The 129,899-nt window shown below is 35.6% G+C and overlaps 3 protein-coding genes across 4 annotated transcripts; all 3 read left to right on the forward strand.

Moving 5' to 3' along the window:
* The first annotated feature begins 11,044 nt into the window (after positions 1-11,044).
* On the forward strand, positions 11,045-16,316 carry LOC140155815 (probable G-protein coupled receptor 19). Its single transcript, XM_072178799.1, has 2 exons — positions 11,045-11,338; positions 14,376-16,316. The coding sequence occupies exon 2, from the start codon at positions 14,518-14,520 to the stop codon at positions 15,709-15,711; it is 1,194 nt and encodes a 397-aa protein (XP_072034900.1). The 5' UTR covers positions 11,045-11,338; positions 14,376-14,517; the 3' UTR covers positions 15,712-16,316.
* A 6,334-nt stretch (positions 16,317-22,650) lies between these two features.
* LOC140155817 (tetraspanin-9-like) lies at positions 22,651-35,770 on the forward strand. Its single transcript, XM_072178800.1, has 6 exons — positions 22,651-23,162; positions 24,728-24,919; positions 27,203-27,370; positions 28,038-28,181; positions 31,422-31,505; positions 35,559-35,770. The coding sequence occupies exons 1-6, from the start codon at positions 23,079-23,081 to the stop codon at positions 35,622-35,624; spliced, it is 738 nt and encodes a 245-aa protein (XP_072034901.1). The 5' UTR covers positions 22,651-23,078; the 3' UTR covers positions 35,625-35,770.
* Positions 35,771-41,404: 5,634 nt separating this feature from the next.
* LOC140155824 (rasGAP-activating-like protein 1) lies at positions 41,405-107,266 on the forward strand. 2 transcript variants are annotated; one of them, XM_072178808.1, is made up of 20 exons: positions 41,405-41,732; positions 42,718-42,774; positions 55,765-55,878; positions 75,382-75,443; positions 80,638-80,767; positions 86,911-86,992; positions 87,723-87,952; positions 88,722-88,836; positions 90,868-91,018; positions 91,858-92,032; positions 93,355-93,556; positions 94,301-94,438; positions 95,300-95,438; positions 96,850-96,876; positions 102,600-102,778; positions 103,933-104,070; positions 105,078-105,213; positions 105,741-105,864; positions 106,483-106,613; positions 106,785-107,266. In XM_072178808.1, the coding sequence occupies exons 1-20, from the start codon at positions 41,665-41,667 to the stop codon at positions 106,976-106,978; spliced, it is 2,592 nt and encodes an 863-aa protein (XP_072034909.1). In that variant the 5' UTR covers positions 41,405-41,664; the 3' UTR covers positions 106,979-107,266. The 2 variants fall into 2 exon arrangements, with proteins under 2 accessions (XP_072034909.1, XP_072034910.1); XM_072178809.1 differs by lacking the exon at positions 96,850-96,876.
* Positions 107,267-129,899: the final 22,633 nt, after the last annotated feature.

The raw sequence follows: 129,899 nt of genomic DNA on the forward strand, positions 1-129,899 counted from the left end.
TGACGTCCCAGTATGAGTGATCCAGTAATACAATTAATGAAGGCTGACTACAATTGAGCACAAATAACAATTACGTCATTGTACTTAGACAATTTGGGTGCGAAAAATTTGAATATCGCGTGTAGAGAGTCGACTGTTTTTATTCGTTTTTATGGTCACTATGAGTTATTTTTTAGGGGGCCTACCAATTTTTTTAGCCCAGTGCATTTTAGCGACCGTGAAATGGTGGTGTACCCATGCATTCACACATGCGACTTGTGGTGGCAGCTGCTGTGGCTGAGACCGTGTTTTCGTAGCTCTCTTCTGATTTACTTTAGATTTTGTCTCGTTTCGGCCTTTTTATGTCATTTTTGCATCTGCTGGTCATTGATATCTTACATTGTAAGTACTCTGGAATCTGATAGTATCATCATTTTATGACTCGTCATTTCATCAGTGAGTTCTTTACATGATTATTTTGAATGCCATCGTTGTAAGTTACTGTGTACTGTCAACCACGCAAATTTCGTCAGCTGTAAATCGTTTTTGAACCAAGTATTTTCATCTCGGTGTGAATCATGCGACCTTTCTTGTACGGAAGAGACTCTTTACACAACATTCGCAAAAGTGTGATAAATAAAAAATAAATCCGTTAATACCATCGATCCATCGTTGTGGAAAAAGGTAACTGATTTTAGAATCGCTAAAAAATCGAAGCGTAGGCCTAGTTGGCGAATTGGATGGAAAACGCAAACAAAGGCAAATCTCGAATCGGCCGGCAACAAATAGCGTCACCACTTCAGATGATGATTATCCAAGAACAGTCAATCAAAGAAATCTACGGCAAGTTCCTAACTAACTAAGTAACTAACATAAAGCAGCCATATATGCATCGGACTAAATTCGCTTGTTGCAACGCGCAATCCATGAAAAACCAGACATTTGTGACCTGATTATCACCCAGCACCTCGATGGTCTTGCAATCACAGAATCATGAGAAACTGGTGATCAGAGGGATCGTCACGCACTTGCCGATATTCATGCACATCTGCCTGGCTATGCTGTGCTATCTATGGAAATGCAGGACATGGAAAGCGTACACTATAGTTAAATACTAGTAGACAATATCTACAATGTAAATGCAGGACACGGAAAGCGTACATTATAGTCAAACAGACACTATCTATAATGGAAATGCAGGATATGGAAAGCGTACATTATAGTCAAACAGACACTATCTATAATGGAAATGCAGGATATGGAAAGCGTGCATTATAGTCAAACAGATACTAGCTACAATGTAAATGCAGGACTTGGAAAGCGTACATTACAGTCAAACAGATACTAGGCCTATCTATATAATTTACAATGGAAACGCAGGGCATGGAAAGCGTACATTAAAGCGCGCATATAATGGATTATAGGTACTTTTCATTAGCATGTATCATGCCCTAATTATAAAGTATAAAACATAACAACACAGATTATTAATTTTTTCCAACAGGTCTTTGAGACTATGTCGCCAATATTGTTCACAGATACGTTACCATATTTCTATTGGATAACAATCTGTGAAAATAATTGGCTAGATGAATGTTCTCATATGTGATGGATCAAGCAGGCTCCATAGTTATATTATATATATGGAACATAACACAATGGTTTCAAAGTTAAAAAAATCAGGTCTATTAATGGCAAAAAGTCCTGACGTTACGTTCATGTCGTCACAGATACGTTACCTAAATTCTACTCCCCTCGGAAAAACGCTGTGATAAATGAAGCCAAATACCATACCATGCAGACTTTAGTACATTGGGTGATGACTGATCAAGTCGGTAAGTTTTGCACTTGCACGATTAAGACAAAGGTGTGAAAGGGCATCACAGATACGTTACCATGCACAGATACGTTACCCCCAATACGTACAAGTAATATTGATCATAAATGAAGTATTGTTGAAAAATTTAAGTTTACGATTCTGAATGAATTTCATGAATTCTTCGTGGTTGGCATTTTGACATTCCTGAGACCAAACTTAAACACTTTATCGGAGAATGGACCTATAGTATAGATACTATCTACAATGTAAATGCAGGACATGGAAATCGTACATTACAGTCAAACAGGCACTATCTACAATGGAAATGCAGGACATGGAAAGCGTACATTATAGTCAAACAGATATTTTTATTTTATTTATTTTATTTATTACACTTTATCACTGGCACAGAATTACAAGAAATATATAATATTGCACATAAGTTACATCAAAAATTACACAATATTATGAAAGGAACATTTGTTTTAAAAAGTCCAGTGAATGGCTGGAGCGAACAGGTGCCAGGCACCTCTAAGACCGCCCCACCAAAACCAAAAAAGAAAGGAAGGGAAAAATAAATTAGAGGGGGAAAATGCAGGTAAGTTACATTTGCCTGCAATTTGGACAATTACAAAAAGAGGTCCAAGTGCAAACAGAAGTTGCATCAAAGGTGCGAGCAAATTTGGACTGGTAAAACTCCAAAACTTGGTGCTTAAATGAAGCAACAGAATTTGTAGATCTGATAATACTAGGGAGCTGGTTCCAAATGGGCACCATACGCTGAAAAAAGCCCATCTTGTGGCACTCAGTTTTAGAAAGCTGATTTACCAGCAACAAAGGATCAGAGGAAAATCTGGTGGTGGGACGGTCTTTGTTAATACCATTAAAAACTACATAATCATCTAGATTGATGTCATATAATCCCAGATTGCACTTGAAAAATATATTGAGATCAACATATTCTCTTCTAAAACTTAATGGGAGAAGAGTTAGCTCTGTTAACCTTTCTTTGTACTCAGCCTCGGGGTAATCTAAAATGAATTTAGTTGCCCTTCTCTGGACCCCCTCAACTTTCTGGATGTTGCGCTTTGAGGTACCACTCCAGAGGGGACTGCAATATTCCAAATCACTACGAACCAAGGCTGAGTACAAAGTCCTGGATACATTACGAGGGCATTGAAGCCAATGGTGCGTTTAATCATACCAAGTTTTTGTTACACTTTTTAACAACCCTGTTAATGTGATCATCCCAAGTGAAAGACGAGGAAATATCAAGACCAAGATCTTTAATGGAACTAACACGGTCTAGAATGGCACCGTTCATTTTATAATCATGACGAATTGCATTCCTACGTCTGGTGATTGATATGATCTGGCATTTAGAGGGATGAAAATGGAGATCCCAAGTTTTGCTCCAATTAAATAATGCATCAATATCACTTTGGAGCATGTGACAATCAGAGACATCAGAGATGTTTTTATAACATTTAGAGTCATCTGCAAACAAAGCTAAAGAAGAATTCTGGGCAACACTGGGCATGTCATTTATGTACAAAAGAAAAAGCATAGGCCCCAATATTGAACCTTGGGGTACCCTGAAACAACTGGAAGCCAGTCGGAATTTACCCCATCAATAACAACCCTCTGCCTCCTCCCTGTTAAATAAGCGCGAAACCAATTGAGGAGGTCAGAATGAAAGCCAAAAGATTGCAATTTGTGAAGCAACAAGCTATGACAAACACTGTCAAAAGCTTTCGAGAAATCAAGATAGATCATATCAACTTGCCCAGCGTTGTCCAGAGTAGAACTGACTTCATGAAAAACGGATAAAAGCTGTGTCACAGTGGAGCGACCTTTGATAAAACCATGTTGCAGATGGTATAATTGGTCTTTAATTGCGGGGAACACTTGATCAAAAATAGCTCTCTCCATCACTTTTCCACATATACACAATAGTGACACAGGTCTATAATTTTCAGCACGTTGCCTGTCAGACTTTTTAAAAACAGGAACAACATTGGCTTTTAACCAGGTCTCAGGCATAATACCAGAACTCAAAGATAAGTTAAAAATGTGGCACAAAGGAAAAACAATTTCATGAGCGCATTCTTTCAAGACCCTGGGAGATATCCCATCAGGACCAATAGCTTTGGAAACATTTAAATTGCACAAGATCTTGAGGACATCACATTCGTTGATCTGAATATTACCCAGTGAAGGATGTTGAAACCCATGTATCTTTGGCAACTGTGTGTTGGAAGTTGGCTGAGTAAAAACAGAATAAAAATAGTTGTTAAAAAGAGAAGCTTTTTCTCTAGCTGTTGTGGTCAATTAGAATGCAAAAAATTAGAATGCAAGATACTAGCTACAATGGAAATGCAGGACATGGAAAGCGTACATTATACAGTCAAACAGATACTAGCTACAATGGAAATGCAGGACATGGAAAGCGTACATTACAGTCAAACAGATACTAGCTACAATGGAAATGCAGGACTTGGAAAGCGTACATTACACGCAAACAGACACTATCTACAATGTAAATGCAGGACATATGGAAAGCGTACATTACAGTCAAACAGATACTATCTACAATGGAAATGCAGGACATGGAAAGCGTACATTACAGTCAAACAGACACTATCTACAGTGGAAATGCAGGACATGGAAAGCGTGCATTACAGTGAAACAGATACTATCTACAATGGAAATGCAGGACCGAGAAAGCGTACATTACATATACAGTCAAACAGATACTATTTACAATGGAAATGCAGGACCGGGAAAGCGTGCATTACAGTCAAACAGATACTATTTACAATGGAAATGCAGGACATGGAAAGCGTGCATTACAGTCAAACAGATACTATCTACAATGTAAATGCAGGACATGGAAAGCGTACATTACAGTCAAACAGATACTATCTACAATGGAAATGCAGGACATGGAAAGCGTACATTATAGTCAAACAGATACTATCTACAACGGAAATGCAGGACATGGAAAGCGTACATTATAGTCAAACAGATACTATCTACAATGGAAATGCAGGACATGGAAAGCGTACATTATAGTCAAACAGATACTATCTACAACGGAAATGCAGGACATGGAAAGCGTACATTATAGTCAAACAGATACTATCTACAACGGAAATGCAGGACATGGAAAGCGTACATTATAGTCAAACAGATACTATCTACAACGGAAATGCAGGACATGGAAAGCGTACATTATAGTCAAACAGATACTATTTACAATGGAAATGCAGGACATGGAAAGCGTACATTATAGTCAAACAGATACTATCTACAATGGAAATCCAGGACATGGAAAGCGTACATTATAGTCAAACAGATACTATCTACAATGGAAATGCAGGACATGGAAAGCGTACATTATAGTCAAACAGATACTATCTACAATGGAAATGCAGGACTGGGAAAGCGTACATTATAGTCAAACAGATACTATCTACAATGGAAATGCAGGACATGGAAAGCGTACATTATAGTCAAACAGATACTATCTACAATGGAAATGCAGGACATGGAAAGCGTACATTATAGTCAAACAGATACTATCTACAATGGAAATGTAGGACATGGAAAGCGTACATTATAGTCAAACAGATACTATCTACAACGGAAATGCAGGACATGGAAAGCGTACATTATAGTCAAACAGATACTATCTACAATGGACATACAGGACATGGAAAGCGTGCATTATAGTCAAACAGATACTATCTACAATGGAAATGCAGGACTTGGAATGCGAACATTACACTCAAACAGACACTATCTACAATGTAAATGCAGGACATGGAAAGCGTACATTACAGTCAAACAGATACTATCTGCAATGGAAATGCAGGACATGGAAAGCGTACACTACAGTCAAACAGATACTATCTACAATGGAAATGCATGACTGGGAAAGCGTGCATTATAGTCAAACAGATACTATCTACAATGTAAATGCAGGACATGGAAAGCGTACATTATAGTCAAACAGATACTATCTACAATGGAAATGCAGGACATGGAAAGCGTACATTATAGTCAAACAGACACTATCTACAATGTAAATGCAGGACATGGAAAGCGTACATTATAGTCAAACAGATACTAGCTACAATGGAAATGCAGGACTTGGAAAGCGTACATTACACGCAAACAGACACTATCTACAATGTAAATGCAGGACATATGGAAAGCGTACATTACAGTCAAACAGATACTATCTACAATTGAAATGCAGGACATGGAAAGCGTACATTACAGTCAAACAGACACTATCTACAGTGGAAATGCAGGACATGGAAAGCGTGCATTACAGTGAAACAGATACTATCTACAATGGAAATGCAGGACCGGGAAAGCGTACATTACAGTCAAACAGATACTATTTACAATGGAAATGCAGGACCGGGAAAGCGTGCATTACAGTCAAACAGATACTATTTACAATGGAAATGCAGGACATGGAAAGCGTGCATTACAGTCAAACAGATACTATCTACAATGTAAATGCAGGACATGGAAAGCGTACATTACAGTCAAACAGATACTATCTACAATGGAAATGCAGGACCGGGAAAGCGTACATTACAGTCAAACAGATACTATTTACAATGGACCGGGAAAGCGTGCATTACAGTCAAACAGATACTATTTACAATGGAAATGCAGGACATGGAAAGCGTGCATTACAGTCAAACAGATACTATCTACAATGTAAATGCAGGACATGGAAAGCGTACATTACAGTCAAACAGATACTATCTACAATGGAAATGCAGGACATGGAAAGCGTACATTATAGTCAAACAGATACTATCTACAACGGAAATGCAGGACATGGAAAGCGTACATTATAGTCAAACAGATACTATCTACAATGGAAATGCAGGACATGGAAAGCGTACATTATAGTCAAACAGATACTATCTACAACGGAAATGCAGGACATGGAAAGCGTACATTATAGTCAAACAGATACTATCTACAACGGAAATGCAGGACATGGAAAGCGTACATTATAGTCAAACAGATACTATTTACAATGGAAATGCAGGACCGGGAAAGCGTGCATTACAGTCAAACAGATACTATTTACAATGGAAATGCAGGACATGGAAAGCGTGCATTACAGTCAAACAGATACTATCTACAACGGAAATGCAGGACATGGAAAGCGTACATTATAGTCAAACAGATACTATTTACAATGGAAATGCAGGACATGGAAAGCGTACATTATAGTCAAACAGATACTATCTACAATGGAAATCCAGGACATGGAAAGCGTACATTATAGTCAAACAGATACTATCTACAATGGAAATGCAGGACATGGAAAGCGTACATTATAGTCAAACAGATACTATCTACAATGGAAATGCAGGACTGGGAAAGCGTACATTATAGTCAAACAGATACTATCTACAATGGAAATGCAGGACATGGAAAGCGTACATTATAGTCAAACAGATACTATCTACAATGGAAATGCAGGACATGGAAAGCGTACATTATAGTCAAACAGATACTATCTACAATGGAAATGTAGGACATGGAAAGCGTACATTATAGTCAAACAGATACTATCTACAACGGAAATGCAGGACATGGAAAGCGTACATTATAGTCAAACAGATACTATCTACAATGGACATACAGGACATGGAAAGCGTGCATTATAGTCAAACAGATACTATCTACAATGGAAATGCAGGACTTGGAATGCGAACATTACACTCAAACAGACACTATCTACAATGTAAATGCAGGACATGGAAAGCGTACATTACAGTCAAACAGATACTATCTGCAATGGAAATGCAGGACATGGAAAGCGTACACTACAGTCAAACAGATACTATCTACAATGGAAATGCATGACTGGGAAAGCGTGCATTATAGTCAAACAGATACTATCTACAATGTAAATGCAGGACATGGAAAGCGTACATTATAGTCAAACAGATACTAGCTACAATGGAAATGCAGGACTTGGAAAGCGTACATTACACGCAAACAGACACTATCTACAATGTAAATGCAGGACATATGGAAAGCGTACATTACAGTCAAACAGATACTATCTACAATTGAAATGCAGGACATGGAAAGCGTACATTACAGTCAAACAGACACTATCTACAGTGGAAATGCAGGACATGGAAAGCGTGCATTACAGTGAAACAGATACTATCTACAATGGAAATGCAGGACCGGGAAAGCGTACATTACAGTCAAACAGATACTATTTACAATGGAAATGCAGGACCGGGAAAGCGTGCATTACAGTCAAACAGATACTATTTACAATGGAAATGCAGGACATGGAAAGCGTGCATTACAGTCAAACAGATACTATCTACAATGTAAATGCAGGACATGGAAAGCGTACATTACAGTCAAACAGATACTATCTACAATGGAAATGCAGGACCGGGAAAGCGTACATTACAGTCAAACAGATACTATTTACAATGGAAATGCAGGACCGGGAAAGCGTGCATTACAGTCAAACAGATACTATTTACAATGGAAATGCAGGACATGGAAAGCGTGCATTACAGTCAAACAGATACTATCTACAATGTAAATGCAGGACATGGAAAGCGTACATTACAGTCAAACAGATACTATCTACAATGGAAATGCAGGACATGGAAAACGTACATTATAGTCAAACAGATACTATCTACAACGGAAATGCAGGACATGGAAAGCGTACATTATAGTCAAACAGATACTATCTACAATGGAAATGCAGGACATGGAAAGCGTACATTATAGTCAAACAGATACTATCTACAACGGAAATGCAGGACATGGAAAGCGTACATTATAGTCAAACAGATACTATCTACAACGGAAATGCAGGACATGGAAAGCGTACATTATAGTCAAACAGATACTATCTACAACGGAAATGCAGGACATGGAAAGCGTACATTATAGTCAAACAGATACTATTTACAATGGAAATGCAGGACATGGAAAGCGTACATTATAGTCAAACAGATACTATCTACAATGGAAATCCAGGACATGGAAAGCGTACATTATAGTCAAACAGATACTATCTACAATGGAAATGCAGGACATGGAAAGCGTACATTATAGTCAAACAGATACTATCTACAATGGAAATGCAGGACATGGAAAGCGTACATTATAGTCAAACAGACACTATCTACAATGTAAATGCAGGACATGGAAAGCGTACATTATAGTCAAACAGATACTAGCTACAATGGAAATGCAGGACTTGGAAAGCGTACATTACACGCAAACAGACACTATCTACAATGTAAATGCAGGACATATGGAAAGCGTACATTACAGTCAAACAGATACTATCTACAATGGAAATGCAGGACATGGAAAGCGTACATTACAGTCAAACAGACACTATCTACAGTGGAAATGCAGGACATGGAAAGCGTGCATTACAGTGAAACAGATACTATCTACAATGGAAATGCAGGACCGGGAAAGCGTACATTACAGTCAAACAGATACTATTTACAATGGAAATGCAGGACCGGGATAGCGTGCATTACAGTCAAACAGATACTATTTACAATGGAAATGCAGGACATGGAAAGCGTGCATTACAGTCAAACAGATACTATCTACAATGTAAATGCAGGACATGGAAAGCGTACATTACAGTCAAACAGATACTATCTACAATGGAAATGCAGGACCGGGAAAGCGTACATTACAGTCAAACAGATACTATTTACAATGGAAATGCAGGACCGGGAAAGCGTGCATTACAGTCAAACAGATACTATTTACAATGGAAATGCAGGACATGGAAAGCGTGCATTACAGTCAAACAGATACTATCTACAATGTAAGTGCAGGACATGGAAAGCGTACATTACAGTCAAACAGATACTATCTACAATGGAAATGCAGGACATGGAAAACGTACATTATAGTCAAACAGATACTATCTACAACGGAAATGCAGGACATGGAAAGCGTACATTATAGTCAAACAGATACTATCTACAATGGAAATGCAGGACATGGAAAGCGTACATTATAGTCAAACAGATACTATCTACAACGGAAATGCAGGACATGGAAAGCGTACATTATAGTCAAACAGATACTATCTACAACGGAAATGCAGGACATGGAAAGCGTACATTATAGTCAAACAGATACTATCTACAACGGAAATGCAGGACATGGAAAGCGTACATTATAGTCAAACAGATACTATTTACAATGGAAATGCAGGACATGGATACTAGCTACAATGGAAATGCAGGACATGGAAAGCGTACATTATAGTCAAACAGATACTATCTACAATGGAAATGCAGGACATGGAAAGCGTAGCCTACATTATAGTCAAACAGATATACTATCTACAATGGAAATGCAGGACATGGAAAGCGTGCATATATGCAGCAACACAGACACTGTCTAAAATGGAATTGCAGGACATAGAAAGCGTGCATTGCAGGTTGCAGTCAATTCATAACTTCATGATTATATGCGTGTGATCCAATCATATTTTATTATGGCTTGAAAAGCGTGTATTTCGCAACATGCAGATTTTGTGTGCAAACACGTTTTACAGGTTTTTAAAAATGCTGGGTTATATAAAGGGTAGAAAAACGTTTTAATAGCATTCATAAAACATTTTTGAAAACGTGAAATCATTCTAACAGAATGTTATTTAACTATTGACAAAACATTTTGCAAAAATGTTTGCCCAACATATTTTACAATAAAGTTTCTTAAAAATTGTCTTCCCGTTCCCGCTTGTTTCAGTTGTTTTGCTTTTGTATGTCTCTCTTTCTGCATGCCTAAAGTTACTCATTTTGGTGTAGAACCAAGGACCTCCGTGAATGAATAAGCCTCAGATTTTTATACCGACTATCCCTATCAATGATCCCTTCTTTTTTAAATATTGTACTTTCATTAATTTTGTATACTTCTGTCTTTGAAAATGATAACTTACCGAATAAAGTCAATCAATCAACCAATCAATAATATTAATTTTCAATATTAATTTTATCTGTATCTTTTTATTATTATGATTCAATTCTCTTATTTATATTTTATTGTGTATTTTTCTAAGATGCTGAACTATATCGCAGTCGTAACCACGTTACATTATCCCGCCACAGGCAGCTACCCGTTTACCAGCTAAAATACTGCTAAATGATTAAAATCATCATGCATCAGAGTCTACGGGCAACGTCAACGTGAAGAACCGGCTGTATTCATGACATTAATGCATGATGCACAGAAAAAATGCGTAAGAAATATTTGCAGGCCGCTGTATTAAATGGAGATGTAGATGAGTTAATAAAGCCATTGCTGAAGCTCATAAAATGTTTCTAATTTTCGAGTGTCGATGTAAACATAACAATTGGAGATAAAACAAATAGTCGTTATCAACGGAGATCATAGTGATATGCAGCGAAGAAGATTTCTTGTTGTAATGGCGTCGGTCGGCGTAGATATTTGAACGATGCTTGACAATATTGCAAGGTAGGGTTAATATGTGCATTTATTGTAACACTGATGTCAGTTGCGGTGATTGAAATTAACGATTGCATTATTCTATTGACCGTTACTCGTTATTGTAGATGTAAATCTAAGAACATAATCATTGATTTTTGCTGATAGCTTGGCAACATTTAACGAAGCAAAAATGGCAATTTAAAAACACAAACCATTTTATGTAAATTTAAATTGTTATTTATTATAGTTCTTAACCAAGCACGATGGTAGCAAAAAATGCTTTATCCGATGTCTTATTGTTATATGTATAGAGAAAAGAGGGTACGCCATCTTTAGAAAATGTCATGCAATTTGTGGTTAAAATATTCTTTTCGTGGACATTTCATGACATTTTATTTCATCGTCACTGAATGTGAATGTCCATGTAAGAAATTCTCGCAAGCAGTTCATGTTACTATAATCATTTAATCTAATTTTGTACATATTTATCGTCTATGCGTATAACTCGTATAGGCCTACTCATGTCATTATAGAACAATGTGTGAACTTAGTGTGTTATTTGAAATTAACGCTTTAATTCAAATGAGTTAATTATCTGATACAAATATATACCTTTTGTACTCGAGGCTTTTGTAAAACGCATTGACCTGTTACGATTGAATAGGATCGATGTAAATGAGGATGAAGTCGATTTTTATATAACACATTATTATTATTATATTATTTTATTATTATTATTATTATTATTATTATTATTATTATTATTATTATTATTATTATTATTATTATTATTATTATTATTATTATTATTGTTGTTGTTGTTATTGTTGTTCATTATTAATTGTATATACAGCGCTTTGAACACTCCGTGATCTGTGGTAAGACGTCATATAAATACCAAAAAGTGTATTTATCATTTATTTATATTTTATTATCATCATCAGCAGCAGCAGCAACAGCAGCAGCAATATAGTATTTATTTATTTACTTACTTCGTGTCATATTATCTATGTCCAAGTAAGTTGAGATCTTATAGCTATGTATTATGTCACAGATTGTGTTTCAAAGGTCGTGTTTACAACATCATTCTGGCAAATATGTGTATATTATAAATTTTAGTCAAAGGTTTATAATAAATTAATGGAGTCACGTGGAGATTTCGCATTACTGCAGTTTCTTTTAATCGTCAGATATACATTTTATATAATTATGCTTTACGATTTAGCGAATTGCGAGTGAAAGCGATGGACTGTAGCCTCACAGAGCCTCAGTACTTGGTTGCAATCTACATTAACGATATCAATGTTAATGTGGTCTTGCATAGAATCTTGAGCCGAGGCACATCCACAGATATTATAGTCAAAAACTCGCACAAGCATTTTTGGTCCACAAACAAACAAACAAAAAACAAGAAGGAAAAAAACAACAACAAACAAACAAACAAACAAACAAACAAAAAACACGTTAAGTTTCTTTTAGTGCATTTGAGCCCGGGATTTGAGTGGGTTTAATTTGCATTCTCACTTTTTACTATTTCTATTCAGAAGAACATGATGATAATAATAATAATAACACTAATAATAATAATAATAATAATAATAATAATAATAATAATAATAATAATAATAATAATAATAATATTTAATTATATTAGTGATATTACAAGTAAATGGTAATTCAGGACAGAAAAATAGACTTGTAAATCCAAACACATTATGATTAAGTCCAAACATAAATGCTTATACTGATACACTGACAACCTGTTAAGCTGTTAGGACCACATCAGTTAACACGGTTTTAATTAAATGAACAGCAACATTAATTAGTGTTTTATTTGAAATTAAAAATAGAATTCAAACGGAGTTGCGAATAAACTCAATGTAATTACCTTGTCAAACATGTCAAATGTTTTTATATCATGTTATATGCACGATTGTCACATTAAGGACGGTGCCCTTTGGTATTTCGTATTTCAAAGAATACCATTCGATGCGTACACTTTACCATGTATATGTTAGAACATCAATCTTAAAGGCAATAGGCTTTTAAGATTGACGTTCCAACACATTATGTGATTTGCTTAACTGGAGGATCGTAAAATTCATCAAAATTCAAATGTTGGCACCATTGTTTAGTGTCATAGCTGTGCTAACATAGCCCGCTAGTGGTAACGCCGAAAGCCGCGTATTAAAGACAAAATAAGACATTCTACATACATTAATCTTGTTTAAATGGGGCTTCAACTTGTCAATACTGCTATTTTTCTCGTTAACCTGCACACACATTCCCATAAAAACACCAACCCACATACGTACTCACCCCCCCACAAACACACCCCACCCCACCCACCCCACCCCGACGCACCATGAAGGTTAAAAGGAAGGCAGCTTTTTTTTAGACGCGGGTAGACATATAATGAGATCAATAGTGCGCGGTGTTCCTGGTAACGGTTATAATACCCTGTGATACATGTACATAGAAATGTATACTCTCCCAAACTCACCACTTGCATTTCCATCAATACCGTACCTCCAGTCACACCCGCACTCCACACACTTCTACCAGTCCATCCCCCCCCTTCTGACACACCCTTTCCACGCCGCACATCCCCCAACAAATAAGCACTACGGTGGTGAATATAGTCATAATAGAGTTAGAGGCGTGCATGGCGCGCGATGGCGTATCTCAAGGGAAAGAGCACCTTGCAATATATAAATACATATATGCAACCACAACTCACAAACACCCTCCGAGGCCCCCCGAGCACCCCCCCCCCCACCCCCCCCCCCCCTACACACACGCACCCCACACCCTATGAGGATTGTACAAAGGGATTTAACTGAACAGATAAATATGGTCAGGTTGATAGTGCATGGATAACGGAAAGATCACCTTGCAAATTATATGCACAGAAATGCACCCCTCGTGTACACCACATTCACCAATATTATACAAATTCCACGTGGGCCAATATCATATCTATTATCAACGGCATGTGAAAATGATAAATTATGATACTTAGCGTAATTACTGAACACTCTTCATTTTTGTTAATCCATTACAGATACTGTTGCCATGGCTGTTGACGTACATCGCAATTAGCTTCAACAAAGACTTTATTGTTAGTACAAAGCAACTCCAGTGACTATATATCATGAAATACTGTAAAAACTACAAGAGAGATCGTGTTCAAATGATACGTCATAATGACGTCATCGGATTTCATTACTCAAATGAATGCAATGTCTTCACTGCCATCGACAGTCACTAACTCCACACCAACAACTCTGGTTATTACCAATCCACAAAGACCTAATTGGCAGATTGCATTGGAGATTTTCACGGCATGCCTTCTGTGGCTTCTCTCTATATTCGGCAATGTCTTGGTCATTCTGGTCGTCCACCGGAGTAGAAGACTACAAAGTACTACCAACTATTTTGTTGTCTCTTTGAGCTTTGCAGATTTATGTATGGCACTCCTTTGCATGCCTTTTATTCTAGGTCGTGTGGTAGCTCACCAGTGGTTGTTTGGTGTATTCATCTGTAAGTTGGTGCGTTTTCTACAGTATATGGCTCCAGGAGCAACTGTCTATGTTCTTCTAGCAATCGGTGTGGACAGATTCTATACCATAATATACCCACTTAGCTTCAAGATCACAAGAGGTAAAGCTAAAAGAATGATTGGTATCAGTTGGATTGTATCTGTTATCTTATCATGCCCTGCGTTTTTCTTTTTCAATCTATCGAACGTTGGTAGTAGTTGGGAGTTCTGTGATACTTTCATCAGCCACCATACGGCAGGTGTAATGTATACCGCCTTCATCGTCCTAGTAGAATATCTGTTACCATCCGTATTAATAGTACTCATCTACGCCAAGATTATCAAACATATCTGGAATGTTGGCATCAGTGGGAGGACAGTACAAAGAACAATGAATGCCGTACCACGAACAAAAGTCAAGACAGTTAAGATGCTGATGATTGTCACTGCTGTCTATTTCTTATCCTGGACTCCATTTTTTATAACTCAACTAGTATACAGCAGTTTAAACCCTCCTTATGTGGATCCCACTATTTACATTGCCTGCGTATGGATTGCATTTGCTTCCAGTGCTTCGAACCCAATCATTTATGCTTACTACAACTCAAATTTTCGCCGAGGTTGTAAGGAGGTATTTTGCATGTCCACAATGCGATGTTATCGTAGTAACACATATGCTATAACAAATCCGTCAAGATTCGCGCGTAAAAACCACGTGGGAATTGCACCTGGGAGTATCGATATGAACGGTACTTCCGCGAGACCAGTATCACCGTATAAAAGTTTTGATCGGGATGCTAATGGGGACAAAAAGATGGCGTGGCCACTACCTGCTGGAGGAAGTACCACCTACTTATAAGATTTGATCAGATCATAGGGTTTAAGCAGAGTTTTTAAGGATATATCAGTAATGTATTGTCTTTTAAAACGCTACACGTATAGATTGAGTGTTTGCCAAGTATGGACCAAATAACGATATAGGATTAACCAGGCATAATCTAAACATTATTTATCCATACTTTCTAAACACTAATATGCGATTTCAAACGCTTTTAAAGTACAGTAGGTTCATACGTAAATGAGATTGAAAAGATACTTAGTTAGACACAACTGACTTTCTATATACTAGTTAAAAAGTATTGTAACATCGGTGACAAAAGAATAATCGCAAACTGTAAGTTCAATATTCATCCAATATCGTGTCGATTTCACGATTACGTACACTTGGTGGTAATGCTCTCTGCATGGAAAAGTAAGATTATGCTAACCAATGGGATAAAGGTGCCACATGTGGTAAGATCAGTGTGCGCCAGTGCTTGCAATAGCGGAAAGACGGAAATCTGTTTGAATTCAGAGAGCAAGAAATTATACATAACCACAAAATATCCAGATGCATTTACAATGGTCACAGAATGGTTTAATTGGCAATTTGGCATGCAAGGTATCAGGAAAATGGTGATGGAAGAATGAAGTGTCGCGTGAAAGAAGCCTTGTAAAAGAAGGTCACTCTGCACTGCAGATGACCTTGAATCACACCAACAACATTAATTGCCTTGTGTGTTCCTGATACCTTGCAGAAACCAATTAAACCATTTGGCCACCAATCTAAAGGCATCTGGACATTTTGTGTCTAGAGCGCTGTGTCTAAAATTTCCTCGTCTCTGCGTTCAAACGGGTTTCCATTATTCCGCCATTTTAAGCACTGTAATACGTTTGATGTCACCACAGGTGACACATTCCGTCACAATTGATTAGCCCGATCTTGCTTTATTTCGTTCAAAGAACGTTATCACCCATTCAATACGTGCCCGGAGTATACGTGATGTGAACATGGTGATATCAACAGGATATTGAATAAACATACAATGTGCCGAATCCAGCGATGTTGCAATACTTTTGGCCAGTGTGTGTATTAATTTCGAATCTGAGGTGAGGATACACTTAGTTTATGAGTTTGATTTCAGCAAAAATATGAAGGAAAAAAAACATTATTAGTAAATCAAATAAATTGAAGTGGTGCTAGGGACCGTGGAGATAATTCAGAGCTTGACGAGCCACGGACCCATCGGATTTATGGATACGTCAAATGCTTAATTGGGTGAAAATACATAATTATTCCCATTGGAAAGCAATGGGATTCTTCGGCTGTCTGACAAAATCACCCAAAAAGGATTCAAGTCTTTGGCCACGTACAGCCACTGCAATACAGGTACCCCAAAATTGTACTAGAGGGCAAAATGGGAAAAGACCACGCGATGAAGACCCAGAGAACCTGCCAAGAGATGGATGCACTTTTGAAACAAGAGTTATAGCTCAAACATCATCTCTCTAGCAGGAGCATGAATGCTGGTCAAAGACCGAGTATGGCATGGAATCACCAGATGAGATGGTAAGAGTGCATTAGCATCCGTGCCGACGCCTTAGATACAAGAGAGATACTAATTTGGCGAAGTTGACCTATAAATCTGTTTTAATACCTAGTGGGTGCGTGGCATTATCATACCATTTCCCTGCGTTAGCTGCGTACGACATCTATTGCATCATTACAGAGTTTGTGTCTGACAGTACAGGGAGTCTCAATAAAACGATACCCCTTTTATGCCAGGTTTCTTTAGTCAATGGCAGAATTTAAAATATTTGTTGCCGAAATAGGAGGTCGCAATTTGATTGACGCTAACTTTTTGGAAATTGGGGACCCCCTTCCAAAGAAAATGATAGCCCCTAATATTGAAGTGTTGGGGATTATCATGGTATCTACAAGTTATATCAGATCGCGTGAATATCGCTATAAAATGAGGGTAGCTCATATCAGATCGTGTGTATGTTGTTATCTACTGAAGATAGCTTATCAGATCGTGTGAATGTTGCTATCCACTGAAAATAGTACATATCAGATCATTTGAATGGTGCTATCTATTGAAGATACGACATATATTATTTGAATGTTGCTATCTACTGAATATAACTCATCAGATTGTTTTAATGTTGATATCTATTGAAGATAGCACATATTGATCGTGTGAATGTTGTTACCTACTGGAGATAGCTCATATCAGATCGTGAGAATGTTGCTATCCGCTGAAAATAACACATATCAGATCATTTGAATGGTGCTATCTACTGAAGATAGCATTATATTATTTGAATTTTGCTATCTACTGAAAATAACTCATCAGATTGTTTTAATGTTGATATCTATTGAAGATAGCACATATAGATCGTGTGAATGTTGTTATCTACTGAAGATAGCACATATCAGATCATTTGAATGGTGCTATCTACTGAAGATAGCATTATAGTATTTGAATGTTGCTATCTACTGAAAATAACTCATCAGATTGTTTTAATGTTGATATCTATTTAAAATAGCACATATAGATCGTGTGAATGTTGTTATCTACTGAAGATAGCACATATCAGATCATTTGAATGGTGTTATCTACTGAAGATAGCATTATAGTATTTGAATGTTGCTATCTACTGAAAATAACTCATCAGATTGTTTTAATGTTGATATCTACTGAAGATAGCTCATGTCAGATCGTGTGAATGTTGCTATCTACTGAAGATAGCTCATTTCAGATCATTTGAATGTTGCTATCTACTGAAGATGATTCATGTTAGATCATTTGAATGTTGCTATCCACTGAAGATACCTCATATCAGATCATTTGAATGTTGCTATCTACTGAAGATGATTCATGTCAGATCGTGTGAAAGTTGCTATCTACGGAAGAAAGCTCATATCGGATTAAGTGAATATTGCTATCTACTGAAGATAGCATATCAAATCATTTGAACGTTACTATCTACTGAAGATGAATCATGTCAGATCATGTATAATGTTACTATCTACTGAATATAGCTAGCATATTAAATCGTTTGAGTGTTGCTATTTACCAAAGATAGCTCATAACAGACCGGCATACAATGCTTTATACAAAAAAACCCAAAAACAAACAAAATAAAATTTTGTAAAACGGCAACTCACTGCCGCGCGCGGTCTCCATCTCGGGGACGTCAACGATCTTAATTTTCACTCATTTTGCCTAAATTGTCATATCTCAACGACGTAAGATGCTAATTTAACCATTTGTTCGGCATTTCTTTCAAAGACAATACAGTTATGAATAATATAGTGGCCTATTCTGACAATTGAATTGACAATTGACAATAAATAAACCAAACAAAAAAGCGGTCATTTTTATTGAGACGCCCTGTATATCTGCTTGATTTGAGTCCCATTGAGATAATATAATGCATTTATCTAAAATGTGAACAAACTAATATTTAAATCATGGGTCGAATGTCTCTCGTACGTACCTTGAATCCATTTTGACAAATGTACTGCATTTATATCGGTGACACGTGAAGTAGCGTTGCCATGGATATACTTAAGTAAATGTACGTATTTAAAAAAAAAAATCACAGGATTCTATTCTGTTGAATTTTATTTCAGTTCAAATCTAGCATGTCAAGTGAGAAGTATTTATTTATTTTATCATCTACAAATATATTGCAATATGATCATTTATATTACTGTTATATCTTGATTACATTCATAGGAGCTATTCAAAGATCAAATGTGACAACAGTATTTTATACATTTTACAAAATTAATGTGCATTCCGCGTGTACTTTGTTTTAATGCTAAAAGCTTTTCACAATGGAAACGCCTTGTGATAATAATAAAACCTAAAATAGCCTTCAAAGTAAATGTAATGCCAAAGGTCTAGTGTGATGTACAGGCAGGCGGCTTGTATATTTGAATTACATAAAATTATGGTTAAAAAATAATGAACGCTAAGATTTTCACTAATTCTGTGTATGTAGCATATGAACAAGGATCTTGATACTATATAATTTAAGCATTTAACCAAAGATTTATATTTATGTTGCCTTATGCAATCTGAAATTATAAAATATCATGATTTTTTTCACCGTTGGATATTATTAGCAACAAATGTGGCCATATCTGATCCACAGGATCTGATTCATTGACAGTTTACTATCATTAAATTGAGTTACACACTAATAAGAAAAAACATGGGGAATATATTGGTCACAACTGTAGCTGTTGAGGAAATGATCGTACAGAGACTCTAAAAGAACCAATATAGTTATACCATCTGTGGCGTGACCTTATTCACAAAATAACAGTGTTCAATTTCAGGAGAAAAATATTAATTAAAACAACACTGAAATTTACCAACGAATGCTAACTAAATAGGAGTTGGTTAATTGATATTTCATTTCTAGTATGATGACACATTTGAGTACAATGCTGGTGAATTCAACAACCCTCTAAAATTCACTTCACAGAGATCAGTATTTGACGATATTTTGTACAAACATAATAAGCATTTGCTAAATAGCATGGCCAATAGTGTAAGGTATATTCAAGATTACCATGCTTACCATGTTTTTACAAAATATTTTCAAACATGGATCTCTGTGAAGTGAACAATTTCAAAGGGTGGCTGAATTCGACAACTTTGTACCAAAATGTTGTCCCTAATTTTCTTTAAAGCTAAATACACGTTGCGATGCCTGCATGACCCAAAGAAGTATTCTTGCAAACATTTATTAGAATATATATGTATGTAATTTCAACACAAAGCGTAAAGGAACAACTTAATTGATAAAGTTCTAAGTGCAATAACATATGCAAAATATTTTTAAAAGAGTAAAATCAATGTATTTAACAAAAGCATTTAAAATCCTGATATTAAGAAAATGTTATATCTGTATTATTTTGTATCAAGTGCTGACATTATTATTAAAGAACAAAACCAAACCAAGGCATTGTGTTATTTGTGTGTTTTATCTCCTTTAGTTAAATAAGTCTAGCTCTAGCTCATTTGCCATTAGTTTGTTACGTAGGATCCACTTCCCTCTTCTTTGTTTACTCGTTTCATTCTGTAATAACACAGACAATTCTGTAAAAACAACCAGGAAAAAAACCAGCATAATTTTGTTTTAAGAAACGGACAATTCTGCAAAAAATGACATTCTGTAAAAACAAAAACAAGAAAATTGCTGGCAGCCCAGCAGTTTCGCCGGTTTTTGTAAATATTTTAACAGTGTACAAGCACAGAAAGACGATAAACCCATCACATGGTCAATCTATCAATACCTATATATACCATATTATATTATTTATATTTCAAATCGCACAGTTGCATTCCACGGACGCATTGTTCTCAGCATGCAGTCAGCCAAGAGCAAAGGCGACATCAAGGTAGACTTTCCTGATATTGGATGCTCTCACTGATAAATTAATCTCATTAATCACAACACCCACACAAACCCAAACCTTAACCTAGGATATTCTCAAACATGCATGAGTAAATAAATAAGTAAGCACAAAAAGACGACGACACATTATACAGGGTACATTTATAGATACCGGAAAATATATTTATATCCATCGCTCGGTACATGTTCTCAGTAGTCGGCAAAGAGCAAAGGCGGCATCAAGGTAGACTTTCTTGATTTTGGATGCTCTCACAAAACTTATAAAATAATCTCATCACTATCATATCACAACACTCGCACGTACATACCCCACCCACCCCATCCCGTACACCCACGAACTCATAACACACAAAATAACAAAATATTTGTCACAATGGCGTATATATTTTTTAATCATGCGTCTTTCTACGTTTATTCATTTTGCACAAATGAAGAGTATAAACTCATGAACTACTCTCAATTGACAAAACATGAATCTAATATAATCTGCAATTGATAAAATGTGTCCTTTTTGTTCAAAAACGAGTTTATCAATACCGTTTGGGACAAGAGACAAACATCTGTTGACGTTCCAATTCAGCTCAATTCAAACCCGAGTTTCATTGTTCTGTTTTTTACTTTTTCAATAAAGTGGGGAGTTTTTTCTTTAAAAAATCATTGGGAAAAGGCAATCTTTCTTTAATAAAATAAATAAACAAACAAAACAGTTCAAGATTTATTTCTTCTACTGACAAGAAGCGGCAAGACATAAAACTGTTCGTGTTTTTTGCCGAAAAGGCACCAAACTTTACATAGCCTGTTAGTTTATCGAAAAACAATTCGAGTTACAGACTTGAATATTCTGAATATTTTATTTATTTATTTATGTTTATTTTATTTATTTATTTGTTTGTGTGTTATTTTATTTAATGATTTATCTATTTATTATTATAGGGACCGTTCACAAACACTTGTTAGGGGGGCTGATGCAAAATGGGGGGAGGGCCTTAAAAGTTTTGACCCTCCTAAGGGGGGGGGGGGCTGGAAAAATTAACCACAAATTTTCCCGGGAAAATTGAGTTTATATGCTTTTCTATGGGGTTGACCCATAATTTTCATGTCAAAAAGGGGGCCCTGAATTTTTGAGGTCTGTAAAGGGGGGGGGGGGGCGAAAAATTTTCGCGATGAAATTTTTTTGCATCAGGCCCCCCTAACAAGTGTTTGTGAACGGTCCCTTAATTCAGTACATATTATTATATTTATTCAGAAATTCGTTTTATTTTGTTTAGGATACTGCTCTTTTGTATAAATGCTTTTGAAAACAATTCAGATAAACTCATAGAGCAGTCATAAAAATCCCTTAAAAAATATCAATCTGCTTTACTAAATTTACATTGAAATATTGATCTTGAAGTTAACTGTATACAAGTGAGAAAGCAATGTCGTGTAGAAGAGGTTTGTTTGCCAAGCCTCTGATTCCAACAATAGATTGACCTGACCTATTCAGTCGATTGCTTTATACATGACGTATAGCTTGTTTTCTATTTTATTTGTATTGCAATCTATTGTTGTTGCAGTATTATTACTGTTGTGCATTTGTGATTTGGAGAAAAAACAAATGCTCGATCAACACGGAAATTGGTTGCGTAAAATAGTGTCGGTTAATGCACTAATTGAGGTTAATTGCCGATTTCGATAGCTGCAGCAGTATAGCAACTTGCAACTCTGCTCTATTTTCATCTTACAAATACCATAAGCTACCATATAGCGTAAGATAATATCATAATATTATCATCTACAATAAGCGTTATACCACATGTGAAATCATCATCCTCATTTTGTCGTTAGACTGCATGTATACTACCACTCCTTTTTCGACGGGGTTTGTCATCTTACATTAACAAGCTCGGCAAGCAATATACGGAGCTAGGACGCTGCATGTCCTAATCAAACCATTTTATTTTACATGCACATATTCCTTAGCATCTGATGACTGAAGATACCTCCATGATGAGTTGCACAGGCATATGTGTCGCTAAGGTTTACTTGCTTGTTTTCGACGTGGTGTTTATGGTAAGTAATGGCTCAAATAATGTAACACTAAACGGACGGGTTTTGTGATATGTGTTCTTGTGACGATCTACCTTAATAATATATACCACAAGCTAAATACTTGCATAATTAAATGCATGCATCTGTTGTAATGTTTAATAATATTCAAATGATAAGCAATGCAATGCATTTCAGTATAGGCCTAGAGGTTATCATCTGAAATGAATAGGCTACATAATTTGATTAGCAACACCCCCCCCCACACACACACATTTCTTCTGTTATTGTCAGAAAATATGTGTTCGTACTCATAATAGCTTGCAGTCTATATAGCATGCATAAATCAGATAATGACAAACAATTGATATAGCAAGCTCAACGAGAGTATGGCATATCATAATCATTCATACCAAAAGGCGGGTCAAAAACCCACTAATTTCCTTCCGTTGATTTAAACAAAGATGTCATTAACAGTTACTATAAATAGGGAGTCTGAGATATTATGCCCATGACCCATTCCACGATTGCTCTTCGAGGCATATCCAGCATATCCCACTCATAAAGCAACTACAAATATTAATCATAGGGCACACACACAAATTGTTATAGTAATTTTTTACACAACATGTGTTCATATGGCAGAGGTTCGGTCAAAATCACTTTTATCCAATTTAGGTTACCCAATTTGTGTAATTTTCAAATTTTACATCCACAAGTTGGGTAAAAGTGCAATCCAACAGTGGGTGAGGAATGTTCATATTTATTATTTATGAACAACCCTCGTGGGTTGGGTAAGGTTTTTTAATCAATGTTGGATAAAATGTTTTACCCAAAGGGTTTTGTACCCGTATTCTAACAGTGTATATCTACCAGTTGTTCTTTGAGGCGCATCCAGCATGACCCACTTAAAAAAATAACTACCCAATATTCATCATAGGTCTACACGCAATTTTATTCAGGGTCTGAATTTATTAGTGCCTAGTAGATATGATATTGATAGACGAGACAGTAGCATACATCTCATTTAGACCCCGCTCCCAGTTTTCAATTTAAGAGTGTGACACATACATGTAGTCCACCGTGATATCTGGGATGGTAAATGTTATACAGAATTATAATTTACTGATATTATAGACGCGGTCATGTATACTTTTCTTTCAAATATACTCAAAATGGTCGATTTGGTGAGGTCATCTACAGTATTTTGTAAACTTTTAAATGCATATAAAATAAATATCAACAACAACAAATGAAGTCAACAACACTAACAACAGACTATACTCTAATTTAATATAGCGTTTTACACCGAAGTCTGTAATCGCTTTAGTATACAAAGAACATAAATTTAGGCAAATATTTTAACTCAAAAAGCAGTATAGTTTACTGTTAGTGTTAATCATTTACATATTTCTTTACAATTACTTAATTGTAAATGAATGTGTAAATGATTCATAGTCTCATAGTTCCAGTGTTAAACTATTTCAAAGTTTATCCCCGGTAATGAAAAATGAATGACCAATGAGTGAAGATATTTTCAGTTTGTATAGCATGCGAATCAACTTTGTTTCTCCTTTTCCTTCCTTCAGCTTACAGGTGTGGTGGTATTAGCCGTTGGTTGCATTACTGTGGTCTCTGTTATTGATCTACACGGTGCATATGATGAGGTAGAATTATTCTATGTGCCTTACATCCTCATAGGCACTGGTGCCATAGTTATTATCTTAGGCATCATTGGGTTTGTTGCTGCTTATAAAGAAATACCAAACCTCCTGCTTCTGGTAAGTATACAGTACGGTCACCATCCCTTAAAACCGTGACGAAAGTCGACTTAAAAATTCCAAAAAAAACAACAACAAAAAAACCGAACAAACAAACAAACAAACAAACATTAGATAAACTACACAAACAAAGAATAATAGGCAGACCTTGTATACATTCAGCATTATGTGCTGAGTCGTGATTGTATAATTATAGAACACTCATGCGCGATAACCCTTGAACAGGAAAAACAACACTAGCGAGAACACTTGTCATTCTTCAGTTCAATTCCGCGTGTGACAGAAAAGGGGACTCGTCTCATTTAGCTCAGTGGGAAGAAAGGGTGTCGTGTGTTTTCGGAAGTCATAGGATCTGTTACCTAGGGAACTATACATCCCCTGAGATATAGTAGATGGTGCAAACCATTCTTAATTTGAAATGATTTTGCAAGACGAACAATTTGAGACAATTTTTATGAAAATCCTAGCAATTTTAGATTTTGACCCAAATGTATAGCCTCAAAATATGACCTTTTTACTTTTTTACTTAGAACTTCAAGAACCACGCATTGCAGATATGTCAAACTTGCGTTTTCTGAATCGTTATGACAATAGGAATAATTTAGCGTTTTATAGCAAACTGTTTTGAATTAATATAGTTAATCGTTTTCCATGCATCCTTTCTGATCTTGAGATGTCGATTAGAAGTTGATTTCCGCGAGGGGACACCCTTTCTTCCCACTCAACTACTGGTCCTTGTACATCTTCATTTTCACCCCATACTCATCGAATTGGTTTCACGTTATTATGTAATTTGTAATATATACACTGTAAAAACAGTGTTTAGCGATTAAATACTTTTCTAAACACAATTTTGCCACCACTTTGTAAACATGTTTAAAAGCTAAACACCATGTGTCAAATTTCTCAACATTTGTCAGTGATGGTGTTTAATTTCTAAACATCTGACATCCATGATATTCTAAACATAACGTTTCTAAACACATTCTTGCCACCACTTTCTAAACACAGTTTTTACAGTGTATGCATTGTCATAATGGGCGTCCTAATTATTTTGCTCAAGTATCCCGTTTAATCATGTTAAATGGTACATATACCAACTAAAAGCTAATTTTAATTTAAATTAGAACTTAAAAGCCCTCTTTCAATATCGACCATAACGTATAGATAATGATAAGTATCAGTTCAATCACGCGTAATTATTTAAATCATTATGTGTATTTTATATACTTTCCTGTGAAAAGCGAGCTAGATGGAACTTAGAACTCTACATGCATTAACCATCTCGCATGTGAACATTTTAAGTTAATAATAAATAATTAATAACAATAATAACGAATAAGGCGACATAAATAATATTAAAATGACAATTAACCCAGGATTTGCACCAGTGACCTTCATTTTACAGATGTGATGCCCTGCTTTTGGATAATAGTTTGTTTTGTTTTACAGCTTGCCTGAAACAAAACCCTCAAAATGATGATGGCTGCTTTGCATCCAAAAGATAAATTGGCATTTAGAAAATTGCCATTTTCTATAATGTTACTGCAAAGATATTCCAATGGGTTATTCCGAAAATAAATGACATCCCGTAATTCCCAATTATTTGGTTAAAATTAGCCTGGGAAGTCCCAAAAATTCAGTCAGGTAAGAAATGCCGTCTTCTAATAGATTGCTCTAGGAATTCAAGCATTTTTTTCAAGCATTTTTTTCAAATTAGGAATTTCCCATTTTTTTGGGATAAAAGTTCTTGCCAGGGAATTCCCAATTTATAAATTGACATGTCTTCTTCAGGTGGTGCTATTCATTTTGGCTTATCTGATTTAGTGTCATCATTGACGAGAAATCATTTTAGAATTCATTTTAGCTCATTTTGTGGCACTTTTATTTGAATATGACGATGAATTACTGCTTTAGTGTTACATTGACAATGGCGATGCACTTCGGAATAAACTATAAAAAGTGAAAGAAAAGATTGATACAGGAAAAAAGTAGTGCAAGGGATAGCCATATATTTTATGCTGGCAATAATCTTCCATTTTTATCTATGTATAGATTCCTTTAAGCAGCGTGATTATAATTATGTACTTTAAAGTGCTATTGTTGTTGTTTTTTTGGGTTTTTTAAGAGTCAATGAATATGATATTTGTATGGAACCTACAGTTTTAATTCAAATATAGGCTGTATGTCTATAGGTCTATTTATTTCATTTTTATCACGTATATCATTCTTGTGATTCACCGCGGATCTAATTCGGTATATTTTTTCCTTTCGTTTTGGCAGTTTTTGGTTTGTTTAGTCCTGGTTTTTGGACTGGAATTGGTTTTAGGAATACTAACCTTGGTATTCAGCGATCAACTTGAAGAGGAACTTACGGCATCTCTCAAAGAAAGTTTGAGATCTTATAAAGAGAAACCTATTATGGACACATGGGACAGACTACACAGCGATGTAAGTCACTTCGGTATATTATTATTTGAAATCTGACATATCCCTGTATCTCCCACGGAGGGAGTATGTTTTTGAAATGGAATTGGCGAGGGTTAATTATTTTGAAACTCATACACCTCCTGTATATGGCTTTACCTGTACATGTATCTTCCACAACTGGAGTAAGTATTTCAAATGGAAGTGCCCCAACTGTTTATTCTGTTTGAAACACATACCCCCTTGGTGAAGGATTTTAGCTAAATCTTCCACAGGCAGGGAGAGTGTGGATTTCAAGTGGGATAGCCAATAATCTAAACCATGTATTCTTTGCCATTCTCTCCCTCCCCTCTCTCCACCCCCTCTTAGTTTTTGAGAATAAAATGATAAAAACACTATCGGGTTTTTTTTTAGATGCGGTGCGATATTTTCTTGCATTTTTGGCACGCATTTTTGGCGCTTTCGGGCAATTATTTTCAACTGCCTGTCATGACATGTAAAAAAGAAAATATCTGAAATATTAAATAAGAAAGTTTTATAATCCCAAAATCGCGATTGAATAAACCACGTGTTTATTTAGCCTAAACAAATTATAATGAATAAAGAAATAAATAAACTATAATATAGTAATATGTATTTTTCCGAATGGTCGATTGATTGACAAAATGATTGTTATTTATTTCTTATGTAGCTGAATTGTTGTGGTGTTGAGGGTTTTACTGACTGGGGCAACATCACCGATTCAGATTTCGCCAAAGGCCAAGCACCGGACTCGTGCTGCCTATATTTTACAGAAGGTTGTGGCATGGAGAAAAACGCGCAATTTCACACAAAGGTACGTAATTCCCCAATTAAATACAAACCAAAACCAAAACGTGGGCTGACCATGTGACGGTCCCAACTCAGCAAACACAAAACGTTTAACAAATATTTATATATATATATTTTGCAATGATATTTTGACAATATTCTTAATTAAAACTGTTGTTGGTTGTAGAGTTTTAAAACGCTTTCATACCCTTATATAACCCGACATTTAAATGTTATTAAGGGCTGGGGTATGAACGTTTGGACAGTATTTATTTTGGGACATCAGAGCACATCAGACATATCGAATTGCATTCTGAATACGAAGAATGTCATTCTGATATCAAATAATTTTGATTTTTGAAATTCGCAATTTTAATACACATTTTATGGCAAATCATTAAAATTGATATTTTTGATATTTAACAGTACTTGAAGTAAACTTTATAAATCTGATGATTTATACTTAAAGTGTATGTAGGTGGGATGAAAAGCCGACGATCAATTGAAAATTTTGACCTTTCGTATTGAAGATATGGATTTTTTTCCCAAAACACCAAAAAAAAATTAGGTCTTTTGGGAAAAAATCCATATCTTCAATATGAAAGGTCAAAATTTTCAATTGACCGTCGGCTTTTTCCTCCCTGCTACATACACTTTAAGAATATATCATTAGATTTGTATAATTTACTTCGAGGAATGTTATATATCAAAAATTTGAAAAATATCAAATTTTTATGATTTGTCATAAAATTTGTATTATATTGTGATTTTCAAAAAATGAAAATTATTTGATATCAGAAAGACATGCAATTCGATAGGTCCGAGGTGCTCTCATGTCCCACAAAAAATACTGTCGAAACGCAATAAACGCTCATTTTAGATCCCTTAAAAGCTTTGACAAAACCAAAAATATGTTTGCAGGGGTGTTACGTGACACAAGGTATCGTATTGGGAACTGGTGGTCCATGTATGTCTTTTCTCCCTCCACCAGTTTCAAGCACAGGGAATAAAAAAAAATCAAATTTAAATTATCCGCATATTATAAGAAGTCAACGCGTACCAGATCATGGTAAATTGTGGCTATAAAAATTGAAGAAAAAAAACATGCCGAAACCCGGGACAGTTCAGAGCTCAAGTGAGCTCTCCGGATTTTGAACCAGGGACCTTTAGATCTTCAGTCTAACGCTCTCCCAACTGAGCTATTTCGGCAGTTGTTACGCAATGGCGCCGATCTTTAAACCATCATGCTATGATAAGAAATCTGATTATTCATACATGCAGGGTTGTTCCTAGGGATTTTGCCGCCCTAGGCAAAACCTCTCCCTGCCGCCCCACCAAAACATACCCAAAAAGTGTTAAGGGGGTTACCCCCTTGAAAACTCATCAGTTTTGACCGTTTTCCTCAGTGGCGTATATTTCTTTTTGACATTGGAGGGATGGGGTTGGAAAAAAATTCTTGAAGTATAGTGAATTCAGCACCTTTTGGAAAAAATTTGCCAGTTTGAAGCTAAACTGTTGAAATGTGGTGCAAAAATGGCATAAATTCGCGCGAAGCGCGAAAAAAATTGCACTTTTTGGACTAAAATGGCAAAATATGAGGTTAATTTGTCAGAAACCAACATAGGCCTACATGCATCAACATTGGGGAGGGGATGATTGTATGGACCATCCCCGGCAAAATATTGGGGAAATTTATTCCCCGCCCCATCCCCCGAATATTTCCAAACATCTAAATTAGCTAAAAATTTAGGACATGTTACAAAACTATATTTTCTAGAATTTTAGAAGAGTACTTTTAATATTGGCCGGTTACTTTTCACACAGCGACGTTAACTAGGCAATTACCCATACTTCTAACATACGCTATTTGTAGAGGTTACGCGTCAATGGTAAGAGCACTGTGTATTGTGTATAGGAAAACGGACAGTAACTGCAGTATGTACCGAAATAAGTAACATGTAATTGAGAACATAAATGGACATGGGTGGTTCTGGCTCTAAGCCCTCGTGCTGCTATAGTGGTTGATCCAAATGCTGCGTATCAAAGACAAAAGACATTTTACATGAATCTGCAATTTCTCTACTTAGGCCCTAAGTATAGTTATACATGTCTTTCAATGTAGCTTCAACTTTGTCGATAATGCTGTTTCTTTGTTTTATGCCAAATGTTTCATTTCAGAAATACCTAATTCTAATGACTTATCCTTCACTTTTAAGTAATTCATTTCCACAATTTTATTTTTGTTTACACTTTCACTGAGATCGCAAAATAGGACTTTAATACGCAGACTTCAGACTTCAGAGTTTGTATAGGCCTAACATTATTGCACGAAAAAGCCAAATGAAATGGTGGCATTGGACATTCTTTAGTTACTATATAATTATTATTCTATATATGTCATTCCTAACATTGATATTAACTTGGCATTCAATTGAATAGATCAAGGGCATTTAGTATTATCTGAAACCATTCATATAGCAATGAAAGAAATATGTATGGAGCCATACAGAAATATAACTGCACTCAATTTTTTGGATTAAGGTGGTACTACACCCCTTGATAAATTTGTGACTATTTTTGCATTTTTCTCAAAAAATAATAACACACTGGTAACAAAGGTTATGTATATTATAGGGGCAAGGAATCCATTCACTATACACTGGAATTTCAGTGACTCAAGACAAGCGGTACGTTATTTATGATAAGAAAAGAGGTACCGCTAGAATGTAGGCCTACCTTATTTCTTAACATATATGATGAACCACTTGGCTTGAATCACTGAAATTTCAGTGTGTAGTATTAAATTGGATTCCATGCCCGTACAATATACTTTTGTTACCAGTGTGTAGTTATTTTTGAGAAAAATGCAAAATTAGTCACAATATTTATCAGGGGTGTGGTACCACCTTAAACAGATATCCTGAATGAAGAATTATACATATTGGGAATAGACATCAAAAGTAATTTTGATTACACGGCTGATGACGTCAGCTGATGAATGGTTTTCTGCCCAGTTTTAAACATTACTTTTGAAATATTATCCTGTTTTGTCAAACGAAGCACAGCTCAATCGTAATCCTTTAGTTGGAACTAACTGACAATAAAAACCCAACATCAGATTTCTTTCCCAATACCCAACCATAGGCATACTAGTTGATGATTAAGGGGAGTATTAAATCAAAAAATGAAATAATAATTGGTAAATCTATAACAAAAATTTGCCTACATCTATAACGACAATATAATGTTCATGTTGCCATTTCAGGGATGTCAGGATACCGTGCTGGATGTCATAGAAGAAAACATGTTCATCCTTGGAGCTGCTGCAATAGCGTGTGGTGTATTCCAGGTAAATTAAAACAAAGAAGCTCCAAGACGTTCACATAAAATTCTTTTAAACTTATTTTCACCTATAAACCCTGCCCCTCATGATGCAGTTCTTGCACTTACACACGCGGAGGAATAAGAGCATAATTTGCGAAAGTTTATCATCAATATCTAAAATGAGTTTGAATGTTCTGTGATATTTACCGAATGCTTCTTGTAATTAATTAGGTCCTCTAAATCGTATGTGTCTTTACCAACTACAAGTCTTGAAATAGATGCATTTGTAGGACTGTACTTTTAAATTGGTTTGATTATCTGATTGTGTCAAATCCAAATATTACTCAGAGTTTTAGACTTTCGCCATCTTGGCTAATGGCTTCTTCAGAATAACCGCAAGGAGAGTAACCCGATCCGCCGAATAGTGGGCTACATGGGCAGTATTGGCTATATACCAGCCCTCTAAAGTCGTATTGTTGGAAAATTTGTCTCATATCGTGGGAAAATTGGAGCGTACCGTGTCATGAACTCAAAGCACCTAGCAGAGGAGTTGGCTGGCGTTCTCGTGGAAGACGATATTCACAAACACACCTATTCTGCAGGAGACAATGGAAATCATAAGAGAAAGACTAGAGCACACAGCAATAAAAAACAGGACAAATTTAACTGCGAGTGATATCATGGACTTATACTAGAGTTCATCCTAACAATTAGTATACTTCCAATCAGAGGGGTGATCTACCGACAAAGATTCGGCGCAGCAATGGGAAGCCCGGTTAGTGCGATAATCGCCAACCTGTTTACGGAGTGGTTGAAGAAGAATGTCATAGCTATACAGCACCATTAGAATGCAAACCCCGGCTATGGCGTCGTTACGTCGACGATGCTCTGGAAATTATAAAGAAAGATACTACAGAGCAATTGATACTGTGGACACCACAGTAACATAAAGTTACCTGCGAGGAATAGTGCAAAGGCAAGATTCCTTTCTTAGACACACTGATTGTGAGGAAGGATGATGCCTGTAAAACTTCTGGTCTACAGAAAGAAAACTCCTATCGATCAATACTTTTGAGTCACAACACCCACTTCATCAAAAGATCGGCGTCATAAGAACATTGCTTGGCAGAATGCATTCCATCGTGACAGAAGACAAAGATAAGGAGGAAGAAGTAAGTAGAATCAAAAAGGCAGTCACCAGTTGCGGTTATCCAAAGTGGGCGTTTGACAAGGCAAAACATTAACAGGTTGAAGGTAAAGTGGAATTGGAAAGGAACAAAGGAGAATAGAAGAACACCACTAAGGAGACAGGCACCAACATGGTGGTAATCAATACGTCATGTACGTGGAAGGTTTGCCAGATAAACTGCAGAGAATATTTCGCAAGCACAAAATATGCATTGTCAGGAAACCACATAACACACTCAAAAGAAGTTTTAGTACACCCGAAGGACAAAGTCGACACCATCAAGAATATAAGGCCACATGTCACATTGGAAGTTGCCCAAAGGTGTCAAAATTCTCCAAAAATGTCCGAAATTTTGCAACATATTTTAATGTTACGTAAAGTTCCCCAAAAGTGTGTGAGGTTGCGTGACCTATTTGTGCTGCACTGGAAAATTTTTGACAATTTCATGGAATCCGCGCTCACTTTACGCAGCTTGCGCGGGAGTTGAAGCAATTTTGAGTAATTTTGAAAACTTTTGAGCATCTTTTCAGCAACTTTAAGCAATTTTGAGAAAATGTAAAGCAATTTTGTGAAATTTTGAATAACTTTACGCGATTTTGAGAAACTTAAAAAGCTACTTTGTGCAACTTACCGCAATTTCGAGGAAGTTTTAAGCAAGTTTGTGAAACTTTGAACAACTTTATACTATTTTGACAATTCTGGACCAATTTGGGCAACTTCCCCTGTGACATAGGGCCTATTTTAACTTTAGAACTTTTGCATCAAATCATTATTTTATATAATATTTTATGTAAAATCATATGTTCCATGTTCAAAGAAATATTTTTGGAAAAAATCCGTTGCTTAGAGTTTACCCACTTTTCGAGAAAAACGTGATTTTGTGGAACATTATCCCATAGAAGCGCGTGTTATAGACACATTTGTAATTAATATTTCATAAGAATGGAATGACCAATAGCGTTGCCAATCACGGACTAGTTGGGCGTTACCATGGTCATTGTTATAAACGAAAATGACAATGACCCCCAAAACTCACAAAATCGGTCAGTACACACTTTCCAATTTCCTTATTCAGAACAAATTTTTTATTTTTTATTGCAAAAATGTTCATTTTATCAATTGCGGCATAAAAATGGGAATTTTTATTTTTATTTTTTGTTTTTTTGTTTTTTTTTTTTTTTTTCTTTAACGTTCCAGAAATAGATAATATCTTGATTGATTATCGATTATCAATTATTGATTATCGATTATCGATCATCGATTATCGATTATTGATTGACACGACAACCCCTCCCCTCCCAATAGACCCTTCGTAAGGGAGCGAATTGACGGGTTTGAAAATCATTTCCGCATGACTTTGAATGAGAAAAATTGAGATTATCTTGATTGATAATCGATAATCGATGATTGATTTTTAATTGACGGGACAACCAACACACACCCCCAACCACCCCACCCGGAATAGACCTTTCGTAAAGAAAGCGACCCGACGGGTTTGCCAATCACTTCCCCCCAACATTTTAATCTTTTTGGAAAAGTAGACCTAATCTTGACTGATTAAGTATTGACTGAATATTGATTGATTAGGGCCTATCGATAATCCATCAGTAAGCCCTCGAGTACCCCCCCCCCCCCACACATACACACCCACATGCAGAGAGATAGAGAGATCACAGGTTAACAGGCTGCCTTGCTCATAACAACGTGAATGATAAATGCGTACTATGTTAACAGTCTATTTTCACGTGTTTTATAAATTGGAGATGTTTACGTTCTAATTATTTCATATAAAATAAAAGTAAGTTTATTTGAACTTTTCATAAAATCAACCTTTTAGGCCACATGTCACAGGGAAGTTGCCCAAAGGTGTCAAAATTCTCCAAAAATGTCCGAAATTTTGCAACATATTTTAATGTTACGTAAAGTTCCCCAAAAGTGTGTGAGGTTGCGTGACCTATTTGTGCTGCACTGGAAATTTTTTGACAATTTCATGGAATCCGCGCTCACTTTACGCAGCTTGCGCGGGAGTTGAAGCAATTTTGAGTAATTTTGAAAACTTTTGAGCATCTTTTTCAGCAACTTTAAGCAATTTTGAGAAAATGTAAAGCAATTTTGTGAAATTTTGAATAACTTTACGCGATTTTGAGAAACTTAAAAAGCTACTTTGTGCAACTTACCGCAATTTCGAGGAAGTTTTAAGCAAGTTTGTGAAACTTTGAACAACTTTATACTATTTTGACAATTCTGGACCAATTTGGGCAACTTCCCCTGTGACATAGGGCCTAATATAGCTGGGTGATCTACGAGATCGGTTGCAAAGGGTGCGACAAGTCGTACATTGGTGAGACAGGTCGTCCTTTTGGAGTTAAATCAAAAGAACATAAGAAAGATGCGGGAAAAGGTCGCAAAAAGAAAATATACAAGAAAAAAAAGAACAGTATTAACTTCTGAACAAAACAAATCTGCCATAACTGACAACATCGCAATTTAAAACCATGTCATCAATTGGGAGGAGCCTCTATACTTTAAATTGAGAAAGACGGTAACTAACAAACAAGACTGATCAGAGAAGCAATTTGGAATAAAAAGGCGGGGGGGGCAAAATGTCAACAGGGACATCGGTAGTTACTCTCTAGACCATGTAGCTTATAAGCCTCCTAGGGATGCGAAAATCGCCGGAAGTGGCGGCCAGTACCGCAGAGAAGGTGGATCCAGATGGTCATTCTGAAGAAGCCATCAGCCAAGATGGTGAAACTTTAAAATTATGAGTAATATTTTGATTTGACAAATCAAACCAAACTACAAGTCAGTTTTATAATTTAATTTATTGATAGCATATTCATATTTTGATATCGTCACTTATCTATTTTCACATTTTCTTATTTTCAGTTGGTTGGCATGATAGCAACGTTGGTGTTATTCTTCTCACTCAAACGCAAGGGCACTTATGCGTAAACCACGCAAGTTCACGACGCCTACAGAGTGTTTAAATGTTTGTGCTTTAGTTAATTTTGGGTTTTAACCCCAATTAATTATTATACACTGAAATATAACAAATATCACTGATTGGCAGTGGAAAGTTGGTAAAAATGTGAGATCCGTGCGGTCGATTTTTAAGTTGAAAGAAACATAATTAATAAGAGCAATACAATCGAATAAAGATTATGAGCACGCTCTTTGAAACGCTTATACGTATTATAGATCAGTGCACCATGGTTTCATGCATATGGCTGCAGCTCATATTCCAGAGTTTACGGTAGTTCTCCAAAGGCATACCGTATATCCGTGCATTTTGGATAATGGACAGAATGAGTTACTTATAACTTATCCAGAGTTGTGTCATCGTATCTTAAAAAACTGGCCATCAAATTACGAATGGGAATGGTTGCATATTAATTATAATCAGCGAAGTTGCTCACTTCATATAAGGGTGAAATTCTAGGCTAACTAGAGCATGAACATTTGTCATACAATGTTGAACGTTTGAAATTACCTTTGGTCACGAAAAACACATAAATGTCATAATTATATTGTAAATAACTGACAAATTATATTTGTTTAAAATCACGTGCAAATCAATGATAAGATCCAAAATTGTTGTGGTAAATCATAGAAATAATTGTCATACGTGATAGGCTAAAATAAGGAATTCACTGACTACTTTTGTAAGACAAATTTAAGTGATATTTTATACACAGATTGTTTGAATACTGCATGCAGGTGTTGTATAGATTCATTTTCCCCTTGATCAGAACATTCCATTGTTTTGCGGGTCTTGTCGAACAGCATTCCTATATAATTCAGTGGGCCTGCTCGTACCGGTAGTTTTCCTGGCATTTGAAGAGGGAAAGAATAGCCCATACCTAAATTCGGGAACAAATTACAAAGATCGATATAAATGAAAATAAACATTGGGTTTTGAGTAAAGGAATCCAGTTACTACACTGGAATTTCAGTGACTCAAGACAAGCGAAACGTTATTTATGATAAGAAAAGGGGTACCGCTAGAATGTACCTCATTTCTTAACATATAATTATAATGAACCACTTGTCTTGAATCACTGAAATTTTAGTGAAGTAATTGGATTGCTTGCCCCTACAATATACATAACTTTTGTTACCAGTGTGTAGTTATTTTTTGAGAAAAATGCAAAATTAGTCACAAAATTTATCAGGGGGTGTAGTACCACCTTATGCAATTCAGCATTATTATTTACGGAACATTTTAAGTGCCATCCAGATGACGAGATAATTATATCTTACCAAGAAGATGGCACTCATAACGTTCCGTAATTTGTAACTATTATTGGGGTGCAATTTTGTTTCCAAAATTTGCTATTCTCAAAATTATATTATTCTATCCAGGGTGCTTCAAAATGATTGTGCATGATGTGCATACCGCTATACCTTTTCAATATCAAATGATTACAAATCTTATGCGAGTATTATTTAATTTTTGGAATCAAATTCCAAAACATGAAAATAATGTACAATGTATATGCTTGTTGTTTGTCACACACGTGAATATAGACTTGTCAAATATATGCAGATTGATGTTCATATAAATAGGTATGTCATAACTAGATGACACTCTTTGTCTTTCACTTGATGATATATTGTGTTAAACAGTACACTACATTGTGGTCCAAAAGAAGCGCTTGTTTTTTTAAATGTTTTGCGAAAGTTGTTTTTATGACCATGATGACAATGAAAACATGCATGGGTGTTCCATTTGAAAATGTCACCATTTATCGTTTCGGTTTTCTGAAAGCAATTTATTGCAAATAAAAGCGTTCCAACATAATTTGATAATGTTATATTAATATTTTTAGAAACATCTTCAGTATGGCTTGTTTCCACATCCGAACAGGTCAATTAATTCAATTTAAGAAGGAATTTCAATACTTTTTTGCACCATAAGCGTAAATTTCAATCAAGTTATCATTTCATTGTGGTAAGTTGTATCATGTGAGATTTGTCATAACATAACTTTTATCCCTTATTATAAAAGCCTATAATTTTGCATTACTTTTTGAAATCTTTTAACTGTAGATCTACTTTCGTCTATTGTTAGGCTCATTTTTACATAGGCCAAACCATATTTCGACATAATTTCGACATGTTTTCATTATTTTTTAACTAAATTATAATAATTATAATATCTGAAATTATTTCAAATATCTTTCGTAAAGTTTCAGGCATAAATATTACGTGATAGGAGTGTCAATTCTATTTGGACCACAATGTTTGCAATGTAATTAAAATAATCAAGAGCATAAATTTATTGATAGGACTGGAAATATATACGTTGACATAAAGGAGATGGGCCTGTAAACTTCACTTGTGCCAGTGCACGAAGTATAATTATGGTCAAGTATATAGGCCTAAATTGTAACCGGTTCCAGCAAAATACATGCATGTTTATATATTTAAGTGCAATTTGTCAAAAAGCGAGATTTACTATTAAATGTTTATAGAAAACCTCAACATTTCGCCTACTGAGGAAAATTAAATATTTGGTTTTGAAGTTGATAATGAATTGAGCCAATATTTTTCTTATGTGTTTCTTTAAATTTTCAAGCTTATATAGGCCCCAGAACTTGCCAGGTCGAATTAAGTAATATTTTGCTGGAACAGGTCTCAATTGTGATTTTAATTAAGGGGGCGAGCAATTAAGGTACCAATCTTCGAAAAATTTCTATTGTCTCTACCCTTAATGCGAGGTGAAATGATTTTGGCGAACGATTTTGATTTATAAGTTAATATAATATTATGTGTATGTGTAAATAAGAAAACAAAATAATACAGTAAGAAAGGGGAAAAGAGAGGGAAAAGGGGATGGGGAACCCGAAAGCAGAGTTATAACGATTCCCGGGTAACGATTCACGTTAAATTCATTTCGATTCGAGTGGCCTAGTCTTGATAGTATTTTAACTCTGCATGTATGGATGTTCAATACTCAATAGTTTTATTAAGTACATCTATTTTCAGAAAGCTTTTCTAGTGCAAGTGTCCATAATTATTTTTTTTTGCTGACAAAAAGTATCAATTCTATACCGACGTTTGTTAAAAGAAGTTCCTAAATACTGGCCCGATATCCCTATCTTTCTTTTTTTCAGTATCTGTATGTATTGACATAACACTTGATGTTATTATATTTTGTATCTGTATTTTGTTAATGTTTATTTATACCAACACCTTGTACAAAATACAAAGCTGATCCCAGCCTTTGGTTGGGATCAGTTTAATATGAGTATATAAAAATGAATTGAAACCACCATGTTATATATAATAGAGTGATTGTCAGTGTCTTTCTTACTGCGTGGGCCGACTTCATATACACGGGAGGATCCCGGGTTTTGAAGGGGGTGCTCTCAAAAAAAAATTCGGCTCGCTTCAATTCGTTTCGCAAGCAGCCGGTATATATTAGTAGTTGTAGGTGGGACCAAACTAAGCATTCAATAGACGGGCGTTCATATATGTTATGTTGAACATAGTTTGGGATAAGGGCCTGATTTAATTGTTGGCCTATAGGCAGAGATTCTCATCTTCTCTGATATCACAGCAAAATGGGTCAGTGCAGTAACCATTCAACCCTATTGATTTTGACGTGTTTCCATGGTAACAAAATATCCTACATAGTGCAAACTATTCTTTTTAGGATTGCTATATCAAAATAAACAATTTGAGACCATTTTCAATTTATGTTGACCCATGTGGAGTCTAAATGTCAATCTTAGACCTTTTCACGAATACCTCTTGTCACGGGGATTCTAGGAATCTAGGAATAGCCTATACTTTGAAATTGGTTTGAACACAGTGAGCAATTTTGAATTTGTAAACTTGGGACTCAGGATTACTTCCATGCATGCCTGAAGGCCAAGGGTACTCACTGGGCACCCGTCAAATTTCTTCATCTCTACACACTTGAAACTACCATTTAAAGTAACAATATAGTCGTCACCAGATGACCTCCCAAGTTATGTAAATGGACGTAACTTTATTGCTTTCAGTTTTGGTTTTAAAATAAAAAGTGGTAGGCCTATAAATCACGGCGCATTAAAAACCGGACCGTACTATAGGGCCTATTTAATTAATTTGAAGGTTAGTTTATGGGTTCATTATCAAACCCCTAACGGATTTTGCTTATATTAATATTATCTATCAACATACTTGCTTGGTTTGTGATATTGTACGCGTTTTTCAAATTTCAAAATAATTTCATTCAATTACATACACGCCCGACAAAGGAAAAGTTCTGAATTTATTAAATTCGTGCCGCACACCACCTGGCCTGATTCGAATTTAAAAAAATTTTAACCATGCTAACGCCCTCTAAAGAAAGGACAAGATTGGGTTCAAACGTTGTATTCCAACTATCAGACTATCGGATCAAGAATGATTCCCTAATGTAGGCCCCTATGTTCTTTTTTGCCTTCCACCAGGCCCAAGTAGGCCTACAGGTGAATAAAAATGGAAAAAAAAGAAAAAAGAATGATTCCCTAACCCTAATCCGATGGTTGGAAGACATCGCTAACCTCAAAGGTTGGGGAAAATGACAGCCATCCAAATGCAATTTTCTGAGCTAGGCCTAAAGGGCGACTGGTTCTCTGCAGTGTTCAAAATAACTTAAATCGGGCCTAAGCCCTATCGCAGTGCAAATTGTGATGTAACATTTCACTGACTTTACTGAGTGTGTTTTGACGGACACTTCATTGATGCAATAATTGAAAATATAAAAATAACTGAAATAACAAGAAAAGAGTCGATTAATTGAACTCTCCCGGGAGGTAAAATTTCCAAAGTTTTTCTTGAAGTAATGTGAACCCAGCACCTTTTGGCTGGCGACAAAATAAGGATATTGTACACAAATTTTGCCATATTGAACTTTGAATCAAAGGTTCGAAAGTATAAATTCGCGCGTAGCGTGCAAAATTTTTGGGATTAAATGGTCAAATATGAGGTTAATTTGGTCAGAAACCCACATACCGAGGCGTCAACATGGGGGGGGGGGTGAGTGTATATGGACTGTCCCCCCCCCGGGATCTATTATGCCTATGTTAGGATTTGATAACAATTTTTTACCACTAAAACACCACTCATTTCTATAAAATATAATTTTTCTCAATTTGACCAGGGCATCTGCTGCCAGTTTTTACAGTCATCACACTTCTTCAGTCGTATCATCACAGTTTTGTTTTGTTTTCGAGATATTTATAGTAAAAAAGACCCAAAATATGAATTTAAAAAAAAAAGGGGTCAAAATATCCCGGCATAGGAAAGTCGACAAAATTTTGATAAAAATCAAAATCGAAAAAGAAAAACAACGAAATTTTGTGAATTTTGGTGAGACAACTGGGTATATAATGTCAAAACTATTATATAACATAAGAAAAAGCACTGAAGAAAAGCTGACTTTTGAGCAGGCTTGCCTTTGAGATCTCAGTTCAGTCTGAGCCGGGCTTTTGAGTGGACGAAAGTTTGGCGTATCTGTCCAAACGCATAGTATCGGCCAAAGTCCTCTAATGTCAAAGGTCAACTTTTGTAAACAAACCTCGCTGATTTTGTTGCACATGTCGATGTCATAGTCCACAGTCCATTGACTCGTGCAGTGACAGTGTTGTTTGCGAAATGTTAACAGTTGCTAGCATCAATTTTGAAGCTTACTGAATGCAATACGTGTTCGAGATAAATAGTGCCGCCATTCATTGTAATAGAGAAAGTAAAAAGCTGAGCATCATCGTCACAAGCGTTTTAAGCACTGCACTCCGTCATTGAGGCCAATTTATTTAGTGATTGACTTGACCGATTGTCAGTGTCTGACTGAGTGACAACACAGTCACAGAACCTAGATTCAAGGTGATTCAGAGACTTTCACCTTAAATACTACGACCACCTGTACATAAACGCACCGACACACGATGGACATTTGTACCTGAATTTTGCGGCTAGCTATTTGTTGACGGTATCCCGGCAAAAGTATACACACTTAGAAATGGCATTCAACACATCTCTCTATGTGAGAATAGGAGAAGCTAAAGAATTGCCTGGGAAAGATTTGATGTGAGTACAATTGTAAACAATAAGGGAGTGTTCATTATACTTTGGTGGGGGGTTGGAAAAGTTTGAGCCTTCATTCAACTTCAAGTTCAACATAAAATTGTTTTTTATCCCCCTCTGGTCTGAAATGATTTTGATCCCCCAACCTCAGCCCTTCCGTCTGAAATTTGGCAATATATATTTACATGATTTAGCCATAATCAACATGATCAAGGAAGGTAAAAGTTTGTCTTAAATTTTTGACCCCCCCCCCCCATTATAAAACACTGCATTTTTGTGACCCTCTCCTTTTTGGGACAGTAATTTGTTTTGATCCCCCATATTTACGACCCCACCAAAGTTTTTATGAACACTCCCTAAAATGTGGTAAAGAAGAAAAATGTGAAGGTTTGTCTACATGAGGCGTATTCCTAATAATTCATGTGTTTGTTTGTTTGTTTGATTGATTAAACGGTTGCTCTGTGTGGAGGTGTGAAACAAAATTTCATTAATATGCCGGTAAATACATTCTCACAAGTTCAAAGGTAGACAATCTTTAGTTGTACATAGGATCTATGGGTCATTAAATTTACTGGGTTAAATTAAGGGGGTACTACACCCCTGCCCAATTTTGTGCCTATTTTTGCATTTTTCTCAAAAAATATAGCGCATTGGTGACAAATAAGATATGTGTATTATAGGGGCAAGGACTACAACTACTGCACTGGAAATTTTATTTCAGCACAGATAACAGTTGTGGAGTTACAGTAAAAAATGAGGGAAAACCAATATTTGATCAATAAATCAATAACTACTTGCCTTGAGTTACCGAATTTTCAGTGCAGTAGTTGTAGTCCTGCCCCTATAATATACATATCTTACTTGTCACCAATGCGCTTATAATTTTTGAGAAAAAATGCAAAAATAGGCACAAATTGGCCAGGTGTAGTACCCTATAATTAAACATCAAATATTTTACATTCATAATTTTGTTTTGTCTTAATTTCAGCTCAGGCAGTAGTGATCCTTATTGTTTGATAAAGCTAGACAATGAAGTGGTGGCAAGGTATGTATTTCTTATGGTGACAAACTTTGTGATATTTCTACACCATACTGATTTTGTTTCAAAATTGTCTTAGTCTATCTGTATTGTTTCTAATAAGCGCCCAGTCTCTATTAAACACCCACCCCAAACTTTTTCAAAATGAAAATTGAAAAAGCAATCAAATTTACCATTATAAAAAAATTCAAAAAATACAGGCCTATACATTCTACGCTGGATATTTTAATATAGGAAATTAATTTCTCATGATAAGAGCTGATAAGCCATTTCTCCTGCAAACTGACGCACCTAAAACTGGAATGGGTGGTGATTTTTTGGTCATTTAATGTAAAAACATACACAAAAGATTGATCCCTAATAAACGCCCAGGCTTCATGAAATGTCACGGCCCATGGGTGCTTATTAAGAACAATACGGTATCTGTGTCACTGTGTCTGCCTCTCTCCTCACCTCTCACCCTCACTACCTCTCTCCCTCCTCCTCCCCACCCCCCCCCAACACTTCCCTTCCATAGCTTTGTTTTATTTCGTATCAACTAATATTGCAGTAAGCCACTGAAGAAAACTGTACATAATAACTTTGGCAATAAATTTGCATTCATGAAAGGAAAACATTTTCCACCTGAGCGGGAAATACTGGGAGCATATTTTCCAGTCAATTCCGGGGGCCAATTACCAACTCCAAATTTTGTAACCAATCTTATTTCCATGAATACATTGAGTGGGACTGTTATGACACTCACTTGACAATTATAAATCTCTCCATGCATCAGTTTCTGATATTTACCAAGAGTAAGTTGATCTTCAACTGGATCTTTAGTTTTGAGGGCTTAGTGCAAGAAAGCATAATCTGCAATAGCTGCTCTAAAGACATCTGGTATTTTCTATAAAAAAATGTGACACCTGGCAGCAATGTTCCTGCATGCTAAGGCTGTATGGCATGCGATTGGCATGTAATTGTTGCGCAGGACTGGCCAGAATTGGTGTAAATACAGATAAACTTGACTATTTATAAAGATTTTGGCCCAAGACTTTGGCCACAAATCTTAATAAATGGTGAAATTGGTCTAACAACAAACTCCTAAGATGGAACACTATCTGGCAGCTATTGCAGATGTCAGAGACCATCTTGTACTAACCCATTGATTTGTTCAAATTTGATCAGTACCCAGCAACCCATGACACAGCGGTCTCTACCGGAAAAATTACCCAAGCATACTAATGAGATAGTCAATGGTTACTAGGTCTTAATTAAGAACCAGGTACTGGCCTCTGATATAGTAGTCCTATATAACCACATTTATCCTGCTACTGTGCAGTCCAACCTCTTTCATGTGGCCATAATAGGACCAACCATTGTCCTGACCTGATAAGTGAATAATCTGGTAAAGCGAATGTAATTCTGCATTGAATTTCCAAAATTTACTAAATTCTGAAAAGCATAAGATTACTGGATAATAACACTGACAGATGGTATTCAAGTGATGTATGCATACTATTCAACACAGATTAGACCCTTCTGAAATGTTTCAGAGTATGGAATAAAGGTACAATAAGTATTTAAAATGTATTTCTACTAAGATCAGATGGCTAAACAGAGAGATTAAAGAGGTCCAGTTTTTAAGGGAGGTCGGTCTGAATATACTATAATATTTTGCAGATTTCTCTTTACAAATTAAATAATGTATTCAATTGGTACATGTAGTTAACTGCAATTTTAAGTTAACTCTCTTCAAGCAATATGTCATTATTCATGGGTAAAATGGTCAGAAATGTGTAAAAACTTAAATCATAGTTTTTAGAATTCTGAAAGATGTAAATTTGAAGATTTCTAATATCTGACTGGGATTAGCCCTATTTTTCTGGACTGGCCCCATATGAATGATCATAAAACACAGAAAAAGGAAACAATTGAACTTCTACATAAAATTAGCTCAATTATGATGAACACAGCTAGTGAAATTTGTGGAGAAGAAAGTTTGTCATACAGGCGACTTCATATATTTAAAGGTGCTCGACCAGATTAATGGCCTTGTCCCCCACTTTACCCCATTAAAATGCAGATTTGGGTAGCATGTGAAAGCTCATAATTTAGGCCTGGAATATGTTTTTTGGGCATTATGAAAAAAATTATATTCATAAAGTTTTGTACTTTTCTATGGGACACTATATGATTCTAGAATCCAATTGCTTCACAAATAAACTCAAAAGTTGGAATAAGAAAGTTTGGATGATGGGTCTAATTGTGATGTAGAAAACACAATGTGTTAGAACCAGACCACAATAATGGTTAATGGTAATGTACTTTTAATTCAGACAATTATCATTACGGCATATTATAGTTGCATGTTCATTGTATAGTTATCTTATTTGTGATGTACTGTGTTTGTGTGCAATTAGGGCTGTTCATCCACTTGTTAGCGTTGCAACTGTTCAGAGTCCACAAGGATACACGCTTATTTGGAATCTTGATAAGCTCTTGCGATAATTATACAATTAATTGGAATGATTAAGTAATGCTGTATACCCTGGATTTACCACATATAAATAGAGCAATATTTTGCATTATACAGGTTGTAACAAAAAGAATTATACAGTTTAGAAAATAGTAGTACGCAAATAGTCACTTATTGATTGTATTGTTTACTTTGTTGTCAAGGTAATTTTGCAAGCTAATACATAAGCTTTGTTTCAATAAAATTGATCTACAACTTGCAAGCGAAGATATGGCCAATTGTGTAATGTATTATGTAGTCCTAAAACAGCTTGGGCCACTTTCGTGTCTTCTGTAGTGCCTGAATTGAGTTGAATCATGAACTATCTGGTCAGTGCTCTTAAGATGGGTGATTTGAAGTGGTATTTTGATTTAAATACAAATTTGAAGGAAATATCATTTATTTATTACTACGTAATGTTAAGGCAGCTGTGTACTCTCAGACATGCATGTAGTAAAAGTGCAATAACTTTGTAATTATTCACGCAAGACATATAAAAGTATACATTTTTATAAAGGCAAGACATTAATGAATCTCAGTATAAATACAGATTTGGTGTAAAAACAACAGTTATGAAGAAAATCCCAAAAAAGTGAGTTTTGGGCAATATTTGTTCGGTACATCATAACAAAAAAACACTCTTTCCAAAATATTTTATTTTGTTTTTATCTCAATCTTGAGGCTCCATTCCAAAAACGTTTTTTTAGTTTTTGATATTGGCCTTATTTTTGAGATATTGACCATATAAGGCATCAAAATGAACTTTTAAAATTCACAAACGTCTATTTGCACAAAATTATGCCTAAAATCGGAAATAGACCAAAATATAAAAAAATGGGAGAACCGTTTCTTGAGTCGATCATGCTTCATACGATGATCATATTTGCTTAACTATAGATGCTGTATTTATTGAGTTATCGTGTACCTAAATCGTCATTTTACCGAGAAAATGAACATTGAAATACTGGGGGTTGGAGTTTAAAGTGGTCACATTTTGACTTTCATCGAATCTCACATGAGAATGCGGCAGTTTTCCTTTTTCTACCTTACATTACATGAACATCGGGTAAATCCACAGCCCCTTGAGAAGTTTGAGTGAAATCCATTCATAACTTGATATTTAAATCGGGGGAAAGAACTTGAAAAAACCCACATTTTATCAGCTAAAACGGAGCCATTTGACCACTAGGTTTTTGTGAAATCAGTGCTTCCGTGTTGTTTCCATAAGATGCACCGCAGCATGCAGATAAGCGTCGGCGTATGCGTAAGCGTATTTGTGCGTTAACAAATTGCGCGACACGCAACGCGATGCGTTATTGTTGCAGCGTGTACCCTGGCTGGTACAACAAGATTTTCTTTCCTTTTCAATTTCAAACACGAGTGGAATAGTGAAATAAAATCCTTAAAATATTGCAGTTGGAGTTTACAAATCTGGATTTTCATTCTTTGTATTTATAAAAAACATAACAAAGTACAAACATATCAAAAAAACTCGATTTCGCGAAAGAAACAATGTCTATAGTACACAGCCGCGTTAATATGTGAAATAAAAAGATAAAAAAATCTTTGTTTTTGTTCTGAGATCTTTGATGATTTCATTTTACATTATACAAGCTCAATGTGCAAACATGGCAAAGAGTGGCCCAACTTAGGCAAACGAAGTAAATCATTTGAACCTGAACTAGGAAAGTAACCAAGTAAAGTTCTTCTGTTAACCAAGATATTATTAATCTGCTACAAATAACAATGAGAAGGTTGAAATACTTCCAAGGTCAGAAAAGAATGATAATAGATCTTGTCTTGGAAGCCAAGCTAAAAAGAGAATCACTCAAATGTTCAGTGTGCAAAAGTGAAGTCATTTATGCACACTGAACATGTCTGCAAAAGCGATCAACTATAAAATTCAGCTTGAGTTTGACCAGAGAAGATGAGAATAAATCTATTCTCATCTTCTCTGGTTTGACATTCTTGCATGTGAACATGAAAAACAGCGAAATTATAATGGTAATTGTGACTACGAGACACAAGGCCAAATTCAGGCCTGTCAAAATCAAAAATCTTGCACAGAAATACTTATACTTACCAAGATTTAAAAAAAGGTATAATATGCAAGCATTATATTGTAATCTGACATTACTGAAAAATTGCAATTTACGTATCCTTGAGAGGTTAAAATGAGTGAAGTAGCCAGGATTTATTTGTATGGTGTCCCTTTTTTAGTCATTTTAATGATACCTCACTCTTTGCCGGATGTCCACATTTTATCCCTGAAAAATTTCTGTGGGGGTAATTCCTAAATCCCAGGAAGTAATTTGAAGGTAGAAATGAAATAACTCTGAAAAATGGTATGAACATTTTCAAATATTCAAAATTATTGAACAGAGCACAATAATTTTTGGCACAAAAACTGAAGCACAAATTGAAACAAATAATGGGGGTGGGATACCAGAAATGTCAAGAAATAATAAAAGTAAAATATAAGTTGATATTTCTATATAAATCTACACAGCATAAAGAACTTGATGCACAATAGATTCACTTGATATTGCTTTTGATTTATATTAGTATTATTAGAGTTGAGAAGAATTGATGGATCATTTTGTATCTGGTGCTACATGTACCCACATGGGCTTTGCTTTCAATATTGATGTGTGTCAAAGATTTCCCTTGTCAACCCTTCTAAAAATGGAGCAATAGTTTAGTAGCACCATAAAATACCATGCAACATACCTTTATCATATGATTATTTTGTGCATTTTATGATATTTATGATAATTTTTCATCATACAATCAACTATAATTAGAGTTGAGAAGAATTGATGGATCATTTTGTATCTGGTGCTACATGTACCCACATGGGCTTTGCTTTCAATATTGCTGTGTGTCAAAGATTTCCCTTGCCAACCCTTCTAAAAATGGAGCAATAGTTTAGTAGCACCATAAAATACCATGCAACATACCTTTATCATATGATTATTTTGTGCATTTTATGATATTTATGATAATTTTTCATCATACAATCAACTATAATTAAGCAAATAATATCAAAGAGCAAATAATATATACCGGTATCTATAGGAAGAGGTCTACTTTTTGTCATAGGTTAGAAAAATATTTACTCCTGTCAAAATATAATAACCTGCTTTTGCGGTGTTGAAAAATCATCTCTAGCCCCCCCAAAAGGTTTGTCTCTCAAACATGGGAGCATAAGTATAGACCACTTGACATCACTGTTTATCAACAACGGCGAGGGACTCGTCTATCGATGTGCTTGAAAAGCCGCTACACTGTTCAATGGCTTTCTTGTACTATATGAAATGTGGCGGGCGATTTAAAATGCACATGCCCTTAGCAAACTACGATGCGTCACGCACACTGCAGGGCAAAGAACAATGGAAATTGCCATAATGCGCGCGCATAATGCCGGGCAATGACGTCACATGCCAAGTGGTCTATATGAAAGCCATCCTTATGATCCTAGCGTGTAGCCCTATACATTGGCTTTACAGGCTTTTGTTTAGTTATTTAAAAAAAATCAAATCACACAAAATCCCTCGAAGCACATAAATTGTTGTTATTTTTTTAAAGAAAAGGCATAGCACAGCTCTTTTTTGCAAAATGTGTGAGAAACAAATCATTTTATTGTTTCCTCTTCTAATCAGTCATTTCAGAATACTACATGAGGAAGCCCAACATGGCAACCAATACAAATATGGCTGCTTGCCCATAAAACAATTATGTGGGAAGTGAAGGGTTGTTGAGTAAACTGAAATAAAATAAATGAATAAATAAACTAAAGGTTGATTAAATTGACTGGAATAATTAAAGGTGACAAGGCTTTGCTGTGTGCCAAATCAAGCAGCATATCATCTGCTAGTAGAGTGTGTATCAGTCATCAGAAAACTTGGCACGCTCATTCACTACTACTGTAGTAGCTTGAGTTGTAGTAACTTGTAACTATTTTCAATTATGTAATTTTGAAATGACTCAGTTCCAAATTTGTACAGAAAAAGACACAGCCACAAACCATCAGTGTATAGTAAGCCTTTGTCAAAGAAGTTTCTTCCACCTTGGTCCTATGTTATGGAATGAGCTACCAGAAAATGTTGTTTGTTGTCCCACCTTGTCCGCTTTCAAGGCTGTAGTTAAAACCCTCCAATAGTTGTCTTTTATATCCTGTTTTTGCTTTTCAGTTTATTTTTTGTTCGCTTTGTATGTAGGGCTTCCCTTTAATTTAGTGCTCTTTGAGCACTATTGGGTATTGCCTGTGCTTTTTGCCAAATAAATAAATAGTAAATATTTGGCTGTGCCTGACAATTCACACATTAAATGATAATTATAGCTTTAATGTGACATGATGGGATGAAGTGCCAAAAATTCTAGGGATGTGTGTGTGTGTGTGTGGGGGGGGGGGGGTGCCTAGAAACCTTGAACCCTGGGGCCTGAAAGCTCACCCAGGGGCCTGTAAACCTAAAATGTGCCCCAAATAGGCTGATTTTCATGTTTTTCTGTGTAACCCTCCCCAGGCATGCACCTGTATTCACCGTATTAATGTAAAACTGGACATCTGTGCATCAGCATTTGCCTGCAAACGAGGATTTTTCACATTTAAACTGTAGACTTACCTGCAAACGAGCACTGTCCTCGCTTCGAGAAGGTCTGCAGTTGGTGCAAATTGCATACCAAATGCATTTTAGAGATACGTTTGTTATTATAACACAGCTATACACACAAAAAAATCACCATTTTGGTCCTCGGTTTGTTGATTGAATGTTGATTCAGATGTCCTCAATTTGATAGCAATACACAATGTCCGTGAGTTGTTGACAAACACAAACGGTGTGTGTGTGTGTGGGGGGCGGTGAAGTGTGGGGAAAACTTTTTACCATCATTACAACATACTTTTACTGGCACATGGTGAAATGTACTGACAAGTCGCAATGTATCAAGGATTGCCCCCTCCCCCACTCCCCTTTGGCCACACCACTATATATCTCTTTAAAAAAAATTATAAAGTGAGCATGGCTCAAAAAAGTGGGGAATTCGGGAAGCCCATTCCCAGGAAATGTTTGTGTTTAGAGGGAAATTGTGTCTTATTTTTATATAAAAACATGCTATAAATTGTGGTAAATTTAGCTTGCTTCCCAGGAAATTAAAATTTTTTCGAGCCCTGAAAGTGAGGACAGAGGAGCAACATTTTCCTTGGGATTTTTTTTTAGGAATGAACTGTAGAGAACTGCCAGTAAAATGTCAAATTGAATTGTTTTGATCTTATTTTCATTATCGTGAAAAAGTTACAATCATTGCGTGGGTAGTGCAAGCAAGCAAGCAAGCAATTAGCAGCTACAAAAGCACACATATCTTGTTTCATCATCTTGCAATAAATGATATGAACAATAAGCCAACTGCAAGAAGCACAACGGAAATGGATAATTAAATCATTTTAAAAATAAAAGCAATTATTGTGCACTACGAAACCTTACAGATTCATTGTATTTCGTATCCAAGTGGGAGGCAAACAGATTTGAAGACTGACATTATTCTTAGAATTTCAATTTGTATTTTATAAGCAGGAGGCAAATAAACTGATTTGAGTCAATGAAGACAGTGAAATGATATCAGAAATTAAGCAAACTGCAACATACAGTACAAAATATATTCAGGGATGTACTTTCACACCCACCTAAACGCTGGGGGGGTGACTTTGCTGTCGAGCAGGTAAATTTTGAAAGTGGGTAAGAAATTGAGGATGATAAACTGGTAATATTAATACCCCAGGGGGTCCTTCGAACATCAGGAATTTTGTAATATCAGAGAGGGCCTGTCATGGTCACCTCCACGAACATGAAAGCTACACTAACAAAGAAAGTGAACAATACTTTCAAAAAAAATGTTTCTGCTATTTTTCTTGACCATAGGCAATGGCCCATTACCATTTATATTTCGTATGACCCCTGGAATTGTATAAACTTTTGGACCACATTACTGCTAAATTGTTGGCCCAAAGTATATAAAAGTTTATTTATTTATGATTGAAAAACTTTCCTAAATATTTAAATATAGTTTTTAAAATTTAATTTAAAAAAATCTTGTGTCCAAAAGAACTTGACAACAATCATGTTTTTTATTATTAGCTCCAAAACTGAGCATTTGTACATTATAAATCTGATGTCACAGTTGGATTCATCAAAATTTGTCTATTTGTCCCCAACCCCCCCTGGCAAAAATTGCTTATTTGGGCCCCCGCCCCTAGCACTATTTGGGCCCCGTCCCATAGCGTAAGGAAAAAAGAGGAAAAAGGAGAGAGAGAGAGAGAGAGAGGAAAAAAGAGAGAAGAGAGGGAGAGGAGGGGAAAGAGAGGGAGAGGAGGGGAAAAGAGATGGGGAATCCATACGATATGCAATACCATACAAAATTGTCTATTTAGACCCCCATTCCCCCCTCCTAGTGCAGGGAAAAAAGAGAAAGGAGGGAGAGAGAGGGAAAAAGAGGGGGAAGAGAAGGGAAAGAGAAAGATAGACTTGTTTCAAGTCCTTTGGCGTCCATAGTTAGAGAATGTAAAATTCATGGAAGCTTTGCCACATTTTCCAAAAATTTCCGTTTCAAAAGTTATTCTTTGGAAATAATTATTTAGCATCATAACTTTGTAAAAATTGATTTGACATTTGAATTGTTGAGGCCAGATAGTGGACTTTCTTATCTTACTTTACTCCAGGCATACTGTGCACTGCAGGGGTAGTGTTTGAGCCCAGGGTTGGAGCAAAATGCCCACCACGCCCACCCCACAAGGCACACTTTCTCCCTAGCTCATGTAGCCAGCGTACACAAAAAATCTGACCTGACTAAAAATTTTAGAGAGTCCAGTATATGATAGGCCTACTTCTACCACTAATTATACATGGGTCCTATGAGGAGCATGAATAGAGAAAAAGTAAGGAGGAAGCCTTGATCAAGGCTAGAGAAAGAGAGAATCCATAGGCCTACGATATGTAGTGCCATACGATTATTATCAATATACTAGTAGATATCTTTTGAAATGCTAATTGCACAAAAGCACCTTTAGGAGCAGTATATTAACTAAAACAATAAAAGGGCCAACCCAAAACGAAAAAGTCGAAAAAGGTGGTCAAGAAGGCTGTGTCCGACATGTTTTTTACCATTGAGTTATTTCAAACTTTAGGGCCGGATTTACCATTAGACCAGATGGGTACGGGTCCAGGGCCCTAAAATAGCCTATTAGGTATGTTCCCCAAAACACCATGTTTTGGACCGAAATATGGTAACATTGCAAAATTTTGCTCGCTTCGCGCGCACTGGCCTTTACGTCAAATTTACCTTCATTTTGGACTAAAATAGTCCGAAATTGGAAATTTTTTCGCGCTTTGTGCGCACTTTAATCAGGACATTAGCAAGAATTATAGCCAAAATTCATTTCTATTAACACAAAATTAGTAATAAAAATGCAAATTTTTCTTATGGAGCGCGCAATTTCTTTGAAAAAGTAATAACCCGGTTTACCATTTTCCTTCTTGGGCCACTGTATTGCCAAATTTAAACTTATTTCCTTTGTTTTTTTATTTTTCTTTGATATATTTGAAAGTGTACTTTTCTTTTGAAAGTACACTTTCTTTTTGATGGGGGATGGGGGGTGCTTCGCAACACCCGCACCTACCCCCATTTTTGTTTGGTGGATTTGGGCCCATGCCCCATACAGGTTTGCCCCCCCTGGAAAAAATCCCAGCTACGCCACTGATTAGCAGTAAATAAGGCCAAAAGTTTTCACAATTCCAGTGTTCGTACGAACCTGTACGAACCTTAACACCCCACTACCATGGCAATACCAAAATAGTGATCTATCTATGATAGTATCAGATTTAAAAGTTAATCAATTGTTTGTGATAACTGAACAAATTAGAACTGAATAATTATTTGAATAAAAATATGAGGAAATGAATTGAATAAATACATATTATTGTACATGATAAGAGAGTACCTGATACTTTTATACAAACTGATACTAACTACACAGCATACAAATCTCTTGACTGTTTAAAAATTAGCCAAGTGTGTAAAGGCAACAGTTCTTTTGAAATATTATACTGTCACAATACAAACAGGTACTCCCTATTCCAGAAAAATACAGCACTCATTATTGGAATTAAAAAATATTATCTTGTTTTGCCAAATGAAGATTTTAATATTTATGCAATTTGAGGTAAAATGGGCCAAAAACATGCATTTCTCACAGTTGTTGTCACAAAATTCTATGACTTGGCACAAGTTTATGCATTTCAAATCCTGAGTATAGGCCTTATAGGCTAAGAGTTAGCTCATAATTTTGATATTTTATGTTATTTTTTTGACAATGGTTATGAAAAAGAGTACCGGTAAAGAATGTGTTTTCTAAAAATTCTTTTTACCGTACAAGTCTTTGGGCTTGATTGTTACCGCATACAAAAAAAACCCCCATAAAATGCATGTTTTTGGCCTAAATATTAAAATTTTACTTTTATTGCCAGTTAGAACTAATTAAATGATTAGGATTTAGTACTGTTTCACTTGACAAAACAGGATAATATTCTTTTAAGCCAAAAAATTAGTGCAGTATTTTTCTGGAATAGGGAGTAATTATTTGTGGTGTGATCAAGCAAAATCAGTCTGAATTCGGACATATTCAATTCTTAATATCTTGTAGGATTTTTTGGCTACATCTCAAAATCAATATTTCCAACTTCCGACTGATTTTGCTTGATCACATCACATTTGTTGAAGGTACTATTTAAAACTGTCTAATTCATAGTGTTTTATCCCAGGTACCCCCTCATTTATGAAGGATACACCATTTGAGGCTCCTCCTGATATATTTACATCTAGTCTGGGCATGTAGTGAACATTAATATTGAAACATTCACCTCTAAAAAACACCTGTAAGATTTTCCTTCCAATATTACCACCCACTTGTTCCCCTCCTGCACGTCTACAGCTAATTGAAGAAGTCACTTGACTGGATGGTTAAAACGTGCATGGTTAAGTGTTCATCTATCAATCTAGAGGTGACACACCACTGGGTGAAGAAATAAATGAGATTTTCCTATAGGACACACTGGTAGTGTATTTCAGGTAATTCGAATCACTCATGTAAAACACTGCAATCTTACATATGTGCATGTTTTACTGGTTTCTTCATAAGTGGTGCGTGTTGGTGATGTGTGAAATCCAAAACACATTAGAAACATAATCAATGCAGGCATCCCACATGAAAACACAACCCTATTTTTAGTTCAAGATTGTATGTAGATGTAAGACTAACTTGGTGTGAAAATGCATTAAGATTTATATAAATCCATGGAGACTGAAATTGTAGCTATTGTGGCTTCAGTGATGCAGGAAGAGTGGAGTTTGGCAGGAAATTTCTGTATAAAGTGTACTTATTTTTAAAGATATCTTGACACAAGTAAATTATATATATATCTATGGCAGTGGCACATCCAAGGAAGGAGGGGCCAGGGATATTTTAGTTCATGCAGTTTACATCAAAAGTCTTGGTGTTATTATATATAGGGCCAGGCAAAAAAACACACTTTAGGCCAAAAAGCACATCTTGATTTTTCAAGATCTGCCAAAATCCATGATTTCCCACCAAGTCCAAAATGTAAGTGATTTTTGAGAGTCCTTGGACCTAGAGGCATGTGCCAGGATCATTTGTTCATGATTTTAAACAGTTGGGTGGGGATTACCAATAAAGTACAATTTACAAGAGCAAATTTGTGTTCACTTCATAACCTTTTGAAGATTTAAGAAATGTATACAAAACCAATGGATTTTAAATCTTGAATAGAATATTAACCCTAACACCCATAGATACCACAAAAGACCACAATGAAAACCACTGCACATCATTGGTCATTCGTAGGATTCGGGGGAAAACGTTAAAAACGTCCAAATTTGCTCCTAATCAGACTCCATTCGGGGAACTGAACAACCCGCCCCCACTTTCAACAAAGGCGACGCTACTGACTACTACACATGCATGAATCCCAGGGTCTGCCATGATACAATCACCCTATGCTATATGCTTATGGAATTGCTGACCAAGGCAGTGTAACCTGTGTGGCTACGTACCGGTACTTGGCATGCGGGGTTTAAGGTTCGAATCCCGGGGGTGCAAAGTGACTTCTTTGTTCATCTTCTCTCCTTTTTTGTTTCTTCTTTAACTTCCGATAGCAAAAAGCAGGGTTCAGTGCTAGGGTTGATTAAACATAAAGTACAATATCACCCTTTGTGGATACAAAATTGTAATTTTTTTGGTAATTTTTTCCAATTTGTTTTTGATAATTAAATGTATATTTAGGTATATAGATGTGTCTGTACATGAGAATGTGTCATTGTTCTTGTGGTTTACAGGTGATGAGAAGGAAAGTATTATAGATTTGAATAATGTGTGTAATTTGCTTTAAAATAATGATTTAGTTATATGCTGTTCCATTGTTGCTTTGCAGAACTGCAACTGTGTGGCGAACCTTGGATCCATTTTGGGGTGAGGAATATCAGTTTCATCTTCCAGGAGGGTTCCACAATTTGTCTATTTACATATATGATGAAGATACAATGAGGTAGGCAATATTTAAATGATAGAATGGATAATTTGCCTGGAATTATCAATTCAAACAAAATACATTGATATCACACACACAAAGTTAGCACAGGCTCTGTGCTGTACTCTGATACTACGCTCGGTGCTTGCTTCGCTCACTATTCGAGAGGCGTCTCGGTTTGTGAATGGGTTCTGACACATACAAAAATGTTATGAAGGAGATGGTTAAAGGTGGGTAACCTGATTGACAATCTCATCCCCCACTTTACCTCATCAAAATGCAGATTTTGATATCAGATGAAAGCTCATATTTTTCTCATAAACATATTGAAATTTGGCTTTCCAAATCGGTATATTTCCGAAGAAATCATCAAAAATCTGTTGAATTAGTCTCAGATATGGTATACCACATTTGAGACTAATTGGGCAGTTTTTTGATGATATCTTCGGAAATACGCTGAGTTGGAACTTCTAATTTCAATATGTTTATGAGAAAAATAGGGCCTTTCACTTGAAATCAATATATTACATGATCATGATGATTTAATAAAACACTGTAGACTACCAATATCACGCTGTATAAATGTCGGTAATTCCATTAGGAATTAGTCACATTTACAAAAAACATATACATGTTATTTTTGCATGAGTGCTTGAAAGGGATGACATTTTATGTTATAGGTAAGTTTTAAAGAATTTGATTTCCCAAATGTATCAGGTCACCTTCCTTTAAATGACAGCTAAATGATGCCAGATGTGTCCATCCTGATATGCTTACTTGCTTACTTATATGGTGCATGGTTTTGCAGAATATCGGTCAAAGTTGATCTTTTAAGGATATATTTCTCAAATTTCATTATTTTCTGAAGTTCGATATTGACACTCAACAGCTGTTGCTTCAAAAAGATTTCAAATTGAGTCAATATAAATATCTGAAGAAAAATATGCATCAGTTTTGATGAGTCTGTTTAATTTGAGTATAATGAGGCATGTTTAAAGCCCATTCAAATTCAATGATCACCCATTATTTACGTTTTTACTGCCTCGGACACATTATTTGGGTGTAAAAGATAATGCATTACCCTTTATTTCTTAATTAACGCGGCTGTGTACTCAAGACATTGTTTCTTTCGCGAAATTGAGTTTTTTTGATATGTTTGTACTTTGTTATGTTTTTTATAAATACAAGGAATGAAAATCCAGATTTGTAAACTCCAACTGCAATATGTTAAGGATTTTATTTCACTATTCCACCCCGGGTATATTCCACTCGTGTTTGAAATTGAAAAGGAAAGAAAATCTTTGTTGTACCAGCAGGGTACACGCGCGCAACAACGCATCGCGTTGCGTATCGCGCAATTTGTTAACACACATATACGCTACGCATACGCAACGCTTATCTGCATGCGCGGCGCATCTTATGGAAACACCACGGAAGCACTGATTTCACAAAAACCTAGTGGTCAAATGGCTCCATTATAGCTGATAAAATGTGGGTTTTTAAAGTTCTTTCCCCCGATTTAAATATCAAGTTATGAATGGATTTCGCTCAAACTTCTCAAGGGGCCGTGGATTTACCCGATGTTCATGTAATATAAGGTAGAAAAACGAAAACTGCCGCATTCTCCTGTGAGATTCGATGAAAGTGCAAAATGTGACCACTTTAAACTCCAATGGCCATTATTTCAATAATTTTCTCGGTAAAATGACTATTTAGGTACACGATAACTCAATAAATACAGCATCTATTAATAGGTAAGCAAATATGATCATCATAAAAGGCATGATCGACTCAAGAAACGGTTTTCCCATTTTTTTATATTTTGGTCTATTTCCGATTTTAGGCATCATTTTGTGCAAAAAGGCGTTTGTGAATTTAAAAAAGTTCATTTTGATGCCGAAAGCTTGGTTCATAGTCCACTTCGCGTACACGAATTTTTCGCGCGAAAAATTTGCCAAGGTCTTATCGCGCGATAAAATTGATTCATACTCAAATGTACTTCTCGCGATAAAAAATTTATCGCAAGGTAGTGTTGCTGTTTCGTTATTGGTGTTGCCGATCGATGTGTTTGATGATGATTTTACTGATTGTCAGGTACATTAATATACACCAGGCACAAAAAGAAACTCGTCAGTTATATTCATCCTTGCTGTTCAATAACTTGATAATTTTGGATTATTCTGAAATATACATTTTATTAATTGGTTTTTTTCTTTCTCATTTGACACCCTGTTCGTGAACATTGAGCAAGAATTGCCCAAGATATGCGCCTCCAAACTCTCAAACCCCAAAATGAAAAGTTGCAATTTTAATGATTCAATTGTGCCTGTACACTGTGTGCTTTATTGATTGGCCCGTGGTGCTTGTGTGCAATACAACGATGCGTTCCCATTGAAAATCGTTGAAAATGCAACTTTTGTTTTGGGGGTTTGCGGGTTTGGAGACGCATATCTTGGTCAATTCTTGTTTGTTTTTCACGAACAGGGTGCCAAATGAGAAAGCAAAGTCCAATTAACAAAATGTATATTTCAGAATAATCGGGTTTTGATTGAGCCAACTTCAATCAAAACCAAAATTGTCATTGGCGTAATAAGCCCTGGGTTGTTGAAAAGGGTTTCATTGTCCTGTAGATCAATAAAAGGTGGAGCTATGCGTGTTGTGACATCAGACCGACACCTGTTGTGCATCCATGCCCTGGGTCGAGTCGCGTGCCAGTAGCCAATCATAGGCAGCGGTTCTGGGGGCGTGGCCGTTTTCTCAGAAAATATTGCCTGGAAAATTCATAAGCTGTTTTGATACCATCCGAAGAGGTCAGGAAAATTTTAAAACCCACCCACCACTCCCTTTATGAAAAATATGATATTAAATGGCATTGTTTCTTTTGCTTTTTACCATTTTGTCCAATATATGAATCAAAATGGAGATACATTGCTGCATTTGAGGAAGTCATTGGGAATGTTTTCACATACTTAATATTTAATGTCAATTCCAAATTCCAAATTAGGCTGTTTGGAAATTGAATGGGGTTGTCCTAATTCGGAAATGAGTAATGATTAGGTCCAAGCCAAATTATGCTGTTTGGGATTTGAAGTGGGTCGTCTCACTTCAGGACCGTAAATGGCATCAGATGATATAGCTGTCTGATTGCGTAAAAAGGTATCAGATGATATTGCTGTCTGGATACATATATGATTGCTGTCTGATACATAAAGCTCAGATGATATAGCCGTCTGAAGTGATATTAAAAGTATTAGATAATATAGACAGTTGATTTCCTGTCAACTGCGTATACTCTCAGATAATACAGCCGTCTGAGGTGATATTAAATGAGTAATTGTTTAAATCCTAGCCAAATTATGCTGTTTGGAGAATGGGACAGGTATCAGATGTTGTAGCTGTCTGATACATCTGAAGTAATATACATGTAAGAACCTCAGATGATATAGCTGTCTGAGGTGATACAAAAATGTATGTGATATTAAATTAAGTATGAAGAACACAGTTGACACTTGATCAACTGTGTAAATGAAAGGAAATAAAAGATTCGGATGGTAAAGATCCAGCTCCGGCAATAGTTGTGTTTGATCTACTTATTGCGTCCATAGGACAATCCAAAATTATCAAGTTATTGAACAGCAAGGATGAATATAACTGACAAGTTTCTTTTTGTGCCTGGTGTACATCGTGTATTGTTGTATTTTGGGGGTTTTCAATATGCTTCAAAAGTGTTGCCCATATTGAAAAATAATTAAAGAGGCGGGCAATGTCATGTCATGAATGCGGCCAATATAAATAAAAATCATGTTTGAGTATTAAAGATATTTTATGTATCTTATGTTTCATCTCATCATGACATAAGGTTTTGTAGGCCTCAAATTAATGAAGTCTGTGTGTATAGGCCTAAATCGTAATCATAATGTAGGGTGTTTGTGTCTATATAAGGGAGGGGTTGTTTGTTGGGGTGGGTGTGATTGTGCATCGGCCTAACCTTCGTTCGTGCATGTGAATGGGGCTGGTATTGGAAGGTCATAATTGGCATGCGTAGCTTTTATTTAGCAACAAGTTTTGTTTGTTTTTTTATGTGGGAAAAGTTGTTTATGTTAAATTTGTTTTCTCTTCTGGCCTCTGTGCACAAGAAGAAAATGGCTCTTGCAATGAGGAGTAGGCTTTAAATTTGCTCTAGCATCTCAAAACATAACCATAGCAATACTTGTGATTATTATAAGACTTCGACAACGTAGAAGACAAAGAAGAAGTCACTATGTGAGGCCTTTCATTTGACAGCGCAAAGAGGATGGAGAATTCCATTATATGGTTCGCGGCAAAGAGCATATGACCAGGACCTATCTTTTAAGACGTCGTACAGGTTGAGCCAACCCGTTTTGATATGCTAGTGAGGAAGGTTTAAGCGATTTTCTTCAGTAGAATACAGCTTTCTGTGACTTAATGCTGTGACCTTCCCGGCAAAGCAGCTAATCAGCAACTTTTATCGCGCGCGAAATTTCGCTCGAGTTGAACAAAATCCATCTCGAGCAAATTTATCGCGCGAAGGGTTTTTTTACCGCGGAGATGGTAAAATTCCGCCTCAAGGTTTATCGTGGCGAAAAATTCGCGTACGCGAAGTGGACTATGAACCGAGCATTATATGGTCAATATCTCAAAAAATAAGGCCAATATCAAAAAACTAAAAAAATTGTTTTTGGAATGGTGCCTCAAGATTAAGAAAAAAACAAAACAAACTTTTTTGGAAAGAGTGTTTTTTTGTTATGATGTACCAAAACAAAAATTGCCAAAAAATCACTTTTTTGTGATTTCCTTCATAATTGTTGTTTTTACACCAAATCTGTGTTTATACTGAGATTCATTGATGTCTTGCCTTTATAAAAATGTATACTTTTATATGTCTTGCGTGAATAATTACAAAGTTATGGCACTTTTACTACATGCATGTCTGAGAGTACAGAGCTGCCTTACATGATTATAATTCAATTTTAATTCAATTATATGATGAGGTTAGATGTAATTTTCTGACAGTATTATATTGAATTAGGCATCTGAAATTATAGAAATTTGAGTATTAGATGTTGATGGTAATGCTACAACCAAATGTGATGAACATAAACATTTTTAATAAATACAAAACCATGCATGCATATTATGGTTACAAAACCATGTTCATGAATCCTGATACTACAGAATGAAAGACATTTAGTTTCACTTTAGGTCTAATGCATACATTATTGAGCTATACATTTCCAATAACTTCTATGGTAGCTTCCGGTATGAATATACAAACTCATGCATGCATGTATTAAATTGGTTATATGTTATGAAGTAGTACTATTAATCATTTTGCAATATAAACTGAGTAACTGGTTTTTATTTCATGCATGCATATATTGATATATCTCATATTTTCTACTTTCATGAAAAAAGTTACCTCAAATAAAAAAATTCAACTCCATTATTTATCAAGAGATTTAATTTCCACCTACATTTTGTTTCTTATACCAAAACCTGGTACTGCAGCCTTTATTTAGGGACCCTATATAAACTGGACTAAAAATAATGAAAATTTCCCTATGTGGGATCCAAAAAGAACTCAATAAATACCTACCCTATACATGCAGTGGTGTTGGATTATTTCAAGATTGGCACCAAATTCGTCATCCTGATACTCTGTCTGGGAGTTGCACTTTGGACCTGTACGAGCATTCACATGGGAACCAGATCAAAATACTTCTCCCTCCACACCACACCACTGCAACGCTCATCGCTTTTGCATTAATACTAATCATGGCGACCGCAATTGCAGACGACAATTAAAATATTCATAATGCCACAATTAAAGAACATCCATTGCTGTCAATAATTATTGTTTTGAATTAATTCAAAGTTAATGGTCGAGAAAGGTCAATTAATTAGCAAAATAACAAATCCACCTGGTAGAAACTGATTGGTTGATACTTTCATGTGACAAGCGACATCGCCCAGGAGTTGAGATTTTTTCAACTCACAAAAGTGATGTCGTTTTTGCCTCAGGGATCTATATGGATTGATTGGCTTGATGCTCTGAAAACAGAATTAAACATTGAGCATGTGTGAAAATCGCTTTTCTGCAAAAGCAATTAAAAACATAATCAGGTATTTATATACACAAAATAGTTGTAAACATTTGCCTTCCCTCTGCTTGCCCCCATACTGCACAGTCAAGATACGAAATTAGGCAACTTTCCAATTTCAGGGCAAAAATTGCGCCAAATTAAGCTTCATGACCTCCCCCACCCAAAAAAAAAAAAATTATAATAATTATGACACCGACACTGAACATAAAATGTTTGTGCTAGCTTTCCAAATGCATATTAACAGCTCCTCACAGCTATTTTGAGTTGGATTCAAATAATGTTTTTTGTACAGTACTTAAGTTAAAATTTAAAAATCTAAAAATAAAAGTAAAGTGGATTATCTAATTACTTCTTAGGCAGAAAAACTAATGTGAAACATGTTGACTTGGACACTTAAACTAGTCTTGCAATGTAGCTTAACTTGTCAGAAGCAATTACCAAAATATCTTCTGTGTTTAGAAGCATAATGAAAGGAATCACTCATCAATAAAGTCTGCTATTTTAAGCTGTATTCCTCCCAATCCTAAATGTTTTTTGTGTGTTTTACACTAGACTGCTGTAAAAGTGGAAATTTTCACAGAACAATAATCTTCATGCACAACACATCTTTCACAAAATCAAGACATGGAAATTTGTTCTTAGTTGTAGGTAGGCCTATTTGTAAGAAAATTCAAGATCACAAATTTTAAAGCAAGTGAGTAGTTTATGAAAATGAACCACTTACAGTTTGCACTCCCAAACAAGCCAATCCAAATAAAAAGGTCCACTTTTTTCTGTAAAAAACATCAACATCAGCCCTTAATTGAAGCAAAAATTCACAACAGTTTCACTTTTTTCAGTAAAAACATTGATATCTTACCCCTTTTTGAAGGAAACAAATTTAAAAAGACCACTTTTGTGCCTGACAGGATTTGTCATTCAAATATTTTGTAAATTTGAATAGGAAACACATAATGTTGATCTGGGCTCACATACATGTGTAAGCTGCCAAACACATTTAATGGAATTGCAAATTACAAAATCCTAAACTAAATCAACCACTTGAATTGACCCATTGTATCTTGTTTATGAGTGTGCCAGTGTGTTTATACAGGGTGTATCAAAATTAAGTATACAGTTTGAAAAATGACGCTAGATTAAAAAGTATGAGGTCTTTGGTCAAAATTTTCTAGTTGATAACTTAATCAACATCTTGTCCTCCTACAGCAGAAAAATCACTGGCGTGTGACCATTAATAAGGATTTGGTGGTTACTTTTGTGAGCCGAGTACAAAAAGCAGTTGCGCGAAGTCAATTTGGTTTTAATGCCAGGTGCTTGTTATTGTTGTGCAGCCAAGAGAAACCTGCAGGTGTACAGATCATTTGTCCTCATTGTTAGGGTTCAAATCCATTGCATGTGTGAGTTACATAACACGTGACTTTTAGTAAATCTGGGCAACTATCTCCTTACATAATTATGCTAGGTTTTACTTGACAAGGAGAATAGCAACATTAAAATGGATACACCACAGTACACGCCAGAGCAAAGAGCCTTCCTTGTTGCAGTGTACCATCGCACCCAGAGTCCAGCAGAAGTGCTTCGGAGATTCCGTCAGCAGTACCCAAATGCACATTCCCCTTCACGTGGCGCTATTTACACAAATGTTGCGAAGTATTAGATAACTGAAACGAGTCATAATTTGAACAGAGGACATTGTGGTCGCCCCCGAACTGGAAGATCTGCAGCTAATATCCTAGCAGTCCGTAACACTCTGCAGGCGGGGCAAACAGGAGGTCAAATTAGCTGCCGTGGGAATGGACTTGGATTACCATCTGCAACCTTTAACAGAATAACTTGTTTATGACTTGCGATTTCATCCCTATCAGACGATAAGGAGACATCAACTTTAGCAAGCCGATCACCAACGTCGCACTGTGTTCTGTCAGTGGCTTTTTGCCTGTCCACTACGTTTCCTGGAAGGTTTCATCATTGGCGGTGAAGCAGAGTTTGTATTAAATGTTTTCACAAGTCCTCCTGTAGACCTTGATGAACTTGAGAGACACATAATTGCACAAGTTGACAGTCTCAGGCAGGACAGACCTCTCATTAGACGTGGTGTGAACGCCATGTTGAAAAGAGCCGAAATCTGCTTACAGAAGAATTGTGGGCATGTGGAAGACCAAGACTAAAACTGTCATTACTGTAAACAGTAAAGAAAGTGGTGAGACTGTTTTGTGATTTGTATGTTGTTTTGATTTTTATTGACTTCGCGCAACTGCTTTTTGTACTCGGTTCACAAAAGTAGCCATCAAATCCTAATTATTGGTCACACGCCAGTGATTTTTCAGCTATTGCAGGACAAGATGTTGATCTAGTTATCAACTAGAGAATTTTGACCACAGACCTCATATTTTTTAATCTAGCGGCATTTTTCAAACTGTATACTTAATTTTGATACACCCTGTATACCAAACTCAATCCTAAAATAAGTCAGCTTACTGATAGCTAGCCTGGCCATTGAACCACTACTCACAGGGAAAAAAAATTGTGTGTAGTAGAAAAAAACCCTGATGGTTTCCTGTTGTTCAAGAAAAGTAATTGCTGGAAGCCTTTGGGTAATTGCAACTAGAGATAACCTTGGAAGTGATGAGATAACAGAGCCATGAACTCAGAGGATCATCTTTACTGTGCTTCAATTTCAATCTTTACATCTTTGACCAGGGAAGATATCACACCCTTACCAGAATAACATTTACTACGTCATGTAATCAAATGACACTCTTATTTCATTGCACAGGCTCCCATGAATTTTTCATAGCATAAATTGGCAAGGTCAGCTTAAGGGTAGTGTCAAGATAGTGTTAAAAGTATACTTTTTAACACTATCTTATTATTATTTACAACTGAAGATTGCATAGTATTAGTATAATAGTATGCTATCTACTGAAGATAGTATAGTATAATATTTAGTATAATACTATGCTATCTACTGAAGATAGCATAGTATTAGTATAATAGTATGCTATCTACTGAAGAAAGTATAATATTAAAGTATAATACTATGCTATCTACTGAAGATAGCATAGTATTAGTATAATACAGGGGCGACATTATTAATTTAGCCAAGTTGTTTTACACCCAAAATAATGATGGATGTTCCTCCCTGCGTGTTATATGAGCCGATAGATGATAAGTATACCAAATTTTAATCAAATTAAATCCTACATTTTACAGAGAATTACTTAGGGCTTAGAATCGATCAGTCTCGTTGTTACTATGCACCTTCTATTGGTTCAAATAGCGCATATGAGTATCTTGTCGACTCCCACATGCTGACCATGACCCGTCATGGCAGATATTGAAGTGGGCCATCCCACCTGAAATGTGAAATGATGCAGGCTTTGCGGGAATTTTAAACTGTGTTCCATCACCCGTGTGACAAAAGGATGCTGAAAGTTTACAATGCAATGCAATATAAGATTGATTTGAAGCATCACTTTTCCACCCAATTGGGCAGTTACAACACCAGTTTGGTGCGAATGGCCCCAGTAATGGCAGAATGAATCCTGACCATCATTTGGCTCATCGGATTAGTGTATATTGTGTCATATCACACGACTAAGAACCAATAAGGTTGCAGGAACTTTCTCAAGTGTTTAAGAATGAACTTTACTAACATAACATGATAAAATCAATCAGATACTTGATGTAAATCATAGAATGAAAACGATCATAAACTTATAATGTCAAGCTCTAACTGTGTTCCCTGAAGATAATTATTCTGAAAATATTATACAAAGTTTTAAATTTTCATCATGTTCATGAATAAAAAGACATGCATGATGCCAATAACATAACACCATCACTTACTACTGTATAATATATCCTAAGACGCTAAAACATTAAAATATGGTAATTTAAACCTTTACGTAGTTACATTAAGCCAATAAGTTCAGATAATCACCAAATGACGTCATTCAACTTATCAGTCAGTACTGAATGTTTAACCATGTTGATAAACAATGGTGCCGGTAAAAATCTTTGTCATTTCAGTAGATGAATTGAATTTAGCAATGTCAAATTTGCTTGTGGATACACAGACATTGTCATTTGTTACCCAAATTTATATGAATAATAAATATGAATGAATGAATGTAGGAATGAACAAATGGATGAATAAAATCCAAGTTATTTTAAGTTTAAAAAGTCAATTGGGAACAGCTGTAGTGATGAAAATCATAAGTGAATGACTGATTCTGATATAATTGAAGATCGAAATAAAAAGACTAGTTTGCGTATGACGTCCTGTCAACCAGACCAAAAATGCTGTACTGTGCAGGTCAGCAACCAATCATGTCACACCTTTGCCCTGACGTCAGACGCAAACTAGTTGTTTTAAATCGGTCTTCAATTATAGTGAGAACGTTTGGATGTGAATCTTTGATTTCATTCAGTAGTTTTCAAACCACAAGGTATACAATGACTTGTACTACTAGGCCAAAATGTGTTTCCCACCATGCTGGCTTGTGAATAATGTGAGTCTTTGGTTACAGTTTCTTATTCCTGGTGATACAAGTATACCCGCGTATGCAATCAAATCCCTTTTGAGCTCTTGTAAATAGCATCAGAGAATTTGTGCCATTAACTGTGTTAGCAGTAAGTAATACTTCCAAGATATAGGTTAGATATATTGGATGTGTTGCTCAGGTTTGAAGCATATTTCACTTTCAGTTTTTTAGTGTAAATTTAGAGGTTATTTCACTTTCAGTTTTTTAGTGTAAATTTAGAGGTTATTTCACTTTCAGTTTTTTAGTGTAAATTTAGAGGTTAGACGTTGGGGAGACAGTCTTTCCAGGTAGGGTTGGTCAGTCAGGATTTGTTTTTCTGGAAGAGGGCCTAAAAGTCAAAGAAAGCTTAAAAAATCTAAAAATCAGTTTTAACAAAATATATTTTGAATATTTTCTGAAATTTTTTCAACAAATATCAGTCAAAACGTGGAAGTAAGAGACACTTTTGTGGTCAAAATCAATCCATCTTGTCCAAAATATGGCTGCTTTTACTTTTGTGCTGCTAAAACAAAATAATTTTTCCCCATGTCTGGGTCAGTCAGACCTGTGAAGGTTTTTTTTAAAGTTACCTTATTATCATGATAATGAAACATAATGATTAGGATTTTAGTTTATTTCAGCCATTCAATTACAAACATGTTACAAAAAATATATATTTCATACAAAATATTGATCAACATTTCAAAATATGACAAAAGTATGAGGAGCAGTGGATGAGGATGCCAATAAATGTACAGCGTGATGATGTGGTACCCTATACTCATGGTTTCAATTATACAATAATACTAAATGAAGCAAAACAAGTTTAATACATTAAGAAAAAAACCCCAAACAAAACCAAACAAGTGTTGTAAGTAGAGAAATTACAAGATTTATAAATGTAAAAAGTATACAATGCATAAATGATAAACATTGTTTTAACCAGTAGGCATATCTATATTATAATAATAAGTCATTAAACAATTTCCAAAATATTTAATAAATTAATTGCTAGATCTTCTTGATTTTATTATGACCTGGGGACTTGATTTGGATCCGGATCTTGATAGGGATTCCGAAAACAGACCTCAAAAATATGACAAATTTGACGAAAAAGAGGTATAAAAATAGACTATTTTTTAAATTATTTCCGTTCAAAATTATGATAAATTTGCCCACTTGTAGAATAACATCAATATATATTTTACTGCACAGATGAAGAAAAGCTTGTGATAAATTCTTGCAAATAACATATTTGTGACCTTCAAAAGTATTTTTAACAGTATTAATTTCCACTTTAAATCGATCCTTTCTAACAAACACGCTGTTACGTATGAATATTACCCATTTCATGTAATGAGATATGAAGGTGAATGGCACTTGAGGCTTTCTAGAGCACTCTTTCTTCCTTTTGCTTTTTCTGTTTTTCCCAGTTTATTGCATAAGATTTATTTCCTTTTATCTTTTGTTTTATATAATTGTTTTTACATAACCTGTTCAGTAGCACTTAAAATAATGTTAGAAAAGAAATCACCAAGTATGAAGTATGTTATTTATAAATGGAGAGTTAAGATGCAAAACAGCAGGATATATCCAAAGGCTGCTCTATGTCTTGTTTAAAATAATTTTTATTATTTTATGTACCGGTATTGCTAACTAGGGAGGATGCTTATCAGGATGATTACAATATTAAAGCAAGATAAAATACTTTTGATAAAAGGTTTATTTCAATTTAAAAAAGCATGTATAATACTGATATAAAATCACACTATCAGTAACAATCAGGCCCGTAACCAGGGAAAGATGCCCCCCCCCCAATCGCCAAAGGCCCAAAAAGTTCCCTTTTTTGACCCAAAGAGTCCTATTTATGAGTGAAAAAAATAACAGTTTTTTATGCCTTTTTGTCCAAAAAATGTCAATGTTTTGAAAAAAAAGTCCACCTTTTCAAAATCCCCCCGTCCAAAAAGTCTAAATTTGGAAAAAAAAGTCCACTTTTTCAAAATCAGCCCCCCAAATCAATCCTAGTTATGGGCCTGGTAACAATAAAGATAGATCAACACAAGGCAGCATTGATGTACATCGCAAGCTGCATTGGATCTCTTCAAATTCAGATATCTGGAAGTTATTCCATGCTCACATGTAAGGTTTTATTTCTCAAAAATAGCTTTTTCGCCAAATGATTTTGTGACAGACCTGTCATTTGTTTTTTCTTCTTATACATGGTTGTCTTGCATGCGTATGTAAGCAAGTCCCTTATTACACACAGCTCATCAATTCAACAAGATTCACCAATATAATGTACAGGCTGTATCAAAATTATTGGTACCCATTAGTTTCTAAACATTATGATCATGGCTGTCACATCAAAATGCAACATAAGATCCACTATTACAATGTTATAAGAGGTTATAAAACTATAAATTCTGGTCATTTAATAAGGATCCAATGTTGCATTATTAAGGAAAAAGCAGGCGTTTCAAAAACCATCAAAACAGATAGGTACCAATCATTTTGTTACAGCCTGTAGTTACACAGGGATTTTTGATGTGTTATGACCATTCCGTAGCCATGCATATACTCATTAGGCCAAAAAAAAAGGTTTGTCTCAAAGCTTGGCGTCACGTTTGTAAAATCGCGCAATTTGAAGGAAAAAAGAAATGCGGACATTTTTTTATTTAAAAAAAAAAAAATTCGGAAAAATTTTGTGAAAATCAGATTTTTTTCTCAAAATACCATAAAAATACTAAGTCGGGAATTAAAAAAATCGCATTTGTTCTCAAACCTCTCGTGAGCTTTGAGACAAACCTTTTTTTTTTTGCCTTATCAGCATCGTGATAATAATATTTATTTGTTTGATTAAAAATATCGGATTTTGTCCCAAATACAGCACCTAAATAAAGCCTTGATATTTGCAGGGTATGTTAGTTTATTGATGTACATTAAAATCATGTAAAAATTAAAATTTTGACCAAACTTGAGGGCGTCCTCCTCAGCAAATGTTACAATATAGCTTAATCAATACAATGTGTTTCCAGCAGTTGCTGGGGAGAGGCCAAAATATGCAGTGCATCATGGGAAAATGTCAACAGCCAAAGCCGGCCTAATATGAATACACCACAGAAACAGCCATGTCATTGTATGTCAATATATAAATGATGTTACATGCAAATACACACCAAAGCAACAATTTACAATAATTGTTATAGTAGATCCATTCGCTATCTATTGATCACACAGAATCCCTTTTGGAGTTGTTTTCAACATTATTATTATTTCATATACTCTTTGAGAGCAAGAACCAATCAGAACAAGCGTTAGAAAAAATGAGAACCATGCACTGATTATATGTACAATGCATGCGGCACGTACATTTCCGCGTACTATGCTCAGTGCTTTAGGAAGCATTAATTTTTCTTGCAGGTTGATGCATTTATATTTTGCTTGTATTTTCCAACATTTTTAGTGACAATTTATTGTAAAAATAGCAAAATTCATGGAATTTTTTTCTCATGTATGAAATAGCTAGGTTAATAAATGTAAATGTACATCACTTGATGTTGCTCTAGAAATAAATGCAAACAAACAAAAGCACTTGTACTGAGATGTTGATGTGTCTAATGCACTCGTCGATCACCACTAAAATTTGTTCGGCTTATAATAGGCGAAAATCATTCGCTTTTTGTTACTGTGCATGTCAAAAAAGTCCCAACTCACGCTCGCATGAATTCACATAAGCGTGCGCCAGTCAGGCATAATACGCAACTAGCGCAAGTGCTGCGACCAACTGCGTCTACACCATTCTATATCAATACACGGATGTCATGAGTCTTGTTCCCCTCCCGCCTATTATAAGGGAGCGATCGTTATTTATGACAGAGGGGGAATGGGAAAATTTAGGGGGAACACAAAATTTTTTTGGGGTCTTTAGGGGGGAACCTGAAATTTTTAGTTGAACCAGGAGGGGGATTGTTAAATTTTAAATGGAGAAAATTGGGAATACAAGGGGGAACGGGAAAATTTTGAGCGGACGCGAGGGGGGAACGCGAAATTTTTTGTCGATATTTTTTCCAAGACGCCCATTCCCCCCTGCCGTAAATAACGATCGGTCCCTAAGCAGAACAAGGCCCCACAAATCCAAATATCAATTTCAATAAAGATCAACTGAAAATGAGAAAAAGATTGATGGAATGACACATTAAAAAAAATATGTGATTGAATCTGTGTCCATATGAACATGATATAAACACCTGTTGGGCGATGGTTTACTTTACTATGCCATCTTTGTATGCAACTGTCAGAAGCAAACAAAAACCCATTTATATGGCTTTGATATGCCATGTAACCATGACAACAAATTACCTGTAGTACAATAATGTTACACATTGCAGAATGCAGCACTTTAATATAGGGTTTTAAAGTAATTATAGGGTTTTAAAGTAATGTTGGTTTGTGCAAACATTTTGCGAAATATTTTTTTCATTCATTTATAACTGTTGTATTTTTCCCTAAATGAAATATGCATATTTTGCATGCCAGTAGGTATGCCAACTGGTATTTTTTCTAGTGATGCTGTGCAAAGATAAAAATAAAGAATAGTTTCTACTACCTAGAGTGACTCACTCCCATCGCAACATAGAAAGATAAGTTGTTGCTCATTGAGTCCTATTGATGTTGACCTTTTCCACTATGTTACCTAGGTAACAATACATTTTTGAAAGTGCAAACTATTCTTTTTTAGAAATGTAATGCCAGGTAAAACAATTTTAGAAAAATTTTCTGTTTTGCCCCCTTTTTGGTAAAAGAGCTGCAAATTGAACTGCATTTTGACCTTATTCCTCATAATTCTGGAAGCTAACTCTAAACTGCTAATGGTGAGTTATTTTCAAAAAAATTAGGAAAGCCACAATTCTATATCAAAAATAAGTATAAAATTTATTTATTAATGTATTATTGTAACATTTTAAGGTTTTTACAAATATTTGTTTGTAAACATTTAAACACAAAATATTTTGTCAATACATAAATAACATTATCTTACAGTGTTTTGTGCAATTCTAAAAAATGTCATAAAGCATATTACAATAACTTGACTAATTTTTTAAGCATCTGAAGAAATTGTTAAAAAACATTGATTTGTGGTAACCACATTAATGATGTTTTCCTGCACCCATTGCATATTATTACAATTCTCACAAACAATGAAATGGAATTCATATTTATTTCTAGAATAAGATATGACCTTTATCTGTTGATCAGATCTTCACTGGATCAAAAAGCTGCATTGTACAGCAGTATATGCCTTGTATATATACATGGCTTCTTTTATATTATATATTCTTCATCGTTATATTTTTATAAAAAAATGTAAAACAATAAAAATACATTCAGATTGATAAAGAGGGAGAAAAGTGAGATGGTGCATGCTCAGAGGTACAACAAGCAAGTTCAAATCTCTGCAGGCATGCTAGAAATAAAATTTATAACATTGGGGAAAATACCTAAAGACCTTAGAACAGAAACAAAACAAAATAAAATACAATTGCAATCATAGAAAAGCTTATTCAATTTACTCAACAAAAGGCTAGGCAAGATAGACCTTAATTTAAAACAAATTATGTATAATTATGTACAAACATTTTCAATATAAAAATGACTTGATGACCAGTGACCTACAATATTCTGTTTGAAATTGACCAATATTTTAATTAAAATATGTAGTCATTACTATACCGTAAAATTCCGTCTACAAGCATATATATGCCTCTAAACAAGGGTTTTTGACACAAGAGACAAGAGGCAGACACTCTCAACAAAACGTTATTTGGAGTTTGAACAACTATATTACTGATAAAGGCGGCTGTACAAACATGTATATGGTCAATTCCAGCCAAAGCGGGACAAAATTCTCTCTGGGGGCCATTTTGAAAATGTTTTCCTTTTCAATTCTAGACTTATCAAATGAGACGATCATATCTAGTGAATCATCAGGTGGAAGTGCCATCGGATTGAAAAATAACTTTTCTTGCTAGACCAAATAAAGTGTTAAATGCGCATATGCATGTTACCCACAATTCAAGCCTTTTTCACCTGTTGTACGCCATAAAATTTCACTTTCTTTAATATCTTTCAATATTTTATGTGTGACTCATATACACTAGAAATCGGTGAAGACTTTGAGCATAAAATAGAATTTTATTACATATATCTACAAAGAAATATTTTGGTTATTACACATTTTAAGAAAGAACCAGGTGTACAGTTAAGATTGTGTCAATTCTTGAACTCTTTCCAAAGTGGCTGTCATTTAACATTACTGTATTATTTCGAAAGATTAGAATAAATGCTTCATATAAATATAAAGTTAGATTTTGTATCTCGTCGCAGGATGTTGATCTCGGATGGATTCGTGGGTAACAGCGTCTGGAAAATAGCAATTCCTATTATTTTTTTTAAATAAAAATTAAAAAGACTTTTCCGTATGTCAATAATTCAGGCTGCAATGGCACTAAAATGAATTTTAATCAAAATACAAACTACATGGAATATTTAGAATGGATCATTATGGCATTTTGGGTATAAAATTTTGAGAATAATGAAGTTGCCAAATTCAAATAGACAGAGCAAACAGTTTTATATTATTATTTTAGTAAAATCATTCCATATTTTCATGCAGCAATATTATATTAACTCGTGTTTGACAGTTCCTATGAACTAAAACACTATCAATACATTGTTAACTATAATTTAAGTAGGGATTCGTATGTAATCTTGAAAATGTTCGTGGGTAACACATATTTGAAGGTATGTATTGGTAAGCGGCAAAATAGAAAATATTACAGAAGGTTGGAAACCATCATGCGGTTATTCCTCCATTGTGTTTCAATGATTCCCGTTTATCTAACCAATTGCATTTACCCCAAAAATGGTAATTTAGGATAATCAATCAAAACTTCATGATACAGCTTCAGTATACCTTCAAGAGGACGCTATTAAACAGGACTGTTTTGGAACCTATTTCGCATGTTTTCAAAATGTTAATATGCATAAGAAACATATAATTTATGAGTAAATCCTTGGATTTGTGGGTAACGCCGAATTCGTGGGTAAAGCTATAAGTACTATAGTACCGTTTGGGGTTTGCGTTTCTTAGGTGCATAAACTGTAAGTACTGTAAGAATTATAGCATACCCATGGCTTGAATATGTGCTGATTTAAACTTAAAATAAACAATCTCCTTGTTTTTCAAGGTTAGCATCTATTCGGGATTCGTGGGTAACAAAAGTTTAAACCGTCAGAGATTCTTCTTTAAAGCGGTGAACGATTTTTTACGATTTACAATTTTAAGCGCTTGTCAAACTAAATTCAGTGTCCAAATTCATTAAATGTTAATTTAAGTTATGGCAATTATATCTGCTGGACTCGTGGGTAACAGTTGATACGTGGGTAACGTCAAATTTGATTTTATGGAATTTTATGGGTAAAACGTATTTGCATAAAATAATCACTTGGACCTCAGAATTATAGAACGAAACTTCGTTTCATGATATAGTCATTTATGGCATATTCACTTAACATTTTTCAGAACGATCATTTTATTTTTTGATACGCTGGGTAACAAAATTATTAGCCAAATTGACTTAATGGCCTCTAGAGTCCACAAACTTTGGTGGAATTAAATCGTTTTGCATATGATGAGAGATCATGCAAACGTCTTTCTAACGGTAATAATTTCATTTTGATTGAAGGACATTCAATGACATATATGGTGCTTTATCTTTGAATTTGTGGGTAACGCCAATTCATTTAAGCCATCATAACTTGTCCCCTGGTATGACTTGATAGTAAAGGCCTATATGCACAAAGAGAGCACATTGGACGTGACATGATATGCTCCATCAATAACGTGATTTCCTTTATTAATGACATTTTAAAGTGGAAAGTTAACATAGAGAGAATTTTGTCCGCCGCTGGAATTGACCATATTTGTAAGACCAATCTATTGCAATGTTTTTGAGAAGGGTATTGGCCTTACATATCTTTCGTTAAAAAAAACCCTCGTTTAGAGGCATATATGCTTCTAGACGGAATTCTACGGTATGTGATTCAAAAGGGATCTATTTTGTACTTGTACTTTTGTTGTTATGTATGACAAATGTGCAGTTTGACTTTCAAACTATAGAATTATTCAGGGATGTGAGAGTTCCTCTTTTCAGCTGATTTCCTCTTTTTTTGTTGCCAAAATTTACGTGTTTTTCTTTTATTTTCAGCCCATATTTGGCGTTTTTACCCTGATTTTACGCTGTTTTTAGTGATTTTCCTCGTTTTTGGTCTATCGCCTCTCACACCCCTGATTATTACCCTTTAGATAACTTACCCATGACACTATAAGACTACTATAAGTTGAATAGGGTACCTGTAAGTCCTTTTGGCAATTGGAAATGTCTACATTGTTCATCAGGGAAGTTACATATAATGTTATATATAATTTTATATAAAACAGTGCTTGTTCTAATTATATTAATTATGTTGTCAGTAAAATGTGCATTAGCAAATTCAGATATGCAGGGCACCCTTGTCTTCTGTTCCTCTTTTAGCAGGAACTTTATATGAGGGGTTTGATCAGTGATCACTTTAATCTTCATTAACAGTTTCTTGGTTGAATTCCATGACTGGTTTTTGCTTTTGCTTTTCTTATTACACGTTTAGATGTGAATGTGTAAGTGTTATTTTGTACAATAATATTTATTTGTGAAAAAGGGCATTTTGCCTGACATACTTGTCAAAAGATTTCTTTTTATTTAAGTTACATATAATATCATTCTTGTTGTAGAGATTAATTGTTGTTCACTTTTTGACTTTATATCTTTCAGTGAAGATGATCTCATTGGTAAAGTTTCTATCGACAAGGAAATGTTACAGGGAGATCCAAGAGGTAAACACACATGTATTCATTTTGTCAAGTCGCTGGCAAAGTCTGATGTTTAGCAACCTGGTTTGTGCTTACTTCATCTTTTAACCATGATTGAAATGATCACAACATAAATTTAATGATCTGCTTGCAGGTTTGAATATCAAAGTATGAACCAGTAACTAAGGCAGGGCTTCTTGTTTTTGGTTTATTTTTGCTGTGAACCAAAATTTCATGAGAAAAATATAGTGAACCTGGCAAAATTGCCAAGTTTTGTAGCTGACCAGTATGCAAAATGTTACAGTTTTAGTGCAAAAATGGGCCTAAGTTGGTTTACATGACAATGGTATCTCCATTATCAAGTAGCTTCAGCTCTTGTGCCCTCCAGTTTGCACTTTTTCTCAAATATTTTGCATTTTAGGCTCTATTTTATTTATTTGCACCACATTTGGCTATGTTATATCTGAGAAGGCTATACCTTGCTTGTACAGCACTCAGAATGTTGTGTGCCTCTTTCCCCAAGCAAGGATTGCCACTCCTTACATTGTATATTGTATGCTGATCAATTCATTGTGTTTTTACTCTCTATCCTATATGTGAAGTAAGGCACTAAAGGCAGACAAGATAATTTAAATTTATGTTGTTTTACAGGCTTTTATCATAATGAACACTTTAATGCCTTATTAAAGGGCCATTCAGGGATTTTATCTCGGGATTTTATAAGGATTGTTGTTGACTCAGCGTTTTTAAAAATTTGGCTAGTTGATATCATGAAATGGCACATTCATTAAAAAAAGGCTTAGTAAGCATTTTCAGTAAAAAAATTAAGGTAAGAAGCACCAATTTGTGCACCAAATCCTGCAGTACTCTGATGAAAGAGTAAAGAAAATTGGCACAAATATAAATATGTGGGGGTTGTTGACAAATCAACCTATATGGGCACATTTTAGGCACTCAGCTCCCCAGGATTGAAGATTTTTGTGAATGCCTGATCATGCTGATTTAGGTAAAATAACAAATACAGTGAAAATAAATGGATCTAAAGCCTATGGACAATTTGTATAAGTTCACCCTAACCATGCTATTTTACCATGCATATTTGACAGTACATCCGTCTATGACAGAGCTTGATTAAAGATGATATTTAAAAAGCATAAAATGCATTGTCAGTCGACTTATAAGAATAATGATGTATTTCAATTATATATTGGTACAATTTCAATTCATTTTATAATATTGCTTATTAATTTTCTTCTCATATGCTTAAATACTTACAGCCTAGGTGCCGCGGTCACTCTTAAAACACAATCTTATTTATGTTACACATCAGTGGGAAAAGGAAAATGGACTTAATTGAAACTGACACTCTAAAAAGGCAACAGATGTGCCTAGTACACTGAACTAAAAACCTGCTAGCAATGGCTATAATAATATGCATCTAAAGTGTGCACAGAAAGTAACGCAGCTGTAGTGTTATTAATACACCTTTTTGATACCCCATTTGTCCAAAATTGTTCAATATTAACCACACAGCAGTGTGTTGAAAGAAAAATACCAGAATTTAAAAGTTGCAGCTATTTTTGTATTGATTTGAAGTCAGGGCGAAGTTAATTGGGGGCTTTACGTGCTACAGTGCTTGCATAATAGCCATTGATCGCTATTAATAAACTACAACTTTTAAATTCGGGTAATTTTCATTAAAAGCACCACTGTGTTGTTAATATTGAACGACATTTGACAAATGGGGTATCAAAATGCGCGTAAATAAATCATCCTTCTCTGTATGTTGAAATATTGTGAAAGCAATTATTAGTTCTGAAGCTATAGGCATATTTATAACAGCTGTGTTACTTTTTGTGGATACTTTATTACATGTAACTGTTTAAGGTGCCTGCACATCCTATCTTTGTAAGGGGTGGGTTACCAGTGACCCATTCTAATTAAGAAAAAAAAAACCTTCACACTTCATCTTCTGATAGCATCAACTGTGATATGAGCAACCCTATACAATTTCCTCTATGCACAAGCTTGTACAATCTTGTCCACTGTATTATATTATTTACATGGATTTAAAACAAGAGCCATGGATTTTATTATGTTAATTGTGACTATTTCACCCATTGTTAGGAAAAGCCAGATATTGCTGTATGAGAGGTGGCAATTGGCGGTCTTCAAATTCCATTAGATTTTTATTGCAAAATATGCTAATTTGGTAGTTAATTTGCATAAATTTCCCTGAGTGCAATTTCTCAGAACTGGTAAGGCGTATTATAGTGATGTGACTTGGTGGAGGGGTGGCAATTGGTGGTTTTCAAATTCCACTAGGTTTTTGTCGCAAAATATGCTAATTTAGTCATTTATATTTTATTCTGTTCAATTTTTTAAAAATCCCCCAGCTCCAAATAAAATCACCCTGATTAAAATGAGTGTCAAGGTGGCGGCTTTGCTTCAAGAACATTGCACCCCGAGAAATTCTAGTTAACTATTTTGGCCTAACCTTTAAAGAACGTGTTTGTGCTGTGATAGAGAGTATATAAACCGTTAACTCATGTATATGCAAAGTTTCTATTCACTTAAATTTGATAGGATCTAATAAGCATTTACAAGTTTAACCCATTTTTTCTTTGAATCCAAAACAAGTCATGACAAACACCCCCATATGATTAGCCCAGATGCAATGTGAAATAATGAAAACTGAACAGAAAATGAAATCCTACATTCTTGTCAGGAAATGGAGAAAATACAGTGTTTACAAGGTGTGTTGAATTAATGGCAGTGCAAGTGGGATCCACACGTAGATCTATTTCAAATGTCAGCTAGTATATTTGCATAGTGCATGGGATTGGGTTCATATCTACAGAGCATCCAGAAAGTATGGGCCCAATGTTGAATCTTGCTTGGCTCAAACAATGTGTCTAACTTGTGTGAATGCCAGCCAGAGGCGTAGGAGGGTATCAGGGGGAAGAGCTGCATAATGCACCCCTAAGATTTGAGAACTGAAAACAAGAAAGAAACAAACAGGAAAAAAAACTAACCACAATGAAATTACATACAAAACAAAACAAGAAATAAAAAATGGCAACAAAATTGTGTTGCATACCTTTGCCATCTCCCTTCGTTCACCCCCGAGTCACTTGTGCCTGGCCGAAGATTCATCAACGTAATCTCCTAGATAGATTTCAGCTGTTGATGCCTAGATATGCTCAACATTAAAAAAATATATATATACCACTGATAAAGGGGAGGCAAAAACAAACCCTCCTGTAAGTTTTGTCCAGCATGAGCTCATGAGAGATTGCACAAGGTAGTATCTATTTTTACATTTATAGCAAATTAATATATATCATAAAATATATCACTGCATGTGATTTGGCTAAACTGTTTCAGTCTACCTCTTACAATCTTGATACTGTCTGGGATTATTTAAAGAGCTCCGTGGATAAACAATGAATCAATGGGTATTTTGGGAACAGACTTTTACTGGGGATGGACCCAGTCAGGGGGAAATTTTCAGGCTACCATTCTTACCTTATGGGCTACCAAAATTTTTGAGCAATAACAGGAATGGAGACCTGCCCCCCCCACTTTAGAAAACTTGCGCACGCCACTTGTGCTAACATTATCTTGTATGAAATGATCAAATTGGGAAAATGTGGATGCCCACTTAGCACCTGTATGAATGACAACAATTATGTTTTTGTTTTAAGTGTACCTTGAAATGTTAATTTTATTGCATAAAGGCATTGACCAGCATTAATCTGCAGGTGGTGATTGGGATCAAGGCTGGATTGGCAACCACAGTTAGAAACCTGTTATGACAAAATCAGACAAGCCTCCTTTAATTACATGCGTGGGAGTTAGTGCACAGAGAGAGAGTCATTGACTTGATGTTCTTTTCATTGAGCTAACCCATTTGAGCAAGTTCAGTTCATAGATGAAAAATATACAGACCATACCCCAAAAGGCAAAGTCCAACATCATCTGTAATGATGGCCAATCGTTCAATTAAGTATGCACATGAAAATGCTACACCCATTCTGCACCTTACCACATATTTTTTCAAGGCTTGACATCTTTCATGTAAACATACAAAGGCACCATAGAGCTGGTGATAAACCCTAATACAGTGTGTACATGATTTGTTAGATGTATGGAACGTGATCTTTTACTTATTGAGTACATTGAAACAGCCTCTTGAAAAATTAGATTGCAGTTTTCATTAATATGTATTTATGATACATTAATACAAGCCATGGCTAGACTGCATGTCTGTTCCCAATTCAAAGTACAACTACAAGTAGAATATATGCATACTGGTGTGTAATTACCATACTCCAAATCTAAATACCTAAAATCAGAAAGATTTCATGCCAAAAATAACACTATTAGTTTGCATTTTTTCAAATTATTCATTGTCCAATTTGATCAACCTGATATCATCAGTATATTGTATTATAGTATATTTGTATTGTACATGGAACTTATTCAAGTAGCTGCCCACTCCCTGTTGCCTTGAGGGGGGTGGGGAGGGATTGAGAGTAATGGAGAAGAGATTATAATGAATATTTAGTATCTCCAGCCCAGGTCTCCAGCTTCTCTGAATTATGGGTCTTTTGGTGATGATCTATTTGTTGGCGATAGGGTCATTTGAACAACATAGTATTAATAAACACATATTTAAACAAATTCACATCAAAGAATGAGAAATAAGTAGTTATACAGGATGACTAACCCAGGGTCTTTGAGGGATAAAGTCTTCAGCGAACAACATAACATTAGATACTTGAAGATTGCATAAAGGTAGTGTCCCTGAATGGAGTAATGGACACACACAAAAACAACAACATTGAAAATTGTTCTCATCTAACATTTTGAAATAATTTTTGTTCATGGAATGATGGGTGTGATATAGGCCTAGAATGTCAATCTGAACCTGTAGGGATCTTTGCACACCATTAATAAAAGCTAATAACATTCAGTAAAAGGCTTTAAAAAAAGTCAAATATGTTTCCTGTATGAAGCTAAAAAAGGGTTTAAAATTGTTTTTCAGAGTGTGGATGTAGGTATAATTGTCAAATTACTTCAGATGGAGTATGTTAGATATGAATATTGAAAGTTAGAACAATTACTGTACACCTGATCTGTCTTTTTAAAGACTCTACTTGTTAGATATTTAATTAGTTATTTGTCTCAATTTTCCATCTTCCTGTCCATATAGGGTTTGAGAAATGGATGAAACTTGTGAAGGTTGACCGTGATACAGAGGTCCAGGGGGAGGTACATCTGGAAGCAACATTGGTGGAAGAAAGTGGACGCAAACGAGTCAGGTTAAAGGTCGTTGAAGCCAGGTAAGACAGAGCCTTGGGATGTAGTCAAGTATACTTTGTTGGAAGATTTGCACCTAAATCTTACACAATCTCCCCATAAAACAATGACAGGGTATAGAAATATTGAAGTACTAACATTGTCCTTGTGGAAATGATAGCTTTTATCATTTAATATCACCATTATTGAATTGGACAATGTGCCATAAGCATGCAATCTCACCAAAAAGTATACATTGGTTCGCCGCAAGTTTGGTAGTGACGAAGGTGCGTATTTTGCTGGACGCAATATCGAATCCCGCGTGTAAAGTTAATCACGCAGAGTGTACATGCACACGTTACATGGGTGGTTTGTCGGTTCGCTTGCAGCGCAGCAGCGAAAAAGCATAAAATCACAACCACAATTGAGGTGAACCAAAGAATAGCCATGGCGAACCTTAAAATAGCCCCTAATAACATCAATGATGGCTTCTCTGTGTAAAAAATACCCAGAAATTAACCCCCAGAATTATTTTGACCCCAGAATATGCATTATGCTGAAAGGATTTCATGACACAAAGGTGTGTAATTTTACCTGTACAGATTAAAGTCTGTCCTCAGTGTTTCTTGCAGGATTTGTTGTGAACTTGTAATAGCATTTTAATTTTGTATTATATCCTGACCGATTCAAAATACCTGCTACACAAGTAAAAGGGAAGTGTCTGTTAAGAGAGTTAGTTACAGATACTGCCTAATGACTTGGGAGGACTAAGGTATGGTGAAGATACTTGAAGAGGAATAGCCTTGGGGCGGCAAAGCTTTTAGCACTAATATCAAGGGAAACAGCCTTTTCTTGTTCAGAAAACATGACAAATGTAATCATTGTAATAGCATGGGCTGATTGATTTGAAAATGACAAAGGTGAAAAAATACTGCCAATTGTATTAATGTTATATTTTTGCAGGTTTAAGATTTCAAACAATGTTGATATAATTATGTTGTAATAAAAAACTTTTGTCGCTATGATAATGGAGGGAAAAGGGTGGATGAAGGTAGCTTTTTCACAAGAGCTTGTGTAGTTTCAAAATAAACTTGAAAACACATTTTGTTCCAAAATGCCTTTAATTGACTTGATGCATATCATGAACTATACAACACTGATGAACACTGTTTTTGCATTAACTGTTGTAATATGTTTGTGTTATTGTACATTGGTTGTTTTTGCAAAGCGCCATGAGCATCTCTCGATGGGTACCATCACTTTATTATTAGTGCACAGTATTATTATTTATACAGTCTATGTAATGAAAAACAAATTTTCCATTGACATTCTTATATAATGAGACATTGATATGCTATCAATTCTTTTCTAATTTTTTAAAAATTCATTATTTTAGATTGGTTAAGATTCTGCACATGTATTTTATTTGTAAGCGTCCCTTCACTGGTAAGAATCTTGTACGGATTTGTTTACCGGTATATTAAGCACTCTCATCCCTCGTACGGATTTATTTACCGGTATATAAAGCGCTCTCATCCCTCCTTTAAGTGCTCTTGAAGCATAGTACACACAATCAACAGTCCATTGACCCGGGCCATTGACTTGATCAAAAGAATTGATAATGCTTTTAGATCACTAGAGGGTGTCAGTTTCACCTGTGTCATGATCAACATTTAAGAAGTTTTTATTTGGTGTCAAAACTTTCAAGAAGTATTGATTATTCAATCTGTTCCAAGTCACTTTTTCCATTGTCACAGGCTTCTTGAGATCTAGAAATCAGTGGCGTGCGCAGCACATTGAAAGTGGGGGGCAGGTTGTTCAGTTCCCCCGAATGGAATCTGATTAGCAGCAAATTTTGATGTTTTTAACGTTTCCCCTCGAATCCCTCGAATGACCAACAAGGTGGGGGCCATGGCCCCTGCCCCCCCCTTTGCGCACGCCACTAGATATGAACAGCATGTACCTACATATATTAGCAGGCATTGCCCCCCTCCCCCTTGCCCCCAGATATCTGGAGAGCGGTTTGGTAAAAATGATGGAGCAGATGATGGACCAAAAGCACCCACTGTTCAGCCATATTCCTCCTGAATTGCTTTTTGGCAAGTACCAACACCCCTGCACACTACACCTACAGCTACAGCAGATCACCAGGATATGTGGAATGATAGACTTGTTGACATTCCAACATTCACAATGCATATGGCTGGTGTGGAATGTCTTCACCAGAAAATGCCTTTGTGGAGTAGATCCATCAAAGATAACAATGAGCCAATGGGAATACTGCCACTCAACCATCTGTGATTGCATCATTTGAGCCCCAGACAATTCAATATAAACATTCTATTGTATTGCCCTTGCTTAAAGAGTGCTTTGAGGAACCATAGACCCAGAGGGGTGTGTCACAGTCATGACAGTGGGTGAACAAAGTTTAGTGTAAAGACACGGCAGAAGAAGATCTCTCACTTTAAAAGGCCAAACCCCTGAAGCATTTGGGGTATCACCTCCAGATCCCATGGATCCCAACAGGGGCCCTTGTCAGGCCCCTTGATGGCAGGCCCCAGGTTCCCACTCCACAAGACTGCCTGCTCTGGTCATGCTGCTTGTATGGATAATGGGGCAATTTGATGCACACTTACTTTAAAGTGTCATGTTATATGATTGAGAACATCAGTCAACGGAATAAACAAAGCGCACTTTGCATGGCTGATGCGCTACCATTCTATATAAATCCATGATGTGATTAGTCTTGCTAATATTATGAGCTATAGTTTGATCAGCTCGTAATCGGCGGGCTGTATATATATAGTATCACGGTTTAATATCAATATATTGGATTTTCAGAATTTACTTGCCATCTTGCCAGAAGCATCACAAATAGTAGTAGTAAAAGCATAGTAGTAAAAAAAATCACAAAAGCGTAGTAGTAAAAGCCTAACAATTCCCGCCGATTACGAGCTAATCAAACTATAATGATAAATAGATAGAGTCTAATTCTCCCAGTATTTGCTTGACTTCATTTAAGATAAATGTTATCTTCACAGGAAGAGTGTAAATATTAGTAAAATATTCACTGACCGCATATGAAATTAAATATTGAAATGCATCAGCAAGGTGACTTGTTGTGATGAAGTTTTGACAAATACATTAAGAAATGATGAGACAATTGATAAGGTAATGCATTGCAGTCTCACAGTTGCTTTGCATTATGTATGAGGCAATCAAGAATTATGCTGTGGACCCTGTGTGCTGCCTTGTGCTCATTTGTGAGTGTAATAATTATGAAGAAAACTTTCATGTTACAAAATAAAAGATACATTTTCACATTTGACCAGTACTGCTTATTAAATCAAAGAAAGTGCATTAAAATAGAGTCCGAAGTTTTCCGTTTTACGGAAAACAGAAGAAAATCATGGAATCGGAGGTACAACACAGAAAATGACATTTTTGTATGATGTGATAAAAATTGTTAAAAGATAAAAGAAATAAATGTTAAAAACAATCATGAGTTGTGTATGTCAATTTTTATGATAAAATACTGTTTAATAATACCGAAATAAAGGTATATTACCAAGGCATGAACCCCCTATATCCCTCCAAACATATTAATAGTCGGCCTATTATCGTGAGAATAATCTAATCAGAGCGTATTAATCGCGATATTGAACACTTTATTGTGACATTAATATCATTGTTTATACATTTTAAGCTTTATTCATGACATGGATTTACAAATTTTACAACACGGAAAATGGATTTTAGAAAACGGTAAACTTCGGACTCTACATTAAAACAATCAAGACAACCACAATATTAAAATATAAGGCCAAGTAAAATAAATAACATGTATATTGTCCGGACTTTCTCAAACTATGTGAGGGAGGCCCTTATTATTTGTTACAAATTACTATTCATTTCTGTGTAAAATTGCAATTGCAAAGGTTTTGTCAACACATCATAAAAATGGGGAGACTCCTAATATTTTGTTATTCCTCAAAGCTGTACTCCTATTTTGAAGAAAGTGTTTACAATGTGTTTATTAATGATAATCAAGAACTTCTTAACATGTGTTTTCATTACAACAGTTTTAGAAACAAAGAAAGGGAGCAAATGAGAAAATAGGAAAAATATTTGAAAATCTCCAAAAATCGGTAAGGGAGGAGACAATATGGGGATTTGCCATTTGGTCTAATACCATTTGGTCTAATATCCATTTGGTCTACATCCATTTCATCTAAACCCATCAGGTCTATATCCACTACATCTAATAATCATTTGGTCCTTTAACCATTTGGGCCAATAACCATTTGGTCCGATAACCATTTAGTCTAATAACCAATAAGTCTAAAACCATTTAGTCTAACAACCATTTAGTCTAATACTCACTTAGTCTATAACCAATAGGTCTAATAGCCATTTGGTCTAATAGCCATTTTGGTCTACACGCCCATTAGTCTTACAAGCATTTAGTTTATTAATAAATAGACAAAATGGTATTAGACTGACTGGTTATTAGACCATACGACTATTAGACCTAACGGTTATTAGACCAAACGGTTATTAGACCAAATGGTTATTAACGAAATATTAGACCAAATGGTTATTAGACTATATGGTTAGTAGACATACCGGTTATTAGACCAAACAATATTAGACTAAATGGACATTAGACTATATGATTATTAGACTAAATTTATTTTACCTAGCCTAATGTTAATTAAGGTAACATATAAGTCTAAATTACTCTAAGTTTTACATGTAACAACAATATTAATCGCAAACAAGGCAGCTTTTGGGTCTGTCACATTTTACATCTAAACTCTTCACATTTAGGTAGGTGGATGATAGGCAAGCTTATAATGTCACACCTTAATGTTCAGATCATAAAGTACTTGGCACATTAAAGATAAAATTGACTTATATTTTGGTTAGACACATTTATAAGTGTGTATCTGATAAAGTTTCATCCGGTTTTTCAAATTTTCTCTGATTTCGTTTTCTAAACAAGTGTAAAATTGTAAAGTTTTTGTTAATGAAATATTTTTATGTTTTCGTTGTTAACATGCTTTCCTGAAATGGTTGTAATTTGTATATGTGTTGATGAAGTATATCACAAATTCTTCAGGATTGTTTTGCCCAACAGCGTTATTTATTAGTACTTATGATTGACTGCATTGGTAAAGAAAATAAATAATAAAGAATCTGAACAAGTGATATTTATTGATTTTTTTATTTCAATACTGAAAAGATGTGAATATATACATTAAGATAACAATGTTTTATACATTTAAAAATTACCATCCCATCAGTATGACAAGACCACTTAACATGATTGTTGAAATAGATGATAAGAACTATAAGTTGTTATTAAGATGACTTATAAATATTAATGTACATGTATGTGCATTAGTCATATCCAATAATAAAGTATAAATTGTGAATTGTTCATAAAGAATGGATTTGTTTGTTTTTGGATATTGGCTACGGTTTGTTGGGAATGACGTAGAGCCCAAAGTCAGTCAAAATTAATAGGTAAATTTTCACGGGAAAATTTTCTGGACACGTGACACCCATGGGCGCAGACATATTAGCATTATAGAATGTGACCCCGAGCACAATGGGTGGTCTTCCAATGTATTTGAATAGGAAGAATTCCTCCTTTGATGCAAAATAAGTTACTTGTCGCAAGTTAATAATATTATGGTAAGAGTTTCTGTAGATAAATATTTTTTTCCGTAGATAGATATTTTTGAAATTACGTTTTGATGATATTGTGAAGAAATTAAGATTACATAATATTCAATAAATTTGCAATGCGCAAATTTCTATAAAAAATTGCGGCCAAGAATACTATTCCAATTCAAAATTACTAAGACTTGAATAGCGAGGTCACCGCCGGGGGTCAGGGATCAAGCTCGAGGTTACACTCACATTGATACGCATTGGTCATGTGTCCAGAAAATTTTCCCGTGAAAATTTACCTATTAATTTTGACTGAAAGTAATCTACATACTGTAAAGATTCACCTAATGGCACATAATGAGGTCCCTTGACATAGCTGCAATTTTAGGCACTAACTAAAATCCTACCAGCAAATAAGGGCATGGACCCTTAATTCTGGTTGGGGTTAGGAAGCTCTCTATTTATAACTGAAATATAAAAAAATGTTAATACTACTGTTTTATTTCAGAGATTTGGCTGTGAAAGACAAGACAGGTTCCTCAGATCCATTTGTCAGACTAAGTTTTGGAGGAAAGAATTATGAAACAAAGGTATGCTCTCGCTTGAATCTTTTTGTTTAGCTTGAGGCAGCTGTTTCGCATGTCTTTAAGCACGTATATATGTACTCTAGCAATCTAAAGCTGTGCCAAATGAAATGTGCTCTGGCGTCACTGCCACATCAGTGCGGAAAAAGGTATATAGATAAGCATTCATTCCATACAAATGAATAGGAAAACAAGATTCTTGGATTTTCACAAAAATGACTACTTCAAAAATTATGAAGATTGTGGAATCCTGTAAGTTAAATATGTTATGACAAATTAATTTTAGAGAAATGTTATCAAAAGCATTTAAAAGGTTATAAGCTTTTACTTTTATAATGGTTTACTTTGGCACAACACACATTTTAAGTGACAAGTTACTTTTTTGCCAATGAAAAGAACAGGAAGACCATGCACTGTACTAGGAGTCACTCTTCAGACATATTGACACCCAACCGTAATGGTGGCCTTCAGTGGTCTCTCTCACAAATTTATAAATTCAAATTTATTAACATAGTGTACAATACTGATAGAGAAAGCCTGGTATTAATAATAATATTGATTGGTTTAGTTATGGGTGATACAAGAATATATTGCACTTGCCTGTGATAAATACAATATTTTGGTAGGTCACAGTATCGAAGAATTAAAAATTGTTCTGCCTATACTATATAAATATTGGTTGACCCCTTATCTAAATATAGCTTAACTTTTCATTCCGCATTTCTTACCTTTTCAGACAATTAAGAAGACTAGATATCCTCGATGGGAGGAGACCTTTGACCTGGAAGTCACAAGTTATCTTGGTGAAGATTTTTTGGAGTTGACGATGTGGGATTGGGATAGGATGAGTAACGATGACTTCATGGGGCGTGCTACGCTGTCATTGGCTGAGCTGCTACCAGGACAGACTGTATCAGATTGGGTCAGACTCAAACCTCTTCTTGCTGATGGAATCGATGAGGATAGGTAGGATTCAAATTTTTCAGTTAAACACACTCTGCACTATATATCTGGAAACTTGTAGATTTTGCCAATAAAATATGGTCATGTCAGGGTCATACGATGCTATGTGGCTTTCTTGGTTAGCAATGGTTAGCAAACACATGGTCATGCTAGGGTCATTCAATGTTATGTGGCTTGCTTGGTGAGCAAACACATGGTCATGCCAGAGTCATATAATGCTATCTGGCTTTCTTGGTTAGCAAGGTTAGCAAGCATAATGGTAATGTCAGGATCATACAAAGCTATGTGACTTGCTTGGTTAACATATGGTCATGCCAGGGTCATACAATGCTATGTGGCTTTCTTGGTTAGGAAATGAGATGCCATATCTTCCAGTGTTTTATGAGGTGTTTTAATCAACCAATCAGAACTAAATTTCCATAGGCCTACTACAGTGGCAAAAAAATTGGCGAAGGTCTCTGATAAGTTGTGTAGTGTTCTGTTGTGTCATTTTGAACCATTCTGATGTGACACATTGAAAATGGCTGCCACTTTTACAAGCGATTTCTAAACTCTTTAAATGTGTGCATAATAAATTGATTTAGAGGAGGGATGTGAAGCTTAATGTAAACAATACAAGTATTTGCCCAGGCAGTTGATAGCATGATAGCTTAGTTGTTGGCACTCTGGAGTCCTAGGTTGGGTTCATGCATGTCATTTTCATTTGCTGTCATTTATATGTCTGGTGTGACTCAAAAACTAACATCATCTTTTCTTCTTTTATGTGTTTAAGTCCTGATTTAGGATCACTTCGTGTCAAAGCAAGATACAGTGAACAAAGAATTCTACCATCACAATACTACCAGCCACTTGTCAATCTCATGGTGGACTCTGTACAAGGAAAACAGGTACAACAACATAATTAGGGGAAAGTGGGGGTAATCCCGGGCACCTTTCGTTAAGGCTACACAGGTACAAGATTAAATCAAGTTCATCAGTGAAAATCATATCAATGCAAAGTAGGAGTAATGTTCTAACTAGTAACCAATTTTTAATAACTCAACATCTATAGTTAATAAGTTATAATTAAAAAACAAAATTGTAAAAAATGATGGGGTAATGCCGGACACGGGGTAATCCCGGACACATGATTGCTGCTAAGAGGGAAAGTGGAGTAGGATGATAATCCCCTATAATGTATTAGGTACTTCTGTTACCTCAAGCATACAACTATGGGGGCTGTTGTTGTTGTCTATATTTTCGAAATAACAAGTGTCCGCATTACCCCATCTGTATAGAGACGCATGTGTGTCCGGGATTACCCCTCACGGTCCCGATTTAATTTTTCAGTGCTTGTTCTACTAATCCCTTTTTAAGATACCAAAATTCATACATCCAGCTAACAATCAAGTATCAAACATAATTTTCATCCATACTTCATCTGTGTCCCTTGTCGCATTAACTGTTAGGCCAAGAAAAAAAAATAGTTTGCTTGCCCTCAATTGAATTTTAACAATTGGGTCGGTCGGTCGGGATTTTTTTTTTTTTTTTTTTTTAATTACTAACAAACTCTACTGTTTGTAATTAATTAAGGCTCAAAATATGAAAAATCAGACAATTTAGGTGTCAAAATGAATCAACTAACATTACAAAACAACTAAAATGTTGAACAAAAACTCTAAAATACATTTTTTTTACATCTTCAGAATGCAAAAATTTGAAAAGAAAAAAAAACTTTTTCAGGAATTTCCAAAATTAGGGTCGGTATTCTTTTGTACAGTAAATAGAAAAAAAAACTTTTTTCTGATTTCCAAAATTAGGGTCGGTCGGTTGAGGGCAAGCAAACACCTTTTTTTTTTTTTTTTTTACCCAGCTAATAAATCACTTTTCAGATAAAAAGTCAAAAATGACAATTTCTGTGTTTTCGTAATTTTCACAAAGAAAGACGAGACCCAAAGCGCTGGTAGTAGTACATGTGAGGTACACCTTGAGGTAGCTAATACCCTAAGGTAGTATAATAGTGCCACCCTTCTCCGCTTAGCTGCAATCGATGTGTCCGGGATTCCCCACAGTCCGGCATTACCCCACTTTCCCCTATGGCATCTCTCATTTTACCTCAAGTCACAAGTCATGACTTCACATGTGCTCTGGCAAATACACACGTTTGATTAAGTCTCACATCGCATATATTCATGAGATTATTAATTGGGTCAAAATATTGACTTGAAATATATGGTCTTAGCTTGGGTTGGTTGGTTAGTTGGTTGGTTGACATAAATCCCTCCTTTACATTAGGAGCACCAGAAAATCAATTCTGTAAATAGTCACAGTATATACAAGTTCTTTTGTAATACTAAGTTGCAGGTAAATTAGAAGAAAGCATGCATATGCCTTACATTGCGTACACATAGGTATGTTCGAGTTTAGCCAAGAATTACTCAATTTACCTGTAGTTATACAGCAATGATAGCACATCTTGAGATATGATGCATGTACACAAGTCATCTTGAAATTGGTTCAGAGTGGACATGCAGGCTGGGATAGCAGGCAAAGGGGAAAGGGGTTGGATAAAGAATAAGTTGCTGCATATGATTCAGCTATTAGTGACCAGCTTGCCAAATACATGCTCTCACATTGTGCTTTCAGCTGCTTGACATGTCTCTCTGCTCATGCTGTATGTGCAGCAAACCAGAAAATGCTCTCTGGTTTCAACAATGTACCTAAAAAGCACAATATCACAATGTACCTAAAAAGCTTTTGAAAGCTTTATTTTATGATTGCAACATGAAACTTCATGCATCAGGACATTGATCTATGGAGATGGCTGCTACAGTGTGTAGTCTTTACTTTCCCACCTAACCATGTTCCCAAAATGCTACACCCATCAATAAATTGAAATCACTTAACTTGTTCTTACTTTTTATATATTTGCTTTCCAGTTTGTTGGACCAACTCCGTTAAGTATACTTGAAGAAGTGATGGTTCTTGACCGACAAGAGATAGCCATCACACTGGTCAAGATCTTCCTGGGTCAAGGCATGATGCTACCATTCCTGGATGCAGTGATACAACAGGAACTCAAGTATACAAGTGAGTCACTGGTATTGAAGATTAGGGCCAACTGGTTCAACTTGATTTCTATCACATTATACTTGACAGTGATTTTATTTATTGTGACACTAAGTTAAAGTTTGGATGCATGTATTTTACCATATTCTGTAGTATACCTTTAGGAGGAGACAATATCAGATTATAATGTTATGTTTGCATTGGTGACTTCTTGTTATTTAAATGTTTTATCTAGTATTCTTCCATTTCCATTATCAAGTAGCTGTGACTTTTCTTCATTTACTCTTACTCCTCCTACTCTTGCTATTGGGTATCAATAATGGCTCAACCACAGAATTAGTGAAGGAGAACCGGGACTCAATTGCCATATTGATACAGACATGGAGCAAAAATTCAGTTTACCTTGGAATGCGCTCGAACCATTCATTGTCATGCAAGCGCGACATGGATGATGGGCGCATTTGAGAGACGTACTTGATGCGACCTGCATGTGAGTACCAAGACGCTTCAGTTGAGACACAGAATTGTTTTCTTTTGTCTCGGCACACCATTGGCAAGGACCTGAATACCCCCAATTTTCTCCCCACAGCTGATGGCGCAATTGTATATGGTGGTATAGGGAGTCCTGGTTCTCTTTCTCTAATTCTGTGGGCTCAACAAAACAACCTGTCCTTCATGCTTGTCTCAATTTCTGCTGCTGTATATCCTCTTTTATTGAAGCAAGTCAACAAAGATCATCATGGGATCACATTATTAATAGCCAGCCAAAATTGAATTAAACTCACAACTCATTCAATTTTTCTATTATAATTGTAATATATAAGTTATTTACACTTTGACCTTTTAATTAAACCATTCAGGTGATGTGAATACACTTTTCCGTGGCAATTCCTTGGCAACAAAATCATTTGACCAATTCATGAAAGTTGTAGGTATGCCGTACTTACATGAGACACTCAAACCAGTTGTTGACCAGATTTATGAAGAAAAGAAGATGGTTGAATTGGATCCACAAAAAATGGATAGACTCAAGAGGTTGGTGATAGTTTTAAAAGTCAATACTATTACTTTTATGACCCATTATTGAAAATCAGGCCCTGATTTGTTAAAACACGTCATGTGAGAGACCTTTACTCTGCAATAATGAATGGGTCAAGCGTGTTTACGCATAACATTACGTTTGTTTACTCATGCAATATTTCCGCGATATGCAATGCCAATGACGCGTTGCTCCAACTTGAATTAAACAACTTGAAATATTTGAGCAAAAGTGATATTTTCTCTTTAAATCGCACTAGTTTGTGGGAGTAGAATAGAAATAAAGGGTGTATCATTATCCTTCTACACCCAAATAATGTGTCCCAGGCTGTAAAAACTTTTAATGGGTGAAGTGCAGTCAAACCCATTATTTACGTTTTTACTGCTTTTGACACATCATTTGGGTGTAAAGGACATTAGAGGATTAAATACATTATGATATTAAAAGCTTTACTGTTGATGCCTATAAAGTTTATCCTCTCAGGGAATCAAGTGAAATACCCAAATTGAAAAAATTGAGATACAGATGGAATGGATGTATTCAAGATGCACCATTCATGATGTAATGGATGCCTAATGGATTTGTGATATAGTGGATGTGCAGATGATGTGATGAAGATAATAGAGCCCAGCTGAGTTCTTTAATAGGATGTATTGGGAATGAGGAAAGGATATAAATGTTGCATTTTGATATGTAGAATTGTATTTACAAATTTTGTTTAGCCAAAATGCATTCTGTATGCATCCTCAACGTTTTTAAACATCTAATTAGGGGAAGTAATTAAGGTCTTTGCATTTGGTGTCCCTGGCTTAAAACTCTTCATGGAGCACCCCCACAATCAAATCAAATCCACTCTTCTTGTGGGTCATCTGGAAAAGGCAGGACAGATGACCCATGACAAAGACCCTGCTACAGTCATTTCTGATCAGGTTGTCATCTACAATTACTATCCTGAAAAAGTGCTGTGACCTGTTAGCTATGACAACCCCCTTCACCAGGTCACTTGGTCTGGTTGAAGTTTCAGCTGTTAATACATGTAAGTCCAACTTCGGTGACACCTCATGCATATTAAGATTAATATAAGGGGTAGGGTTGGGCATGAAAAGTAACGATACAACTCTTACATTGATTTTCCAAGTAAAATGCTACTACTTATTTCCATGCATCCAAAGGTCCCTGGAAATTAACGAGGTGTCACTGGAGCTGGAATAGATAATAGATATGAATGACATTAATAACAAATACTACCTACAGTACAAAATGCAAACAGGAGGTTAGTTAATGTAATGAAAATGTTTATTTTCTTGTATCTTCCCAGAAAAGTAAGTGTAAAGAAACAGAGTGATAGTCAGCTATTGGAATCAAGCACAGCAACAATCACAAACTACCTCGCATCCATCGTCAACTGTATACTCATGTCTGTCGACCGTTGCCCACCGGTCATGAGAATGGCGTTTAGGCAACTAAGACAGAGGGTACAAGAGAGAATAGATGAAAGATTTCCCAACAACAGTAATGAGGTAGGTGGACAAAACTTATTTGTGTCATATTATGTGCCCATTTATGAATATTATTATTTACAACCCATTGTTATGAGTGGGCCACCTTAATTAGGAACAGCATAATTCTAGTTAGGTTGTCTGACCTCCATCAATGATGGTCAGCTTGTGTCTTTGTATGCCACTATAATTGAAGACCGAATTAAAAAGACTAGTTTGCGTCTGACGTCAGGGCAAAGTCGCTACATGATTGGTTGCTGAGCTGTGCATTATGGCATTTTTAGTCTAGTTGACAGGACGTCAGACGCAAACTAGTCTTCTTAATTCTGTCAACAATTATACAAAATCCTCATATCAGAGATGGTCTGGATGGAGGTGCACAATGTGATGTCCGCCTTCAGCCCTCTATTAACAGATCAGAGATGGTCTGGATGGAGGTGCACAATGTGATGTCCACCTTCAGCCCTCTATTAACAGATCAGAGATGGTCTGGATGGAGGTGCACAATGTGATGTCCGCCTTCAGCCCTCTATTCATAGAGTTGGCTTTATCAGGTTAGGGCTATTGAATTAAGAGCCATGCTTAATTGGAGAAATAACTTGTATCAGGTTGTGAAACATCCCTGCTTGAAAAGCAATGTCAGGATATTATGAAGAGACCCTTGAGGTATATACCCAATGTGATGTTTCCCAATGAATTATTTGTATTTCTAGGAATGGCAGTACCTATGTATGAGTGGATTCTATGTATTAATTGTATTTCTAGGAATGGCAGTACCTATGTATGAGTGGCTTCTTCTTCTTACGGTTCTTTGCACCTGCTGTTCTCTCACCTAAGCTGTTTTTCCTCAGGGATCAGCATCCTAATAAACACACAGGAAGGACACTCACACTTCTAGCAAAGGTAAGAAATTGGTTACCTGCCTCACAAAGGAATTTAGCGTGCAATTTTAGTATGATTCATTGATGTGCATTACTATCAAAGCTGTAGCAAGATTTAAACATGTGGGGCACCCATCAAGGTCTTAGTTGGCCAAATCGCATGTTTGTATTACATTTTCTATGACGTTATAAAGAATTATAAAGAGAGGGGCGGCTTATCTGCTGTGTCCTAGCAGGACATCAGTCAATGTGAGACATTAGATATTAAATACAGGGATCACAGAGCATACATACCTGAGAAAATATATAATAAAGGTTTAGGGTAGGCTATAAACCCGGCCCCCAATTTTTACCAGTAGCGAGGACTGTGAAATTGGCAAAATAGGGGGTATTTAATTTGGACTGTCCGCAAAATTTGACCGTGAAATCAACGAAATAGGGGATATTTAATTTGCACTGTCCGCGATATTTGGATAAAAGAGGTACTTGGGAAAATCCGGTCATTTCATGTCAATATTTAGTGTCATTGAAAAGGGGTGTTTGAAATTCTAGTAATTGAAAAGAGGTGTTTGAAATTCTAGTAATTGAAAAGAGGTGTTTGAAATTCTAGTCATTGAACACCACAAAAAAGGGGTTGTTTTTGGCCAAATTTTGTCCTCGATTTTGCATGAAAAAGGGGGGTAAATTTGATGAAAAATCATTTCAAAGGAGGTCTTTTAAAGATTTGGTAACTCTCATGGTTGCCAACTTTTGTGTTGAGTTTGGAGGCCGGGGTTATAAAGCAACCAAATATTCATAAAGTGGGGTGGCAATCTTAGACATCATTTTTTAGCTTTGTCTTATTTTGTTTTCTTACTTCCCCATTCATATGTTGTATTATCAGGCATTGCAGACAATAGGCAACATGGGCTTGCAAACCGGCAAGGAGCCATGGATGGAAGCTTTAAATCCTCTAATCATGGACAGCGTCACAAGAATTAAAGATTTCTTGGATAGGCTATTAGACATCAATGATGACGAAGGTAAGATGACTACTAGACATCAATGATGATGAAGGTAGGATGGTCCAATGAAATGAAATGACTATTGATGGTATGAGGCACTAGGAATATAAACTGTATCCATTTTTCGTTAATCATTGAATTTCTCATCAGGACTCATTCAATTTTCATCAAACATTCCAATCATTGGCATTTTATTGGGCTAGTTTGATGAAAATTTAAATGAAATAAAGTAAATGTTTTAATTCTTCCATTGTCCGGACACACGCTAGTGATCATCAATTGTGTAAATTGAGGTGAGGTCCAGTTCATTTCAAATTTGAACTGAACTGAACTGGACCTCGTGCTACACGATCGATGATTACTAGCATGTCCACCCCATCTACGCGCTGATAGCCAATGATTCAACCTTTTCAATCTTGTTTTCATGATTGATGATCAGCCAATCAGACGGTGTGATTGTTTTCACGTCTTGTGTTCATCCTCATATGCTCGATGCAAAATGAGCGCAGACCATGGAAGAATAAAAAATTTATTTAAAGTTTGTTCAGGTTCTCAACAAAGGTGTGTAAAAATGAAGGTAAGATGTTTTGAATGTACAAATGTGATGACATAAAGATGCCTTTAAGTCAATAACGGCAAGTGACCATTTTTGATGAACATAATGTGATATCATTTTGTCAATCCCTTGATAAATACCAAATAGGCATGCTTTTATGTATTCATGTTCCGGAGAGATCACACATTTATGTCTCTGTGTGATGTGAACATATGTACTGATAAACACACCATGAACCGCATCTGTTGTGTGTTTGTCAATATTAAATTTGCACATAATCAATTATGAACTCTCATCATGTCTGCCTATTTGACCTACTTGTTATCACAGGATTGAATGGCTTCATAGGACTTGCCTTTTAAGGGTTACTTTAACATTTTGACCAAATATTAAGATATAGTTTGAGAGTCAAGAAAAACTGATTGTTTATAATTGATGCCTTTGAAAAGTAGCATCAGTTGGTCGGAAAAGGTAGGTTTCTTTAATTCAATCAAAATACACCATTATCAGGTATTAGGCACAGATTGAAACTGTTTTTATTACTCAAAATTTTCAAAAATGTGAAAATTCCCCCCAAAACAAATCTTTGTTCAGAAGTTTCAAAACTAAGGTTTTTTTCTTTTATTCGGTAACAACTTTTTCCTGTTTTTCCAAATTAGTTCTGTCAGATGAGAACTAGCAAGCTATCATTGTTTCCCTAATTCATCATGTATTATTCACCATATATTGCTTAATTTGATTTCAGTTTGCTTACCATGTCATGTGGTAATCATGTGGTCATCATGTGGTAATCATGTGGTAATCATGTGGCCATCATGTGGTATACATGTAGTCATCATGTGATAAGCTTTTGATCCCTTTTCCTTTCCCCAGATGCCAAGCATGAGTTTGCTCTCACAGGTATTTGCTTTAATTTTTATTTTGCTATTTTACATGAATTTTGCACCTTTCACAGAAATGCCAAATTAAAGCATATGTGCACAGTCACTTGCATACATGCACTGTACTAATGCACATAACAAAAGTCATGCTGATAAATAAACTCAATGACAAAGGGTTGTAACTGTCAAATCTTGAATTGTTACCATAAGTAAGTCCATGCAGTAGATGAAGTACCTATCAATAATATTATAGACATGAAACATCAGTTTTGTTCCACAAATCCAAACACACCACCTAGAATTTTATAGACTTAGTACATGTTAAGTCTGGTTTTGGCGATACTAACTTTTTAGTAATTGTCCAATTGTTTTGCGGTGATTTTCTTAGTTATGGTAGTGCATTCTAGCTTAGCAAATCATCACAAAACCACTTACCATGTCTAATTCTTTATCCCTACAATTTTCTCTCTCTCTCTCATTCTTTCTCTCTGCTTCAAAATATTTTATGTTAGACACTGCACTTTACAAAGTAAGTTATTATTTTCATTACTTGAGTGCTCCAAAGCCCTGCATGTGCCAAGCATTGATTAGGGGTTCATTCATAAATTTTCATGACCAAACAGTTGTCTATGCACAAGGGACCCCCGGTCATACATACCAGAACATTCTGTCATTCTTATTTCGTCAAAATAATAAAATCCATCAAAACACACAGTTAGGGTTTACAAATTTTGGTTTTCTTTGTTTGTATTTGCAGAAAATGTTACAAAATACCAAAGTATCTAAAAAGCTAAATTCCATTAAAAACACAACTTCAAGAGTGCACAGCATTATTAAAGCCAGGTTATAAATTTCTCATCTTTATCTTCCGAGCTTTGTTCCCATTTAGAATCATTTTTATTAACTTCTATACCATATATCCTCAAATAATCGCCCCCGGGGGCATTTCATTTTCCAAAAGGGGGTTGTTTATTAGAGGTCATTTTTAAAATGATAATTCCTGTTTATCATTAGGTAAGCTTAAAACTAAAATGACAATCTATGAACTTAGGAACGATGATTTCCGGTTCACTTACAGATTTACGATCAGACTTTCACCAATTACCATTTGCGATTGTGTGTGCACCTTGGTAAGCTTACTACACAAGATAGCATGTAGATATCAGTATTTTTGAAACATCTTGGTTTGCGTGTGGGGGAGGGGGGTTAACCCTAACCCCCAAAAATCTTACAAAATCTTACGATGAAAAAATCTGCGCATGCATGCATCCCAGGGTCTGCGATGACGCAATCACCCCAAGTGTTATATGCGGACGGAATTGCTGGCCGGGCAGCAATAACCCGTGTAGCTACCGGTCCGTGATCGTGTGCTTGGCATGCGAGGGGTCAAAGGTTGAATCCGGGGTGCCAAGTTAAAATTCTTCTTCTCCTTGACTTTTTCGGATCTTCTTTGACTTCCGATCCCAAAAAGCAGGGTCCAGTGTTAGGGTTAACTAAGATGAATTTTTCCAGATTAGAGCCTACACTAACCCTAACCCCAAAAATCTTACAAAATCTTACGATGAAAAAATCATGCATGCATGCATCCCAGGGTCTGCGATGGCGCTTAATCACCCCAAGTGTTATATGCGGACGGAATTGCTGGCCGGGCAGCAATAACCCGATGTAGCTACCGGTCCGTGATCGTGGTGCTTGGCATGCGAGGGGTCAAAGGTTGAACTCGGGGTGCCAAGTTAAAATTCTTCTTCTCCTTGACTTTTTCGGATCTTCTTTGACTTCCGATCCCAAAAAGCAGGGTCCAGTGTTAGGGTTAATAGAAGGGGGCGACTATTCAAGGATATACAGTATATTGAAACTAACCAGAATGGTCCAAAGTGATGCAACACAATATCAAGATTTTGATATTAGAATTCAGCAGCTGATTAGAAAGGAAGTTATAATGAATGTGTTGAGGTACACTTTACATACTGGGTGCAATGTTTTCGAACATACAGGGTGTCCCAGAAAAAATTACATAGCGAATAAAATTGAACGTAAGTCGAAAAATAGACATCAGAATCAAAAAATTGTAATTGTAACGCATAGCTTATTTTATTGTGCATCACATACGAAAAATGTATTTGATTCGGTTGACTGGTTGCAAAGAAATGACGGATTACACAATGCGTGCATCAATGCAGTTCATTCCAAGTTTGATCAACAGGCGCTTTTTCATACTCGCTCACTGCTAACTAAAGTTTGTGTATCTCATTAAATTTAGTCCACATTATCTATTTTATAATCCGACGGTGTTATGTCATTCATGCTTTCACTGAAAATTATAACAGTTTGTCCGAAAAAACTTTGATTTCTGCAATTGGAAGCTTTCCAATTTCAATTCTTTATGTTGTGCAAATACTGTATGTTATATATTTTAACATTTGAGCCAAGAATAACAATGATCAAGTGCTTACAGCTTTACGCATGATTTTTGATACCATGCAACATTAATGTTGAAGTTTTAAAAGATTTAAACCTTGGAAAATTTCTTGGAAATATTTCAAAAACATTATGTGTGTGAGAATTTTTTTAAGCCAGCTGGAATTCTTTATGCAACATTTCATTATGCAACATTTATATCAACATTAACGAAAAAATACATTTACAAGTACCGAGCATCATCTCACATGCAAGCTTTCATTTTCAATATTGTGCAGGTTTTCAAATTTGAACAAAAACTAATTCAATATTTTGCAAGAAACAGAATGTTTAAAAAGAACGAAAAGGAATTCACAGAACAAAATATGAAGCCCATTGACAGTTATCCACTAGTGTGCATTGTGTTGAATGATCTTTCTTTCAAAAACTTGGAATGAAGCGAATTGACGTATGCAATGCATTATGTAATCGCTCATTTCTTCGCGACTAACCAGTAAAATTGGCATATAAGATGCAGAATAAGATGGGCTATATGCTGATGATTAGATTTTGGATTCTGATGTCTATTTCTCGACTTACGTCCACATTCTTTCGCCCGGTAATATTTTCTGGGACACCCTGTATGTGGCTAGCAATGGTTAGAAATTGTTTGTAGGGAAAAGTGCACTTATAATATCAAAATATGTCAGCATGTTTCAATGATTTGTCTCATGTCCCTTTTGCCTAAATGAACATCATGTTGTATATACCAGGTGGATGTAATGTACTGGAATGTGTAGCACAGTACTGGAAAAACAACATACTGCACTGAGCTGACAACACCCTTATTCAGAGTTTCCTCACACTTTGTGCCAATGAATCATTGTATTGCATAAATATGAAGTGGGGTCCTGATTGGCTAATAAAATATTGGTTCCTCTTTCGTTATCAAGGCACGTAGCATTTCATGGCCCCGACGTGACACGGTTCTATTCCAATGATAAACGTGGGTGTGCTTCGGCAAGTGTAACACAGACGAGGAAAAGATGAATCATCCATCGCACACTAGCTCAATTAAACATGAAATTGCATCATAGGCAGATAAACCAGAGAAAAAACTTAGGACATACCTGCCTGTCGATTGCAGGGCAAGCATTCTAGGTTAGAGCGCTTACCCTGCAAGCGAAAGGTGACAATCCCCTCTCCTGGCATATTAAGGGCCTTGTAGGTACTAGCTAATCATATGTAAAAAGGAAACTAACAAGGAAATGTGACATTAAAGAAAGAGATAGCAACAACTTGTTTGAAGAGTTTTGCAATGCTACACAATTTTTTGCTCACCTGGAACATTTTCCCTTGATGACTAGCATCTGCAGCAGATAGTTGTGCTGATGACCCATATAATTTTGATGACTTCCTGTTTACAATCGGAATAGTCCATTTAATTATGACATCATGAGAACTTGTGAATGATGTCATACAAGTTGCTATGATCAGTGATGATGTTACTCTGCTATCCCACATCAGATGGATATCCAGTCCTTTGTTACAATTCAGCTTATAAAGCTTTTGATTTTGGATTCCCATAACTCTAATTGTAGACAGGAAGTCATCATAGCACCATCATCTGCTGAAGATGTTAGTCTATCTTGCAAAAATGTTCCAGGTAGGGGGAATGTTGTGTAGTGGTGAGGTTATAACTCTTCAATCGATATAGTATCACTATGAATATCCACTCGCATATAAAGAAATTGTTGAAGTAGATGGTTTTTTATGTCAACCCCTGGATAGCTGTCCAGTTCTCTATACTTTGTCTCACCTGGAGTTTAGAGTGATATATGTGTGCATATCATTGGTCACAGTATGAAATCATGTGCTAATCTAATCGCACAGAGCATGTGCACACCTATATAATTACGATTTGTTGGCACGCCTGCAGCGTAACCGTGATATGCACTGATGTCACTCAACTCAAAAATAGGCCATCTGGGTTAACATTATCTGGTCATATGTTTACTAGAATTTGCATTTCTTCTTTGTGCATGGGTGTACTAACTGGATTTAGGGGAACTTAGCTGTAGCTCAAAATTAATTGAGCCAACAAGGATAAATAAAATTAACCAAAACATTTGGTTTGCTTTTCAGATCAATCTGTTTAAGACCAAAAACTTTAAATTGACACAAAAAGAACAAAATAATTTTGCATGTATTTGCCTTGCATTTATCTGGTAATGTAAGTGGGGGGAAATATTCACCAAAGTGAAGAATGCATCATGGGAAGCTTGTTGTTTAGTGAAACTACATTCGAAATGGACAATTGTCTTTAACCTTATTGGTCTTTTCTCTTTCTCTGCTGTTAATATTTCAATCTCATACTAACAGCACACTGTTTTTCTTCAAGACAATACATTATTTTAAATGCCTGTATAGATTAGGTATTTGTAATGCTCTTTATATATTATTTGATGCACATAAATCCTGTTGGTCTCAGCTATGTAGACCAGGCAGCATTAACCTCAGCAAGCATGGGATGAGCATTTTCAAGAATGTGTCATAAGCTGATTTGAAATGTGAACTTTGAGATCTTGAAAAAATTTGAAATGTGAAAATGTGATGCCCATGTCCTCATCAGTGGAACCCAATACAAGCTTATCTCCATTGCATCACAACATTATATCAGTGTCCTATTTTATAAATCTTGTTATATAAATTTGATTCATTGAAAGTCTATCATTCTTTTCATATGTGTTACAGATTCTTTAATTCTATCATACTGAAACATTTTGTGAGCTCAAAATTGCACACCATATGTGGTAAAGATACAAAAAGATATACCTTATATTGATAGAGTTTAAATCGATATCACAACTAAAATTGTTCATTTACGTGAGCTTTTGATCTGAGTTTATATACTGCTGGTAGCTGGTGGCAGCCTTTGTTAAGTGTGCCTAGTTGGTGTCTGATATTAATGGCTTCCCTTACACCTTGGTTAAACCAGTTGGAGTCCTGATCTAGCACTTTCACATGCTTCCAAGATATACTTTGTGTTGCTAGGTCTCATGCTTGTAGGCCTACAGCTGCTTAATATCCAAATGCTAGAGTAAGTTGCACAAACTAAGTGTGGAATTCCAAATATTGCTTTCCTTGAAAAACTTCCTCTGTATACTGCAAGTTGTACACCTATTTTCTGTAATACCCCATTTGGAAATATTCTAGTTTGATTGTTGGTTGATGCATTTGTTACTTCACTGAAATAAACATTTTTTCATAACCCCAGGAACACACTTGACACCTGCGGTCAGTACCATTTCATAACTTGTTCCCCTTATTTCACTCTGTTTTCAGTACCTTCTCAAGAGGCCCAGAAACGAAGTGTTTTCCAGCAAAACTTGACCATCAAAGAAGGATTTCTGAAGAAGAAACGAGGAGAGAATATCTCCGTAGTGACGCCTTTTACGTTCAAGAGACGCTACTTCTGGCTGAGCTATGATAACATCTCATTTGCTAAGCTACCCGAGGATGAGGTTAGTTAGTGTAGACTTATTCTGAAGGGGTTTTGTTTATTGGTCATTTTAATACCAGTAGTAAGAGAGAGGAAAAAACATAGGGCCTATCAGAGAAAGAACCATGTTCTGGTCGCAAGTTAAGTTCTCTGATTCTGGAAAGTGCAAGTTAGAAATAGAAAAATGTCAAGCTTTCCTGGCTTACAATCTTCGCTTCACTTGTAAGACATATAAGAGGTTGTAGGTTCAATTCAGCATGTGGCTGTTCATATGCACCATGTTAGTAGACACTTTTGCAGACATGCCAACTAGTACGGTTTCGTTGTATCCCCAATCTTGACCAAAATGATAATGCCTTAAAAAGATACACAGTTGCAGTAATAGACTACCAACTGAACTGACATTGTTGGACCCTGTTTAATTGCATGGCAATGTAGCTGTCATTTGATTGGTTACTTTTGTAAACAGTTCATAAATTTGACCTTGTCAACCGATCGGCATGCTTGTCTTAAAAGCACTCGGCAGCATAGTTTTAGCGCTATGCTACTTCTGTGTATCTTTCACCGCCACATATACAGACAGAACAATTGAGTGGAGTCCAGTGGGAATGGTTCTAGTATTCATGTTTGCAACGTAGCACAAGTTTAGATTAGTCTGTGGTGTTGTTGGTTTTCCATTTGTGTGTGACACCAAAAACAAAACAAAAAAAGTATAAAAAAATGCCATCTAAAGAAGAATTCAATGTTTTAAGGATGAATACACTGTGAAATGCAGTTTTATTGTGAAGATAAAGAGTGACATTCACAGTGCAAGATGACAACATTTGGATTTCACCATAGCACATGGTGGGTCCATGCAACATCGACAGTAAAAAAATACAGTTTTGGGTCTTCTGGGTAAGGAAATCTGAATTTCAAAATTAGCATGTCTGCTATTGGGTGATTTCATTTCAACATCTTTTGTCTGTTTTGAGATATGGCAGTGTGCCAGATAGGCCGGCTAACTGACCCATGTGCAGAATTGGTTTACTTGCCTCACAACACGGGTGACATCGGCAAACTGGTTCACATTTGGTGACACAACCAGGTATGTAATATAGGTTTCAATGAAAGGTATAACTTATATCCCTATGTGTATTAAGTATCTTAACTGATGTGGATACCTTCATATTACAGGTTCGCAACACAATCCAGACAAACAGTATATGTGTAGTTGAAGTTGTAGATGAGGGCGCTTTCCATCTAGACAATATGATTCAAATCACATATCGGGATTCCAATGATGTTCTGAATACACTTTACATTCAGGCTCAGGTTAGTGGCATTGAAGTTGTTTTACCTTCTATAAATGGTGCCAAAGACTGGGCATCACATTCTGTAAGGGACAGTCAAAGGTTTCCTGAATAACTTTGAAACAGCTGTATGATTTTCACTTTATCTTTGGAATCAAAACAGTGCTTATTTACTCCTTTCATGTGCCTCAGGATACTTTGTTACTCCCTGCTTGTTCATGAAATTTGGGAAAAGTTATGTTCTGATGTTATAATCCATGAAGAATAAGGCACTAAACTTTCCTGTATTTCAAAAGAACAAGCAGGGTAGGAGGAAACAAATTTTAGTACAGAGTTCTCAATAGGCAGCACACAAGCCAGACCCAGCCTGCCGACCAATTGTGGTTGACCCTTGAACAGCTCTGATATATACAGTAAACATAGTAAAACAAGTTGTATTTGGCCCTCAAATACAGATCTTTGAAAGAGTTTAACCAGGGGCGTAGCCTGCTTTCTTGGTCAAGGGAGAAAAATAACACTTTTTTGGAAAAAGACAAAAATAAAATCCTGGTTTGATATTAATTTGGAGTACACATGTAATACAAAGTTTTATTTATGTGGCGATTGGCTAATCACATTCATGTACACTATGTAATAAGTCACACACCTGGTTGATTATATGCAATATAGATGTAGGGATAAACAAAAGTAGGTCTGTATAATTTTTTGGTGGTACCTGTGCCCTGTTGATGACTCTCAAAATTTAACCCCCAAATAATTTTTTATTAATTTTGAAAATTATTTGAAGTACACAATTTGTTCCAATTCACATTCATTATGTGACTTGGGTGGTAACAGTTTTCAAATTTATAACTATGTCATTCAGCAGGTAGTGTAACACATGAAGCTGAACCTGAGGTTTATTATGGCCTAATCTTGGTCAGTCTCATGCAAATTGTTCTCTTCATAGGTAGTGTAAATCCTGTGTTGATCTCACCAATTGGACACCTTGTTATAAACTATTTGTATTTTTCTTGCTCTATCTGTTAGGATGTCAATGATCGCCATCAATGGTTATCTTCCATCAGGAAAACCTGTGTATCCAATCCTGATATGCTACGTACATTCCATCCAGGTGCCTTCAGGACAGGACGATGGACCTGTTGTCTTGGAACAGCTAGAGCAGGTAGGTGCAGTCAACATGCTGGGATACTGATGATTTGGCTGGCTTCATTTATGTGATATTATACCGCTCGTAATATTATATTATCTTGTCATTATAATCATCTACCCAGCAATAGATGACAGGTTTTGGTTCCAAACTTTATATTTTCAGCATTGCAAACTTTAGTCCAGGTTGTCAAGAAAAAAGAATAGTTTTCTAGTCTGAACTATTTTTCGTATAAGTTAAGAGTTGTTGTTTATGAATTTAGGCTGAAAGGTCAATAAACAGACTTTTTTTGGCAGACTTTATAAAAATTAAAAAGCACATCAAAGAGATTGAAAAGTAAGTGTAAAAATTCTGAAAAGGCAGTCATAGATACTGACATATCAAACTTTGAGGCTTTTTAATTGTTTGAAAGTCTGCCATGAGGGAACACATATCAATCTTTTATATTGAGAGATTATGCAAAGTCAAATGTAATGCAGTTATTGTTGAAATGTAACAAATTAATTTCCCATTGTGACTGATTGTGTTTGTACTTGTTTCAGTTGATGTTGGGTGCAGTAAAGCCCATTGTGCTGCTACGTTAGGCGACTGGAGAGATCCGTTAGACCCAGATGTAGAAGCACAGGTCATCTACAGCCAATTATTACTAGGGAAAGACACACTCAAGTAAGTATTCCCTGAACTAGGCATGTTTTTACTAATTGAGTGAATGGAGCGACTCCTGCATTCTTGATTCATTGAGTATTTGTCTTTTGTAAAACCCTAGTTGAATTTGAGTAATGAACACCCTGACTATACCTGGAAATGCACTGCTGCCCTCTTGTGACAGCTATTTGACCAGTGCTATTGGATAATTTTCAAAGCTGAAAAAAATAAAAAGGGCATGATATTTTTGAATTGCTTGTTTTTCAAAAATATATGTCTTTATGCACACATGAACTTTTAACTAGCATCACTACCATACTTGAGGTGAATCAAAGTATTCTTGGATTGGGGCAGTCAGTGATTTCCACCTGTGTATTTCCAAGACTGGCTCACTGTCATATCCATTTAAGTGCCCTTCTCTTGACTATCTTTAGATGGGACTGAAAGATTGTTGTTCCTCCAAGGGATGGAGCACTATTGTGGCCAAATTTTTAATGTACTTTACCATAAAGAGAAGTTGCATTGATACCCTTGCAAGTGATCTTTCCCAGAGACTGAACTCGGGATTCATACACCAAGGAATTCCACACTACTTTGATTATAATATGGCATTTGAAATATTTTATTTTTATCATATAGAGAAAAGTATTCTACAGAGTCTACAACTGCTGGCACTGAAGCAGTTACAAAGCGAGCCAAGGAAGCTGCAGGGGAGAATTCTACAGGCAAAAATTCTGATGAAAAGGAAGGCGATGCCCCAAAAACAAATGGTAGGAATTAATTACTCATGGAATTGAGTTATGAAGAGTATAAATAATTTCTTGAGATTGTGAATATGTATGTGTTTTCCCTCACTATCAAACAACATTGTAGAAAAATGCTTCAGCACAGTTATTGAGACATGTAAAAACACATTGTTTCAAACTATTTGATACTTGTAGGTACAACCCACAGTGATGCAGAAGTGAGGCCTCACCAAACCTGCAAGAAGACAATGTCATATCATGATTCCAGGATGGCTGCTACCGGTCTCTTACTAGATGTTATAGGAGATATAGAGAAAGCACATGCAGCATTTGAGAAGCGGGCAAAGGAAAAGGACAAGGTGCCACGCCTTAGACAAATACAGCTATAATTATTATGAACCACTAAAACTTGCCTTAATTCTATTTGATATCATACTATATTAGCTATGTGCAAAATAAGCCAAAAGTTTCAAAACATATTTGGTCCCTTAGATCTGAAAGGGGCCTTGTCAGTTTTCAGGCCTATTGTGTCAACTCATTGAGTATTTCTCAAGATTTAGGGTTTTATGAGAAAGCTTTGGGAATGATAATGAAATGGCAGTCCAAAAAATATTGCAACATTTTATGGGACTGGGACAAGAGTAACAATGGAAATTTTAATTTTTAAAGTATTGATGTCAAAGAGTTAATATATGCTGACTGTAGTATCAAATTGTATTTCCCTTTGAGCGTATGGCTGGTTCATCAAGTGGGTCCACAATTCTCATTTAGACCAAGAGCTAGCCTTATTTTATATACTGTTTATTGAATAAACTTTTGTAACAAGTGTCCACATTTCTTCAAGTCTGAAGTTGAGATGGTTAGATTGCCTGTATGTATAAGTGCTAAAAATAATCGTATTATTGCAATCCTTGGTCACAATCAGAATAAGGATAAAATCAACTTATAGCTACTACTTCATATTTCAGAAAGTATCTCTAGCAATCAGTGATAAACAAAAATCTTTGCCGGCCATTTTGCTTCATGTGTGTGTATAGTATTAATATTCTCTGTGAGTCTGTGATGTCAATATGGATTTCATTTGATGCAGCTTCAAATCTTAAACATTCGGTTAAAGTGCTGGCGTACATACGCACTGTGGGCATTTCATTTTCGAAAAAGGGGGTCTTTATTAGAAGTGAATTTTCAATGAAAAACTCACAAAATATGATTTCTGGAATTCACAAAAATACAAATTTTGGTTTGATCAACATGTCAGCTCGCATACAGGGACCACATATAATTGAAAAATACTATAAAATAGATTTGTGTATTTCTATGCAAGAATGTGATTTATTTAGTTAAAAATCTGAACATTTAAGTTAGAATAGTATTTGTCCAAACAATTTCATGATGTAGTATTTGTCCAAACAATTTCGCAATCAAAACATGCCAGTTTTAAGCTTACTTATGGTGCATGGATGCTAACATGCTACGGCATAGAAATTACTGCATTTCAGTCACTTTTTCTTTGCACAAAAATGGGGGCATTTAATAGATGGGGATCATTTAATAGAGTAGACACAGTATGCACACAAAGCAGCTGCTTCAACATGTTGACATCACTGACTTACAAAGAGTGAAGGCTGTGAAGGGACATTCACAGGTAATTCTGTGTAATTCTGTATAAAATTATTTGCCTACCTTCACCAAGAATTGATCAATGAGAACAAATTGATGATAATAGATGCTGTAAGTATATCTAGCATAATATTCTTATCCTTGGGAACAAGAACAAGAAGTTTAGTTTGACAGCCAGCCATGTACACTATATTTTCTTAATTCACCATGTGGACATGGGCACAGCCATTACACAACTATATTATTTACTTGTCAAAGTAATTATTTTTCACTGTGTGGTCAAGTAAAAACTCAAGTTGAATTATGTGTGAGCAGCACAGGGCAACTAGATCCAGAATATATCAGCATGAAATACCTATACCATTTTCCACCCTGATGTAGCAGTGATGTCAGTGGGCACATTGGGCACAGCTTCAAATTGCTAGCATTCGCTCCAAGCACTGGCGTACACGCACATGCTTAAAAACGTTGCATAGATGCAGCTGTCTCAACGTGTAAACATCACTGCCTCGTCAGGGTTGAAAAATGGTGTAGATAACCATTCAGTCCACATTAATTATAAAGACACGATTTATTGTCACAAAAATGAAGGAAAAAAATCAGAAGATTGAGTGACCCTGTAACTTAATAATGTGTTGACAAACTTATTTCCGAGACAGTTTACTAGTATCAGCAGCTTTTAAAATTATATAGAGCCGTTAATGTTTTTTATTTGGCAAAATACCCCAAATGTTTAGTGACAGATTGCTGAGGTCAACTGACTTGCCATTGAAGAGTACACACTGTGCTACGGGTCACTGTCCAAACATACAGACACTCAGCCATAATGGCAGCCTCTAGCAGTCTCTCTTACAAATTTATAAATTTGAATTTATAAATATAGTCTACATGGCTGACAATGACAGATCTCTGCATGACCTTTATACACTATTACAACAGTTACTGAACTTTTCAGTAAACAATTCTAATATTGCATCAATAAAGTGACTGGACTCATGAACTCCTGAAACTTTGTTTTGTAAAGTACTGTGAGACAGTCAATATTTAAAAAGAAAAGTGTGGCTGAAATTCTACACCTTAACCTATTGTGAGTGCAGGCAGTCATACTTATTGAGTTGTATAAATATGAGCCAAGATAAAGTTCAATATAATGATATTTGAAATAATCCCACGTTACTGAGAAAAACATTCTATTCTAATATCAAATTTGGTACATGAAATGTATCCCTGCTTTTGTTTTCATTTAATGTTCTTTTTTTTTTTTATTCCTTTCATTCATTCATTTCCATTTTTGTGTCCATTGTTGGAATTTATTTAGGTTAATGTTCACTTATAAATATCATACCAGTCCAAAATGATGCAAACATTCATTCCAAAAATTACAGTATATGGGGACTCTCCCACCTTAACACAACACAATATTTACTGGTCTTTGATACCCATTGTATTTGACTTACCCTATGTGTCCTATATTTTCACTCCAAATGTTCCTGTATTAATCCTATATTTTTGCAAAGGCTGGCTTGGAGCCATGTAATTGGGATGACTTGTAAAATGCAATAAATTATCAAAATTGTCATAAATATTGCTGTTTTTGTTATTTTTTTAAATGTAATGCACTTAAAATGTACATATTTTTGTGAAAAGCTTAAAACACTGCTAGTAATGTTAAGCAAACAGGCCCAACTCACAGAACATTTCTGACATTTGCACAGATTTGCACCTTGTTTCCCAGAAAGATAACAGTATTTTTAAAGGCTAAGGTGTGCCTCAAGGCAACTGAACTTTCTAGCATGATTGCTAGTCAAGACCCATGACAGGAACCCCAGTAGTCCTACCACAATTGCAGCTGGTGATTTGTCTGTCACTTCGTTTGATTTCTAGTATGATATGGGCATTGATTTGGGCTATTCCATTTAAAATCCACACTACCCCTGTGGAACACTTTGGAAATATCTTCCACAGGGGGAGTATGAATTTCAAATGGAATAAACACATTAGGCAGCTCTATTTGAAACTCACCCTCGGTGGAAGATTGGGGTTGAATCTTTCTCAGAGGGTGTGTGGAATTTAAATGGAGCTGCCTAATGTAGTGGGGATTTTACATGTAATAGCTCATTTGCTTTGATTTGGATGTCAGGTTCAAATGATGTGTATTTGCCGTCACCCATTACATAACCAGCAGGCATTGATTATTTGATGCACAATGGTTAGCCTTACTCTGCCAAGTATCCATTGGAAATGAAAAGAATTGTGAAAGTGATATTGCTGGTATATTGTCGTGAAAACCAGCCTTTTAAATGGCACATAAAAGCATTGGGCAGTTCTAATAAATATGGAGGTAAATATCGCAATAGACTTGTGTTGAATGACAGTGTGAATCTACTTTGCTAGTTCTAATAACTTATTGACTGAATGTCTCCTACCGTGGCTCAAATGAAATTTTAGCTTTGATTGGGGCTTTGTTCATTTTCTTCACATATGCTGTAGGAACAAAATGCACACAAAATGTTGCATTGTAATAACTTCAATAATAACACTTTAACCTGCCTTAAATCGCATACAGTGGTGTTCTGTTTGAGCTCATTCCTTTAAGCAAAATGTGCTTCTGGATTTATCAATAAAGATTTACATTTGCTTTAGATACTAGTATTAGTATTACTGGTTAACATTTATCATCATTGGTATCTAGGGCTGTTGTCGATTAGAATTTCATTGTCTTCAATTGTCAAATCTCAAGATCCGACGTCGGCAAGTTGTTTACAAAGCAATAGCGTGATCAATCAAGTACAAATATTAAGTTCAGAGACCACGTTATGCGTCGTTTATTCACATCAAAATATTACTGTCATCTACACATGATCAAATAGCTATAACTTGCCGTTACAAAATTTGTACCTAGAAGTTGTTTCATGGAAAATAATGGTGATCTTAAGCTTATCTCTGATATTTTTAATCACTAGTCGAGAATTAGTCCATGCTTGTCCACAATCGGGAAAATTGCTTTGTCGACAATATTGTCAACAACAACCTTGTCGACAACAGTCGTACTGGTATCATGGTTGCCTATATGCCTGTTGCTCTTGAGATGTTTTTGATGCACAAGAAGTAGGCTTCCCCAGGGAGGTTTACTCTACCCTGTCGCTGGTGGGGCAAGGGAAAAAAACTAATAACGTGTTGTAGAAACCAGTCTTTCAAAAGATACCAAAATATGCAACAATGATGAAGTTTGATATTCTACCAAGTTGTTGACCGTTTCTTGTACACTTTTTGGGCAGGTCTCTGTTAAAAAAACCTCTTACTTGCCATGACTGTGTGCTGATCATAATTCTTTGTTACATTGGCTATACGATACGATACATCAAAACATTAGATAGCTTTGTGACATAAAAAGTGCCATAACTCTTCGTTATAAAAAAAATGGGGACTAAATTTCCAAGGTTGTAAATGTGCCTTGAATATTGGTCATAAAGTATGCCCAGGTACTTAGAGTAGACATAATCATGATTAATGCAAATAGCTGAAAATATCATCGCTTATCTGTTTCGATTGAATGGAAACATGAGTAAGTGGCTTCATTGAAAATCCATTACGATGTACAAGTAGCACGAATATGGATGATTTTGGATGTACATTGCATAGAGTATGTAATAAAATAGGGGTCGTAATCTTTGAATGAGGCTTCAAATGGTTACATTAATGCTAGGAAAGCCTGGAAATGTCTGATATTGCCTAATTTTGTGACCAGTATCATTAGTAAGCTTTCATCAGAAAATGCATTTTATGATCTGGACCAAATTGAACATTCGAGTTACTTTCAGCTTAACAGCCAGACTTCTGTTTTGGCCTTCTTAAAAAGTTAATAAGAAGTTAAGAATTGATATATTGTCTATATTTTATATGGTCAGGGATATTTTAGCCATGTTATGGGGGCTCTGTCCATACGGGCACTTGGTGGAACACACAGTGGTGGCACCAGGAATTTTGCTCGGGGCATGGTGGGGGGGGGGGGGGCAAAGTGAATTTCAAAATTGCAGCATAAAGAGGACATTTGTGTAGTTTTGGGTTTTTACTGGGGGCATCTGAGGGGGGAGGGGTATCTGCTCCCCACTTCCCTCCTGGTGCTGCCACTGGTCACAATTGAATAATGCTTAACATCTTCACTAGCTTTACCTACACTGGTGGGTTTTTTACTTTTTGTCAATTTTTCATAATGATAAAAATACCTTATAGACTTAGGCAAGAGAAACAAATTAGTTCGATCTTTCGATCGACCATCGATGCTTGGTCGATCCTTATTATTTACGAAATCAATTAATTGACCATTATTAATTATGATAACATACAAATATTTGCCTGTATTGATATTGAAAAGTATAAATTTAGCATTAATTCTGATTAATTAGTTGTTATTTCATTAGTAACCAGCGCAGCATCTAAGCAGCATCGACAGTCGATCCAAAGATCGAACAAATTTGTTTCTGGTGCCTTATCCTTACTATTCCCACATATTTCAAATAATTGACTTTTTATGAGAATCACTTATAATTGTGCCTTGTCAAACCAGAAGTACAGGAAGTTGTTTTGCAACAGTTTGACATATATCTCAAGATCTGAATGGCATGTGCTTTGAATTCCTTAGAATGCTAAATTAATTTTATGTGTTTATGTATTACTTCTAATCTGAATCTAGGAAGAAAAGGTTCAAAATTGTAGGCCCCTTAACATCTAAAATGATATAGAAATATAGGTCAAAAATGTACCTACTTTCCATATATTGTAATGCCTCATTCCATTTTGAACAGAGTAAATTTAAATTATAAAACACTCAATTATGATTCTCTCATCAACCAATTTCTCATATGATAGCTGCCACTATGCATGTGTTATTTCCGCATAAATAAACATTCTGTAGAATCTGAGCTTATTTCGAAAGCATATTAAGTCCACTATCCTGTGTTTCTGATTTCCCTGTGCGATATTGCAATGTGTTGTGATGCTAGTATAATTTCAGTTGGCTGCACCATTACAAAGCAAACAGTGGATGGATGCACAGTAACAATACTGCGTGAGGCCTTTGTTTCCCAAATGAGAACAATAGTCTGCATATTGTTATGCAGCATTGTTATGGTAAATAATAGCTTGTTGATGCTACAACTCATTGTTGCTAATGTCAAACTTGTCAAAGTAATTGTGATTGTATCTCACAAGTAAATGAGACACATGGGGATGTGGACATAACACAGTTTGGAAATAAGCTCTTCAGATATCAACATGGCAATAATTGTATGCACACAAAGGCAATCTTAGCAAATATCAGAGTAAATACCACAAATTATCCATAAAAGGATAACAAGTCTGGTATCACTTTAAAGACAAATTTAAGGTAGAGCAGGCTTAGTTTGCTGACCATCATACCCCTCAAATAGCATGTTAGAAGTGTGAGCTGCTGCAAAGCAGCCAGTGTGCTCTATCTGGCTATCTTAGAGGATATCAAATGTCAGCCATGTCAGGCAGTTGGTGAAGTGGTTTAGTATTCATCCAGGCTTAAATATCAATTTCTTCCTCTTAGAAACTTCAAAGAGCTCAAAAGTAAATTTTTGTGCACCATATCAATTTTTGGAATTATCTGTTCATGGAATAAAAAAAAACCCAAAACTTGCGGATCTCACATTTGGCATAATAGGTGTGTGAATGTGGGCAGTGGCGGCGCTTCTGATTGGGGGGGGGCATTTGCCCCCAATATTTTTTTCTTGCCCCCCACTTTTGAGGCAAAACCCCAAATCACATCAATTTCCACTTTTTGCAGCAATTTTGTGCAAAATTTGCCAATTTTGCCCCCTGAAATTCACTTTGTCCCCCCTGAATGTGAGATATTTCTCTTCAGGACTTCTCCCTCCAAAATAAAACAAGACAAAAGCACAACAGAATGACTGTTTCCCCAAGAAGGAAGCAGCCTCTGTTTTTCATCATTGGATTGTGGCAACTCTATGTTTAGTGACGTCAGGATCTCTTCATAATAACAACATCCTCTGGTTACGCTGATCATAGATGTGACTGAGTTGACAAATGTCCTAGTTTTATTACTAATGATTAGTGCCTTCTGCCTTCTGCCTCCTAATCCATATCAATTCCTCATTGTAGCTTATGTTCTTGGTGACACCTCTATTTATAAGAGCTTTGGATTCTTTTCAGTATGAAATATTGAGTGTGTGTACCTGGAAGCATGTACAGAGCTTTGCATATCAATATTTCATTTATATCTTAACCATCTCCATATAAATTCCTTCAAAGTTTCAAAATGCTCTAAATCTCTATATTTTGTAAACAAAAATGTCAACTCCTATTTGTTATTCAAATGAAAGAATTTCTCTACTTGTTTGATGGTTACCGAAAACATGAAAGTTAATACATAAGGACTACAATTCGTCGCCCGCAAGACATAGTGGCGTATCACGAAAATGGCCATTTTGAGATAATAGCATCTGAAGTTTTTGCAACTTTTAACCGTTTGTCATACAATTAAAATGTCCCCTTTTCTTGAATGGATATGAACATATAAATATTGAAGTTACATTTAATGTATAAAATACACTGTTGTCATTCACCAATTAATTGTAATTAGTCATTAAACTTATACGCCAGTATGTCAAATTTTTTGGAAAATTATTCTCCATTCAAAATTGACATACGACACGTGATACGCCAGTATGTCGAATAATAATTGAATTCATATCCATATTGGCCACACAGCCACGATATACCAACATAGTGGTGTATGTCACATATTTGCGACATAGTGGCGTATGTCACTGATACGCCACTATGTCGCCCAAAACAAGGGGAATGTTGTACACAATAATTCCATTGAGTGAGATACGCCAAACCTAATTAGTGATAATACTTTATTAATTAATGACATGCATGTCTTGAAAGTTTGCCAGAATGTAGAGCTTTATACATAGATTATCAAACTGATCTTAACTCATTTTGTCAAAAATGGCTGATACGCCACTATGTCTTGGGGGCGACGAATTGTAAAAATTATGTGTAGTTTTGCAAGTATTTTGTTGTATGCTCTTCCTCTGAAAACCAACCCTGATAAATTCTATTGTCATCTTATCAGATTGGTGGCTTGTAAAATGTTCACAAATTTCCCAATTATGTGTCTTTAGCCATATATTGTCAGTAGGTTGCACAACAATACATCACAAATAGGTAAAATTACAAATCTTTATGACTAGGGGAATAATTAGTTCAGGTCTTTAACAATATTTGAGCAGTTTTGAGTTTTGACATTCGAGTGGAATTTGACTCTCAATTTTGCCCAGTGCTGACTGAGTGCCAGTAAACACATTTTTTAAATTCATTGTCTTGAAAAGCAAAATCCACCAAAGACAAACTCAGACACCAAAGCAGAGTGGAAAGTTGCATTTGGAAGCTGGGCTATGAATTTTGTTGACTCTTGTGATATTGTTGTTTTACCTGTGTACAATCGGGATATTCCAGTTGCAATCCATATTCCCCCTATGGAAGACATGACCTTAATCTTCCACACAGGGATGTTGACATCAAATGGAGTCACCCATACAGATAACCCCATATCTGCCCTGCTACGATAATTGCCCAAGTCATTTTTGAAATTTTGAGAACAAGTACAAGAAATGGTTCTATCATGCATTTAAAGATATTTATTCACCAATCTTTGCACTTGCACAAGAACAATTGATAATTAAAATCAATTAAAGATCAATTAAAATGAATAATCAGAAATGAATAGGGTGATTATATAACTGATGCAAGCTTGAACCATATTTTGTACTTGTTCTCAAAAATATGACTTGGTCAATTATCGTAGCATGGCGATGACATGAAATTCACACTCCTTATGTGGAAGATTAAGGGTATGTCTTCCACAGTGGGTGTATGGATTTCAACTGGCATAGCCCATTAACATTGGTTCTTTCAAATCTTATCTTGCGGCAATTACAAATCATAAATTTTTATAAATTCAATATGAAAATAGTTGGAATTTAACAAGATTGTGTATTTATAGTGTATAATAATTATATAAGCAATTAATTTGCTTAAATGTATGTGTGCTTAAGATAGTGAAAAGGAGAGAGATTGAGAGAGAGGGCGAGTGGGAGAGAGAGAGAGGTGTGCAGGATATCTGAACACATAATAATTGTAACTGTAAGTTCTAATGTACATAATGAAGAATGAATGTGTGTGAAACAAACTTGAAATCAATGTACAAATGTTTGCATGATTGTTGCATTCCAAAAAGTGCTGAATAAAAAAATATATAAAACTAATACAAAGCAAAATGTTGTTATTGTCTTATTTTTTATTAACAAAATGTTACTAGTTTTATATCAGATATGTCCCTTTTCAATTTTGAGCTGAACAAATAAGGTAAAACAAAGAAAATTTCTATTTAGTTCCAGTGCATATCTTGTCAAGCATGTATCAGTGCTTCGATCTTTACTGAGGTCAAATGGCGCATAAGATGTAGGTATAACATAAGGACACATAGTAAATATATGCATTGTTAATAATAGGTCAGTGATTTATGTGAATAGCGAATGATTTCAGCAATGATTTTGAAATTTTTTTCAAACATACAAATTAAATGTTTTGCTGTAAATTGTAATACTACTAGCCAAAAGGAACACTGCTTTTGATTTGTTTCAAAATAAAGGTCACCCAGTGGCATAGCTAGTGGGGGCCAGGGGTGCCAGTGCCCCCGCTTCGTCATGGCCGTCCGGTTCATGTAAGGCCGTCGGTAGACGGAAGGCGTTGTTGATAAAAAAATTGGGTTAACAATAGACTATTTTTCACCCAGAGTGACAGGAAAAAGGGGAGAATTGTAAAGAAAATGATGAAAAATTGTGAATTACACATAAAAATGATGTGTTTTTATGTTAGTACCGCCTATTATCCTTTTTTTTTTTTCACTTTTTCAAACCATGCCAAAAAAATGTGGGTCAACAAATCACAACTTCCGTCGGTAAAAAATATTTCCGTCGGTACATTTACAAGTTGTGCCCCCTCGGTTCCAAAATCCTGGCTACGCCACTGAGGTCACCCAAATATTTTGGTGTAGATGAAGTAGCTATCTATTGCTGATATTGGTGGATGAAGAAGCTATCTATTGCTGGTATGACCTAAACATCTACTGTTGATATTAGTGTGGATGAAGTAGCTATCTACTGCTGATATGAAGTAGCTATATACTGCTGATATTGGTGTGGATGAAATAGTCATCTATATACTATCTACTACTGAAATGAAGGGATCACACCACTAAATCAAGATCCTATTCTTTTATTTGTAAAAGGCACAGAAGAATTCACCATTTTCTCATGTAAAACGTCCTCGTGCATTCAAAACAGCATTTTCCTGAAGGTTTATGATAATAATTCTACCCTAGAACCTGCAATTTTTTGGTAGTTGATGTGGTGGTGCTTTGAACACAACATACACCATATCTGCTCATGAAGTAGCTATCTACTGCTGATATGGATGTTGATGAAGTAGCTATCTACTTCTGATATGAAGTAGCTATCTACTGCTGATATGAAGTAGCTATCTACTGCTGATGGATGTTGATGAAGTAGCTATCTACTTCTGATATGAAGTAGCTATCTACTGCTGATATGAAGTAGCTATCTACTGCTGATATAGATGTTGATGAAGAAGCTATCTGTTGCTGATATGAAGTAGCTATCTACTGCTGATATGAAGTAGCTATCTACTGCTGATGGATGTTGATGAAGTAGCTATCTACTTCTGATATGAATGTTGATGAAGTAGCTATTTGCTGCAGATTTGAAGTAGCTATCTAATGCTAATATGAAGTAGCTATGTACTGCATATATGTTGATGAAGTAGCTATCTACCTCTGATATGAAGTTGCTATCTAATGCTGGTATGAAGTAGCTATCTGCTGCTGATATGAAGTAGCTATCTGCTGCTGATATGAAGTAGCTATCTACTGCTGATATGGGTGTTGATGAAGTTGCTATCTACTGCTGATATGAAGTAGCTATCTACTGCTGATATGGGTGTTGAATGACAGTGTGAATCTACTTTGCTAGTTCTAATAACTTATTGACTGAATGTTTTTTTTCTGTTGTGATATAACAGAATCATCGCTTATCTGTTGTCTCCTACTGTGGCTCAAATGCAATTTTAGCTTTGATTGGGGTTTTGTTCATGTTCCTCACATATGCTGTAGGAACAAAATGCACACAAAATGTTGCATTGTAATAACACTTTATCTGCCTTAAATCACATACAGTGGTGTTCTGTTTGAGCTCAATTTGTTAAGCAAAATGTGCTTCAGTATTTATCAATAAAAATTTACATTTCGTCAGCCTGCTACGCTAATTGCCTAAGTCATTTTTACATGTTTCTCATTTGCAATTTTGATTTTCTGAGTAATAAACCCATAATTAATCATATTTCCAGCCGCTTTTTTCATTAACTTGGGGAATACATCTCTTTTGAAGTATTCCACTAGTTAATGAAGAATGCGGCTGGAAATATGATTAATTATGGGTTTATTACTCAGAAAATCAAAATTGCAAATGAGAAACATGTAAAATGACTTGGGCAATTAGCGTAAGCAGGCTGACGATTTGGTTTTAGATACTAATATTACTGGTTAACATTTATCATCATTGGTATCATGGTTACCAGTGAGAAATGCTCTTAAGATGTTTTTGATGCACAAGAAGTAGGCTTCCTCAGGGAGGTTTACTCTGCCCAGGCCCTGATGGGGCAAGGAAAAAAACCTAATAACGTGTTGTAGAAAACCAGCCTTTCAAAAGGTACCAGAATATGCAACAATGATGAAGTTTGATATTCTACAAAAAGTTGTTGACCGCTTTTTGTAAACTTTTTGGGACAGGTTTCTGTTAAAAAAACTCTTACTTACCATGTGTACTGATCATAATTCTTTATTACATTGGCTATACGATATACGATACATCTAAACATTAGATAGATTTGTGCCATAAAAAGTGCCATAACTCTTTGTTATAAAAAGAATGGGGACTAAATTTCCAAGGTTGTAAATGTGCCTTGAATATTGGTCATAAAGTATGCCCAGGTACTTAGAGTAGACATAATCATGATTAATGCAAATAGCTGAAAATATCATCGCTTATCTGTTTTGATTCAATGGAAACATGAGAAAGTGGCTTCATTGAAAATCCATTACGATATACAAGTAGCACGAATATGGATGATTTTGGATGTACATTGCATAGAGTATGTAATAAAATAGGGGTCGTAATCTTTGAATGAGGCTTCAAATGGTTACATTAATGCTAGGAAAGCCTGGAAATGTCTGATATTGCCTAATTTTGTGACCAGTGTCATTAGTAAGCTTTCATCAGAAAATGCATTTTATGATCTGGACCAAATTGAACATTCAAGTTACTTTCAGCTGAACAGCCAGACTTGGACTTCTGTTTTGGCTTTCTTAAAAAGTAAATAATTTTGGTACAAACTTATTGCAAATCTTACATGTAGTAAGGGTTTTGTAAAATACTTACTATTCCCACATGTTTCAAATAATTGACTTTTCATGAGAATCACTTATAATTGCGCCTTGTCAAATCAAAAGTACCAGGAAGATGTTTTGCAACATCTCAAGATCTGAATGGCATGTGCTTTGAATTCCTTAGAATACAAAATTAAATTCATGTGTTACTTCTAATCTGAATTTAGGAAGAAAGGGTTAAAAATTGTAGGCCCCTTAGCATCTAAAATGTTAAAAATATAGGTCCAAAATGTACCTACTTTCCATATATTGTAATGCCTCATTCCATTTTGAACAGCGTAAATTTAAATTATAAAACACTCAATTATGATTCTCTCATCAACCAATATCTCGTATGATAGCTGCCACATATGCATGTGTTATTTCCGCATAAATAAACATTCTGTAGAATCTGAGCTTATTTCCAAACCATGTTAAGTCCACTATCCCATGTTTCTGATTTCGCTGTGCGATATTGCAATGTGTTGTGATGCTAGTATAATTTCAGTTGGATGCACCATTACAAAACAAACAGTGGATGGACGCACAGTAACAATACTGTGTTTAGGCCTTTGTTTCCCAAATGAGAACAATAGTCTGCATATTGTTATGCAGCATTGTTATGGTAAATAATAGCTTGTTGATGCTACAACTCATTGTTGCTAATGTCAAACTTGTCAAAGTAATTGTGATTGTATCTCACAAGTAAATGAGACACATGGGGATGTGGACATAACACAGTTTGGAAATAAGCTCTTCAGATATCAACATGGCAACAATTGTATGCACACAAAGGCAATCTTAGCAAACATCAGAATAAATACCCCAAATTATCCATTAAAGGATAACAAGTCTGGTATCACTTTAAAGACAAATTTAAGGTAGAGCAGGCTTAGTTTGCTGACCATCATACCCCTCAAATAGCATGTTAGAAATCAGAAGTGTGAGCTGCTGCAAACCAGCCAGTGAGCTCTATCTGGCTATCTTAGAGGCTATCAAATGTCAGCCATGTCAGGCAATTGGTGAAGTGGTTTAGTATTCATCCAGGCTTAAATATCAATTTCTTCCTCTTAGAAACTTCAAAGAGCACAAAAGTAAAATTTTGTGCACCATATCAATTTTTGGCAATATCTATACATGGAGTACAAAAAAAACACCATGCGGATCTCACATGTGGTATATTAGGTGTGTGAATGTGGGATATTTCTCTTCAGGACTTCTCCCTCCAAAATAAAACAAAACAAAAGTACAATGAAATGACTGTTTCCACAATAAGGAAGCAGTCTGTGTTTTTAATTATTGGATTGTGGCAACTCTATGTTTAGTGACGTCAGGATCTCTTAATAATAACAACACCCTTTGGTTACGCTGATCATAGATGTGACCGAGTTGACAAATGTCCTAGTTTTATTACTAATGATTAGTGCCTTCTGCCTCCTAATCCATATCAATTCCTCATTGTAGCTTATGTTCTTGGTGACACCCATATTTATAAGAGCTTTTGATTCGTTTCAGTATGAAATATTGAGTTTGTGTACCTGGAAGCATGTACGGGGCTTTGCACATCAATATTCCATGATATTTTAACCTTTTCCCTATAAATCCCTTCAAAGTTTCAAAATGCCCTAGATCTCCACATTTTGTAAACAAAAATGACAACTCCTATTTGTTATTCAAATGAAAGAATTAACATTGGTTCTTTCAAATCTTATCCTGCGGCAATTACAAATCATAATTTTTTATAAATTCAATATGAAAATAGTTGGAATTTAACAAGATTGTGTATAATAATTTTATAAGCAATTAATTTGCTTAAATGTATGTGTGCTTAAGATAGTGAAAAGGAGAGAGATTGAGAGAGAGGGTGAGTGGGAGAGAGAGAGAGAGGGTAGTGCAGGATATCTGAAAGCGTAATTGTAACTAAGTTCTAATGTACATAATGAAGAATGAATGTGTGTGAAAATTAGAACAAACTTGAAATCAATGTACAAATGTTTGCATGATTGTTGCATTCCAAAAAGTGCTGAATAAAAAAATATATAAAACAAATACAAAGCAAAATGTTGTTATTGTCTTATTTTTTTATTAACGTAATGTTATTAGCAGATATGACCCCTTTCAATTTTGAGCTGAACTAATAAGGTAAAACAAGGAAAATATCTATTCAGTTCCAGTGCATATCTTGTCAAGCATGTATCAGTGCTTGGATCTTTACTGAGGTCAAATGGTGCATAAGATGTAGGTACAACATAAGGACACACAATAAATATATGCATTTATGTGAACGATTTAAGTGAATGATTGCAGCAACAAGTTTAAAATTTTCAAACATACAAATTGAATGTCATGTTCGGTCGTTTCACTAAAAATCTCAAATTTTGTCACAAATAAATCCTTAAAAAATGATACGTATTGCACTTCTCAACCAACCCTAAAATCTGAAAAACAGGTGTTTTTTTTCATATTTGGATTTTCATATTTGGTATAAAATATACAAATGTTTTGCCTGTTTGTAATTCATACTGTATACTCTGATGTATCAAAACACAAGTCTAAGAAACCCTATAAATCATTGAGGCACTTTGTGTTGAACTTGCATTTCTTGATATTGTATGTGGCAAAAAAAAATAAAATGGTTTTTTTAAGCCTAATATAAACGCCTAAAGCTTTGCTTTTTATTATGTTAGTTTATTAAAGTACACCACAATTGTGTAAAAATCAAAATTTTGGAAAAAATGAGGATATCCTCAGCAAATTCATGTTACAATATTGCTTTAATTGTGATCAAGAGATATTTATCTCTTTATAAAAGATGAGGTGATGAAAATGTTGAAATCCGAAGAAATCTTAATATTTCTTGCTCAATTTACTCCCGGATTAAATGTGTGCACACAAGAGTGCAAAAAAAATTTGGTGGGAAACAGGCTCCTTACCCCTTTTCATTTCATTTGCCTTTCTGATTTTCTTATTCATTTTTGAGGGCACTTTTCTCTTTCATTTTGTCAGGGCACTCTGCCCCACCTATACCTTTATCTACTGCTGGTATTAGTGTAGAAAAATAGCTATCTACTGCTGATATCGGTGTGGATGAAGTAGCTATATATTGCCGATATGAGGTACACATCTACTGTTGATATTGATGAAGTAGACATTAAAGGATCCATCTACTACTGATATTGGTGTGGATGAAGTAGTAATCTATTGCTGATATGATGTAAAACATCTAATGTTGATATTGGGTGTTGAGCTATAGATTTCATGCGAATGGGGGGAAACCCCGTTTTTGTGATATATAATAATCAATTGAAACTCAGTGAAACCAAGTCTGTATATTAATCAAACACACAACAGTGAGCATACTTGCATGTCTTTCAAACAATGTACAAACTGATATTTATTTAGTAAAATTAGAATTCACATCATCAGAACTTTCGAGTTGCTGTGAAACGAATCCATCTAATAACATTGGCCCACTCGAGTATGTCAGGAGTGTTGGTCCACTATTAATCAAATCAAATCTGTACTCTTTGGTGTATTTGAATTAAGACAAAATGTTTGCGAAAGGTAAAGATGATATATAAATATGCAAGAAATGAATAGCTGCCATGCACAATGTCTCAATTGGTAGGATGCTGAGATACAGGACTACCAGGAGCTGGCATTGCCCCATTGTGGGGGTATATACAGGACCACCATAAGCTGGCATGGGCCCCATTGTGGGGGTATATACAGGACCACCATAAGCTGGCATGGGCCCCATTGTGGGGGTAGATACAGGACCACCAAGAGCTGGCATTGCCCCATTATGGGGGTAGATACAGGACCACCAAGAGCTGGCATGGCCCCATTATGGGGGTAGATACATGACCACCAAGAGCTGGCATGGCCCCATTGTGGGGGTAGATATAGGACCACTAAGAGCTGGCATTGCCCCATTGTGGGGTAGATACATGACCACCAAGAGCTGGCATTGCCCCATTGTGGGGGTAGATACAGGACCACCAAGAGCTGACATTGCCCCATTGTGGGGGTAGATACAGGACCACCAAGAGCTGGCATTGCCCCATTGTGGGGGTAGATACAGGACCAGCAAGAGATAGCATGGCCCCATTATGGGGGTAGATACAGGGCCACCAAGAGCTGGCATGGCCCTCATTGTCAGGGTAGATACAGGACCACCAAGAGCTGGCATGGGCCCCATTGTGGGGTAAATACAGGGCCACCAAGAGCTGGCATGGCCCCAACGTGGGGTAGATGAAAATTAAGGTTTGATATAGTAGAGTATGCCCTTACGGATTTAACATATGCATGTCACCCTAGATACAGTATTAACATGCTGATCAACAAAGCATCACTCCTATATCTATTTTTTAATAAAATGCAACAAAATAAATTTGTAATTTTCTGAAATAAAATGTTTTGCTGTGAAAAATTAACTCAAGGCAACTGTCAATGTCTTAAGCATTTTGTTCTCCTTTATGAAACTTAAACCAGACTCTCAAACAAGTGCAGAAATGATAACACAAAAATTTGAGCAAAACAAAATTGTGAGCAAAGAAAATGTGTACACAGCAAAGTCTACTTCCGTCTTTATACTATCGTCAAAATGGGCTATATTAAAACGCTCTGTCACAGTCCACAGTGTTTTTGTGATGCTTGATAATGAAAGCACAAAACAGACAACGTTGTAAAGAGTGACTTTTTAAATACGAGGTGCTATTTAATTTGCGATCACAAAGGCAGGTGAAGACATCGGTGGAGACATGCGATACATGTTACACATTCACCCTCATTCACTTATTACTCTTCTTGACAATAAAAATGGGAACACTCACTTCTATTCTTATTAAAATGGGTTCAAATTCAAATGTACAGCTTTAATATTTTAAGAGCTGTATGTAGCCATAAGTATGTTATTTTAATTTCATATAAGTGTATTGTTTTTCTTAGGGTTTGTAACAATTATTTATATTTTGTTGTTTTCATTGAATTTCATGAGTGTTTATATGACACATATCTTCCCATTCTAATGGGAACTCTAATTATTGGTGCTTTTTGCAGTAAAAAGTATGTTTTTTACATTTTAAAAGGATAGTTTCTTGCTGTTATATAACAATTAGCCTACTTATATTCTGTAATATGATTACTTATGTGACTACTTATGTGTGTCTCTCCCTCTCCTTATCTCTCTCCACCTCTCCCTCTCTATACTACATAGACATAAAAGAGACTTCACTTCAAATGGCTAAGATATTTAATTGACATATTTATTACACCACAATTGATGGCACAGTGGCCTATAGCGATAGGGGCTCTGACTCATAATAGGAAGGTTGCAGGTTTGAGCCTCTGTGGTGGTGTCATCGTGTTGTGCCTTTACACAAGACTCTTAACCTTTATTGCCTCTCTCCACCCAGGTGTATAAATGGGTACCAGCTTATGCTGGGAATTAGGTAGACAGATTCGCTGCACTTCAAAAGAGACATGGGCACTCCAGCCTGTTTTACACACATGGGCCCTTCACCATACACCACACTTAGCTATGGCTATCATTTAAACAGCTGCTGTATGCATAATAATCAAATGCAGGTAATATTTTGGCTCTCTGAAATTTAATGTAATCTGTATACCAATAATGTGTATATTTGCATAAGAATAATAAATTGTGTCATCTTTTATTCCTTATGTACAACAATGTTTGAACCAACCACAGATATTAAACCAGGAGAGCTCAGCTTTCATATAGCCCCATAAATCTACGAGAAAGCTACCATATTGGTAGTTGTTACCAAAATATTGCATATTTAAAATCTCCAGCATTTTTTTCAAAAGAAGCAATTCTGATTGTAATAGAGGTTATCCACTTTACTTATGCGTGACTTTTAACAAAAGGCGCTGGTTCCCGTAGTATTCTTCATTCAAAATAATTCAATGCACGACCTCGGAGTTACCTGCATGACTTTGGCGGGCTATTTTGAAATAGTCATGGTTGCACATGCAGGTACTTCTTTTGAAAGTCCTAAACAAGGTATAGGAGTCGCTGGTAGGATATGCAGCTTATAGAACACGGATAACCTCTATTGGTATCTTTAAAGCATGAACATTAAAAAGTTAAGTAGTACATAACATGAGCGATCAACATGATGAACTACACATAAATTAGATTACATACAAGCACAAACTACAGAATCAAAGTCTGATGGGTACACGGCATGAGTGACATGCAAACTTGGAGACTAAGCTTCTAAACTTCTTTGAACCAACCTATATAGTTTAGGCTATGAACAGGCAACATGAGATATGCCTCATTTTGCCATTTATTCATATCTCAAAAGCTACTTTTATTTCCTATTGAGAAACCTCTTTAAACTGGCGTAATCGCTACTGAGAAAAGCCTCATGGCTTTTGAGAATATGAGTGTTTATGTGACCATCCTCAGACAAAACAAAGTGACACACTTTCATGTGACCACCAATCAAAATTGGTATTTCAAACAATAGCTCATGTTGCTTGATCACAACTGATGACATATATTCACTTTATTGGGTCAAGTGACATACAGTAGGTACAAGTGTCCATCCATCAGATCCTCATAAATCAATGTAATATCAGTACTTCTATAAATTCGACCTATATTATATATAGGTTACAGTAGCTTAACATGGTACTGCTTTCTGAAGAACAGATTAATTATGATAGGATAAAAAATATACAGATTCAAAGCAATTAAAGATACTAATTCCAATAATTGTACAAGAACACAAACCACATACATTGCCTAGGCTATTTATGCTATATCCCTTTTTGTACGTTTTCTATTAATTTTAAAGAATAAAGGTATTGATTATAATGTAACTGCTGCTGTGCATCGTCCAAAGACAACAAAGTTAAATTTAAAACAAAATGTGGGATTTCCCATGAATGATTTCGCAAAATTATATGCAATTTCCCGAGCCATCCATAACACAACATGGGAGTTCCCAGCCAAATATTTAGAGTGTACATTTGGGAATTGGGATTTACATGCATTTGCACCAGAAAGTTATAGGAATTCCCAATTTTTTACATTCCGATGTGCATCTGGACGAGAAATGGGATGTTCTTTTGACATTTCCTGATGGGAATTCCCAAGCAATATTGAGGGGGGAAAGCTGTGGCAAATCCCAATGTCATCTTGGGGGGGAGTTATTATTTTAAGTGGAACAACAAGGTGAAGCTGAGTTTTACGCCCAAAAATTATAATGTCGCCTGCAGTATATAAGACGACGGATACATGGCAGCGGCTAAAAACAATACATTTATTCTTATTCTTAAACACTTTAAATACAAATATTAATCAAATTAAATCCCACATTTTACCTAGGGCTTATTGATCAGTCCCGTTGTTGTTACGTATTATATTATGTAATATCAGTCGGCTAAGAACCAATAAGGTTGCAGGAACTTACTCAAGTGTTTAAGAATATTATTTAATGTAGGTTTTAAGTTTTAATGTGTCTATATAGATTGTTAAAAATTACAACTTCGCCTCATAAACTGAAAATCCAACTCATTGGTTCGCAGTAAGTTAATCACAACTGTGCATTGAATCTACATTTCACTGCAATTTCAGCAACCAGTCATCAGATCAACTTCTCTCTGAGAGAATCTGATATGACAAAGATTACAACAAATGTACTATGAGGAGACAGTACACGAGAAGCAATAAACTTATAAATGTGTATGAAATTGTCCCGGGAAATTGTCCAATAGATTGCTGTAACTATTGTGCAAATTATGTTATATTTGCCATATTTGGCAGAGATACAGTTCTTATATAGAGCTCACAGCATTGTAAGTTGAAATGCCACATTCACCAGATTTCTTAAATACACTTGGAATTTGAGTATTTGATTTCAGCAAAGATGTTAGGTTTTTTTTTAATTTATAAAATAGCATAACAATAGCATGTCTTTGTCTCGTATAAACCATAACCTTAGGTATTCACCGTTTAACCTATATGGTAACTTACTTAGCCTGCAGTCCAATCAATACATACTTATTGTTAAAACCGACTCTGTGAAATAGCATGTGATGTAACATGAGCCTCAGGCACTAGTCAGGGATTACACATACAGTAATTAGGAGATTAGGTCTGCCCTTAATTCGAGGTGTATATGACAAAAATGGGATTTCAAACATAATCCTTTTACTGCAACCCTGGCTAATTAAACGAACATTGCTTTCAACGAAATCTATGCTTAAAAAGTATGCAATTTGTGAATTTGTGATAAGCCAGGCAATTTATATTGTAAATCTACCACCAACTCTTCACTATTTATGAACCAATTAGAGTAACACTACCCTTGCACAGAACTTTTTACACATCAGAAACAATGATTTTTGTGATAGGGTTACACAGTCTCTATTGTTTTGTTCTTGTTACATATACCTTAGTATTATATATCATCCTGTTTTCCATAGCTACAAATAGGCTATGTGGTGTGATCGATCGAGCAAAATCAGTCGGAAGTTGGAAATATATTTTCAGACATAGCCAAACAAAAGAAATAATTTGTTTTGTTGCCTATTGTTTTGGAAACAATACTAAAACCTGTATAATCTATTAGGTGTCTTAAGCGAGGCATCAAGAATGCGCAGCAATCATAAAAACATCTTTACCCTGTAAAATATCAAGAATGTTGCCTTCATGGATAGGTTTCATAGGGGGTAGTTTGTAATGATTTGGTAATTGTCACTATGACAAAACTGTAATGATAATCACATCTCAGAAGCATGTGTTGTGAGTTTTGATAACAGTTCCACTAAATAATGTACGGTTTAAATGTATAATTTAGCACAAGCATGTAAGTAGGTATGAACATGAACAGAAATCCTTAAAATGAAAGAGATATCCTACATTCCGTACACTCAGACAATCTGCATCCCTGTTTAATATGTAAATTTGGTCAATATTTGACTTGGTTTGCTTTAATCTATCACATGTGCTTTGTTAATTAGTCAAGAACCAGCCTTTGAAGTCAACAAATGAGGCTATAATCTCAACTAACATCAAAGAAGCCAAGGTCAGAATGATATTCTTCTATTTCATTAGTATCCTGAAAAAGCAAAGATCATAATTTTATTCTTCTAACCACAACTAACATCCCAAGAGGCCAAGGTCAGAATGATGTTCTTCTACCGTATTTCACTAGTATCCTGAAGAAACAAAGATCAGAATTGTTATTCTTCTAACCACAACTAACATCCCAAAAAAACCAAGGTCAGACTGTTATTCTCCTAACCACAACTAACATCCCAAAAAAGGCCAAGGTCAGAATGATGTTCTTCTACCGTAAAACCTTGTCTACATGCATATAGAATGTTTTTGTTGAAAGCTAAATTAATCCAGGTAGGTGCCCTCGATAAATAACATTATAACATTATGGGGTTTGAGCAAATAAAGTACAGACACAAGCGTATACAACAAGTATTATTGTAAGACCAATGAATTGTATTGGCATATTTACGGCTGTATCGTATTAATTTAGCTTTCATCAAAAACACTCTATATGCTTCTTCTAGACGAGGTTTTACGGTATTTCACTAGTATCCTGAAGAACTAAAGATCAGAATTGTTATTCTTCTAACCGCAACTAACATCACAAGGAAGCCAACTGCAGAATGATTTTCTAACAACAACTAATATCTCAAAGAAGTCAAGTTCAAGATGTTATTCTTCTAACCACAACTAACATCCTAAAGAAGCAAAGATCAGAATGATATTCTTCTAACCACAACTAACATCCTAAAGAAGCAAAGATCAGAATGATATTCTTCTAACTGCAACTAACATCCTAAAAAACCAAGGTCAGAATGCTAATCTTCTATTACAACTAACATAAAAAACAAACAAGGACAGAATGTTATTCTTCTAACCACAACTAATAGTATGAAGAAGCAAAGGTCTGACTGCCATTCTTCTAACCACAACTAACATCCTCTATCAAGCTCAGATCAGAATGTAGACCCTCCCTCGGGTCCATGGAGAACGACTGGTAATGTAGATTACATAGCATTAAAAATCAACCCAATACATGGACCCTCCCAGTCTGTAAGCAATTTGACTTCCAGTTCCCACAAAATGCTGGGAGTTC

This window comes from Amphiura filiformis, chromosome 6, assembly GCF_039555335.1.
Source record: "Amphiura filiformis chromosome 6, Afil_fr2py, whole genome shotgun sequence".
NCBI lineage: Eukaryota > Metazoa > Echinodermata > Ophiuroidea > Amphilepidida > Amphiuridae > Amphiura > Amphiura filiformis.

Bases quoted from the DNA above. Each gene is read 5' to 3' on its own strand.
- LOC140155817 (XM_072178800.1), top strand. From the start codon at position 23,079: ATGACTGAAGATACCTCCATGATGAGTTGCACAGGCATATGTGTCGCT. The intron at 27,371-28,037 runs GTAAGTCACTTC...TTTCTTATGTAG, and splicing joins GGGACAGACTACACAGCGAT to CTGAATTGTTGTGGTGTTGA. The intron at 28,182-31,421 runs GTACGTAATTCC...TTGCCATTTCAG, and splicing joins ACGCGCAATTTCACACAAAG to GGATGTCAGGATACCGTGCT.
- LOC140155815 (XM_072178799.1), top strand. From the start codon at position 14,518: ATGACGTCATCGGATTTCATTACTCAAATGAATGCAATGTCTTCACTG.
- LOC140155824 (XM_072178808.1), top strand. From the start codon at position 41,665: ATGGCATTCAACACATCTCTCTATGTGAGAATAGGAGAAGCTAAAGAA. The intron at 92,033-93,354 runs GTTGGTGATAGT...GTATCTTCCCAG, and splicing joins AAAATGGATAGACTCAAGAG to AAAAGTAAGTGTAAAGAAAC. The intron at 105,214-105,740 runs GTAGGTGCAGTC...TACTTGTTTCAG, and splicing joins TCTTGGAACAGCTAGAGCAG to TTGATGTTGGGTGCAGTAAA.